Here is a 144,179-nt window from a genome sequence, read left to right as displayed (position 1 = left end):
CTGATCGAAAAATATCATAGAACATAAAAAGTAGGAAACTTAATTCTCTACAAAAAAGGTCTCTTAACATTTTGCGATAGCTCGCTTCGTTTCCGAGATATTTGCAGATTTATCTCAAGGGAAGGGGCCTGACGGACATATTTCGAGATATTTCTTCTTCTTGTTGTTCTTCTTCTGCACAGCTAAGCTGGAAGTGGCATTTGCGGCTCGCACTAGTGCAGAGTTATCTCAAAGAAAGGGGCCACGGTGTTTCTGTATCTCTATTATGTTGGTGCGGCTTCGGAACTTTTAAATATCTTGATATATCTCGAGAACTACGCATCTGATCAAAAAATATCATAGAACATAAAAAGTAGGAAACTTAATTCTCTACAAAAAAGGTCTCTTAACATTTTGACATAGCTCGCTTCGTTTCCGAGATATTTGCAGATTTATCTCAAGGGAAGGGGCCTGACGGACATATTTCAAGATATTTATTCTTCTTGTTGTTCTTCTTCTGCACAGCTAAGCTGGAAGTGGCATTTGCGGCTCGCACTATTGCAGAGTTATCTCAAAGAAAGGGGCCACGGTGTTTCTGTATCTCTATTATGTTGGTGCGGCTTCGGAACTTTTAAATATCTCGATATATCTCGAGAACTACGCGTCTGATCAAAAAATATCATAGAACATAAAAAGTAGGAAACATAATTCTCTACAAAAAAGGTCTCTTAACATTTTGCCATAGCTCGCTTCGTTTCCGAGATATTTGCAGATTTATCTCAAGGGAAGGGGCGTGACGGACATATATCGAGATATTTCTTCTTCTTGTGGTTCTTCTTCTGCACAGCTAAGCTGGAAGTGGCATTTACAGCTCGCAATAGTGCAGAGTTATCTCAAAGAAAGGGGCCACGGTGTTTCTGTATCTCTATTATGTTGGTGCGGCTTCGGAACTTTTAAATATCTTGATACATCTCGAGAACTACGCATCTGATCAAAACATATCATAGAACATGAAAAGTAGGAAACTTAATTCTCTACAAAAAAGGTCTCTTAACATTTTGCCATAGCTCGCTTCGTTTCCGAGATATTTGCAGATTCATCTCAAGGGAAGGGGTCTGACGGACATATTTCGAGATATTTCTTCTTCTTGTTGTTCTTCTTCTGCACATCTAAGCTCGAAGTGGCATTTGCAGCTCGCAATAGTGCAGAGTTATCTCAAAGGAAGGGGCCACGGTGTTTCTGTATCTCTATTATGTTGGTGCGGCTTCGGAACTTTTAAATATCTTGATACATCTCGAGAACTACGCATCTGATCAAAACATATCATAGAACATGAAAAGTAGGAAACTTAATTCTCTACAAAAAAGGTCTCTTAACATTTTGCCATAGCTCGCTTCGTTTCCGAGATATTTGCAGATTTATCTCAAGGGAAGGGGCCTGACGGACATATTTCGAGATATTTCTTCTTCTTGTTGTTCTTCTTCTGCACAGCTAAGCTGGAAGTGGCATTTGCGGCTCGCACTAGTGCAGAGTTATCTCAAAGAAAGGGGCCACGGTGTTTCTGTATCTGTATTATGTTGGTGCGGCTTCGGAACTTTTAAATATCTTGATATATCTCGAGAACTACGCATCTGATCAAAAAATATCATAGAAGATAAAAAGTAGGAAACTTAATTCTCTACAAAAAAGGTCTCTTAACATTTCGCCATAGCTCGCTTCGTTTCCGAGATATTTGCAGATTTATCTCAAGGGAAGGGGCCTGTCGGACATATTTCGAGATATTTCTTCTTCTTGTTGTTCTTCTTCTGCACAGCTAAGCTGGAAGTGGCATTTGCGGCTCGCACTAGTGCAGAGTTATCTCAAAGAAAGGGGCCACGGTGTTTCTGTATCTCTATTATGTTGGTGCGGCTTCGGAACTTTTAAATATCTCGATATATCTCGAAAACTACGCTTCTGATCAAAAAATATCATAGAACATAAATTGTAGGAAACATAATTCTCTACAAAAAATGTCTCTTAACATTTTGCCATAGCTCGCTTCGTTTCCGAGATATTTGCAGATTCAGCTCAAAGGAACGGGCCTGACGGACATATTTCGAGATACTTCTTTTTCTTGTTGTTCTTCCTCTGCACAGCTACGCTGGAAGTGGCATTTGCAGCTCGCAATAATGCAGAGTTATCTCAAAGAAAGGGGCCCCGGTGTTTCTGTATCTCTATTATGTTGGTGCGGCTTCGGAACTTTTAAATATCTTGATATATCTCGAGAACTACGCATCTGATCAAAAAATATCATAGAACATAAAAAGTAGGAAACTTAATTCTCTACAAAAAAGGTCTCTTAACATTTTGCCATAGCTCGCTTCGTTTCCGAGATATTTGCAGATTTATCTCAAGGGAAGGGGCCTGACGGACATATTTCGAGATATTTCTTCTTCTTGTTGTTCTTCTTCTGCACAGCTAAGATGGAAGTGGCATTTGCGGCTCGCACTATTGCAGAGTTATCTCAAAGAAAGGGGCCACGGTGTTTCTGTATCTCTATTATGTTGGTGCGGCTTCGGAACTTTTAAATATCTCGATATATCTCGAAAACTACGCTTCTAATCAAAAAATATCATAGAACGTAAATTGTAGGAAACATTATTCTCTACAAAAAAGGTCTCTTAACATTTTGCCATAGCTCGCTTCGTTTCCGAGATATTTGCAGATTCATCTCAAGGGAAGAGGTCTGACGGACATATTTCGAGATATTTCTTCTTCTTGTTGTTCTTCTTCTGCACAGCTAAGCTGGAAGTGGCATTTGCAGCTCGCAATAGTGCAGAGTTATCTCAAAGAAAGGGGCCACGGTGTTTCTGTATCTCTATTATGTTGGTGCGGCCTCGGAACTTTTAAATATCTTGATATATCTCGAGAACTACGCATCTGATCAAAAAATATCATAGAACATAAAAAGTAGGAAACTTAATTCTCTACAAAAAAGGTCTCTTAACATTTTGCCATAGCTCGCTTCGTTTCCGAGATATTTGCATATTTATCTCAAGGAAAGGGGCCTGACGGACATGTTTCGAGATATTTCTTCTTCTTGTTGTTCTTCTTCTGCACAGCTAAGCTGGAAGTGGCATTTGCGGCTCGCACTAGTGCAGAGTTATCTCAAAGAAAGGGGCCACGGTGTTTCTGTATCTCTATTATGTTGGTACGGCTTCGGAACTTTTAAATATCTTGATATATCTCGAGAACTACGCATCTGATAAAAAAATATCATAGAACATAAAAAGTAGGAAACTTAATTCTCTACAAAAAAGGTCTCTTAACATTTTGCCATAGCTCGCTTCGTTTCCGAGATATTTGCAGATTTATCTCAAGGGAAGGGGCCTAACGGACATATTTCGAGATATTTCTTCTTCTTGTTGTTCTTCTTCTGCACAGCTAAGCTGGAAGTGGCATTTGCGGCTCGCACTATTGCAGAGTTATCTCAAAGAAAGGGGCCACGGTGTTTCTGTATCTCTATTATGTTGGTGCGGCTTCGGAACTTTTAAATATCTCGATATATCTCGAAAACTACGCTTCTGATCAAAAAATATCATAGAACATACAAAGTAGGAAACTTAATTCTCTACAAAAAAGGTCTCTTAACATTTTGCCATAGCTCGCATCGTTTCCGAGATATTTGCAGATTTATCTTAAGGGAAGGGGCCTGACGGACATATTTCGAGATATTTCTTCTTCTTGTTGTTCTTCTTCTGCACAGCTAAGCTGGAAGTGGCATTTGCGGCTCGCACTAGTGCAGAGTTATCTCAAAGAAAGGGGCCACGGTGTTTCTGTATCTGTATTATGTTGGTGCGGCTTCGGAACTTTTAAATATCTTGATATATCTCGAGAACTACGCATCTGATCAAAAAATATCATAGAAGATAAAAAGTAGGAAACTTAATTCTCTACAAAAAAGGTCTCTTAACATTTTGCCATAGCTCGCTTCGTTTCCGAGATATTTGCAGATTTATCTCAAGGGAAGGGGCCTGACGGACATATTTCGAGATATTTCTTCTTCTTGTTGTTCTTCGTCTGCACAGCCAAGCTGGAAGTGGCATTTGCGGCTGGCACTAGTGCAGAGTTATCTCAAAGAAAGGGGCCACGGTGTTTCTGTATCTCTATTATGTTGGTGCGGCTTCGGAACTTTTAAATATCTCGATATATCTCGAAAACTACGCTTCTGATCGAAAAATATCATAGAACATAAATTGTAGGAAATATAATTCTCTACAAAAAACGTCTCTTAACATTTTGCCATAGCTCGCTTCGTTTCCGAGATATTTGCAGATTCAGCTCAAAGGAACGGGCCTGACGGACATATTTCGAGATACTTCTTTTTCTTGTTGTTCTTCCTCTGCACAGCTAAGCTGGAAGTGGCATTTGCAGCTCGCAATAGTGCAGAGTTATCTCAAAGAAAGGGGCCACGGTGTTTCTGTATCTCTATTATGTTGGTGCGGCTTCGGAACTTTTAAATATCTTGATATATCTCGAGAACTACGCATCTGATCAAAAAATATCATAGAACATAAAAAGTAGGAAACTTAATTCTCTACAAAAAAGGTCTCTTAACATTTTGCCATAGCTCGCTTCGTTTCCGAGATATTTGCAGATTTATCTCAAGGGAAGGGGCCTAACGGACATATTTCGAGATATTTCTTCTTCTTGTTGTTCTTCTTCTGCACAGCTAAACTGGAAGTGGCATTTCCAGCTCGCAATAGTGCAGAGTTATCTCAAAGAAAGGAGCCACGGTGTTTCTGTATCTCTATTATGTTGGTGCGGCTTCGGAACTTTTAAATATCTTGATATATCTCGAGAACTACGCATCTGATCGAAAAATATCATAGAACATAAAAAGTAGGAAACTTAATTCTCTACAAAAAAGGTCTCTTAACATTTTGCGATAGCTCGCTTCGTTTCCGAGATATTTGCAGATTTATCTCAAGGGAAGGGGCCTGACGGACATATTTCGAGATATTTCTTCTTCTTGTTGTTCTTCTTCTGCACAGCTAAGCTGGAAGTGGCATTTGCGGCTCGCACTAGTGCAGAGTTATCTCAAAGAAAGGGGCCACGGTGTTTCTGTATCTCTATTATGTTGGTGCGGCTTCGGAACTTTTAAATATCTTGATATATCTCGAGAACTACGCATCTGATCAAAAAATATCATAGAACATAAAAAGTAGGAAACTTAATTCTCTACAAAAAAGGTCTCTTAACATTTTGCCATAGCTCGCTTCGTTTCCGAGATATTTGCAGATTTATCTCAAGGGAAGGGGCCTGACGGACATATTTCAAGATATTTATTCTTCTTGTTGTTCTTCTTCTGCACAGCTAAGCTGGAAGTGGCATTTGCGGCTCGCACTATTGCAGAGTTATCTCAAAGAAAGGGGCCACGGTGTTTCTGTATCTCTATTATGTTGGTGCGGCTTCGGAACTTTTAAATATCTCGATATATCTCGAGAACTACGCGTCTGATCAAAAAATATCATAGAACATAAAAAGTAGGAAACATAATTCTCTACAAAAAAGGTCTCTTAACATTTTGCCATAGCTCGCTTCGTTTCCGAGATATTTGCAGATTTATCTCAAGGGAAGGGGCCTGACGGACATATTTCGAGATATTTCTTCTTCTTGTTGTTCTTCTTCTGCACAGCTAAGCTGGAAGTGGCATTTGCGGCTCGCACTAGTGCAGAGTTATCTCAAAGAAAGGGGCCACGGTGTTTCTGTATCTCTATTATGTTGGTGCGGCTTCGGAACTTTTAAATATCTCGATATATCTCGAAAACTACGCTTCTGATCAAAAAATATCATAGAACATAAATTGTAGGAAACATAATTCTCTACAAAAAATGTCTCTTAACATTTTGCCATAGCTCGCTTCGTTTCCGAGATATTTGCAGATTCAGCTCAAAGGAACGGGCCTGACGGACATATTTCGAGATACTTCTTTTTCTTGTTGTTCTTCCTCTGCACAGCTACGCTGGAAGTGGCATTTGCAGCTCGCAATAATGCAGAGTTATCTCAAAGAAAGGGGCCCCGGTGTTTCTGTATCTCTATTATGTTGGTGCGGCTTCGGAACTTTTAAATATCTTGATATATCTCGAGAACTACGCATCTGATCAAAAAATATCATAGAACATAAAAAGTAGGAAACTTAATTCTCTACAAAAAAGGTCTCTTAACATTTTGCCATAGCTCGCTTCGTTTCCGAGATATTTGCAGATTTATCTCAAGGGAAGGGGCCTGACGGACATATTTCGAGATATTTCTTCTTCTTGTTGTTCTTCTTCTGCACAGCTAAGATGGAAGTGGCATTTGCGGCTCGCACTATTGCAGAGTTATCTCAAAGAAAGGGGCCACGGTGTTTCTGTATCTCTATTATGTTGGTGCGGCTTCGGAACTTTTAAATATCTCGATATATCTCGAAAACTACGCTTCTAATCAAAAAATATCATAGAACATAAAAAGTAGGAAACATAATTCTCTACAAAAAAGGTCTCTTAACATTTTGCCATAGCTCGCTTCGTTTCCGAGATATTTGCAGATTTATCTCAAGGGAAGGGGCCTGACGGACATATTTCGAGATATTTCTTCTTCTTGTTGTTCTTCTTCTGCACAGCTAAGCTGGAAGTGGCATTTCCGGCTCGCACTAGTGCAGAGTTATCTCAAAGAAAGGGGCCACGGTGTTTCTGTATCTCTATTATGTTGGTGCGGCTTCGGAACTTTTAAATATCTCGATATATCTCGAAAACTACGCTTCTGATCAAAAAATATCATAGAACATAAAAAGTAGGAAACTTAATTCTCTACAAAAAAGGTCTCTTAACATTTTGCCATAGCTCGCTTCGTTTCCGAGATATTTGCAGATTTATCTCAAGGGAAGGGGCCTGACGGACATATTTCGAGATATTTCTTCTTCTTGTTGTTCTTCCTCTGCACAGCTAAGCTGGAAGTGGCATTTGCGGCTCGCACTAGTGCAGAGTTATCTCAAAGAAAGGGGCCACGGTGTTTCTGTATCTGTATTATGTTGGTGCGGCTTCGGAACTTTTAAATATCTTGATATATCTCGAGAACTACGCATCTGATCAAAAAATATCATAGAAGATAAAAAGTAGGAAACTTAATTCTCTACAAAAAAGGTCTCTTAACATTTCGCCATAGCTCGCTTCGTTTCCGAGATATTTGCAGATATATCTCAAGGGAAGGGGCCTGTCGGACATATTTCGAGATATTTCTTCTTCTTGTTGTTCTTCTTCTGCACAGCTAAGCTGGAAGTGGCATTTGCGGCTCGCACTAGTGCAGAGTTATCTCAAAGAAAGGGGCCACGGTGTTTCTGTATCTCTATTATGTTGGTGCGGCTTCGGAACTTTTAAATATCTCGATATATCTCGAAAACTACGCTTCTGATCAAAAAATATCATAGAACATAAATTGTAGGAAACATAATTCTCTACAAAAAATGTCTCTTAACATTTTGCCATAGCTCGCTTCGTTTCCGAGATATTTGCAGATTCAGCTCAAAGGAACGGGCCTGACGGACATATTTCGAGATACTTCTTTTTCTTGTTGTTCTTCCTCTGCACAGCTACGCTGGAAGTGGCATTTGCAGCTCGCAATAATGCAGAGTTATCTCAAAGAAAGGGGCCCCGGTGTTTCTGTATCTCTATTATGTTGGTGCGGCTTCGGAACTTTTAAATATCTTGATATATCTCGAGAACTACGCATCTGATCAAAAAATATCATAGAACATAAAAAGTAGGAAACTTAATTCTCTACAAAAAAGGTCTCTTAACATTTTGCCATAGCTCGCTTCGTTTCCGAGATATTTGCAGATTTATCTCAAGGGAAGGGGCCTGACGGACATATTTCGAGATATTTCTTCTTCTTGTTGTTCTTCTTCTGCACAGCTAAGATGGAAGTGGCATTTGCGGCTCGCACTATTGCAGAGTTATCTCAAAGAAAGGGGCCACGGTGTTTCTGTATCTCTATTATGTTGGTGCGGCTTCGGAACTTTTAAATATCTCGATATATCTCGAAAACTACGCTTCTAATCAAAAAATATCATAGAACATAAAAAGTAGGAAACATAATTCTCTACAAAAAAGGTCTCTTAACATTTTGCCATAGCTCGCTTCGTTTCCGAGATATTTGCAGATTTATCTCAAGGGAAGGGGCCTGACGGACATATTTCGAGATATTTCTTCTTCTTGTTGTTCTTCTTCTGCACAGCTAAGCTGGAAGTGGCATTTCCGGCTCGCACTAGTGCAGAGTTATCTCAAAGAAAGGGGCCACGGTGTTTCTGTATCTCTATTATGTTGGTGCGGCTTCGGAACTTTTAAATATCTCGATATATCTCGAAAACTACGCTTCTGATCAAAAAATATCATAGAACATAAAAAGTAGGAAACTTAATTCTCTACAAAAAAGGTCTCTTAACATTTTGCCATAGCTCGCTTCGTTTCCGAGATATTTGCAGATTTATCTCAAGGGAAGGGGCCTGACGGACATATTTCGAGATATTTCTTCTTCTTGTTGTTCTTCCTCTGCACAGCTAAGCTGGAAGTGGCATTTGCGGCTCGCACTAGTGCAGAGTTATCTCAAAGAAAGGGGCCACGGTGTTTCTGTATCTGTATTATGTTGGTGCGGCTTCGGAACTTTTAAATATCTTGATATATCTCGAGAACTACGCATCTGATCAAAAAATATCATAGAAGATAAAAAGTAGGAAACTTAATTCTCTACAAAAAAGGTCTCTTAACATTTCGCCATAGCTCGCTTCGTTTCCGAGATATTTGCAGATATATCTCAAGGGAAGGGGCCTGTCGGACATATTTCGAGATATTTCTTCTTCTTGTTGTTCTTCTTCTGCACAGCTAAGCTGGAAGTGGCATTTGCGGCTCGCACTAGTGCAGAGTTATCTCAAAGAAAGGGGCCACGGTGTTTCTGTATCTCTATTATGTTGGTGCGGCTTCGGAACTTTTAAATATCTCGATATATCTCGAAAACTACGCTTCTGATCAAAAAATATCATAGAACATAAATTGTAGGAAACATAATTCTCTACAAAAAACGTCTCTTAACATTTTGCCATAGCTCGCTTCGTTTCCGAGATATTTGCAGATTCAGCTCAAAGGAACGGGCCTGACGGACATATTTCGAGATACTTCTTTTTCTTGTTGTTCTTCCTCTGCACAGCTACGCTGGAAGTGGCATTTGCAGCTCGCAATAATGCAGAGTTATCTCAAAGAAAGGGGCCCCGGTGTTTCTGTATCTCTATTATGTTGGTGCGGCTTCGGAACTTTTAAATATCTTGATATATCTCGAGAACTACGCATCTGATCAAAAAATATCATAGAACATAAAAAGTAGGAAACTTAATTCTCTACAAAAAAGGTCTCTTAACATTTTGCCATAGCTCGCTTCGTTTCCGAGATATTTGCAGATTTATCTCAAGGGAAGGGGCCTGACGGACATATTTCGAGATATTTCTTCTTCTTGTTGTTCTTCTTCTGCACAGCTAAGCTGGAAGTGGCATTTGCGGCTCGCACTATTGCAGAGTTATCTCAAAGAAAGGGGCCACGGTGTTTCTGTATCTCTATTATGTTGGTGCGGCTTCGGAACTTTTAAATATCTCGATATATCTCGAAAACTACGCTTCTAATCAAAAAATATCATAGAACATAAATTGTAGGAAACATAATTCTCTACAAAAAAGGTCTCTCAACATTTTGCCATAGCTCGCTTCGTTTCCGAGATATTTGCAGATATATCTCAAGGGCAGGGGCCTGACGGACATATTTCGAGATATTTCTTCTTCTTGTTGTTCTTCTTCTGCACAGCTAAGCTGGAAGTGGCATTTACAGCTCGCAATAGTGCAGAGTTATCTCAAAGAAAGGGGCCACGGTGTTTCTGTATCTCTATTATGTTGGTGCGGCTTCGGAACTTTTAAATATCTTGATATATCTCGAGAACTACGCGTCTGATCAAAAAATATCATAGAACATAAAAAGTAGGAAACATAATTCTCTACAAAAAAGGTCTCTTAACATTTTGCCATAGCTCGCTTCGTTTCCGAGATATTTGCAGATTTATCTCAAGGAAAGGGGCCTGACGGACATATTTCGAGATATTTCTTCTTCTTGTTGTTCTTCCTCTGCACAGCTAAGCTGGAAGTGGCATTTGCAGCTCGCAATAGTGCAGAGTTATCTCAAAGAAAGAGGCCACGGTGTTTCTGTACCTCTATTATGTTGGTGCTGCTTCGGAACTTTTAAATATCTTGATATATCTCGAGAACTACGCATCTGATCAAAAAATATCATCGAACATAAAAAGTAGGAAACTTGATTCTCTACAAGAAAGGTCTCTAAACATTTTGCCATAGCTCGCTTCGTTTCCGAGATATTTGCAGATTTATCTCAAGGGAAGAGGCCTGACGGACATATTTCGAGATATTTCTTCTTCTTGTTCTTCTTCTTCTGCACAGCTAAGCTGGAAGTGGCATTTGCAGCTCGCAATAGTGCAGAGTTATCTCAAAGAGAGGGGCCACGGTGTTTCTGTATCTCTATTATGTTGGTGCGGCTTCGGAACTTTTAAATATCTTGATATATCTCGAGAACTACGCATCTGATCAAAAAATATCATAGAACATAAATTGTAGGAAACATAATTCTCTACAAAAAAGGTCTCTTAACATTTTGCCATAGCTCGCTTCGTTTCCGAGATATTTGCAGATTTATCTCAAGGGAAGGGGCCTAACGGACATATTTCGAGATATTTCTTCTTCTTGTTGTTCTTGTTCTGCACAGCTAAGCTGGAAGTGGCATTTGCAGCTCGCAATAGTGCAGAGTTATCTCAAAGAAAGGGGCCACGGTGTTTCTGTATCTCTATTATGTTGGTGCGGCTTCGGAACTTTTAAATATCTCGATATATCTCGAAAACTACGCTTCTGATCAAAAAATATCATAGAGCATAAATTGTAGGAAACATAATTCTCTACAAAAAACGTATCTTAACATTTTGCCATAGCTCGCTTCGTTTCCGAGATATTTGCAGATTCAGCTCAAAGGAACTGGCCTGACGGACATATTTCGAGATACTTCTTCTTCTTGTTGTTCTTCCTCTGCACAGCTAAGCTGGAAGTGGCATTTGCAGCTCGCAATAGTGCAGAGTTATCTCAAAGAAAGGGGCCACGGTGTTTCTGTATCTCTATTATGTTGGTGCGGCTTCGGTACTTTTAAATAACTTGATATATCTCGAGAACTACGCATCTGATCAAAAAATATCATAGAACATAAAAAGTAGAAAACTTAATTCTCTACAAAAAAGGTCTCTTAACATTTTGCCATAGCTCGCTTCGTTTCCGAGATATTTGCAGATTTATCTCAAGGGAAGGGGCCTGACGGACATATTTCGAGATATTTCTTCTTCTTGTTGTTCTTCTTCTGCACAGCTAAGCTGGAAGTGGCATTTGCGGCTCGCACTAGTGCAGAGTTATCTCAAAGAAAGGGGCCACGGTGTTTCTGTATCTCTATTATGTTGGTGCGGCTTCGGAACTTTTAAATATCTTGATATATCTCGAGAACTACGCATCTGATCAAAAAATATCATAGAACATAAAAAGTAGGAAACTTAATTCTCTACAAAAAAGGTCTCTTAACATTTTGCCATAGCTCGCTTCGTTTCCGAGATATTTGCAGATTTATCTCAAGGGAAGGGGCCTGACGGACATATTTCGAGATATTTCTTCTTCTTGTTGTTCTTCTTCTGCACAGCTGAGCTGGAAGTGGCATTTGCAGGTCGCAATAGTGCAGAGTTATCTCAAAGAAAGGGGCCACGGTGTTTCTGTATCTCTATTATGTTGGTGCGGCTTCGGAACTTTTAAATATCTCGATATATCTCGAAAACTACGCTTCTGATCAAAAAATATCATAGAACGTAAATTGTAGGAAACATTATTCTCTACAAAAAAGGTCTCTTAACATTTTGCCATAGCTCGCTTCGTTTCCGAGATATTTGCAGATTCATCTCAAGGGAAGGGGTCTGACGGACATATTTCGAGATATTTCTTCTTCTTGTTGTTCTTCTTCTGCACAGCTAAGCTCGAAGCGGCATTTGCAGCTCGCAATAGTGCAGAGTTATCTCAAAGAAAGAGGCCACGGTGTTTCTGTACCTCTATTATGTTGGTGCAGCTTCGGAACTTTTAAATATCTTGATATATCTCGAGAACTACGCATCTGATCAAAAAATATCATCGAACATAAAAAGTAGGAAACTTAATTCTCTACAAAAAAGGTCTCTTAACATTTTGCCATAGCTCGCTTCGTTTCCGAGATATTTGCAGATTTATCTCAAGGGAAGTGGCCTGACGGACATATTTCGAGATATTTCTTCTTCTTGTTGTTCTTGTTCTGCACAGCTAAGCTGGAAGTGGCATTTGCAGCTCGCAATAGTGCAGAGTTATCCCAAAGAAAGGGGCCACGGTGTTTCTGTATCTCTATTATGTTGGTGCGGCTTCGGAACTTTTAAATATCTTGATATATCTCGAGAACTACGCATCTGATCAAAAAATATCATACTACATAAAAAGTAGGAAACTTAATTCTCTACAAGAAAGGTCTCTAAACATTTTGCCATAGCTCGCTTCGTTTCCGAGATATTTGCAGATTTATCTCAAGGGAAGGGGCCTGACGGACATATTTCGAGATATTTCTTCTTCTTGTTGTTCTTCTTCTGCACAGCTAAGCTGGAAGTGGCATTTGCAGCTCGCACTAGTGCAGAGTTATCTCAAAGAAAGGGGCCACGGTGTTTCTGTATCTCTATTATGTTGGTGCGGCTTCGGAACTTTTAAATATCTCGATATATCTCGAAAACTACGGTTCTGATCAAAAAATATCATAGAACATAAAAAGTAGGAAACTTAATTCTCTACAAAAAAGGTCTCTTAACATTTTGCCATAGCTCGCTTCGTTTCCGAGATATTTGCAGATTTATCTCAAGGGAAGGGCCCTGACGGACATATTTCGAGATATTTCTTCTTCTTGTTGTTCTTCTTCTGCACAGCGAAGCTGGAAGTGGCATTTGCGGCTCGCACTAGTGCAGAGTTATCTCAAAGAAAGGGGCCACGGTGTTTCTGTATCTCTATTATGTTGGTGCGGCTTCGGAACTTTTAAATATCTCGATATATCTCGAAAACTACGCTTCTGATCAAAAAATATCATACAACATAAAAAGTAGAAAACTTAATTCTCTACAAAAAAGGTCTCTTAACATTTTGCCATAGCTCGCTTCGTTTCCGAGATATTTGCAGATTTATCTCAAGGGAAGGGGCCTGACGGACATATTTCGAGATATTTCTTCTTCTTGTTGTTCTTCTTCTGCACAGCTGAGCTGGAAGTGGCATTTGCAGGTCGCAATAGTGCAGAGTTATCTCAAAGAAAGGGGCCACGGTGTTTCTGTATCTCTATTATGTTGGTGCGGCTTCGGAACTTTTAAATATCTCGATATATCTCGAAAACTACGCTTCTGATCAAAAAATATCATAGAACGTAAATTGTAGGAAACATTATTCTCTACAAAAAAGGTCTCTTAACATTTTGCCATAGCTCGCTTCGTTTCCGAGATATTTGCAGATTCATCTCAAGGGAAGGGGTCTGACGGACATATTTCGAGATATTTCTTCTTCTTGTTGTTCTTCTTCTGCACAGCTAAGCTCGAAGCGGCATTTGCAGCTCGCAATAGTGCAGAGTTATCTCAAAGAAAGAGGCCACGGTGTTTCTGTACCTCTATTATGTTGGTGCAGCTTCGGAACTTTTAAATATCTTGATATATCTCGAGAACTACGCATCTGATCAAAAAATATCATCGAACATAAAAAGTAGGAAACTTAATTCTCTACAAAAAAGGTCTCTTAACATTTTGCCATAGCTCGCTTCGTTTCCGAGATATTTGCAGATTTATCTCAAGGGAAGTGGCCTGACGGACATATTTCGAGATATTTCTTCTTCTTGTTGTTCTTGTTCTGCACAGCTAAGCTGGAAGTGGCATTTGCAGCTCGCAATAGTGCAGAGTTATCCCAAAGAAAGGGGCCACGGTGTTTCTGTATCTCTATTATGTTGGTGCGGCTTCGGAACTTTTAAATATCTTGATATATCTCGAGAACTACGCATCTGATCAAAAAATATCATACTACATAAAAAGTAGGAAACTTAATTCTCTACAAGAAAGGTCTCTAAACATTTTGCCATAGCTCGCTTCGTTTCCGAGATATTTGCAGATTTATCTCAAGGGAAGGGGCCTGACGGACATATTTCGAGATATTTCTTCTTCTTGTTGTTCTTGTTCTGCACAGCTAAGCTGGAAGTGGCATTTGCAGCTCGCAATAGTGCAGAGTTATCCCAAAGAAAGGGGCCACGGTGTTTCTGTATCTCTATTATGTTGGTGCGGCTTCGGAACTTTTAAATATCTTGATATATCTCGAGAACTACGCATCTGATCAAAAAATATCATACTACATAAAAAGTAGGAAACTTAATTCTCTACAAGAAAGGTCTCTAAACATTTTGCCATAGCTCGCTTCGTTTCCGAGATATTTGCAGATTTATCTCAAGGGAAGGGGCCTGACGGACATATTTCGAGATATTTCTTCTTCTTGTTGTTCTTCTTCTGCACAGCTAAGCTGGAAGTGGCATTTGCAGCTCGCACTAGTGCAGAGTTATCTCAAAGAAAGGGGCCACGGTGTTTCTGTATCTCTATTATGTTGGTGCGGCTTCGGAACTTTTAAATATCTCGATATATCTCGAAAACTACGGTTCTGATCAAAAAATATCATAGAACATAAAAAGTAGGAAACTTAATTCTCTACAAAAAAGGTCTCTTAACATTTTGCCATAGCTCGCTTCGTTTCCGAGATATTTGCAGATTTATCTCAAGGGAAGGGCCCTGACGGACATATTTCGAGATATTTCTTCTTCTTGTTGTTCGTCTTCTGCACAGCGAAGCTGGAAGTGGCATTTGCGGCTCGCACTAGTGCAGAGTTATCTCAAAGAAAGGGGCCACGGTGTTTCTGTATCTCTATTATGTTGGTGCGGCTTCGGAACTTTTAAATATCTCGATATATCTCGAAAACTACGCTTCTGATCAAAAAATATCATACAACATAAAAAGTAGAAAACTTAATTCTCTACAAAAAAGGTCTCTTAACATTTTGCCATAGCTCGCTTCGTTTCCGAGATATTTGCAGATTTATCTCAAGGGAAGGGGCCTAACGGACATATTTCGAGATATTTCTTCTTCTTGTTGTTCTTCTTCTGCACAGCTAAACTGGAAGTGGCATTTCCAGCTCGCAATAGTGCAGAGTTATCTCAAAGAAAGGGGCCACGGTGTTTCTGTATCTCTATTATGTTGGTGCGGTTTCGGAACTTTTAAATATCTTGATATATCTCGAGAACTACGCATCTGATCAAAAAATATCATAGAACATAAAAAGTAGGAAACTTAATTCTCTACAAAAAAGGTCTCTTAACATTTCGCCATAGCTCGCTTCGTTTCCGAGATATTTGCAGATTTATCTCAAGGGAAGGGGCCTGACGGACATATTTCGAGATATTTCTTCTTCTTGTTGTTCTTCTTCTGCACAGCTGAGCTGGAAGTGGCATTTGCAGGTCGCAATAGTGCAGAGTTATCTCAAAGAAAGGGGCCACGGTGTTTCTGTATCTCTATTATGTTGGTGCGGCTTCGGAACTTTTAAATATCTCGATATATCTCGAAAACTACGCTTCTGATCAAAAAATATCATAGAACGTAAATTGTAGGAAACATTATTCTCTACAAAAAAGGTCTCTTAACATTTTGCCATAGCTCGCTTCGTTTCCGAGATATTTGCAGATTCATCTCAAGGGAAGGGGTCTGACGGACATATTTCGAGATATTTCTTCTTCTTGTTGTTCTTCTTCTGCACAGCTAAGCTCGAAGCGGCATTTGCAGCTCGCAATAGTGCAGAGTTATCTCAAAGAAAGAGGCCACGGTGTTTCTGTACCTCTATTATGTTGGTGCAGCTTCAGAACTTTTAAATATCTTGATATATCTCGAGAACTACGCATCTGATCAAAAAATATCATCGAACATAAAAAGTAGGAAACTTAATTCTCTACAAAAAAGGTCTCTTAACATTTTGCCATAGCTCGCTTCGTTTCCGAGATATTTGCAGATTTATCTCAAGGGAAGTGGCCTGACGGACATATTTCGAGATATTTCTTCTTCTTGTTGTTCTTGTTCTGCACAGCTAAGCTGGAAGTGGCATTTGCAGCTCGCAATAGTGCAGAGTTATCCCAAAGAAAGGGGCCACGGTGTTTCTGTATCTCTATTATGTTGGTGCGGCTTCGGAACTTTTAAATATCTTGATATATCTCGAGAACTACGCATCTGATCAAAAAATATCATACTACATAAAAAGTAGGAAACTTAATTCTCTACAAGAAAGGTCTCTAAACATTTTGCCATAGCTCGCTTCGTTTCCGAGATATTTGCAGATTTATCTCAAGGGAAGGGGCCTGACGGACATATTTCTAGATATTTCTTCTTCTTGTTGTTCTTCTTCTGCACAGCTAAGCTGGAAGTGACATTTGCAGCTCGCACTAGTGCAGAGTTATCTCAAAGAAAGGGGCCACGGTGTTTCTGTATCTCTATTATGTTGGTGCGGCTTCGGAACTTTTAAATATCTCGATATATCTCGAAAACTACGGTTCTGATCAAAAAATATCATAGAACATAAAAAGTAGGAAACTTAATTCTCTACAAAAAAGGTCTCTTAACATTTTGCCATAGCTCGCTTCGTTTCCGAGATATTTGCAGATTTATCTCAAGGGAAGGGCCCTGACGGACATATTTCGAGATATTTCTTCTTCTTGTTGTTCTTCTTCTGCACAGCGAAGCTGGAAGTGGCATTTGCGGCTCGCACTAGTGCAGAGTTATCTCAAAGAAAGGGGCCACGGTGTTTCTGTATCTCTATTATGTTGGTGCGGCTTCGGAACTTTTAAATATCTCGATATATCTCGAAAACTACGCTTCTGATCAAAAAATATCATACAACATAAAAAGTAGAAAACTTAATTCTCTACAAAAAAGGTCTCTTAACATTTTGCCATAGCTCGCTTCGTTTCCGAGATATTTGCAGATTTATCTCAAGGGAAGGGGCCTAACGGACGTATTTCGAGATATTTCTTCTTCTTGTTGTTCTTCTTCTGCACAGCTAAACTGGAAGTGGCATTTCCAGCTCGCAATAGTGCAGAGTTATCTCAAAGAAAGGGGCCACGGTGTTTCTGTATCTCTATTATGTTGGTGCGGTTTCGGAACTTTTAAATATCTTGATATATCTCGAGAACTACGCATCTGATCAAAAAATATCATAGAACATAAAAAGTAGGAAACTTAATTCTCTACAAAAAAGGTCTCTTAACATTTTGCCATAGCTCGCTTCGTTTCCGAGATATTTGCAGATTTATCTCAAGGGAAGGGGCCTGACGGACATATTTCGAGATATTTCTTCTTCTTGTTGTTCTTCTTCTGCACAGCTGAGCTGGAAGTGGCATTTGCAGGTCGCAATAGTGCAGAGTTATCTCAAAGAAAGGGGCCACGGTGTTTCTGTATCTCTATTATGTTGGTGCGGCTTCGGAACTTTTAAATATCTTGATATATCTCGAGAACTACGCATCTGATCAAAAAATATCATAGAACATAAAAAGTAGGAAACTTAATTCTCTACAAAAAAGGTCTCTAAACATTTTGCCATAGCTCGCTTCGTTTCCGAGATATTTGCAGATTTATCTCAAGGGAAGGGGCCTGACGGACATATTTCGAGATATTTCTTCTTCTTGTTCTTCTTCTTCTGCACAGCTAAGCTGGAAGTGGCATTTGCAGCTCGCACTAGTGCAGAGTTATCTCAAAGAAAGGGGCCACGGTGTTTCTGTATCTCTATTATGTTGGTGCGGCTTCGGAACTATTAAATATCTCGATATATCTCGAAAACTACGCTTCTGATCAAAAAATATCATAGAACATAAAAAGTAGGAAACTTAATTCTCTACAAAAAAGGTCTCTTAACATTTTGCCATAGCTCGCTTCGTTTCCGAGATATTTGCAGATTCATCTCAAGGGAAGGGGTCTGACGGACATATTTCGAGATATTTCTTCTTCTTGTTGTTCTTCTTCTGCACAGCTAAGCTCGAAGCGGCATTTGCAGCTCGCAATAGTGCAGAGTTATCTCAAAGAAAGAGGCCACGGTGTTTCTGTACCTCTATTATGTTGGTGCAGCTTCGGAACTTTTAAATATCTTGATATATCTCGAGAACTACGCATCTGATCAAAAAATATCATAGAACATAAAAAGTAGGAAACTTAATTCTCTACAAAAAAGGTCTCTTAACATTTTGCCATAGCTCGCTTCGTTTCCGAGATATTTGCAGATTTATCTCAAGGGAAGGGGCCTGACGGACATATTTCGAGATATTTCTTCTTCTTGTTGTTCTTCTTCTGCACAGCTAAGCTGGAAGTGGCATTTGCGGCTCGCACTAGTGCAGAGTTATCTCAAAGAAAGGGGCCACGGTGTTTCTGTATCTCTATTATGTTGGTGCGGCTTCGGAACTTTTAAATATCTCGATATATCTCGAAAACTACGCTTCTGATCAAAAAATATCATAGAACCTAAATTGTAGGAAACATAATTCTCTACAAAAAACGTCTCTTAACATTTTGCCATAGCTCGCTTCGTTTCCGAGATATTTGCAGATTCAGCTCAAAGGAACTGGCCTGACGGACATATTTCGAGATATTTCTTCTTCTTGTTGTTCTTCCTCTGCACAGCTAAGCTGGAAGTGGCATTTGCAGCTCGCAATAGTGCAGAGTTATCTCAAAGAAAGGGGCCACGGTGTTTCTGTATCTCTATTATGTTGGTGCGGCTTCGGAACTTTTAAATATCTTCATATATCTCGAGAACTACGCATCTGATCAAAAAATATCATAGAACATAAAAAGTAGGAAACTTAATTCTCTACAAAAAAGGTCTCTTAACATTTTGCCATAGCTCGCTTCGTTTCCGAGATATTTGCAGATTTATCTCAAGGGAAGGGGCCTGACGGACATATTTCGAGATATTTCTTCTTCTTGTTGTTCTTCTTCTGCACAGCTAAGCTGGAAGTGGCATTTGCAGCTCGCACTAGTGCAGAGTTATCTCAAAGAAAGGGGCCACGGTGTTTCTGTATCTCTATTATGTTGGTGCGGCTTCGGAACTTTTAAATATCTCGATATATCTCGAAAACTACGCATCTGATCAAAAAATATCATAGAACATAAAAAGTAGGAAACTTAATTCTCTACAAAAAAGGTCTCTTAACATTTTGCCATAGCTCGCTTCGTTTCCGAGATATTTGCAGATTTATCTCAAGGGAAGTGGCCTGACGGACATATTTCGAGATATTTCTTCTTCTTGTTGTTCTTCTTCTGCACAGCTAAACTGGAAGTGGCATTTCCAGCTCGCAATAGTGCAGAGTTATCCCAAAGAAAGGGGCCACGATGTTTCTGTATCTCTATTATGTTGGTGCGGCTTCGGAACTTTTAAATATCTCGATATATCTCGAAAATTACGCTTCTGATCAAAAAATATCATAGAACATAAATTGTAGGAAACATAATTCTCTACAAAAAAGGTCTCTTAACATTTTGCCATAGCTCGCTTCGTTTCCGAGATATTTGCAGATTTATCTCAAGGGAAGGGGCCTGACGGACATATTTCGAGATATTTCTTCTTCTTGTTGTTCTTCTTCTGCACAGCTGAGCTGGAAGTGGCATTTGCAGGTCGCAATAGTGCAGTTATCTCAAAGAAAGGGGCCACGGTGTTTCTGTATCTCTATTATGTTGGTGCGGCTTCGGAACTTTTAAATATCTCGATATATCTCGAAAACGACGCTTCTGATCAAAAAATATCATAGAACGTAAATTGTAGGAAACATTATTCTCTACAAAAAAGGTCTCTTAACATTTTGCCATAGCTCGCTTCGTTTCCGAGATATTTGCAGATTCATCTCAAGGGAAGGGGTCTGACGGACATATTTCGAGATATTTCTTCTTCTTGTTGTTCTTCTTCTGCACAGCTAAGCTCGAAGCGGCATTTGCAGCTCGCAATAGTGCAGAGTTATCTCAAAGAAAGAGGCCACGGTGTTTCTGTACCTCTATTATGTTGGTGCAGCTTCGGAACTTTTAAATATCTTGATATATCTCGAGAACTACGCATCTGATCAAAAAATATCATCGAACATAAAAAGTAAGAAACTTAATTCTCTACAAAAAAGGTCTCTTAACATTTTGCCATAGCTCGCTTCGTTTCCGAGATATTTGCAGATTTATCTCAAGGGAAGTGGCCTGACGGACATATTTCGAGATATTTCTTCTTCTTGTTGTTCTTCTTCTGCACAGCTAAACTGGAAGTGGCATTTCCAGCTCGCAATAGTGCAGAGTTATCCCAAAGAAAGGGGCCACGATGTTTCTGTATCCTATTATGTTGGTGCGGCTTCGGAACTTTTAAATATCTCGATATATCTCGAAAATTACGCTTCTGATCAAAAAATATCATAGAACATAAATTGTAGGAAACATAATTCTCTACAAAAAAGGTCTCTTAACATTTTGCCATAGCTCGCTTCGTTTCCGAGATATTTGCAGATTTATCTCAAGGGAAGGGGCCTGACGGACATATTTCGAGATATTTCTTCTTCTTGTTGTTCTTCTTCTGCACAGCTAAGCTCGAAGTGGCATTTGCAGCTCGCAGTAGTGCAGAGTTATCTCAAAGAAAGAGGCCACGGTGTTTCTGTACCTCTATTATGTTGGTGCAGCTTCGGAACTTTTAAATATCTTGATATATCTCGAGAACTACGCATCTGATCAAAAAATATCATCGAACATAAAAAGTAGGAAACTTAATTCTCTACAAGAAAGGTCTCTAAACATTTTGCCATAGCTCGCTTCGTTTCCGAGATATTTGCAGATTTATCTCAAGGGAAGGGGCCTGACGGACATATTTCGAGATACTTCTTCTTCTTGTTGCTCTTCTTCTGCACAGCTAAGCTCGAAGTGGCATTTGCAGCTCGCAATAGTGCAGAGTTATCTCAAAGAAAGAGGCCACGGTGTTTCTGTACCTCTATTATGTTGGTGCAGCTTCGGAACTTTTAAATATCTTGATATATCTCGAGAACTACGCATCTGATCAAAAAATATCATCGAACATAAAAAGTAGGAAACTTAATTCTCTACAAAAAAGGTCTCTTAACATTTTGCCATAGCTCGCTTCGTTTCCGAGATATTTGCAGATTTATCTCAAGGGAAGTGGCCTGACGGACATATTTCGAGATATTTCTTCTTCTTGTTGTTCTTCTTCTGCACAGCTAAACTGGAAGTGGCATTTCCAGCTCGCAATAGTGCAGAGTTATCCCAAAGAAAGGGGCCACGATGTTTCTGTATCTCTATTATGTTGGTGCGGCTTCGGAACTTTTAAATATCTCGATATATCTCGAAAATTACGCTTCTGATCAAAAAATATCATAGAACATAAATTGTAGGAAACATAATTCTCTACAAAAAAGGTCTCTTAACATTTTGCCATAGCTCGCTTCGTTTCCGAGATATTTGCAGATTTATCTCAAGGGAAGGGGCCTGACGGACATATTTCGAGATATTTCTTCTTCTTGTTGTTCTTCTTCTGCACAGCTAAGCTGGAAGTGGCATTTGCAGCGCGCAATAGTGCAGAGTTATCTCAAAGAAAGGGGCCACGGTGTTTCTGTATCTCTATTATGTTGGTGCGGCTTCGGAATTTTTAAATATCTCGATATATCTCGAAAACTACGCTTCTGATCAAAAAATATCATAGAACATAAATTGTAGCAAACATAATTCTCTACAAAAAAGGTCTCTTAACATTTTGCCATAGCTCGCTTCGTTTCCGAGATATTTGCAGATTTATCTCAAGGGAAGGGGCCTGACGGACTTATTTCGAGATATTTCTTCTTCTTGTTGTTCTTCTTCTGCACAGCTAAGCTGGAAGTGGCATTTGCAGGTCGCAATAGTGCAGAGTTATCTCAAAGAAAGGGGCCACGGTGTTTCTGTATCTCTATTATGTTGGTGCGGCTTCGGATCTTTTAAATATCTCGATATATCTCGAAAACTACGCTTCTGATCAAAAAATATCATAGAACATAAATTATAGGAAACATAATTCTCTACAAAAAAGGTCTCTTAATATTTTGCCATAGCTCGCTTCGTTTCCGAGATATTTGCAGATTTATCTCAAGGGAAGGGGCCTGACGGACATATTTCGAGATATTTCTTCTTCTTGTTGTTCTTCTTCTGCACAGCTAAGCTGGAAGTGGCATTTGCAGCTCGCAATAGTGCAGAGTTATCTCAGAGAAAGAGGCCACGGTGTTTCTGTACCTCTATTATGTTGGTGCAGATTCGGAACTGTTAAATATCTTGATATATCTCGAGAACTACGCACCTGATCAAAAAATATCATAGAACAAAAAGAGTAGGAAACTTAATTCTCTACAAAAAAGGCCTCTTAACATTTTGCCATAGCTCGCTTCGTTTCCGAGATATTTGCAGATTTATCTCAAGGGAACGGGCCTGACGGACATATTTCGAGATATTTCTTCTTCTTGTTGTTCTTCTTCTGCACAGCTAAACTGGAAGTGGCATTTCCCGCTCGCAATAGTGCAGAGTTATCTCAAAGAAAGGGGCCACGGTGTTTCTGTATCTCTATTATGTTGGTGCGGCTTCGGAACTTTTAAATATCTTGATATATCTCGAGAACTACGCATCTGATCAAAAAATATCATACAACATAAAAAGTAGGAAACTTAATTCTCTACAAAAAAGGTCTCATAACATTTTGCAATAGCTCGCTTCGTTTCCGAGATATTAGCAGATTTATCTCAAGGTAAGGTGCCTGACGGACATATTTCGAGATACTTCTTCTTCTTGTTGTTCTTCTTCTGCACAGCTAAGCTGGAAGTGGCATTTGCAGTTCGCAATAGTGCAGAGTTATCTCAAAGAAAGGGGCCACGGTGTTTCTGTATCTCTATTATGTTGGTGCGGCTTCGGAACTTTTAAATATCTCGATATATCTCGAAAACTACGCTTCTGATCAAAAAATATCATAGAACATAAATTATAGGAAACATAATTCTCTACAAAAAAGGTCTCTTAACATTTTGCCATAGCTCGCTTGGTTTCCGAGATATTTGCAGATTTATCTCAAGGGAAGGGGCCTGACGGACATATTTCGAGATATTTCTTCTTCTTGTTGTTCTTCTTCTGCACAGCTAAGCTGGAAGTGGCATTTGCAGCTCGCAATAGTGCAGAGTTATCTCAGAGAAAGAGGCCACGGTGTTTCTGTACCTCTATTATGTTGGTGCAGATTCGGAACTGTTAAATATCTTGATATATCTCGAGAACTACGCACCTGATCAAAAAATATCATAGAACAAAAAGAGTAGGAAACTTAATTCTCTACAAAAAAGGCCTCTTAACATTTTGCCATAGCTCGCTTCGTTTCCGAGATATTTGCAGATTTATCTCAAGGGAACGGGCCTGACGGACATATTTCGAGATATTTCTTCTTCTTGTTGTTCTTCTTCTGCACAGCTAAACTGGAAGTGGCATTTCCCGCTCGCAATAGTGCAGAGTTATCTCAAAGAAAGGGGCCACGGTGTTTCTGTATCTCTATTATGTTGGTGCGGCTTCGGAACTTTTAAATATCTTGATATATCTCGAGAACTACGCATCTGATCAAAAAATATCATACAACATAAAAAGTAGGAAACTTAATTCTCTACAAAAAAGGTCTCATAACATTTTGCAATAGCTCGCTTCGTTTCCGAGATATTTGCAGATTTATCTCAAGGGAAGGTGCCTGACGGACATATTTCGAGATACTTCTTCTTCTTGTTGTTCTTCTTCTGCACAGCTAAGCTGGAAGTGGCATTTGCAGCGCGCAATAGTGCAGAGTTATCTCAAAGAAAGGGGCCACGGTGTTTCTGTATCTCTATTATGTTGGTGCGGCTTCGGAATTTTTAAATATCTCGATATATCTCGAAAACTACGCTTCTGATCAAAAAATATCATAGAACATAAATTGTAGCAAACATAATTCTCTACAAAAAAGGTCTCTTAACATTTTGCCATAGCTCGCTTCGTTTCCGAGATATTTGCAGATTTATCTCAAGGGAAGGGGCCTGACGGACTTATTTCGAGATATTTCTTCTTCTTGTTGTTCTTCTTCTGCACAGCTAAGCTGGAAGTGGCATTTGCAGGTCGCAATAGTGCAGAGTTATCTCAAAGAAAGGGGCCACGGTGTTTCTGTATCTCTATTATGTTGGTGCGGCTTCGGATCTTTTAAATATCTCGATATATCTCGAAAACTACGCTTCTGATCAAAAAATATCATAGAACATAAATTATAGGAAACATAATTCTCTACAAAAAAGGTCTCTTAATATTTTGCCATAGCTCGCTTCGTTTCCGAGATATTTGCAGATTTATCTCAAGGGAAGGGGCCTGACGGACATATTTCGAGATATTTCTTCTTCTTGTTGTTCTTCTTCTGCACAGCTAAGCTGGAAGTGGCATTTGCAGCTCGCAATAGTGCAGAGTTATCTCAGAGAAAGAGGCCACGGTGTTTCTGTACCTCTATTATGTTGGTGCAGATTCGGAACTGTTAAATATCTTGATATATCTCGAGAACTACGCACCTGATCAAAAAATATCATAGAACAAAAAGAGTAGGAAACTTAATTCTCTACAAAAAAGGCCTCTTAACATTTTGCCATAGCTCGCTTCGTTTCCGAGATATTTGCAGATTTATCTCAAGGGAACGGGCCTGACGGACATATTTCGAGATATTTCTTCTTCTTGTTGTTCTTCTTCTGCACAGCTAAACTGGAAGTGGCATTTCCCGCTCGCAATAGTGCAGAGTTATCTCAAAGAAAGGGGCCACGGTGTTTCTGTATCTCTATTATGTTGGTGCGGCTTCGGAACTTTTAAATATCTTGATATATCTCGAGAACTACGCATCTGATCAAAAAATATCATACAACATAAAAAGTAGGAAACTTAATTCTCTACAAAAAAGGTCTCATAACATTTTGCAATAGCTCGCTTCGTTTCCGAGATATTTGCAGATTTATCTCAAGGGAAGGTGCCTGACGGACATATTTCGAGATACTTCTTCTTCTTGTTGTTCTTCTTCTGCACAGCTAAGCTGGAAGTGGCATTTGCAGTTCGCAATAGTGCAGAGTTATCTCAAAGAAAGGGGCCACGGTGTTTCTGTATCTCTATTATGTTGGTGCGGCTTCGGAACTTTTAAATATCTCGATATATCTCGAAAACTACGCTTCTGATCAAAAAATATCATAGAACATAAATTATAGGAAACATAATTCTCTACAAAAAAGGTCTCTTAACATTTTGCCATAGCTCGCTTGGTTTCCGAGATATTTGCAGATTTATCTCAAGGGAAGGGGCCTGACGGACATATTTCGAGATATTTCTTCTTCTTGTTGTTCTTCTTCTGCACAGCTAAGCTGGAAGTGGCATTTGCAGCTCGCAATAGTGCAGAGTTATCTCAAAGAAAGGGGCCACGGTGTTACTGTATCTCTATTATGTTGGTGCGGATTCGGAACTTTTAAATATCTTGATATATCTCGAGAACTACGCATCTGATCAAAAAATATCATAGAACATAAAAAGTAGGAAACTTAATTCTCTACAAATAAGGTCTCTTAACATTTTGCCATAGCTCGCTTCGTTTCCGAGATATTTGCAGATTTATCCCAAGGGAAGGGGCCTGACGGACATATTTCGAGATATTTCTTCTTCTTGTTGTTCTTCTTCTGCACAGCTAAGCTGGAAGTGGCATTTGCAGCTCGCAATAGTGCAGAGTTATCTCAAAGAGAGGGGCCACGGTGTTTCTGTATCTCTATTATGTTGGTGCGGCTTCGGAATTTTTAAATATCTCGATATATCTCGAGAACTACGCATCTGATCAAAAAATATCATAGAACATAAAAAGTAGGAAACTTAATTCTCTACAAAAAAGGTCTCTTAACATTTTGCCATAGCTCGCTTCGTTTCCGAGATATTTGCAGATTTATCTCAAGGGAAGGGGCCTGACGGACATATTTCGAGATATTTCTTCTTCTTGTTGTTCTTCTTCTGCACAGCTAAGCTGGAAGTGGCATTTGCGGCTCGCACTAGTGCAGAGTTATCTCAAAGAAAGGGGCCACGGTGTTTCTGTATCTCTATTATGTTGGTGCGGCTTCGGAATTTTTAAATATCTCGATATATCTCGAAAACTACGCTTCTGATCAAAAAATATCATAGAACATAAATTGTAGCAAACATAATTCTCTACAAAAAAGGTCTCTTAACATTTTGCCATAGCTCGCTTCGTTTCCGAGATATTTGCAGATTTATCTCAAGGGAAGGGGCCTGACGGACATATTTCGAGATATTTCTTCTTCTTGTTGTTCTTCTTCTGCACAGCTAAGCTGGAAGTGGCATTTCCAGCTCGCAATAGTGCAGAGTTATCTCAAAGAAAGGGGCCACGGTGTTTCTGTATCTCTATTATGTTGGTGCGGCTTCGGATCTTTTAAATATCTCGATATATCTCGAAAACTACGCTTCTGATCAAAAAATATCATAGAACATAAATTATAGGAAACATAATTCTCTACAAAAAAGGTCTCTTAATATTTTGCCATAGCTCGCTTCGTTTCCGAGATATTTGCAGATTTATCTCAAGGGAAGGGGCCTGACGGACATATTTCGAGATATTTCTTCTTCTTGTTGTTCTTCTTCTGCACAGCTAAGCTGGAAGTGGCATTTGCAGCTCGCAATAGTGCAGAGTTATCTCAGAGAAAGAGGCCACGGTGTTTCTGTACCTCTATTATGTTGGTGCAGACTCGGAACTGTTAAATATCTTGATATATCTCGAGAACTACGCACCTGATCAAAAAATATCATAGAACAAAAAGAGTAGGAAACTTAATTCTCTACAAAAAAGGCCTCTTAACATTTTGCCATAGCTCGCTTCGTTTCCGAGATATTTGCAGATTTATCTCAAGGGAACGGGCCTGACGGACATATTTCGAGATATTTCTTCTTCTTGTTGTTCTTCTTCTGCACAGCTAAACTGGAAGTGGCATTTCCCGCTCGCAATAGTGCAGAGTTATCTCAAAGAAAGGGGCCACGGTGTTTCTGTATCTCTATTATGTTGGTGCGGCTTCGGAACTTTTAAATATCTTGATATATCTCGAGAACTACGCATCTGATCAAAAAATATCATACAACATAAAAAGTAGGAAACTTAATTCTCTACAAAAAAGGTCTCATAACATTTTGCAATAGCTCGCTTCGTTTCCGAGATATTTGCAGATTTATCTCAAGGGAAGGTGCCTGACGGACATATTTCGAGATACTTCTTCTTCTTGTTGTTCTTCTTCTGCACAGCTAAGCTGGAAGTGGCATTTGCAGTTCGCAATAGTGCAGAGTTATCTCAAAGAAAGGGGCCACGGTGTTTCTGTATCTCTATTATGTTGGTGCGGCTTCGGACCTTTTAAATATCTCGATATATCTCGAAAACTACGCTTCTGATCAAAAAATATCATAGAACATAAATTATAGGAAACATAATTCTCTACAAAAAAGGTCTCTTAACATTTTGCCATAGCTCGCTTGGTTTCCGAGATATTTGCAGATTTATCTCAAGGGAAGGGGCCTGACGGACATATTTCGAGATATTTCTTCTTCTTGTTGTTCTTCTTCTGCACAGCTAAGCTGGAAGTGGCATTTGCAGCTCGCAATAGTGCAGAGTTATCTCAAAGAAAGGGGCCACGGTGTTACTGTATCTCTATTATGTTGGTGCGGATTCGGAACTTTTAAATATCTTGATATATCTCGAGAACTACGCATCTGATCAAAAAATATCATAGAACATAAAAAGTAGGAAACTTAATTCTCTACAAATAAGGTCTCTTAACATTTTGCCATAGCTCGCTTCGTTTCCGAGATATTTGCAGATTTATCCCAAGGGAAGGGGCCTGACGGACATATTTCGAGATATTTCTTCTTCTTGTTGTTCTTCTTCTGCACAGCTAAGCTGGAAGTGGCATTTGCAGCTCGCAATAGTGCAGAGTTATCTCAAAGAGAGGGGCCACGGTGTTTCTGTATCTCTATTATGTTGGTGCGGCTTCGGAATTTTTAAATATCTCGATATATCTCGAGAACTACGAATCTGATCAAAAAATATCATAGAACATAAAAAGTAGGAAACTTAATTCTCTACAAAAAAGGTCTCTTAACATTTTGCCATAGCTCGCTTCGTTTCCGAGATATTTGCAGATTTATCTCAAGGGAAGGGGCCTGACGGACATATTTCGAGATATTTCTTCTTCTTGTTGTTCTTCTTCTGCACAGCTAAGCTGGAAGTGGCATTTGCGGCTCGCACTAGTGCAGAGTTATCTCAAAGAAAGGGGCCACGGTGTTTCTGTATCTCTATTATGTTGGTGCGGCTTCGGAATTTTTAAATATCTCGATATATCTCGAAAACTACGCTTCTGATCAAAAAATATCATAGAACATAAATTGTAGCAAACATAATTCTCTACAAAAAAGGTCTCTTAACATTTTGCCATAGCTCGCTTCGTTTCCGAGATATTTGCAGATTTATCTCAAGGGAAGGGGCCTGACGGACATATTTCGAGATATTTCTTCTTCTTGTTGTTCTTCTTCTGCACAGCTAAGCTGGAAGTGGCATTTCCAGCTCGCAATAGTGCAGAGTTATCTCAAAGAAAGGGGCCACGGTGTTTCTGTATCTCTATTATGTTGGTGCGGCTTCGGATCTTTTAAATATCTCGATATATCTCGAAAACTACGCTTCTGATCAAAAAATATCATAGAACATAAATTATAGGAAACATAATTCTCTACAAAAAAGGTCTCTTAATATTTTGCCATAGCTCGCTTCGTTTCCGAGATATTTGCAGATTTATCTCAAGGGAAGGGGCCTGACGGACATATTTCGAGATATTTCTTCTTCTTGTTGTTCTTCTTCTGCACAGCTAAGCTGGAAGTGGCATTTGCAGCTCGCAATAGTGCAGAGTTATCTCAGAGAAAGAGGCCACGGTGTTTCTGTACCTCTATTATGTTGGTGCAGACTCGGAACTGTTAAATATCTTGATATATCTCGAGAACTACGCACCTGATCAAAAAATATCATAGAACAAAAAGAGTAGGAAACTTAATTCTCTACAAAAAAGGCCTCTTAACATTTTGCCATAGCTCGCTTCGTTTCCGAGATATTTGCAGATTTATCTCAAGGGAACGGGCCTGACGGACATATTTCGAGATATTTCTTCTTCTTGTTGTTCTTCTTCTGCACAGCTAAACTGGAAGTGGCATTTCCCGCTCGCAATAGTGCAGAGTTATCTCAAAGAAAGGGGCCACGGTGTTTCTGTATCTCTATTATGTTGGTGCGGCTTCGGAACTTTTAAATATCTTGATATATCTCGAGAACTACGCATCTGATCAAAAAATATCATACAACATAAAAAGTAGGAAACTTAATTCTCTACAAAAAAGGTCTCATAACATTTTGCAATAGCTCGCTTCGTTTCCGAGATATTTGCAGATTTATCTCAAGGGAAGGTGCCTGACGGACATATTTCGAGATACTTCTTCTTCTTGTTGTTCTTCTTCTGCACAGCTAAGCTGGAAGTGGCATTTGCAGTTCGCAATAGTGCAGAGTTATCTCAAAGAAAGGGGCCACGGTGTTTCTGTATCTCTATTATGTTGGTGCGGCTTCGGACCTTTTAAATATCTCGATATATCTCGAAAACTACGCTTCTGATCAAAAAATATCATAGAACATAAATTATAGGAAACATAATTCTCTACAAAAAAGGTCTCTTAACATTTTGCCATAGCTCGCTTGGTTTCCGAGATATTTGCAGATTTATCTCAAGGGAAGGGGCCTGACGGACATATTTCGAGATATTTCTTCTTCTTGTTGTTCTTCTTCTGCACAGCTAAGCTGGAAGTGGCATTTGCAGCTCGCAATAGTGCAGAGTTATCTCAAAGAAAGGGGCCACGGTGTTACTGTATCTCTATTATGTTGGTGCGGATTCGGAACTTTTAAATATCTTGATATATCTCGAGAACTACGCATCTGATCAAAAAATATCATAGAACATAAAAAGTAGGAAACTTAATTCTCTACAAATAAGGTCTCTTAACATTTTGCCATAGCTCGCTTCGTTTCCGAGATATTTGCAGATTTATCTCAAGGGAAGGGGGCTGACGGACATATTTCGAGATATTTCTTCTTCTTGTTGTTCTTCTTCTGCACAGCTAAGCTGGAAGTGGCATTTGCGGCTCGCACTAGTGCAGAGTTATCTCAAAGAAAGGGGCCACGGTGTTTCTGTATCTCTATTATGTTGGTGCGGCTTCGGAACTTTTAAATATCTCGATATATCTCGAAAACTACGCTTCTGATCAAAAAATATCATAGAACATAAATTGTAGGAAACATACTTCTCTACAAAAAATGTCTCTTAACATTTTGCCATAGCTCGCTTGCTTTCCGAGATATTTGCAGATATATCTCAAGGGAAGGGGCCTGACGGACATATTTCGAGATATTTCTTCTTCTTGTTGTTCTTCTTCTGCACAGCTAAGCTGGAAGTGGCATTTACAGCTCGCAATAGTGCAGAGTTATCTCAAAGAAAGGGGCCACGGTGTTTCTGTATCTCTATTATGTTGGTGCGGCTTCGGAACTTTTAAATATCTCGATATATCTCTAAAACTACGCTTCTGATCAAAAAATATCATAGAACATAAATTGTAGGAAACGTAATTCTCTACAAAAAAGGTCTCTTAACATTTTGCCATAGCTAGCTTCGTTTCCGAGATATTTGCAGATATATCTCAAGGGAAGGGGCCTGACGGACATATTTCGAGATATTTCTTCTTCTTGTTGTTCTTCTTCTGCACAGCTAAGCTGGAAGTGGCATTTACAGCTCGCAATAGTGCAGAGTTATCTCAAAGAAAGGGGCCACGGTGTTTCTGTATCTCTATTATGTTGGTGCGGCTTCGGAACTTTTAAATATCTTGATATATCTCGAGAACTACGCATCAGATAAAAAAATATCATAGAACATAAAAAGTAGGAAACTTAATTCTCTACAAAAAAGGTCTCTTAACATTTTGCCATAGCCCTCTTCGTTTCCGAGATATTTGCAGATTTATCTCAAGGGAAGGGGCCTGACGGACATTAATCGAGATATTTCTTCTTCTTGATGTTCTTCTTCTGCACAGCTAAGCTGGAAGTGGCATTTGCAGCTTGCAATAGTGCAGAGTTATCTCAAAGAAAGGGGCCACGGTGTTTCTGTATCTCTATTATGTTGGTGCGGCTTCGGAACTTTTAAATATCTTGATATATCTCGAGAACTACGCATCTGATCAAAGAATATCATAGAACATAAATTGTAGGAAACATAATTCTCTACAAAAAAGGTCTCTTAACATTTTGCCATAGCTCGCTTCGTTTCCGAGATATTTGCAGATATATCTCAAGGGAAGGGGCCTGACGGACATATTTCGAGATATTTCTTCTTCTTGTTGTTCTTCTTCTGCACAGCTAAGCTGGAAGTGGCATTTGCGGCTCGCACTAGTGCAGAGTTATCTCAAAGAAAGGGGCCACGGTATTTCTGTATCCCTATTATGTTGGTGCGGCTTCGGAACTTTTAAATATCTCGATATATCTCGAAAACTACGCTTCTGATCAAAAAATATCATACAACATAAATTGTAGGAAACATAATTCTCTACAAAAAAGGTCTCTTATCATTTTGCCATACCTCGCTTCGTTTCCGAGATATTTGCAGATATATCTCAAGGGAAGGAGCCTGACGGACATATTTCGAGATATTTCTTCTTCTTGTTGTTCTTCTTCTGCACAGCTAAGCTGGAAGTGGCATTTGCGGCTCGCACTAGTGCAGAGTTATCTCAAAGAAAGGGGCCACGGTGTTTCTGTATCTCTATTATGTTGGTGCGGCTTTGGAACTTTTAAATATCTCGATATATCTCGAAAACTACGCTTCTGATCAAAAAATATTATAGAACATAAATTGTAGGAAACATAATTCTCTACAAAAAAGGTCGCTTAACATTTTGCCATAGCTCGCTTCGTTTCCGAGATATTTGCAGATATATCTCAAGGGAAGGGGCCTGACGGACATATTTCGAGATATTTCTTCTTCTTGTTGTTCTTCTTCTGCACAGCTAAGCTGGAAGTGGCATTTACAGCTCGCAATAGTGCAGAGTTATCTCAAAGAAAGGGGCCACGGTGTTTCTGTATCTCTATTATGTTGGTGCGGTTTCGGAACTTTTAAATATCTTGATATATCTCGAGAACTACGCATCTGATCAAAAAATATCATAGAACATAAAAAGTAGGAAACTTAATTCTCTACAAATAAGGTCTCTTAACATTTTGCCATAGCTCGCTTCGTTTCCGAGATATTTGCAGATTTATCTCAAGGGAAGGGGCCTGACGGACATATTTCGAGATATTTCTTCTTCTTGTTGTTCTTCTTCTGCGCAGCTAAGCTGGAAGTGGCATTTGCAGCTCGCAATAGTGCAGAGATATCTCAAAGAAAGGGGCCACGCTGTTTCTGTATCTCTATTATGTTGGTGCGGCTTCGGAACTTTTAAATATCTTGATATATATCGAGAGCTACGCGTCTGATCAAAAAATATCATAGAACATAAATTGTAGGAACCATAATTCTCTACAAAAAAGGTCTCTTAACATTTTGCCATAGCTCGCTTCGTTTCCGAGATATTTGCAGATATATCTCAAGGGAAGGGGCCTGACGGACATATTTCGAGATATTTCTTCTTCTTGTTGTTCTTCTTCTGCACAGCTAAGCTGGAAGTGGCATTTGCAGCTCGCAATAGTGCAGAGTTATCTCAAAGAAAGGGGCCACGGTGTTTCTGTATCTCTATTATGTTGGTGCGGCTTCGGAACTTTTAAATATCTTGATATATCTCGAGAACTACGCATCCGATCAAAAAATATCATAGAACATAAAAAGTAGGAAACTTAATTCTCTACAAAAAAGGTCTCTTAACATTTGGCCATAGCTCGCTTCGTTTCCGAGATATTTGCAGATTTATCTCAAGGGAAGGGGCCTGTCGGACATATTTCGAGATATTTCTTCTTCTTGTTGTTCTTCTTCTGCACAGCTAAGCTGGAAGTGGCATTTGCGGCTCGCACTAGTGCAGAGTTATCTCAAAGAAAGGGGCCACGGTGTTTCTGTATCTCTATTATGTTGGTGCGGCTTCGGAACTTTTAAATATCTCGATATATCTCGAAAACTACGCTTCTGATCAAAAAATATCATAGAACATAAATTGTAGAAAACATAATTCTCTACAAAAAAGGTCTGTTAACATTTTGCCATAGCTCGCTTCGTTTCCGAGATATTTGCAGATATATCTCAAGGGAAGGGGCCTGACGGACATATTTCGAGATATTTCTTCTTCTTGTTGTTCTTCTTCTGCACAGCTAAGCTGGAAGTGTCATTTACAGCTCGCAATAGTGCAGAGTTATCTCAAAGAAAGGGGCCACGGTGTTTCTGTATGTCTATTATGTTGGTGCGGCTTCGGAACTTTTAAATATCTTGATATATCTCGAGAACTACGCATCTGATCAAAAAATATCATAGAACATAAAAAGTAGGAAACTTAATTCTCTACAAAAAAGGTCTCTTAACATTTTGCCATAGGTCGCTTCGTTTCCGAGATATTTGCAGAGTTATCTCAAGGGAAGGGGCCTAACGGACATATTTCGAGATATTTCTTCTTCTTGTTGTCCTTCTTCTGCACAGCTAAACTGGAAGTGGCATTTCCAGCTCGCAATAGTGCAGAGTTACCTCAAAGAGAGGGGCCACGGTGTTTCTGTATCTCTATTATGTTGGTGCGGCTTCGGAACTTTTAAATATCTTGATATATCTCGAGAACTACGCATCTGATCAAAAAATATCATAGAAGATAAAAAGTAGGAAACTTAATTCTCTACAAAAAAGGTCTGTTAACATTTTGCCATAGCTCGCTTCGTTTCCGAGATATTTGCAGATATATCTCAAGGGAAGGGGCCTGACGGACATATTTCGAGATATTTCTTCTTCTTGTTGTTCTTCTTCTGCACAGCTAAGCTGGAAGTGGCATTTACAGCTCGCAATAGTGCAGAGTTATCTCAAAGAAAGGGGCCACGGTGTTTCTGTATCTCTATTATGTTGGTGCGGCTTCGAAACTTTTAAATATCTTGATATATCTCGAGAACTACGCATCTGATCAAAAAATATCATAGAACATAAAAAGTAGGAAACTTAATTCTCTACAAAAAAGGTCTCTTAACATTTTGCCATAGCCCGCTTCGTTTCCGAGATATTTGCAGATTTATCTCAAGGGAAGGGGCCTGACGGACATATTTCGAGATATTTCTTCTTCTTGTTGTTCTTCTTCTGCACAGCTAAGCTGGAAGTGGCATTTGCGGCTCGCACTAGTGCAGAGTTATCTCAAAGAAAGGGGCCACGGTGTTTCTGTATCTCTATTATGTTGGTGCGGCTTCGGAACTTTTAAATATCTCGATATATCTCGAAAACTACGCATCTGATCAAAAAATATCATAGAACATAAATTGTAGGAAACATACTTCTCTACAAAAAATGTCTCTTAACATTTTGCCATAGCTCGCTTGGTTTCCGAGATATTTGCAGATATATCTCAAGGGAAGGGGCCTGACGGACATATTTCGAGATATTTCTTCTTCTTGTTGTTCTTCTTCTGCACAGCTAAGCTGGAAGTGGCATTTACAGCTCGCAATAGTGCAGAGTTATCTCAAAGAAAGGGGCCACGGTGTTTCTGTATCTCTATTATGTTGGTGCGGCTTCGGAACTTTTAAATATCTCGATATATCTCGAAAACTACGCTTCTGATCAAAAAATATCATAGAACATAAATTGTAGGAAACGTAATTCTCTACAAAAAAGGTCTCTCAACATTTTGCCATAGCTAGCTTCGTTTCCGAGATATTTGCAGATTTATCTCAAGGGAAGGGGCCTAACGGACATATTTCGAGTTATTTCTTCTTCTTGTTGTTCTTCCTCTGCACAGCTAAGCTGGAAGTGGCATTTACAGCTCGCAATAGTGCAGAGTTATCTCAAAGAAAGGGGCCACGGTGTTTCTGTATCTCTATTATGTTGGTGCGGCTTCGGAACTTTTAAATATCTTGATATATCTCGAGAACTACGCATCAGATAAAAAAATATCATAGAACATAAAAAGTAGGAAACTTAATTCTCTACAAAAAAGGTCTCTTAACATTTTGCCATAGCCCTCTTCCTTTCCGAGATATTTGCAGATTTATCTCAAGGGAAGGGGCCTAACGGACATATTTCGAGATATTTCTTCTTCTTGTTGTTCTTCTTCTGCACAGCTAAACTGGAAGTGGCATTTCCAGCTCGCAATAGTGCAGAGTTATCTCAAAGAAAGGAGCCACGGTGTTTCTGTATCTCTATTATGTTGGTGCGGCTTCGGAACTTTTAAATATCTTGATATATCTCGAGAACTACGCATCTGATCAAAAAATATCATAGAACATTATAAGTAGGAAACTTAATTCTCTACAAAAAAGGTCTCTTAACATTTTGCCATAGCTCGCGTCGTTTCCGAGATATTTGCAGATTTATCTCAAGGGAAGGGGCCTGACGGACATATTTCGAGATATTTCTTCTTCTTGTTGTTCTTCTTCTGCACAGCTAAGCTGGAAGTGGAATTTGCGGCTCGCACTAGTGCAGAGTTATCTCAAAGAAAGGGGCCACGGTGTTTCTGTATCTCTATTATGTTGGTGCGGCTTCGGAACTTTTAAATATCTCGATATATCTCGAAAACTACGCTTCTGATCGAAAAATATCATAGAACATAAATTGTAGGAAACATAATTCTCTACAAAAAACGTCTCTTAACATTTTGCCATAGCTCGCTTCGTTTCCGAGATATTTGCAGATTCAGCTCAAAGGAACGGGCCTGACGGACATATTTCGAAATACTTCTTTTTCTTGTTGTTCTTCCTCTGCACAGCTAAGCTGGAAGTGGCATTTGCAGCTCGCAATAGTGCAGAGTTATCTCAAAGAAAGGGGCCACGGTGTTTCTGTATCTCTATTATGTTGGTGCGGCTTCGGAACTTTTAAATATCTTGATATATCTCGAGAACTACGCATCTGATCAAAAAATATCGTAGAACATAAAAAGTAGGAAACTTAATTCTCTACAAAAAAGGTGTCTTAACATTTTGCCATAGCTCGCTTCGTTTCCGAGATATTTGCAGATTTATCTGAAGGGAAGGGGCCTAACGGACATATTTCGAGATATTTCTTCTTCTTGTTGTTCTTCTTCTGCACAGCTAAACTGGAAGTGGCATTTCCAGCTCTTAATAGTGCAGAGTTATCGCAAAGAAAGGAGCCACGGTGTTTCTGTATCTCTATTATGTTGGTGCGGCTTCGGAACTTTTAAATATCTTGATATATCTCGAGAACTACGCATCTGATCAAAAAATATCGTAGAACATAAAAAGTAGGAAACTTAATTCTCTACAAATAAAGTCTCTTAACATTTTGCCATAGCTCGCTTCGTTTCCGAGATATTTGCAGATTTATCTCAAGGGAAGGGGCCTGACGGACATATTTCGAGATATTTCTTCTTCTTGTTGTTCTTCTTCTGCACAGTAAGCTGGAAGTGGCATTTGCAGCTCGCAATAGTGCAGAGTTATCTCAAAGAAAGGGGCCACGGTGTTTCTGTATCTCTATTATGTTGGTGCGGCTTCGGAACTTTTAAATATCTTGATATATCTCGAGAACTGCGCATCTGATCAAAAAATATCATAGAACATAAAAAGTAGGAAACTTAATTCTCTACAAAAAAGGTCTCTTAACATTTTGCCATAGCTCGCTTCGTTTCCGAGATATTTGCAGATTTATCTCAAGGGAAGGGGCCTGACGGACATATTTCGAGATATTTCTTCTTCTTGTTGTTCTTCTTCTGCACAGTAAGCTGGAAGTGGCATTTGCAGCTCGCAATAGTGCAGAGTTATCTCAAAGAAAGGGGCCACGGTGTTTCTGTATCTCTATTATGTTGGTGCGGCTTCGGAACTTTTAAATATCTTGATATATCTCGAGAACTGCGCATCTGATCAAAAAATATCATAGAACATAAAAAGTAGGAAACTTAATTCTCTACAAAAAAGGTCTCTTAACATTTTGCCATAGCTCTCTTCGTTTCCGAGATATTTGCAGATTTATCTCAAGGGAAGGGGCCTGACGGACATATTTCGAGATATTTCTTCTTCTTGTTGTTCTTCTTCTGCACAGCTAACCTGGAAGTGGCATTTGCGGCTCGCACTAGTGCAGAGTTATCTCAAAGAAAGGGGCCACGGTGTTTCTGTATCTCTATTATGTTGGTGCGGCTTCGGAACTTTTAAATATCTCGATATATCTCGAGAACTACGCTTCTGATCAAAAAATATCATAGAACATAAATTGTAGGAAACATAATTCTCTACAAAAAACGTCTCTTAACATTTTGCCATAGCTCGCTTCGTTTCCGAGATATTTGCAGATTTATCTCAAGGGAAGTGGCCTGACGGACATATTTCGAGATATTTCTTCTTCTTGTTGTTCATCTTCTGCACAGCTAAGCTGGAAGTGGCATTTGCGGCTCGCACTAGTGCAGAGTTATCTCAGAGAAAGGGGCCACGGTGTTTCTGTATCCCTATTATGTTGGTGCGGCTTCGGAACTTTTAAATATCTCGATATATCTCGAAAACTACGCTTCTGATCAAAAAATATCATAGAACATAAATTGTAGGAAACATAATTCTTTACCAAAAACGTCTCTTAACATTTTGCCATAGCTCGCTTCGTTTCCGAGATATTTGCAGATTCAGCTCAAAGGAACTGGCCTGACGGACATATTTCGAGATATTTCTTCTTCTTGTTGTTCTTCTTCTGCACAGCTAAGCTGGAAGTGGCATTTGCGGCTCGCACTAGTGCAGAGTTATCTCAAAGAAAGGGGCCACGGTGTTTCTGTATCTCTATTATGTTGGTGCGGCTTCGGAACTTTTAAATATCTTGATATATCTCGAGAACTGCGCATCTGATCAAAAAATATCATAGAACATAAAAAGTAGGAAACTTAATTCTCTACAAAAAAGGTCTCTTAACATTTTGCCATAGCTCGCTTCGTTTCCGAGATATTTGCAGATATATCTGAAGGGAAGGGGCCTAACGGACATATTTCGAGATATTTCTTCTTCTTGTTGTTCTTCTTCTGCACAGCTAAACTGGAAGTGGCATTTCCAGCTCGCAATAGTGCAGAGTTATCGCAAACAAAGGAGCCACGGTGTTTCTGTATCTCTATTATGTTGGTGCGGCTTCGGAACTTTTAAATATCTTGATATATCTCGAGAACTACGCATCTGATCAAAAAATATCGTAGAACATAAAAAGTAGGAAACTTAATTCTCTACAAATAAAGTCTCTTAACATTTTGCCATAGCTCGCTTCGTTTCCGAGATATTTGCAGATATATCTCAAGGGAAGGGGCCTGACGGACATATTTCGAGATATTTCTTCTTCTTGTTGTTCTTCTTCTGCACAGCTAAGCTGAAAGTGGCATTTACAGCTCGCAATAGTGCAAAGTTATCTCAAAGAAAGGGGCCACGGTGTTTCTGTATCTCTATTATGTTGGTGCGGCTTCGGAACTTTTAAATATCTCGATATATCTCGAGAACTACGCTTCTGATCAAAAAATATCATAGAACATAAATTGTAGGAAACATAATTCTCTACAAAAAACGTCTCTTAACATTTTGCCATAGCTCGCTTCGTTTCCGAGATATTTGCAGATTTATCTCAAGGGAAGTGGCCTGACGGACATATTTCGAGATATTTCTTCTTCTTGTTGTTCATCTTCTGCACAGCTAAGCTGGAAGTGGCATTTGCGGCTCGCACTAGTGCAGAGTTATCTCAGAGAAAGGGGCCACGGTGTTTCTGTATCCCTATTATGTTGGTGCGGCTTCGGAACTTTTAAATATCTCGATATATCTCGAAAACTACGCTTCTGATCAAAAAATATCATAGAACATAAATTGTAGGAAACATAATTCTTTACCAAAAACGTCTCTTAACATTTTGCCATAGCTCGCTTCGTTTCCGAGATATTTGCAGATTCAGCTCAAAGGAACTGGCCTGACGGACATATTTCGAGATATTTCTTCTTCTTGTTGTTCTTCTTCTGCACAGCTAAGCTGGAAGTGGCATTTGCGGCTCGCACTAGTGCAGAGTTATCTCAAAGAAAGGGGCCACGGTGTTTCTGTATCTCTATTATGTTGGTGCGGCTTCGGAACTTTTAAATATCTTGATATATCTCGAGAACTGCGCATCTGATCAAAAAATATCATAGAACATAAAAAGTAGGAAACTTAATTCTCTACAAAAAAGGTCTCTTAACATTTTGCCATAGCTCGCTTCGTTTCCGAGATATTTGCAGATTTATCTGAAGGGAAGGGGCCTAACGGACATATTTCGAGATATTTCTTCTTCTTGTTGTTCTTCTTCTGCACAGCTAAACTGGAAGTGGCATTTCCAGCTCTTAATAGTGCAGAGTTATCGCAAAGAAAGGAGCCACGGTGTTTCTGTATCTCTATTATGTTGGTGCGGCTTCGGAACTTTTAAATATCTTGATATATCTCGAGAACTACGCATCTGATCAAAAAATATCGTAGAACATAAAAAGTAGGAAACTTAATTCTCTACAAATAAAGTCTCTTAACATTTTGCCATAGCTCGCTTCGTTTCCGAGATATTTGCAGATTTATCTCAAGGGAAGGGGCCTGACGGACATATTTCGAGATATTTCTTCTTCTTGTTGTTCTTCTTCTGCACAGTAAGCTGGAAGTGGCATTTGCAGCTCGCAATAGTGCAGAGTTATCTCAAAGAAAGGGGCCACGGTGTTTCTGTATCTCTATTATGTTGGTGCGGCTTCGGAACTTTTAAATATCTTGATATATCTCGAGAACTGCGCATCTGATCAAAAAATATCATAGAACATAAAAAGTAGGAAACTTAATTCTCTACAAAAAAGGTCTCTTAACATTTTGCCATAGCTCGCTTCGTTTCCGAGATATTTGCAGATTTATCTCAAGGGAAGGGGCCTGACGGACATATTTCGAGATATTTCTTCTTCTTGTTGTTCTTCTTCTGCACAGTAAGCTGGAAGTGGCATTTGCAGCTCGCAATAGTGCAGAGTTATCTCAAAGAAAGGGGCCACGGTGTTTCTGTATCTCTATTATGTTGGTGCGGCTTCGGAACTTTTAAATATCTTGATATATCTCGAGAACTGCGCATCTGATCAAAAAATATCATAGAACATAAAAAGTAGGAAACTTAATTCTCTACAAAAAAGGTCTCTTAACATTTTGCCATAGCTCTCTTCGTTTCCGAGATATTTGCAGATTTATCTCAAGGGAAGGGGCCTGACGGACATATTTCGAGATATTTCTTCTTCTTGTTGTTCTTCTTCTGCACAGCTAACCTGGAAGTGGCATTTGCGGCTCGCACTAGTGCAGAGTTATCTCAAAGAAAGGGGCCACGGTGTTTCTGTATCTCTATTATGTTGGTGCGGCTTCGGAACTTTTAAATATCTCGATATATCTCGAGAACTACGCTTCTGATCAAAAAATATCATAGAACATAAATTGTAGGAAACATAATTCTCTACAAAAAACGTCTCTTAACATTTTGCCATAGCTCGCTTCGTTTCCGAGATATTTGCAGATTTATCTCAAGGGAAGTGGCCTGACGGACATATTTCGAGATATTTCTTCTTCTTGTTGTTCATCTTCTGCACAGCTAAGCTGGAAGTGGCATTTGCGGCTCGCACTAGTGCAGAGTTATCTCAGAGAAAGGGGCCACGGTGTTTCTGTATCCCTATTATGTTGGTGCGGCTTCGGAACTTTTAAATATCTCGATATATCTCGAAAACTACGCTTCTGATCAAAAAATATCATAGAACATAAATTGTAGGAAACATAATTCTTTACCAAAAACGTCTCTTAACATTTTGCCATAGCTCGCTTCGTTTCCGAGATATTTGCAGATTCAGCTCAAAGGAACTGGCCTGACGGACATATTTCGAGATATTTCTTCTTCTTGTTGTTCTTCTTCTGCACAGCTAAGCTGGAAGTGGCATTTGCGGCTCGCACTAGTGCAGAGTTATCTCAAAGAAAGGGGCCACGGTGTTTCTGTATCTCTATTATGTTGGTGCGGCTTCGGAACTTTTAAATATCTTGATATATCTCGAGAACTGCGCATCTGATCAAAAAATATCATAGAACATAAAAAGTAGGAAACTTAATTCTCTACAAAAAAGGTCTCTTAACATTTTGCCATAGCTCGCTTCGTTTCCGAGATATTTGCAGATATATCTGAAGGGAAGGGGCCTAACGGACATATTTCGAGATATTTCTTCTTCTTGTTGTTCTTCTTCTGCACAGCTAAACTGGAAGTGGCATTTCCAGCTCGCAATAGTGCAGAGTTATCGCAAACAAAGGAGCCACGGTGTTTCTGTATCTCTATTATGTTGGTGCGGCTTCGGAACTTTTAAATATCTTGATATATCTCGAGAACTACGCATCTGATCAAAAAATATCGTAGAACATAAAAAGTAGGAAACTTAATTCTCTACAAATAAAGTCTCTTAACATTTTGCCATAGCTCGCTTCGTTTCCGAGATATTTGCAGATATATCTCAAGGGAAGGGGCCTGACGGACATATTTCGAGATATTTCTTCTTCTTGTTGTTCTTCTTCTGCACAGCTAAGCTGAAAGTGGCATTTACAGCTCGCAATAGTGCAAAGTTATCTCAAAGAAAGGGGCCACGGTGTTTCTGTATCTCTATTATGTTGGTGCGGCTTCGGAACTTTTAAATATCTCGATATATCTCGAGAACTACGCTTCTGATCAAAAAATATCATAGAACATAAATTGTAGGAAACATAATTCTCTACAAAAAACGTCTCTTAACATTTTGCCATAGCTCGCTTCGTTTCCGAGATATTTGCAGATTTATCTCAAGGGAAGTGGCCTGACGGACATATTTCGAGATATTTCTTCTTCTTGTTGTTCATCTTCTGCACAGCTAAGCTGGAAGTGGCATTTGCGGCTCGCACTAGTGCAGAGTTATCTCAGAGAAAGGGGCCACGGTGTTTCTGTATCCCTATTATGTTGGTGCGGCTTCGGAACTTTTAAATATCTCGATATATCTCGAAAACCACGCTTCTGATCAAAAAATATCATAGAACATAAATTGTAGGAAACATAATTCTTTACCAAAAACGTCTCTTAACATTTTGCCATAGCTCGCTTCGTTTCCGAGATATTTGCAGATTCAGCTCAAAGGAACTGGCCTGACGGACATATTTCGAGATATTTCTTCTTCTTGTTGTTCTTCTTCTGCACAGCTAAGCTGGAAGTGGCATTTGCGGCTCGCACTAGTGCAGAGTTATCTCAAAGAAAGGGGCCACGGTGTTTCTGTATCTCTATTATGTTGGTGCGGCTTCGGAACTTTTAAATATCTTGATATATCTCGAGAACTGCGCATCTGATCAAAAAATATCATAGAACATAAAAAGTAGGAAACTTAATTCTCTACAAAAAAGGTCTCTTAACATTTTGCCATAGCTCGCTTCGTTTCCGAGATATTTGCAGATTTATCTGAAGGGAAGGGGCCTAACGGACATATTTCGAGATATTTCTTCTTCTTGTTGTTCTTCTTCTGCACAGCTAAACTGGAAGTGGCATTTCCAGCTCTTAATAGTGCAGAGTTATCGCAAAGAAAGGAGCCACGGTGTTTCTGTATCTCTATTATGTTGGTGCGGCTTCGGAACTTTTAAATATCTTGATATATCTCGAGAACTACGCATCTGATCAAAAAATATCGTAGAACATAAAAAGTAGGAAACTTAATTCTCTACAAATAAAGTCTCTTAACATTTTGCCATAGCTCGCTTCGTTTCCGAGATATTTGCAGATTTATCTCAAGGGAAGGGGCCTGACGGACATATTTCGAGATATTTCTTCTTCTTGTTGTTCTTCTTCTGCACAGTAAGCTGGAAGTGGCATTTGCAGCTCGCAATAGTGCAGAGTTATCTCAAAGAAAGGGGCCACGGTGTTTCTGTATCTCTATTATGTTGGTGCGGCTTCGGAACTTTTAAATATCTTGATATATCTCGAGAACTGCGCATCTGATCAAAAAATATCATAGAACATAAAAAGTAGGAAACTTAATTCTCTACAAAAAAGGTCTCTTAACATTTTGCCATAGCTCGCTTCGTTTCCGAGATATTTGCAGATTTATCTCAAGGGAAGGGGCCTGACGGACATATTTCGAGATATTTCTTCTTCTTGTTGTTCTTCTTCTGCACAGTAAGCTGGAAGTGGCATTTGCAGCTCGCAATAGTGCAGAGTTATCTCAAAGAAAGGGGCCACGGTGTTTCTGTATCTCTATTATGTTGGTGCGGCTTCGGAACTTTTAAATATCTTGATATATCTCGAGAACTGCGCATCTGATCAAAAAATATCATAGAACATAAAAAGTAGGAAACTTAATTCTCTACAAAAAAGGTCTCTTAACATTTTGCCATAGCTCTCTTCGTTTCCGAGATATTTGCAGATTTATCTCAAGGGAAGGGGCCTGACGGACATATTTCGAGATATTTCTTCTTCTTGTTGTTCTTCTTCTGCACAGCTAACCTGGAAGTGGCATTTGCGGCTCGCACTAGTGCAGAGTTATCTCAAAGAAAGGGGCCACGGTGTTTCTGTATCTCTATTATGTTGGTGCGGCTTCGGAACTTTTAAATATCTCGATATATCTCGAAAACTACGCTTCTGATCAAAAAATATCAGAGAACATAAATTGTAGGAAACATAATTCTTTACCAAAAACGTCTCTTAACATTTTGCCATAGCTCGCTTCGTTTCCGAGATATTTGCAGATTCAGCTCAAAGGAACTGGCCTGACGGACATATTTCGAGATATTTCTTCTTCTTGTTGTTCTTCTTCTGCACAGCTAAGCTGGAAGTGGCATTTGCGGCTCGCACTAGTGCAGAGTTATCTCAAAGAAAGGGGCCACGGTGTTTCTGTATCTCTATTATGTTGGTGCGGCTTCGGAACTTTTAAATATCTTGATATATCTCGAGAACTGCGCATCTGATCAAAAAATATCATAGAACATAAAAAGTAGGAAACTTAATTCTCTACAAAAAAGGTCTCTTAACATTTTGCCATAGCTCGCTTCGTTTCCGAGATATTTGCAGATATATCTGAAGGGAAGGGGCCTAACGGACATATTTCGAGATATTTCTTCTTCTTGTTGTTCTTCTTCTGCACAGCTAAACTGGAAGTGGCATTTCCAGCTCGCAATAGTGCAGAGTTATCGCAAACAAAGGAGCCACGGTGTTTCTGTATCTCTATTATGTTGGTGCGGCTTCGGAACTTTTAAATATCTTGATATATCTCGAGAACTACGCATCTGATCAAAAAATATCGTAGAACATAAAAAGTAGGAAACTTAATTCTCTACAAATAAAGTCTCTTAACATTTTGCCATAGCTCGCTTCGTTTCCGAGATATTTGCAGATATATCTCAAGGGAAGGGGCCTGACGGACATATTTCGAGATATTTCTTCTTCTTGTTGTTCTTCTTCTGCACAGCTAAGCTGAAAGTGGCATTTACAGCTCGCAATAGTGCAAAGTTATCTCAAAGAAAGGGGCCACGGTGTTTCTGTATCTCTATTATGTTGGTGCGGCTTCGGAACTTTTAAATATCTCGATATATCTCGAGAACTACGCTTCTGATCAAAAAATATCATAGAACATAAATTGTAGGAAACATAATTCTCTACAAAAAACGTCTCTTAACATTTTGCCATAGCTCGCTTCGTTTCCGAGATATTTGCAGATTTATCTCAAGGGAAGTGGCCTGACGGACATATTTCGAGATATTTCTTCTTCTTGTTGTTCATCTTCTGCACAGCTAAGCTGGAAGTGGCATTTGCGGCTCGCACTAGTGCAGAGTTATCTCAGAGAAAGGGGCCACGGTGTTTCTGTATCCCTATTATGTTGGTGCGGCTTCGGAACTTTTAAATATCTCGATATATCTCGAAAACTACGCTTCTGATCAAAAAATATCATAGAACATAAATTGTAGGAAACATAATTCTTTACCAAAAACGTCTCTTAACATTTTGCCATAGCTCGCTTCGTTTCCGAGATATTTGCAGATTCAGCTCAAAGGAACTGGCCTGACGGACATATTTCGAGATATTTCTTCTTCTTGTTGTTCTTCTTCTGCACAGCTAAGCTGGAAGTGGCATTTGCGGCTCGCACTAGTGCAGAGTTATCTCAAAGAAAGGGGCCACGGTGTTTCTGTATCTCTATTATGTTGGTGCGGCTTCGGAACTTTTAAATATCTTGATATATCTCGAGAACTGCGCATCTGATCAAAAAATATCATAGAACATAAAAAGTAGGAAACTTAATTCTCTACAAAAAAGGTCTCTTAACATTTTGCCATAGCTCGCTTCGTTTCCGAGATATTTGCAGATTTATCTGAAGGGAAGGGGCCTAACGGACATATTTCGAGATATTTCTTCTTCTTGTTGTTCTTCTTCTGCACAGCTAAACTGGAAGTGGCATTTCCAGCTCTTAATAGTGCAGAGTTATCGCAAAGAAAGGAGCCACGGTGTTTCTGTATCTCTATTATGTTGGTGCGGCTTCGGAACTTTTAAATATCTTGATATATCTCGAGAACTACGCATCTGATCAAAAAATATCGTAGAACATAAAAAGTAGGAAACTTAATTCTCTACAAATAAAGTCTCTTAACATTTTGCCATAGCTCGCTTCGTTTCCGAGATATTTGCAGATTTATCTCAAGGGAAGGGGCCTGACGGACATATTTCGAGATATTTCTTCTTCTTGTTGTTCTTCTTCTGCACAGTAAGCTGGAAGTGGCATTTGCAGCTCGCAATAGTGCAGAGTTATCTCAAAGAAAGGGGCCACGGTGTTTCTGTATCTCTATTATGTTGGTGCGGCTTCGGAACTTTTAAATATCTTGATATATCTCGAGAACTGCGCATCTGATCAAAAAATATCATAGAACATAAAAAGTAGGAAACTTAATTCTCTACAAAAAAGGTCTCTTAACATTTTGCCATAGCTCGCTTCGTTTCCGAGATATTTGCAGATTTATCTCAAGGGAAGGGGCCTGACGGACATATTTCGAGATATTTCTTCTTCTTGTTGTTCTTCTTCTGCACAGTAAGCTGGAAGTGGCATTTGCAGCTCGCAATAGTGCAGAGTTATCTCAAAGAAAGGGGCCACGGTGTTTCTGTATCTCTATTATGTTGGTGCGGCTTCGGAACTTTTAAATATCTTGATATATCTCGAGAACTGCGCATCTGATCAAAAAATATCATAGAACATAAAAAGTAGGAAACTTAATTCTCTACAAAAAAGGTCTCTTAACATTTTGCCATAGCTCTCTTCGTTTCCGAGATATTTGCAGATTTATCTCAAGGGAAGGGGCCTGACGGACATATTTCGAGATATTTCTTCTTCTTGTTGTTCTTCTTCTGCACAGCTAACCTGGAAGTGGCATTTGCGGCTCGCACTAGTGCAGAGTTATCTCAAAGAAAGGGGCCACGGTGTTTCTGTATCTCTATTATGTTGGTGCGGCTTCGGAACTTTTAAATATCTCGATATATCTCGAAAACTACGCTTCTGATCAAAAAATATCAGAGAACATAAATTGTAGGAAACATAATTCTCTACAAAAAAGGTCTCTTAACATTTTGCCATAGCTCGCTTCGTTTCCGAGATATTTGCAGATATATCTCAAGGGAACGGGCCTGACGGACATATTTCGAGATATTTCTTCTTCTTGTTGTTCTTCTTCTGCACAGCTAAGCTGGAAGTAGCATTTCCAGCTCGCAATAGTGCAGAGTTATCTCAAAGAAAGGGGCCACGGTGTTTCTGTATCTCTATTATGTTGGTGCGGCTTCGGAACTTTTAAATATCTTGATATATCTCGAGAACTACGCATCTGATCAAAAAATATCATAGAACATAAAAAGTAGGAAACTTAATTCTCTACAAAAACGGTCTCTTAACATTTTGCCATAGCTCGCTTCGTTTCCGAGATATTTGCAGATTTATCTCAAGGGAAGGGGCCTGACGGACATATTTCGAGATATTTCTTCTTCTTGTTGTTCGTCTTCTGCACAGCTAAGCTGGAAGTGGCATTTGCGGCTCGCACTAGTGCACAGTTATCTCAAAGAAAGGGGCCACGGTGTTTCTGTATCTCTATTATGTTTGTGCGGCTTCGGAACTTTTAAATATCTCGATATATCTCGAAAACTACGCTTCTGATCAAAAAATATCATAGAACGTAAATTGTAGGAAACATAATTCTCTACAAATAAGGTCTCTTAACATTTTGCCATAGCTCGCTTCGTTTCCGAGATATTTGCAGATTTATCTCAAGGGAAGGGGCCTGACGGACATATTTCGAGATATTTCTTCTTCTTGTTGTTCTTCTTCTGCACCGCTAAGCTGGAAGTGGCATTTGCGGCTCGCACTAGTGCAGAGTTATCTCAAAGAAAGGGGCCACGGTGTTTCTGTATCTCTATTATGTTGGTGCGGCTTCGGAACTTTTAAATATCTCGATATATCTCGAAAACTACGCTTCTGATCAAAAAATATCATAGAACATAAATTGTAGGAAACATAATTCTCTACAAAAAAGGTCTCTTAGCATTTTGCCATAGCTCGCTTCGTTTCCGAGATATTTGCAGATTTATTTCAAGGGAAGGGGCCTGACGGACATATTTCGAGATATTTCTTCTTCTTGTTGTTCTTCTTCTGCACAGCTAAGCTGGAAGTGGCATTTGCGGCTCGCACTAGTGCAGCGTTATCTCAAAGAAGGGGGCCACGGTGTTTCTGTATCTCTATTATGTTGGTGCGGCTTCGGAACTTTTAAATATCTTGATATATCTCGAGAACTACGCATCTGATCAAAAAATATCATAGAACATAAAAAGTAGGAAACTTAATTCTCTACAAAAAAGGTCTCTTAACATTTTGCCATAGCTCGCTTCGTTTCCGAGATATTTGCAGATTTATCTCAAGGGAAGGGGCCTGACGGACATATTTCGAGATATTTCTTCTTCTTGTTGTTCTTCTTCTGCACAGCTAAGCTGGAAGTGGCATTTGCGGCTCGCATTAGTGCAGAGTTATCTCAAAGAAAGGGGCCACGGTGTTTCTGTATCTCTATTATGTTGGTGCGGCTTCGGAACTTTTAAATATCTCGATATATCTCGAGAACTACGCTTGTGATCAAAAAATATCATAGAACATAAATTGTAGGAAACATAATTCTCTACAAAAAAGGTCTCTTAACATTTTGCCATAGCTCGCTTCGTTTCCGAGATATTTGCAGATATATCTCAAGGGAAGGGGCCTGACGGACATATTTCGAGATATTTCTTCTTCTTGTTGTACTTCTTCTGCACAGCTAAGCTGGAAGTGGCATTTACAGCTCGCAATAGTGCAAAGTTATCTCAAAGAAAGGGGCGACGGTGTTTCTGTATCTCTATTATGTTGGTGCGGCTTCGGAACTTTTAAATATCTTGATATATCTCGAGAACTACGCATCTGATCAAAAAATATCAGAGAACATAAAAAGTAGGAAACTTAATTCTCTACAAAAAAGGTCTCTCAACATTTTGCCATAGCTCTCTTCGTTTCCGAGATATTTGCAGATTTATCTCAAGGGAAGGGGCCTGACGGACATATTTCGAGATATTTCTTCTTCTTGTTGTTCTTCTTCTGCACAGCTAAGCTGGAAGTGGCATTTGCGGCTCGCACTAGTGCAGAGTTATCTCAAAGAAAGGGGCCACGGTGTTTCTGTATCTCTATTATGTTGGTGCGGCTTCGGAACTTTTAAATATCTTGATATATCTCGAGAACTACGCATCTGATCAAAAAATATCATAGAACATAATAAGTAGGAAACTTAGTTCTCTACAAAAAAGGTGTCTTAACATTTTGCCATAGCTCGCTTCGTTTCCGAGATATTTGCAGATTTATCTCAAGGGAAGGGGCCTGACGGACATATTTCGAGATATTTCTTCTTCTTGTTGTTCTTCTTCTGCACAGCTAAGCTGGAAGTGGCATTTGCGGCTCGCACTAGTGCAGAGTTATCTCAAAGAAAGGGGCCACGGTGTTTCTGTATCTCTATTATGTTGGTGCGGCTTCGGAACTTTTAAATATCTCGATATATCTCGAAAACTACGCTTCTGATCAAAAAATATCATAAAACATAAATTGTAGGAAACATAATTCTCTACAAAAAAGGTCTCTTAACATTTTGCCGTAGCTCGCTTCGTTTCCGAGATATTTGCAGATATATCTCAAGGGAAGGGGCCTGACGGACATATTTCGAGATATTTCTTCTTCTTGTTGTTCTTCTTCTGCACAGCTAAGCTGAAAGTGGCATTTACAGCTCGCAATAGTGCAAAGTTATCTCAAAGAAAGGGGCCACGGTGTTTCTGTATCTCTATTATGTTGGTGCGGCTTCGGAACTTTTAAATATCTCGATATATCTCGAGAACTACGCGTCTGATCAGAAAATATCATAGAACATAAAAAGTAGGAAACATAATTCTCTACAAAAAAGGTCTCTTAACATTTTGCCATAGCTCGCTTCGTTTCCGAGATATTTGCAGATTTATCTCAAGGGAAGGGGCCTGACGGACATATTTCGAGATATTTCTTCTTCTTGTTGTTCTTCTTCTGCACCGCTAAGCTGGAAGTGGCATTTGCGGCTCGCACTAGTGCAGAGTTATCTCAAAGAAAGGGGCCACGGTGTTTCTGTATCTCTATTATGTTGGTGCGGCTTCGGAACTTTTAAATATCTTGATATATCTCGAGAACTACGCGTCTGATCAAAAAATATCATAGAACATAAAAAGTAGGAAACATAATTCTCTACAAAAAAGGTCTCTTAACATTTTGCCATAGCTCGCTTCGTTTCCGAGATATTTGCAGATTTATCTCAAGGCAAGGGGCCTGACGGACATATTTCGAGATATTTCTTCTTCTTGTTGTTCTTCTTCTGCACCGCTAAGCTGGAAGTGGCATTTGCGGCTCGCACTAGTGCAGAGTTATCTCAAAGAAAGAGGCCACGGTGTTTCTGTATCTCTATTATGTTGGTGCGGCTTCGGAACTTTTAAATATCTCGATATATCTCGAAAACTACGCTTCTGATCAAAAAATATCATAGAACATAAATTGTAGGAAACATAATTCTCTACAAAAAAGGTCTCTTAACATTTTGCCATAGCTCGCTTCGTTTCCGAGATATTTGCAGATATATCTCAAGGGAAGGGGCCTGACGGACATATTTCGAGATATTTCTTCTTCTTGTTGTTCTTCTTCTGCACAGCTAAGCTGAAAGTGGCATTTACAGCTCGCAATAGTGCAAAGTTATCTCAAAGAAAGGGGCCACGGTGTTTCTGTATCTCTATTATGTTGGTGCGGCTTCGGAACTTTTAAATATCTTGATATATCTCGAGAACTACGCGTCTGATCAAAAAATATCATAGAACATAAAAAGTAGGAAACATAATTCTCTACAAAAAAGGTCTCTTAACATTTTGCCATAGCTCGCTTCGTTTCCGAGATATTTGCAGGTTTATCTCAAGGGAAGGGGCCCAGCGGACATATTTCGAGATATTTCTTCTTCTTGTTGTTCTTCTTCTGCACAGCTAAGCTGGAAGTGGCATTTGCAGCGCGCAATAGTGCAGAGTTATCTCAAAGAAAGGGGCCACGGTGTTTCTGTATCTCTATTATGTTGGTGCGGCTTCGGAACTTTTAAATATCTTGATATATCTCGAGAACTACGCATCTGATCAAAAAATATCATACTACATAAAAAGTAGGAAACTTAATTCTCTACAAAAAAGGTCTCTTAACATTTTGCCATAGCTCGCTTCGTTTCCGAGATATTTGCAGATATATCTCAAGGGAAGGGGCCTGACGGACATATTTCGAGATATTTCTTATTCTTGTTGTTCTTCTTCTGCACAGCTAAGCTGGAAGTGGCATTTGCGGGTCGCACTAGTGCAGAGTTATCTCAAAGAAAGGGGCCACGGTGTTTCTGTATCCCTACTATGTTGGTGCGGCTTCGGAACTTTTAAATATCTCGATATATCTCGAAAACTACGCTTCTGATCAAAAAATATCATAGAACATAAATTGTAGGAAACATAATTCTCTACAAAAAACGTCTCTTAACATTTTGCCATAGCTCGCTTCGTTTCCGAGATATTTGCAGATTTATCTCAAGGGAAGTGGCCTGACGGACATATTTCGAGATATTTCTTCTTCTTGTTGTTCATCTTCTGCACAGCTAAGCTGGAAGTGGCATTTGCGGCTCGCACTAGTGCAGAGTTATCTCAGAGAAAGGGGCCACGGTGTTTCTGTATCCCTATTATGTTGGTGCGGCTTCGGAACTTTTAAATATCTCGATATATCTCGAAAACTACGCTTCTGATCAAAAAATATCATAGAACATAAATTGTAGGAAACATAATTCTTTACAAAAAACGTCTCTTAACATTTTGCCATAGCTCGCTTCGTTTCCGAGATATTTGCAGATTCAGCTCAAAGGAACTGGCCTGACGGACATATTTCGAGATATTTCTTCTTCTTGTTGTTCTTCTTCTGCACAGCTAAGCTGGAAGTGGCATTTGCGGCTCGCACTAGTGCAGAGTTATCTCAAAGAAAGGGGCCACGGTGTTTCTGTATCTCTATTATGTTGGTGCGGCTTCGGAACTTTTAAATATCTTGATATATCTCGAGAACTGCGCATCTGATCAAAAAATATCATAGAACATAAAAAGTAGGAAACTTAATTCTCTACAAAAAAGGTCTCTTAACATTTTGCCATAGCTCGCTTCGTTTCCGAGATATTTGCAGATTTATCTGAAGGGAAGGGGCCTAACGGACATATTTCGAGATATTTCTTCTTCTTGTTGTTCTTCTTCTGCACAGCTAAACTGGAAGTGGCATTTCCAGCTCGCAATAGTGCAGAGTTATCGCAAAGAAAGGAGCCACGGTGTTTCTGTATCTCTATTATGTTGGTGCGGCTTCGGAACTTTTAAATATCTTGATATATCTCGAGAACTACGCATCTGATCAAAAAATATCGTAGAACATAAAAAGTAGGAAACTTAATTCTCTACAAATAAAGTCTCTTAACATTTTGCCATAGCTCGCTTCGTTTCCGAGATATTTGCAGATTTATCTCAAGGGAAGGGGCCTGACGGACATATTTCGAGATATTTCTTCTTCTTGTTGTTCTTCTTCTGCACAGTAAGCTGGAAGTGGCATTTGCAGCTCGCAATAGTGCAGAGTTATCTCAAAGAAAGGGGCCACGGTGTTTCTGTATCTCTATTATGTTGGTGCGGCTTCGGAACTTTTAAATATCTTGATATATCTCGAGAACTGCGCATCTGATCAAAAAATATCATAGAACTTAAAAAGTAGGAAACTTAATTCTCTACAAAAAAGGTCTCTTAACATTTTGCCATAGCTCGCTTCGTTTCCGAGATATTTGCAGATTTATCTCAAGGGAAGGGGCCTGACGGACATATTTCGAGATATTTCTTCTTCTTGTTGTTCTTCTTCTGCACAGTAAGCTGGAAGTGGCATTTGCAGCTCGCAATAGTGCAGAGTTATCTCAAAGAAAGGGGCCACGGTGTTTCTGTATCTCTATTATGTTGGTGCGGCTTCGGAACTTTTAAATATCTTGATATATCTCGAGAACTGCGCATCTGATCAAAAAATATCATAGAACATAAAAAGTAGGAAACTTAATTCTCTACAAAAAAGGTCTCTTAACATTTTGCCATAGCTCTCTTCGTTTCCGAGATATTTGCAGATTTATCTCAAGGGAAGGGGCCTGACGGACATATTTCGAGATATTTCTTCTTCTTGTTGTTCTTCTTCTGCACAGCTAAGCTGGAAGTGGCATTTGCGGCTCGCACTAGTGCAGAGTTATCTCAAAGAAAGGGGCCACGGTGTTTCTGTATCTCTATTATGTTGGTGCGGCTTCGGAACTTTTAAATATCTCGATATATCTCGAAAACTACGCTTCTGATCAAAAAATATCATAGAACATAAATTGTAGGCAACATAATTCTCTACAAAAAACGTCTCTTAACATTTTGCCATAGCTCGCTTCGTTTCCGAGATATTTGCAGATATATCCCAAGGGAAGGGGCCTGACGGACATATTTCGAGATATTTCTTCTTCTTGTTGTTCTTCTTCTGCACAGCTAAGCTGGAAGTGGCATTTGCAGGTCGCAATAGTGCAGAGTTATCTCAAAGAAAGGGGCCACGGTGTTTCTGTATCTCTATTATGTTGGTGCGGCGTCGGAACTTTTAAATATCTTGATATATCTCGAGAACTACGCATCTGATCAAAAAATATCATAGAACATAAAAAGTAGGAAACTTAATTCTCTACAAAAACGTTCTCTTAACATTTTGCCATAGCTCGCTTCGTTTCCGAGATATTTGCAGATTTATCTCAAGGGACGGGGCCTGACGGACATATTTCGAGATATTTCTTCTTCTTGTTGTTCTTCTTCTGCACAGCTAAGCTGGAAGTGGCATTTGCGGCTCGCACTAGTGCAGAGTTATCTCAAAGAAAGGGGCCACGGTGTTTCTGTATCTCTATTATATTGGTGCGGCTTCGGAACTTTTAAATATCTTGATATATCTCGAGAACTACGCCTCTGATCGAAAAATATCATAGAACATAAAAAGTAGGAAACTTGATTCTCTACAAAAAAGGTCTCTTAACATTTTGCCATAGCTCGCTTCGTTTCCGAGATATTTGCAGATATATCTCAAGGGAAGGGGCCTGACGGACATATTTCGAGATATTTCTTCTTCATGTTGTTCTTCTTCTGCACAGCTAAGCTGGAAGTGGCATTTGCAGCGCGCAATAGTGCAGAGTTATCTCAAAGAAAGGGGCCACGGTGTTTCTGTATCTCTGTTATGTTGGTGCGGCTTCGGAACTTTTAAATATCTTGATATATCTCGAGAACTACGCATCTGATCAAAAAATATCATACTACATAAAAAGTAGGAAACTTAATTCTCTACAAGAAAGGTCTCCTAACATTTTGCCATAGCTCGCTTCGTTTCCGAGATATTTGCAGATTTATCTCAAGGGAAGGGGCCTGACGGACATATTTCGAGATATTTCTTCTTCTTGTTGTTCTTCTTCTGCACAGCTAAGCTGGAAGTGGCATTTGCGGCTCGCACTAGTACACAGTTATCTCAAAGAAAGGGGCCACGGTGTTTCTGTATCTCTATTATGTTGGTGCGGCTTCGGAACTTTTAAATATCTCGATATATCTCGAAAACTACGCTTCTGATCAAAAAATATCATAGAACATAAATTGTAGGAAATATAATTCTCTACAAAAACCGTCTCTTAACATTTTGCCATAGCTCGCTTCGTTTCCGAGATATTTGCAGATATATCCCAAGGGAAGGGGCCTGACGGACATATTTCGAGATATTTCTTCTTCTTGTTGTTCTTCTTCTGCACAGCTAAGCTGGAAGTGGCATTTGCAGGTCGCAATAGTGCAGAGTTATCTCAAAGAAAGGGACCACGGTGTTTCTGTATCTCTGTTATGTTGGTGCGGCTTCGGAACTTTTAAATATCTTGATATATCTCGAGAACTACGCATCTGATCAAAAAATATCATACTACATAAAAAGTAGGAAACTTAATTCTCTACAAGAAAGGTCTCCTAACATTTTGCCATAGCTCGCTTCGTTTCCGAGATATTTGCAGATTTATCTCAAGGGAAGGGGCCTGACGGACATATTTCGAGATATTTCTTCTTCTTGTTGTTCTTCTTCTGCACAGCTAAGCTGGAAGTGGCATTTGCGGCTCGCACTAGTACACAGTTATCTCAAAGAAAGTGGCCACGGTGTTTCTGTATCTCTATTATGTTGGTGCGGCTTCGGAACTTTTAAATATCTCGATATATCTCGAAAACTACGCTTCTGATCAAAAAATATCATAGAACATAAATTGTAGGAAACATAATTCTCTACAAAAAACGTCGCTTAACATTTTGCCATAGCTCGCTTCGTTTCCGAGATATTTGCAGATATATCCCAAGGGAAGGGGCCTGACGGACATATTTCGAGATATTTCTTCTTCTTGTTGTTCTTCTTCTGCACAGCTAAGCTGGAAGTGGCATTTGCAGGTCGCAATAGTGCAGAGTTATCTCAAAGAAAGGGGCCACGGTGTTTCTGTATCTCTATTATGTTGGTGCGGCTTCGGAACTTTTAAATATCTTGATATATCTCGAGAACTACGCATCTGATCAAAAAATATCATAGAACATAAAAAGTAGGAAACTTAATTATCTACAAAAACGTTCTCTTAACATTTTGCCATAGCTCGCTTCGTTTCCGAGATATTTGCAGATTTATCTCAAGGGACGGGGCCTGACGGACATATTTCGAGATATTTCTTCTTCTTGTTGTTCTTCTTCTGCACAGCTAAGCTGGAAGTGGCATTTGCGGCTCGCACTAGTGCAGAGTTATCTCAAAGAAAGGGGCCACGGTGTTTCTGTATCTCTATTATATTGGTGCGGCTTCGGAACTTTTAAATATCTTGATATATCTCGAAAACTACGCTTCTGATCAAAAAATATCATAGAACGTAAATTGTAGGAAACATTATTCTCTACAAAAAAGGTCTCTTAACATTTTGCCATAGCTCGCTTCGTTTCCGAGATATTTGCAGATTTATCTCAAGGGAAGGGGCCTGACGGACATATTTCGAGATATTTCTTCTTCATGTTGTTCTTCTTCTGCACAGCTAAGCTGGAAGTGGCATTTGCGGCTCGCACTAGTACACAGTTATCTCAAAGAAAGGGGCCACGGTGTTTCTGTATCTCTATTATGTTGGTGCGGCTTCGGAACTTTTAAATATCTCGATATATCTCGAAAACTACGCTTCTGATCAAAAAATATCATAGAACATAAATTGTAGGAAACATAATTCTCTACAAAAAACGTCTCTTAACATTTTGCCATAGCTCGCTTCGTTTCCGAGATATTTGCAGATATATCCCAAGGGAAGGGGCCTGACGGACATATTTCGAGATATTTCTTCTTCTTGTTGTTCTTCTTCTGCACAGCTAAGCTGGAAGTGGCATTTGCAGGTCGCAATAGTGCAGAGTTATCTCAAAGAAAGGGGCCACGGTGTTTCTGTATCTCTATTATGTTGGTGCGGCGTCGGAACTTTTAAATATCTTGATATATCTCGAGAACTACGCATCTGATCAAAAAATATCATAGAACATAAAAAGTAGGAAACTTAATTCTCTACAAAAACGTTCTCTTAACATTTTGCCATAGCTCGCTTCGTTTCCGAGATATTTGCAGATTTATCTCAAGGGACGGGGCCTGACGGACATATTTCGAGATATTTCTTCTTCTTGTTGTTCTTCTTCTGCACAGCTAAGCTGGAAGTGGCATTTGCGGCTCGCACTAGTGCAGAGTTATCTCAAAGAAAGGGGCCACGGTGTTTCTGTATCTCTATTATATTGGTGCGGCTTCGGAACTTTTAAATATCTTGATATATCTCGAGAACTACGCATCTGATCAAAAAATATCATAGAACATAAATAGTAGGAAACTTAATTCTCTACAAAAAAGGTCTCTCAACATTTTGCCATAGCTCTCTTGGTTTCCGAGATATTTGCAGATTTATCTCAAGGGAAGGGTCCTGATGGACATATTTCGAGATATTTCTTCTTCTTGTTGTTCTTCTTGTGCACAGCTAAACTGGAATTGGCATTTCCAGCTCGCAATCGTGCAGAGTTATCTCAAAGAAAGGGGCCACGGTGTTTCTGTATCTCTATTATGTTGGTGCGGCTTCGGAACTTTTAAATATCTTGATATATCTCGAGAACTACGCCTCTGATCGAAAAATATCATAGAATATAAAAAGTAGGAAACTTGATTCTCTACAAAAAAGGTCTCTTAACATTTTGCCATAGCTCGCTTCGTTTCCGAGATATTTGCAGATATATCTCAAGGGAAGGGGCCTGACGGACATATTTCGAGATATTTCTTCTTCATGTTGTTCTTCTTCTGCACAGCTAAGCTGGAAGTGGCATTTGCAGCGCGCAATAGTGCAGAGTTATCTCAAAGAAAGGGGCCACGGTGTTTCTGTATCTCTGTTATGTTGGTGCGGCTTCGGAACTTTTAAATATCTTGATATATCTCGAGAACTACGCATCTGATCAAAAAATATCATACTACATAAAAAGTAGGAAACTTAATTCTCTACAAGAAAGGTCTCCTAACATTTTGCCATAGCTCGCTTCGTTTCCGAGATATTTGCAGATTTATCTCAAGGGAAGGGGCCTGACGGACATATTTCGAGATATTTCTTCTTCTTGTTGTTCTTCTTCTGCACAGCTAAGCTGGAAGTGGCATTTGCGGCTCGCACTAGTACACAGTTATCTCAAAGAAAGGGGCCACGGTGTTTCTGTATCTCTATTATGTTGGTGCGGCTTCGGAACTTTTAAATATCTCGATATATCTCGAAAACTACGCTTCTGATCAAAAAATATCATAGAACATAAATTGTAGGAAACATAATTCTCTACAAAAAACGTCTCTTAACATTTTGCCATAGCTCGCTTCGTTTCCGAGATATTTGCAGATATATCCCAAGGGAAGGGGCCTGACGGACATATTTCGAGATATTTCTTCTTCTTGTTGTTCTTCTTCTGCACAGCTAAGCTGGAAGTGGCATTTGCGGCTCGCACTAGTGCAGAGTTATCTCAAAGAAAGGGGCCACGGTGTTTCTGTATCTCTATTATGTTGGTGCGGCTTCGGAACTTTTAAATATCTTGATATATCTCGAGAACTACGCCTCTGATCGAAAAATATCATAGAACATAAAAAGTAGGAAACTTAATTCTCTACAAAAAAGGTCTCTTAACATTTTGCCATAGCTCGCTTCGTTTCCGAGATATTTGCAGATTTATCTCAAGGGAAGGGGCCTGACGGACATATTTCGAGATATTTCTTCTTCATGTTGTTCTTCTTCTGCACAGCTAAGCTGGAAGTGGCATTTGCAGCGCGCAATAGTGCAGAGTTATCTCAAAGAAAGGGGCCACGGTGTTTCTGTATCTCTGTTATGTTGGTGCGGCTTCGGAACTTTTAAATATCTTGATATATCTCGAGAACTACGCATCTGATCAAAAAATATCATACTACATAAAAAGTAGGAAACTTAATTCTCTACAAGAAAGGTCTCCTAACATTTTGCCATAGCTCGCTTCGTTTCCGAGATATTTGCAGATTTATCTCAAGGGAAGGGGCCTGACGGACATATTTCGAGATATTTCTTCTTCATGTTGTTCTTCTTCTGCACAGCTAAGCTGGAAGTGGCATTTGCGGCTCGCACTAGTACACAGTTATCTCAAAGAAAGGGGCCACGGTGTTTCTGTATCTCTATTATGTTGGTGCGGCTTCGGAACTTTTAAATATCTCGATATATCTCGAAAACTACCCTTCTGATCAAAAAATATCATAGAACATAAATTGTAGGAAACATAATTCTCTACAAAAAACATCTCTTAACATTTTGCCATAGCTCGCTTCGTTTCCGAGATATTTGCAGATATATCCCAAGGGAAGGGGCCTGACGGACATATTTCGAGATATTTCTTCTTCTTGTTGTTCTTGTTCTGCACAGCTAAGCTGGAAGTGGCATTTGTAGGTCGCAATAGTGCAGAGTTATCTCAAAGAAAGGGGCCACGGTGTTTCTGTATCTCTATTATGTTGGTGCGCCTTCGGAACTTTTAAATATCTCGATATATCTCGAAAACTACGCTTCTGATCAAAAAATATCATAGAACGTAAATTGTAGGAAACATTATTCTCTACAAAAAAGGTCTCTTAACATTTTGCCATAGCTCGCTTCGTTTCCGAGATATTTGCAGATATATCTCAAGGGAAGGGTCCTGATGGACATATTTCGAGATATTTCTTCTTCTTGTTGTTCTTCTTCTGCACAGCTAAACTGGAAGTGGCATTTCCAGCTCGCAATCGTGCAGAGTTATCTCAAAGAAAGGGGCCACGGTGTTTCTGTATCTCTATTATGTTGGTGCGGCTTCGGAACTTTTAAATATCTTGATATATCTCGAGAACTACGCATCTGATCAAAAAATATCATACTACATAAAAAGTAGGAAACTTAATTCTCTACAAGAAAGGTCTCCTAACATTTTGCCATAGCTCGCTTCGTTTCCGAGATATTTGCAGATTTATCTCAAGGGAAGGGGCCTGACGGACATATTTCGAGATATTTCTTCTTCTTGTTGTTCTTCTTCTGCACAGCTAAGCTGGAAGTGGCATTTGCAGGTCGCAATAGTGCAGAGTTATCTCAAAGAAAGGGGCCACGGTGTTTCTGTATCTCTATTATGTTGGTGCGGCTTCGGAACTTTTAAATATCTTGATATATCTCGAGAACTACGCATCTGATCAAAAAATATCATAGAACATAAAAAGTAGGAAACTTAATTCTCTACAAAAACGTTCTCTCAACATTTTGCCATAGCTCGCTTCGTTTCCGAGATATTTGCAGATTTATCTCAAGGGACGGGGCCTGACGGACATATTTCGAGATATTTCTTCTTCTTGTTGTTCTTCTTCTGCACAGCTAAGCTGGAAGTGGCATTTGCGGCTCGCACTAGTGCAGAGTTATCTCAAAGAAAGGGGCCACGGTGTTTCTGTATCTCTATTATATTGGTGCGGCTTCGGAACTTTTAAATATCTTGATATATCTCGAGAACTACGCATCTGATCAAAAAATATCATAGAACATAAATAGTAGGAAACTTAATCCTCTACAAAAAAGGTCTCTCAACATTTTGCCATAGCTCTCTTCGTTTCCGAGATATTTGCAGATTTATCTCAAGGGAAGGGGCCTGACGGACATATTTCGAGATATTTCTTATTCTTGTTGTTCTTCTTCTGCACAGCTAAGCTGGAAGTGGCATTTGCAGCTCGCAATAGTGCAGAATTATCTCAAAGAAAGGGGCCACGGTGTTTCTGTATCTCTATTATGTTGGTGCGGCTTCGGAACTTTTACATATCTTGATATATCTCGAGAACTACGCATCTGATCAAAAAATATCATAGAACATAAAAAGTAGGAAACTTAATTCTCTACAAAAACGGTCTCTTAACATTTTGCCATAGCTCGCTTCGTTTCCGAGATATTTGCAGATTTATCTCAAGGGAAGGGGCCTGACGGACATATTTCGAGATATTTCTTCTTCTTGTTGTTCTTCTTCTGCACAGCTAAGCTGGAAGTGGCATTTGCGGCACGCACTAGTACACAGTTATCTCAAAGAAAGGGGCCACGGTGTTTCTGTATCTCTATTATGTTGGTGCGGCTTCGGAACTTTTAAATATCTCGATATATCTCGAAAACTACCCTTCTGATCAAAAAATATCATAGAACATAAATTGTAGGAAACATAATTCTCTACAAAAAACGTCTCTTAACATTTTGCCATAGCTCGCTTCGTTTCCGAGATATTTGCAGATATATCCCAAGGGAAGGGGCCTGACGGACATATTTCGAGATATTTCTTCTTCTTGTTGTTCTTCTTCTGCACAGCTAAGCTGGAAGTGGCATTTGTAGGTCGCAATAGTGCAGAGTTATCTCAAAGAAAGGGGCCACGGTGTTTCTGTATCTCTATTATGTTGGTGCGCCTTCGGAACTTTTAAATATCTCGATATATCTCGAAAACTACGCTTCTGATCAAAAAATATCATAGAACGTAAATTGTAGGAAACATTATTCTCTACAAAAAAGGTCTCTTAACATTTTGCCATAGCTCGCTTCGTTTCCGAGATATTTGCAGATTTATCTCAAGGGAAGGGTCCTGATGGACATATTTCGAGATATTTCTTCTTCTTGTTGCTCTTCTTCTGCACAGCTAAACTGGAAGTGGCATTCCCAGCTCGCAATCGTGCAGAGTTATCTCAAAGAAAGGGGCCACGGTGTTTCTGTATCTCTATTATGTTGGTGCGGCTTCGGAACTTTTAAATATCTTGATATATCTCGAGAACTACGCCTCTGATCGAAAAATATCATAGAACATAAAAAGTAGGAAACTTAATTCTCTACAAAAACGTTCTCTTAACATTTTGCCATAGCTCGCTTCGTTTCCGAGATATTTGCAGATTTATCTCAAGGGACGGGGCCTGACGGACATATTTCGAGATATTTCTTCTTCTTGTTGTTCTTCTTCTGCACAGCTAAGCTGGAAGTGGCATTTGCAGCGCGCAATAGTGCAGAGTTATCTCAAAGAAAGGGGCCACGGTGTTTCTGTATCTCTGTTATGTTGGTGCGGCTTCGGAACTTTTAAATATCTTGATATATCTCGAGAACTACGCATCTGATCAAAAAATATCATACCACATAAAAAGTAGGAAACTTAATTCTCTACAAGAAAGGTCTCCTAACATTTTGCCATAGCTCGCTTCGTTTCCGAGATATTTGCAGATTTATCTCAAGGGAAGGGGCCTGACGGACATATTTCGAGATATTTCTTATTCTTGTTGTTCTTCTTCTGCACAGCTAAGCTGGAAGTGGCATTTGCAGCTCGCAATAGTGCAGAATTATCTCAAAGAAAGGGGCCACGGTGTTTCTGTATCTCTATTATGTTGGTGCGGCTTCGGAACTTTTACATATCTTGATATATCTCGAGAACTACGCATCTGATCAAAAAATATCATAGAACATAAAAAGTAGGAAACTTAATTCTCTACAAAAACGGTCTCTTAACATTTTGCCATAGCTCGCTTCGTTTCCGAGATATTTGCAGATTTATCTCAAGGGAAGGGGCCTGACGGACATATTTCGAGATATTTCTTCTTCTTGTTGTTCTTCTTCTGCACAGCTAAGCTGGAAGTGGCATTTGCGGCTCGCACTAGTACACAGTTATCTCAAAGAAAGGGGCCCCGGTGTTTCTGTATCTCTATTATGTTGGTGCGGCTTCGGAACTTTTAAATATCTCGATATATCTCGAAAACTACCCTTCTGATCAAAAAATATCATAGAACATAAATTGTAGGAAACATAATTCTCTACAAAAAACGTCTCTTAACATTTTGCCATAGCTCGCTTCGTTTCCGAGATATTTGCAGATATATCCCAAGGGAAGGGGCCTGACGGACATATTTCGAGATATTTCTTCTTCTTGTTGTTCTTCTTCTGCACAGCTAAGCTGGAAGTGGCATTTGTAGGTCGCAATAGTGCAGAGTTATCTCAAAGAAAGGGGCCACGGTGTTTCTGTATCTCTATTATGTTGGTGCGCCTTCGGAACTTTTAAATATCTCGATATATCTCGAAAACTACGCTTCTGATCAAAAAATATCATAGAAGGTAAATTGTAGGAAACATTATTCTCTACAAAAAAGGTCTCTTAACATTTTGCCATAGCTCGCTTCGTTTCCGAGATATTTGCAGATTCAGCTCAAAGGAACTGGCCTGACGGACATCTTTCGAGATATTTCTTCTTCTTGTTGTTCTTCTTCTGCACAGCTAAGCTGGAAGTGGCATTTACAGCTCGCAATAGTGCAGAGTTATCTCAAAGAGAGGGGCCACGGTGTTTCTGTATCTCTATTATGTTGGTGCGGCTTCGGAACTTTTAAATATCTTGATATATCTCGAGAACTACGCATCTGATCAAAAAATATCGTAGAAGATAAAAAGTAGGAAACTTAATTTTCTACAAAAAAGATCTCTTAACATTTTGCCATAGCTCGCTTCGTTTCCGAGATATTTGCAGATTTATCTCAAGGGAAGTGGCCTGACGGACATATTTCGAGATACTTCATCTTCTTGTTGTTCTTCTTCTGCACAGCTAAGCTGGAAGTGGCATTTGCGGCTCGCACTAGTGCAGAGTTATCTCAAAGAAAGGGGCCACGGTGTTTCTGTATCTCTATTATGTTGGTGCGGCTTCGGAACTTTTAAATATCTCGATATATCTCGAAAACTACGCTTCTGATCAAAAAATATCATAGAACATAAATTGTAGGAAACATAATTCTCTACAAAAAACGTCTCTTAACATTTTGCCATAGCTCGCTTCGTTTCCGAGATATTTGCAGATATATCCCAAGGGAAGGGGCCTGACGGACATATTTCGAGATATTTCTTCTTCTTGTTGTTCTTCTTCTGCACCGCTAAGCTGGAAGTGGCATTTGTAGGTCGCAATAGTGCAGAGTTATCTCAAAGAAAGGGGCCACGGTGTTTCTGTATCTCTATTATGTTGGTGCGCCTTCGGAACTTTTAAATATCTCGATATATCTCGAAAACTACGCTTCTGATCAAAAAATATCATAGAACGTAAATTGTAGGAAACATTATTCTCTACAAAAAAGGTCTCTTAACATTTTGCCATAGCTCGCTTCGTTTCCGAGATATTTGCAGATTTATCTCAAGGGAAGGGGCCTAACGGACATATTTCGAGATATTTCTGCTTCTTGTTGTTCTTCTTCTGCACAGCTAAGCTGGAAGTGGCATTTGCAGCTCGCAATAGTGCAGAGTTATCTCAAAGAAAGGGGCCACGGTGTTTCTGTATCTCTATTATGTTGGTGCGGCTTCGGAACTTTTAAATATCTCGATATATCTCGAAAACTACGCTTCTGATCAAAAAATATCATAGAACATAAATTGTAGGAAACTTAATTCTCTACAAAAAAGGTCTCTTAACATTTTGCCATAGCTCGCTTCGTTTCCGAGATATTTGCAGATTTATCTCAAGGGAAGGGGCCTGACGGACATATTTCGAGATATTTCTTCTTCTTGTTGTTCTTCTTCTGCACAGCTAAGCTGGAAGTGGCATTTACAGCTCGCAATAGTGCAGAGTTATCTCAAAGAAAGGGGCCACGGTGTTTCTGTATCTCTATTATGTTGGTGCGGCTTCGGAACTTTTAAATATCTTGATATATCTCGAGAACTACGCATCTGATCAAAAAATATCATAGAACATAAAAAGTAGGAAACTTAATTCTCTACAAAAAAGATCTCTTAACATTTTGCCATAGCTCGCTTCGTTTCCGAGATATTTGCAGATATATCTCAAGGGAAGGGGCCTGACGGACATATTTCGAGATATTTCTTCTTGTTGTTGTTCTTCTTCTGCACAGCTAAGCTGGAAGTGGCATTTGCGGCTCGCACTATTGCAGAGTTATCTCAAAGAAAGGGGCCACGGTGTTTCTGTATCTCCATTATGTTGGTGCGGCTTCGGAACTTTTAAATATCTCGATATATCTCGAAAACTACGCTTCTGATCAAAAAATATCATAGAACATAAATTGTAGGAAACATAATTCTCTATAAAAAACGTCTCTTAACATTTTGCCATAGCTCGCTTCGTTTCCGAGATATTTGCAGATTCAGCTCAAAGGAATTGGCCTGACGGACATATTTCGAGATATTTCTTCTTCTTGTTGTTCTTGCTCTGCACAGCTAAGCTGGAAGTGGCATTTGCAGCTCGCAATAGTGCAGAGTTATCTCAAAGAAAGGGGCCACGGTGTTTCTGTATCTCTATTATGTTGGTGCGGCTTCGGAACATTTAAATATCTGGATATATCTCGAAAAGTACGCTTCTGATCAAAAAATATCATAGAACGTAAATGGTAGGAAATATTATTCTCTACAAAAAAGGTCTCTCAACATTTTGCCATAGCTCGCTTCGTTTCCGAGATATTTGCAGATTCATCTCAAGGGAAGGGGTCTGACGGACATATTTCGAGATATTTCTTTTTCTTGTTGTTCTTCTTCTGCACAGCTAAGCTGGAAGTGGCATTTGCGGCTCGCACTGGTGCACAGTTATCTCAAAGAAAGGGGCCACGGTGTTTCTGTATCTCTATTATGTTGGTGCGGCTTCGGAACTTTTAAATATCTCGATATATCTCGAAAACTACGCTTCTGATCAAAAAATATCATAGAACCTAAATTGTAGGAAACATAATTCTCTACAAAAAAGGTCTCTTAACATTTTGCCATAGCTCGCTTCGTTTCCGAGATATTTGCAGATATATCTCAAGGGAAGGGGCCTGACGGACATATTTCGAGATATTTCTTCTTCTTGTTGTTCTTCTTCTGCACAGCTATGCTGGAAGTGGCATTTTCAGCTCGCAATAGTGCAGAGTTATCTCAAAGAAAGGGGCCACGGTGTTTCTGTATCTCTATTATGTTGGTGCGGCTTCGGAACTTTTAAATATCTTGATATATCTCGAGAACTAAGCATCTGATCAAAAAATATCATAGAACATAAAAAGTAGGAAACTTAATTCTCTACAAAAAAGGTCTCTTAACATTTTGCCATAGCTCGCTTCCTTTCCGAGATATTTGCAGATTTATCTCAAGGGAAGGGGCCTGACGGACATATTTCGAGATATTTCTTCTTCTTGTTGTTCTTCTTCTCCACAGCTAAGCTGGAAGTGGCACTTGCGGCTCGCACTAGTGCACAGTTATCTCAAAGAAAGGGGCCACGGTGTTTCTGTATCTCTATTATGTTGGTGCGGCTTCGGAACGTTTAAGAATCCCGATATATCTCGAAAACTACGCTTCTGATCAAAAAATATCATAGAACCTAAATTGTAGGAAACATAATTCTCTACAAAAAACGTCTCTTAACATTTTGCCATAGCTCGCTTCGTTTCCGAGATATTTGCAGATTCAGCTCAAAGGAACTGGCCTGACGGACATATTTCGAGATATTTCTTCTTCTTGTTGTTCTTCCTCTGCACAGCTAAGCTGGAAGTGGCATTTGCAGCTCGCAATAGTGCAGAGTTATCTCAAAGAAAGGGGCCACGATGTTTCTGTATCTCTATTATGATGGTGCGGCTTCGGAACTTTTAAATATCTTGATATATCTCGAGAACTGCGCATCTGATCAAAAAATATCATAGAACATAAAAAGTAGGAAACTTAATTCTCTACAAAAAAGGTTTCTTAACATTTTGCCATAGCTCGCTTCGTTTCCGAGATATTTGCATATTTATCTCAAGGGAAGGGGCCTGACGGACATATTTCGAGATATTTCTTCTTCTTGTTGTTCTTCTTCTGCACAGCTAAGCTGGAACTGGCATTTACAGCTCGCAATAGTGCAGAGTTATCTCAAAGAAAGGGGCCACGGTGTTTCTGTATCTCTATTATGTTGGTGCGGCTTCGGAACTTTTAAATATCTTGATATATCTCGAGAACTACGCATCTGATCAAAAAATATCATAGAACATGAAAAGTAGGAACCTTAATTCTCTACAAAAAAGGTCTCTTAACATTTTGCCATAGCTCTCTTCGTTTCCGAGATATTTGCAGATTTATCTCAAGGGAAGGGGCCTGACGGACATATTTCGAGATATTTCTTCTTCTTGTTGTTCTTCTTCTGCACAGCTAAGCTGGAAGTGGCATTTGCAGCTCGCAATAGTGCAGAGTTATCTCAAAGAAAGGGGCCACGGTGTTTCTGTATCTCTATTATGTTGGTGCGGCTTCGGAACTTTTAAATATCTTGATATATCTCGAGAACTACGCGTCTGATCAAAAAATATCATAGAACATAAAAAGTAGGAAACATAATTCTCTACAAAAACGGTCTCTTAACATTTTGCCATAGCTCGCTTCGTTTCCGAGATATTTGCAGATATATCTCAAGGGAAGGGGCCTGACGGACATATTTCGAGATATTTCTTCTTCTTGTTGTTCTTCTTTTGCACAGCTAAGCTGGAAGTGGCATTTGCGGCTCGCACTGGTGCACAGTTATCTCAAAGAAAGGGGCCACGGTGTTTCTGTATCTCTATTATGTTGGTGCGTCTTCGGAACTTTTAAATATCTCGATATATCTCGAAAACTACGCTTCTGATCAAAAAATATCATAGAACATAAATTGTAGGAAACATAATTCTCTACAAAAAACGTCTCTTAACATTTTGCCATAGCTCGCTTCGTTTCCGAGATATTTGCAGATTCAGCTCAAAGGAACTGGCCTGACGGACATATTTCGAGATATTTCTTCTTCTTGTTGTTCTTCCTCTGCACAGCTAAGCTGGAAGTGGCATTTGCAGCTCGCAATAGTGCAGAGTTATCTCAAAGAAAGGGGCCACGGTGTTTCTGTATCTCTATTATGTTGGTGCGGCTTCGGAACTTTTAAATATCTTGATATATCTCGAGAACTACGCATCTGATCAAAAAATATCATAGAACATAAAAAGTAGGAAACTAAATTCTCTACAAAAAAGGTCTCTTAACATTTTGCCATAGCTCGCTTCGTTTCCGAGATATTTGCAGATTTATCTCAAGGGAAGGGGCCTGACGGACATATTTCGAGATATTTCTTCTTCTTGTTGTTCTTCTTCTGCACAGCTGAGCTGGAAGTGGCATTTGCAGGTCGCAATAGTGCGGAGTTATCTCAAAGAAAGGGGCCACGGTGTATCTGTATCTCTATTATGTTGGTGCGGCTTCGGAACTTTTAAATATCTTGATATATCTCGAGAACTACGCCTCTGATCAAAAAATATCATAGAACGTAAATTGTAGGAAATATTATTCTCTACAAAAAAGGTCTCTCAACATTTTGCCATAGCTCGCTTCGTTTCCGAGATATTTGCAGATTCATCTCAAGGGAAGGGGTCTGACGGACATATTTCGAGATATTTCTTCTTCTTGTTGTTCTTCTTCTGCACAGCTAAGCTGGAAGTGGCATTTGCAGCGCGCAATAGTGCAGAGTTATCTCAAAGAAAGGGGCCACGGTGTTTCTGTATCTCTATTATGTTGGTGCGGCTTCGGAACTTTTAAATATCTCGATATATCTCGAAAACTACGCTTCTGATCAAAAAATATCATAGAACGTAAATTGTAGGAAATATTATTCTCTACAAAAAAGGTCTCTTAACATTTTGCCATAGCTCTCTTCGTTTCCGAGATATTTGCAAATTTATCTCAAGGGAAGGGGCCTGACGGACATATTTCGAGATATTTCTTCTTCTTGTTGTTCTTCTTCTGCACAGCTAAGCTGGAAGTGGCATTTGCAGCTCGCAATAGTGCAGAGTTATCTCAAAGAAAGGGGCCACGGTGTTTCTGTATCTCTATTATGTTGGTGCGTCTTCGGAAATTTTAAATATCTCGATATATCTCGAAAACTACGCTTCTGATCAAAAAATATCATAGAACATAAATTGTAGGAAACATAATTCTCTACAAAAAATGTCTCTTAACATTTTGCCATAGCTCGCTTTGTTTCCGAGATATTCGCAGATACAGCTCAAAGGAACTGGCCTGACGGACATATTTCGAGATATTTCTTCTTCTTGTTGTTCTTCCGCTGCGCAGCTAAGCTGGAAGTGGCATTTGCAGCTCGCAATAGTGCAGAGTTATCTCAAAGAATGGGGCCACGGTGTTTCTGTATCTCTATTATGTTGGTGCGGCTTCGGAACTTTTAAATACCTTGATATATCTCGAGAACTACGCATCTGATCAAAAAATATCATAGAACATAAAAAGTAGGAAACGTAATTCTTTACAAAAAAGGTCTCTTAACATTTTGGCATAGCTCGCTTCGTTTCCGAGATATTTGCATATTTATCTCAAGGGAAGGGGCCTGACGGACATATTTCGAGATATTTCTTCTTCTTGTTGTTCTTCTTCTGCACAGCTAAGCTGGAAGTGGCATTTGCGGCTCGCACTAGTGCAGAGTTATCTCAAAGAAAGGGGCCACGGTGTTTCTGTATCTTTATTATGTTGGTGCGGCTTCGGAACTTTTAAATATCTCGATATATCTCGAAAACTACGCTTCTGATCAAAAAATATCATAGAACATAAAAAGTAGGAAACTTAATTCTCTACAAAAAAGGTCTCTTAACATTTTGCCATAGCTCGCTTCGTTTCCGAGATATTTGCAGATTTATCTCAAGGGAAGGGGCCTAACGGACATATTTCGAGATATTTCTTCTTCTTGTTGTTCTTCTTCTGCACAGCTAAACTGGAAGTGGCATTTCCAGCTCGCAATAGTGCAGAGTTATCTCAAAGAAAGGGGCCACGGTGTTTCTGTATCTCTATTATGTTGGTGCGGCTTCGGAACTTTTAAATATCTTGATATATCTCGAGAACTACGCATCTGATCAAAAAATATCATAGAACATAAAAAGTAGGAAACTTAATTCTCTACAAAAAAGGTCTCTAAACATTTTGCCATAGCTCGCTTCTTTTCCGAGATATTTGCAGATTTATCTCAAGGGAAGGGGCCTGACGGACATATTTCGAGATATTTCTTCTTCTTGTTGTTCTTCTTCTGCACAGCTGAGCTGGAAGTGGCATTTGCAGGTCGCAATAGTGCAGAGTTATCTCAAAGAAAGGGGCCACGGTGTTTCTGTATCTCTAGTATGTTGGTGCGGCTTCGGAACTTTTAAATATCTCGATATATCTCGAAAACTACGCTTCTGATCAAAAAATATCATAGAACGTAAATTGTAGGAAATATTATTCTCTACAAAAAAGGTCTCTCAACATTTTGCCATAGCTCGCTTCGTTTCCGAGATATTTGCAGATTCATCTCAAGGGAAGGGGTCTGACGGACATATTTCGAGATATTTCTTCTTCTTCTTGTTCTTCTTCTGCACAGCTAAGCTCGAAGTGGCATTTGCAGCTCGCAATAGTGCAGAGTTATCTCAAAGAAAGAGGCCACGGTGTTTCTGTACCTCTATTATGTTGGTGCAGCTTCGGAACTTTTAAATATCTTGATATATCTCGAGAACTACGCATCTGATCAAAAAATATCATCGAACATAAAAAGTAGGAAACTTAATTCTCTACAAAAAAGGTCTCTTAACATTTTGCCATAGCTCGCTTCGTTTCCGAGATATTTGCAGATATATCTCAAGGGAAGGGGCCTGACGGACATATTTCGAGATATTTCTTCTTCTTGTTGCTCTTCTTCTGCACAGCTAAGCTGAAGTGGCATTTGCGGCTCGCACTAGTGCACAGTTATCTCAAAGAAAGGGGCCACGGTGTTTCTGTATCTCTATTATGTTGGTGCGTCTTCGGAACTTTTAAATATCTCGATATATCTCGAAAACTACGCTTCTGATCAAAAAATATCATAGAACATAAATTGTAGGAAACATAATTCTCTACAAAAAACGTCTCTTAACATTTTGCCATAGCTCGCTTCGTTTCCGAGATATTTGCAGATTCAGCTCAAAGGAACTGGCCTGACGGACATATTTCGAGATATTTCTTCTTCTTGTTGTTCTTCCTCTGCACAGCTAAGCTGGAAGTGGCATTTGCAGCTCGCAATAGTGCAGAGTTATCTCAAAGAAAGGGGCCACGGTGTTTCTGTATCTCTATTATGTTGGTGCGGCTTCGGAACTTTTAAATATCTTGATATATCTCGAGAACTACGCATCTGATCAAAAAATATCATAGAACATAAAAAGTAGGAAACTAAATTCTCTACAAAAAAGGTCTCTTAACATTTTGCCATAGCTCGCTTCGTTTCCGAGATATTTGCAGATTTATCTCAAGGGAAGGGGCCTGACGGACATATTTCGAGATATTTCTTCTTCTTGTTGTTCTTCTTCTGCACAGCTGAGCTGGAAGTGGCATTTGCAGGTCGCAATAGTGCGGAGTTATCTCAAAGAAAGGGGCCACGGTGTATCTGTATCTCTATTATGTTGGTGCGGCTTCGGAACTTTTAAATATCTCGATATATCTCGAAAAGTACGCTTCTGATCAAAAAATATCATAGAACGTAAATTGTAGGAAATATTATTCTCTACAAAAAAGGTCTCTCAACATTTTGCCATAGCTCGCTTCGTTTCCGAGATATTTGCAGATTCATCTCAAGGGAAGGGGTCTGACGGACATATTTCGAGATATTTCTTCTTCTTGTTGTTCTTCTTCTGCACAGCTAAGCTCGAAGTGGCATTTGCAGCTCGCAATAGTGCAGAGTTATCTCAAAGAAAGAGGCCACGGTGTTTCTGTACCTCTATTATGTTGGTGCAGCTTCGGAACTTTTAAATATCTTGATATATCTCGAGAACTACGCATCTGATCAAAAAATATCATCGAACATAAAAAATAGGAAACTTAATTCTCTACAAAAAACGTCTCTTAACATTTTGCCATAGCTCGCTTCGTTTCCGAGATATTTGCAGATTTATCTCAAGGGAAGTGGCCTGACGGACATATTTCGAGATATTTCTTCTTCTTGTTGTTCTTCTTCTGCACAGCTAACCTGGAAGTGGCATTTGCAGCTCGCAATAGTGCAGAGTTATCCCAAAGAAAGGGGCCACGGTGTTTCTGTATCTCTATTATGTTGGTGCGGCTTCGGAACTTTTAAATATCTCGATATATCTCGAAAACTACGCTTCTGATCAAAAAATATCATAGAACATAAATTGTAGGAAACATAATTCTCTACAAAAAAGGTCTCTTAACATTTTGCCATAGCTCGCTTCGTTTCCGAGATATTTGCAGATTTATCTCAAGGGAAGGGTCCTGATGGACATATTTCGAGATATTTCTTCTTCTTGTTGTTCTTCTTCTGCACAGCTAAACTGGAAGTGGCATTTCCAGCTCGCAATCGTGCAGAGTTATCTCAAAGAAAGGGGCCACGGTGTTTCTGTATCTCTATTATGTTGGTGCGGCTTCGGAACTTTTAAATATCTTGATATATCTCGAGAACTACGCCTCTGATCGAAAAATATCATAGAACATAAAAAGTAGGAAACTTAATTATCTACAAAAAAGGTCTCTCAACATTTTGCCATAGCTCGCTTCGTTTCCGAGATATTTGCAGATTTATCTCAAGGGAAGGGGCCTGACGGACATATTTCGAGATATTTCTTCTTCTTGTTGTTCTTCTTCTGCACAGCTAAGCTGGAAGTGGCATTTGCAGCGCGCAATAGTGCAGAGTTATCTCAAAGAAAGGGGCCACGGTGTTTCTGTATCTCTATTATGTTGGTGCGGCTTCGGAACTTTTAAATATCTCGATATATCTCGAAAACTACGCTTCTGATCAAAAAATATCATAGAACGTAAATTGTAGGAAATATTATTCTCTACAAAAAAGGTCTCTTAACATTTTGCCATAGCTCTCTTCGTTTCCGAGATATTTGCAGATTTATCTCAAGGGAAGGGGCCTGACGGACATATTTCGAGATATTTCTTCTTCTTGTTGTTCTTCTTCTGCACAGCTAAGCTGGAAGTGGCATTTGCAGCTCGCAATAGTGCAGAGTTATCTCAAAGAAAGGGGCCACGGTGTTTCTGTATCTCTATTATGTTGGTGCGTCTTCGGAAATTTTAAATATCTCGATATATCTCGAAAACTACGCTTCTGATCAAAAAATATCATAGAACATAAATTGTAGGAAACATAATTCTCTACAAAAAATGTCTCTTAACATTTTGCCATAGCTCGCTTCGTTTCCGAGATATTTGCAGATACAGCTCAAAGGAACTGGCCTGACGGACATATTTCGAGATATTTCTTCTTCTTGTTGTTCTTCCTCTGCGCAGCTAAGCTGGAAGTGGCATTTGCAGCTCGCAATAGTGCAGAGTTATCTCAAAGAAAGGGGCCACGGTGTTTCTGTATCTCTATTATGTTGGTGCGGCTTCGGAACTTTTAAATACCTTGATATATCTCGAGAACTACGCATCTGATCAAAAAATATCATAGAACATAAAAAGTAGGAAACTTAATTCTTTACAAAAAAGGTCTCTTAACATTTTGGCATAGCTCGCTTCGTTTCCGAGATATTTGCATATTTATCTCAAGGGAAGGGGCCTGACGGACATATTTCGAGATATTTCTTCTTCTTGTTGTTCTTCTTCTGCACAGCTAAGCTGGAAGTGGCATTTGCGGCTCGCACTAGTGCAGAGTTATCTCAAAGAAAGGGGCCACGGTGTTTCTGTATCTTTATTATGTTGGTGCGGCTTCGGAACTTTTAAATATCTCGATATGTCTCGAAAACTACGCTTCTGATCAAAAAATATCATAGAACATAAAAAGTAGGAAACTTAATTCTCTACAAAAAAGGTCTCTAAACATTTTGCCATAGCTCGCTTCGTTTCCGAGATATTTGCAGATTTATCTCAAGGGAAGGGGCCTGACGGACATATTTCGAGATATTTCTTCTTCTTGTTGTTCTTCTTCTGCACAGCTGAGCTGGAAGTGGCATTTGCAGGTCGCAATAGTGCAGAGTTATCTCAAAGAAAGGGGCCACGGTGTTTCTGTATCTCTATTATGTTGGTGCGGCTTCGGAACTTTTAAATATCTCGATATATCTCGAAAACTACGCTTCTGATCAAAAAATATCATAGAACGTAAATTGTAGGAAATATTATTCTCTACAAAAAAGGTCTCTCAACATTTTGCCATAGCTCGCTTCGTTTCCGAGATATTTGCAGATTCATCTCAAGGGAAGGGGTCTGACGGACATATTTCGAGATATTTCTTCTTCTTGTTGTTCTTCTTCTGCACAGCTAAGCTCGAAGTGGCATTTGCAGCTCGCAATAGTGCAGAGTTATCTCAAAGAAAGAGGCCACGGTGTTTCTGTACCTCTATTATGTTGGTGCAGCTTCGGAACTTTTAAATATCTTGATATATCTCGAGAACTACGCATCTGATCAAAAAATATCATCGAACATAAAAAGTAGGAAACTTAATTCTCTACAAAAAAGGTCTCTTAACATTTTGCCATAGCTCGCTTCGTTTCCGAGATATTTGCAGATATATCTCAAGGGAAGGGGCCTGACGGACATATTTCGAGATATTTCTTCTTCTTGTTGTTCTTCTTCTGCACAGCTAAGCTGGAAGTGGCATTTGCGGCTCGCACTAGTGCACAGTTATCTCAAAGAAAGGGGCCACGGTGTTTCTGTATCTCTATTATGTTGGTGCGTCTTCGGAACTTTTAAATATCTCGATATATCTCGAAAACTACGCTTCTGATCAAAAAATATCATAGAACATAAATTGTAGCAAACATAATTCTCTACAAAAAATGTCTCTTAACATTTTGCCATAGCTCGCTTCGTTTCCGAGATATTTGCAGATACAGCTCAAAGGAACTGGCCTGACGGACATATTTCGAGATATTTCTTCTTCTTGTTGTTCTTCCTCTGCGCAGCTAAGCTGGAAGTGGCATTTGCAGCTCGCAATAGTGCAGAGTTATCTCAAAGAAAGGGGCCACGGTGTTTCTGTATCTCTATTATGTTGGTGCGGCTTCGGAACTTTTAAATACCTTGATATATCTCGAGAACTACGCAGCTGATCAAAAAATATCATAGAACATAAAAAGTAGGAAACTTAATTCTTTACAAAAAAGGTCTCTTAACATTTTGGCATAGCTCGCTTCGTTTCCGAGATATTTGCATATTTATCTCAAGGGAAGGGGCCTGACGGACATATTTCGAGATATTTCTTCTTCTTGTTGTTCTTCTTCTGCACAGCTAAGCTGGAAGTGGCATTTGCGGCTCGCACTAGTGCAGAGTTATCTCAAAGAAAGGGGCCACGGTGTTTCTGTATCTTTATTATGTTGGTGCGGCTTCGGAACTTTTAAATATCTCGATATATCTCGAAAACTACGCTTCTGATCAAAAAATATCATAGAACATAAAAAGTAGGAAACTTAATTCTCTACAAAAAAGGTCTCTTAACATTTTGCCATAGCTCGCTTCGTTTCCGAGATATTTGCAGATTCATCTCAAGGGAAGGGGTCTGACGGACATATTTCGAGATATTTCTTCTTCTTGTTGTTCTTCTTCTGCACAGCTAAGCTCGAAGTGGCATTTGCAGCTCGCAATAGTGCAGAGTTATCTCAAAGAAAGAGGCCACGGTGTTTCTGTACCTCTATTATGTTGGTGCAGCTTCGGAACTTTCAAATATCTTGATATATCTCGAGAACTACGCATCTGATCAAAAAATATCATCGAACATAAAAAGTAGGAAACTTAATTCTCTACAAAAAAGGTCTCTTAACATTTTGCCATAGCTCGCTTCGTTTCCGAGATATTTGCAGATTTATCTCAAGGGAAGGGGCCTGACGGACATATTTCGAGATATTTCTTCTTCTTGTTGTTCTTCTTCTGCACAGCTGAGCTGGAAGTGGCATTTGCAGGTCGCAATAGTGCAGAGTTATCTCAAAGAAAGGGGCCACGGTGTTTCTGTATCTCTATTATGTTGGTGCGGCTTCGGAACTTTTAAATATCTCGATATATCTCGAAAGCTACGCTTCTGATCAAAAAATATCATAGAACGTAAATTGTAGGAAATATTATTCTCTACAAAAAAGGTCTCTCAACATTTTGCCATAGCTCGCTTCGTTTCCGAGATATTTGCAGATTCATCTCAAGGGAAGGGGTCTGACGGACATATTTCGAGATATTTCTTCTTCTTGTTGTTCTTCTTCTGCACAGCTAAGCTCGAAGTGGCATTTGCAGCTCGCAATAGTGCAGAGTTATCTCAAAGAAAGAGGCCACGGTGTTTCTGTACCTCTATTATGTTGGTGCAGCTTCGGAACTTTTAAATATCTTGATATATCTCGAGAACTACGCATCTGATCAAAAAATATCATCGAACATAAAAAGTAGGAAACTTAATTCTCTACAAAAAAGGTCTCTTAACATTTTGCCATAGCTCGCTTCGTTTCCGAGATATTTGCAGATTTATCTCAAGGGAAGGGGCCTGACGGACATATTTCGAGATATTTCTTCTTCTTGTTGTTCTTCTTCTGCACAGCTGAGCTGGAAGTGGCATTTGCAGGTCGCAATAGTGCAGAGTTATCTCAAAGAAAGGGGCCACGGTGTTTCTGTATCTCTATTATGTTGGTGCGGCTACGGAACTTTTAAATATCTCGATATATCTCGAAAACTACGCTTCTGATCAAAAAATATCATAGAACGTAAATTGTAGGAAATATTATTCTCTACAAAAAAGGTCTCTCAACATTTTGCCATAGCTCGCTTCGTTTCCGAGATATTTGCAGATTCATCTCAAGGGAAGGGGTCTGACGGACATATTTCGAGATATTTCTTCTTCTTGTTGTTCTTCTTCTGCACAGCTAAGCTCGAAGTGGCATTTGCAGCTCGCAATAGTGCAGAGTTATCTCAAAGAAAGAGGCCACGGTGTTTCTGTACCTCTATTATGTTGGTGCAGCTTCGGAACTTTTAAATATCTTGCTATATCTCGAGAACTACGCATCTGATCAAAAAATATCATCGAACATAAAAAGTAGGAAACTTAATTCTCTACAAAAAAGGTCTCTTAACATTTTGCCATAGCTCGCTTCGTTTCCGAGATATTTGCAGATTTATCTCAAGGGAAGGGGCCTGACGGACATATTTCGAGATATTTCTTCTTCTTGTTGTTCTTCTTCTGCACAGCTGAGCTGGAAGTGGCATTTGCAGGTCGCAATAGTGCAGAGTTATCTCAAAGAAAGGGGCCTCGGTGTTTCTGTATCTCTATTATGTTGGTGCGGCTACGGAACTTTTAAATATCTCGATATATCTCGAAAACTACGCTTCTGATCAAAAAATATCATAGAACGTAAATTGTAGGAAATATTATTCTCTACAAAAAAGGTCTCTCAACATTTTGCCATAGCTCGCTTCGTTTCCGAGATACTTGCAGATTCATCTCAAGGGAAGGGGTCTGACGGACATATTTCGAGATATTTCTTCTTCTTGTTGTTCTTCTTCTGCACAGCTAAGCTCGAAGTGGCATTTGCAGCTCGCAATAGTGCAGAGTTATCTCAAAGAAAGAGGCCACGGTGTTTCTGTACCTCTATTATGTTGGTGCAGCTTCGGAACTTTTAAATATCTTGATATATCTCGAGAACTACGCATCTGATCAAAAAATATCATCGAACATAAAAAGTAGGAAACTTAATTCTCTACAAAAAAGGTCTCTTAACATTTTGCCATAGCTCGCTTCGTTTCCGAGATATTTGCAGATATATCTCAAGGGAAGGGGCCTGACGGACATATTTCGAGATATTTCTTCTTCTTGTTGCTCTTCTTCTGCACAGCTAAGCTGAAGTGGCATTTGCGGCTCGCACTAGTGCACAGTTATCTCAAAGAAAGGGGCCACGGTGTTTCTGTATCTCTATTATGTTGGTGCGTCTTCGGAACTTTTAAATATCTCGATATATCTCGAAAACTACGCTTCTGATCAAAAAATATCATAGAACATAAATTGTAGGAAACATAATTCTCTACAAAAAACGTCTCTTAACATTTTGCCATAGCTCGCTTCGTTTCCGAGATATTTGCAGATTCAGCTCAAAGGAACTGGCCTGACGGACATATTTCGAGATATTTCTTCTTCTTGTTGTTCTTCCTCTGCACAGCTAAGCTGGAAGTGGCATTTGCAGCTCGCAATAGTGCAGAGTTATCTCAAAGAAAGGGGCCACGGTGTTTCTGTATCTCTATTATGTTGGTGCGGCTTCGGAACTTTTAAATATCTTGATATATCTCGAGAACTACGCATCTGATCAAAAAATATCATAGAACATAAAAAGTAGGAAACTAAATTCTCTACAAAAAAGGTCTCTTAACATTTTGCCATAGCTCGCTTCGTTTCCGAGATATTTGCAGATTTATCTCAAGGGAAGGGGCCTGACGGACATATTTCGAGATATTTCTTCTTCTTGTTGTTCTTCTTCTGCACAGCTGAGCTGGAAGTGGCATTTGCAGGTCGCAATAGTGCGGAGTTATCTCAAAGAAAGGGGCCACGGTGTATCTGTATCTCTATTATGTTGGTGCGGCTTCGGAACTTTTAAATATCTCGATATATCTCGAAAAGTACGCTTCTGATCAAAAAATATCATAGAACGTAAATTGTAGGAAATATTATTCTCTACAAAAAAGGTCTCTCAACATTTTGCCATAGCTCGCTTCGTTTCCGAGATATTTGCAGATTCATCTCAAGGGAAGGGGTCTGACGGACATATTTCGAGATATTTCTTCTTCTTGTTGTTCTTCTTCTGCACAGCTAAGCTCGAAGTGGCATTTGCAGCTCGCAATAGTGCAGAGTTATCTCAAAGAAAGAGGCCACGGTGTTTCTGTACCTCTATTATGTTGGTGCAGCTTCGGAACTTTTAAATATCTTGATATATCTCGAGAACTACGCATCTGATCAAAAAATATCATCGAACATAAAAAATAGGAAACTTAATTCTCTACAAAAAACGTCTCTTAACATTTTGCCATAGCTCGCTTCGTTTCCGAGATATTTGCAGATTTATCTCAAGGGAAGTGGCCTGACGGACATATTTCGAGATATTTCTTCTTCTTGTTGTTCTTCTTCTGCACAGCTAACCTGGAAGTGGCATTTGCAGCTCGCAATAGTGCAGAGTTATCCCAAAGAAAGGGGCCACGGTGTTTCTGTATCTCTATTATGTTGGTGCGGCTTCGGAACTTTTAAATATCTCGATATATCTCGAAAACTACGCTTCTGATCAAAAAATATCATAGAACATAAATTGTAGGAAACATAATTCTCTACAAAAAAGGTCTCTTAACATTTTGCCATAGCTCGCTTCGTTTCCGAGATATTTGCAGATTTATCTCAAGGGAAGGGTCCTGATGGACATATTTCGAGATATTTCTTCTTCTTGTTGTTCTTCTTCTGCACAGCTAAACTGGAAGTGGCATTTCCAGCTCGCAATCGTGCAGAGTTATCTCAAAGAAAGGGGCCACGGTGTTTCTGTATCTCTATTATGTTGGTGCGGCTTCGGAACTTTTAAATATCTTGATATATCTCGAGAACTACGCCTCTGATCGAAAAATATCATAGAACATAAAAAGTAGGAAACTTAATTATCTACAAAAAAGGTCTCTCAACATTTTGCCATAGCTCGCTTCGTTTCCGAGATATTTGCAGATTTATCTCAAGGGAAGGGGCCTGACGGACATATTTCGAGATATTTCTTCTTCTTGTTGTTCTTCTTCTGCACAGCTAAGCTGGAAGTGGCATTTGCAGCGCGCAATAGTGCAGAGTTATCTCAAAGAAAGGGGCCACGGTGTTTCTGTATCTCTATTATGTTGGTGCGGCTTCGGAACTTTTAAATATCTCGATATATCTCGAAAACTACGCTTCTGATCAAAAAATATCATAGAACGTAAATTGTAGGAAATATTATTCTCTACAAAAAAGGTCTCTTAACATTTTGCCATAGCTCTCTTCGTTTCCGAGATATTTGCAGATTTATCTCAAGGGAAGGGGCCTGACGGACATATTTCGAGATATTTCTTCTTCTTGTTGTTCTTCTTCTGCACAGCTAAGCTGGAAGTGGCATTTGCAGCTCGCAATAGTGCAGAGTTATCTCAAAGAAAGGGGCCACGGTGTTTCTGTATCTCTATTATGTTGGTGCGTCTTCGGAAATTTTAAATATCTCGATATATCTCGAAAACTACGCTTCTGATCAAAAAATATCATAGAACATAAATTGTAGGAAACATAATTCTCTACAAAAAATGTCTCTTAACATTTTGCCATAGCTCGCTTCGTTTCCGAGATATTTGCAGATACAGCTCAAAGGAACTGGCCTGACGGACATATTTCGAGATATTTCTTCTTCTTGTTGTTCTTCCTCTGCGCAGCTAAGCTGGAAGTGGCATTTGCAGCTCGCAATAGTGCAGAGTTATCTCAAAGAAAGGGGCCACGGTGTTTCTGTATCTCTATTATGTTGGTGCGGCTTCGGAACTTTTAAATACCTTGATATATCTCGAGAACTACGCATCTGATCAAAAAATATCATAGAACATAAAAAGTAGGAAACTTAATTCTTTACAAAAAAGGTCTCTTAACATTTTGGCATAGCTCGCTTCGTTTCCGAGATATTTGCATATTTATCTCAAGGGAAGGGGCCTGACGGACATATTTCGAGATATTTCTTCTTCTTGTTGTTCTTCTTCTGCACAGCTAAGCTGGAAGTGGCATTTGCGGCTCGCACTAGTGCAGAGTTATCTCAAAGAAAGGGGCCACGGTGTTTCTGTATCTTTATTATGTTGGTGCGGCTTCGGAACTTTTAAATATCTCGATATGTCTCGAAAACTACGCTTCTGATCAAAAAATATCATAGAACATAAAAAGTAGGAAACTTAATTCTCTACAAAAAAGGTCTCTAAACATTTTGCCATAGCTCGCTTCGTTTCCGAGATATTTGCAGATTTATCTCAAGGGAAGGGGCCTGACGGACATATTTCGAGATATTTCTTCTTCTTGTTGTTCTTCTTCTGCACAGCTGAGCTGGAAGTGGCATTTGCAGGTCGCAATAGTGCAGAGTTATCTCAAAGAAAGGGGCCACGGTGTTTCTGTATCTCTATTATGTTGGTGCGGCTTCGGAACTTTTAAATATCTCGATATATCTCGAAAACTACGCTTCTGATCAAAAAATATCATAGAACGTAAATTGTAGGAAATATTATTCTCTACAAAAAAGGTCTCTCAACATTTTGCCATAGCTCGCTTCGTTTCCGAGATATTTGCAGATTCATCTCAAGGGAAGGGGTCTGACGGACATATTTCGAGATATTTCTTCTTCTTGTTGTTCTTCTTCTGCACAGCTAAGCTCGAAGTGGCATTTGCAGCTCGCAATAGTGCAGAGTTATCTCAAAGAAAGAGGCCACGGTGTTTCTGTACCTCTATTATGTTGGTGCAGCTTCGGAACTTTTAAATATCTTGATATATCTCGAGAACTACGCATCTGATCAAAAAATATCATCGAACATAAAAAGTAGGAAACTTAATTCTCTACAAAAAAGGTCTCTTAACATTTTGCCATAGCTCGCTTCGTTTCCGAGATATTTGCAGATATATCTCAAGGGAAGGGGCCTGACGGACATATTTCGAGATATTTCTTCTTCTTGTTGTTCTTCTTCTGCACAGCTAAGCTGGAAGTGGCATTTGCGGCTCGCACTAGTGCACAGTTATCTCAAAGAAAGGGGCCACGGTGTTTCTGTATCTCTATTATGTTGGTGCGTCTTCGGAACTTTTAAATATCTCGATATATCTCGAAAACTACGCTTCTGATCAAAAAATATCATAGAACATAAATTGTAGCAAACATAATTCTCTACAAAAAATGTCTCTTAACATTTTGCCATAGCTCGCTTCGTTTCCGAGATATTTGCAGATACAGCTCAAAGGAACTGGCCTGACGGACATATTTCGAGATATTTCTTCTTCTTGTTGTTCTTCCTCTGCGCAGCTAAGCTGGAAGTGGCATTTGCAGCTCGCAATAGTGCAGAGTTATCTCAAAGAAAGGGGCCACGGTGTTTCTGTATCTCTATTATGTTGGTGCGGCTTCGGAACTTTTAAATACCTTGATATATCTCGAGAACTACGCAGCTGATCAAAAAATATCATAGAACATAAAAAGTAGGAAACTTAATTCTTTACAAAAAAGGTCTCTTAACATTTTGGCATAGCTCGCTTCGTTTCCGAGATATTTGCATATTTATCTCAAGGGAAGGGGCCTGACGGACATATTTCGAGATATTTCTTCTTCTTGTTGTTCTTCTTCTGCACAGCTAAGCTGGAAGTGGCATTTGCGGCTCGCACTAGTGCAGAGTTATCTCAAAGAAAGGGGCCACGGTGTTTCTGTATCTTTATTATGTTGGTGCGGCTTCGGAACTTTTGAATATCTCGATATATCTCGAAAACTACGCTTCTGATCAAAAAATATCATAGAACATAAAAAGTAGGAAACTTAATTCTCTACAAAAAAGGTCTCTTAACATTTTGCCATAGCTCGCTTCGTTTCCGAGATATTTGCAGATTCATCTCAAGGGAAGGGGTCTGACGGACATATTTCGAGATATTTCTTCTTCTTGTTGTTCTTCTTCTGCACAGCTAAGCTCGAAGTGGCATTTGCAGCTCGCAATAGTGCAGAGTTATCTCAAAGAAAGAGGCCACGGTGTTTCTGTACCTCTATTATGTTGGTGCAGCTTCGGAACTTTCAAATATCTTGATATATCTCGAGAACTACGCATCTGATCAAAAAATATCATCGAACATAAAAAGTAGGAAACTTAATTCTCTACAAAAAAGGTCTCTTAACATTTTGCCATAGCTCGCTTCGTTTCCGAGATATTTGCAGATTTATCTCAAGGGAAGGGGCCTGACGGACATATTTCGAGATATTTCTTCTTCTTGTTGTTCTTCTTCTGCACAGCTGAGCTGGAAGTGGCATTTGCAGGTCGCAATAGTGCAGAGTTATCTCAAAGAAAGGGGCCACGGTGTTTCTGTATCTCTATTATGTTGGTGCGGCTTCGGAACTTTTAAATATCTCGATATATCTCGAAAGCTACGCTTCTGATCAAAAAATATCATAGAACGTAAATTGTAGGAAATATTATTCTCTACAAAAAAGGTCTCTCAACATTTTGCCATAGCTCGCTTCGTTTCCGAGATATTTGCAGATTCATCTCAAGGGAAGGGGTCTGACGGACATATTTCGAGATATTTCTTCTTCTTGTTGTTCTTCTTCTGCACAGCTAAGCTCGAAGTGGCATTTGCAGCTCGCAATAGTGCAGAGTTATCTCAAAGAAAGAGGCCACGGTGTTTCTGTACCTCTATTATGTTGGTGCAGCTTCGGAACTTTTAAATATCTTGATATATCTCGAGAACTACGCATCTGATCAAAAAATATCATCGAACATAAAAAGTAGGAAACTTAATTCTCTACAAAAAAGGTCTCTTAACATTTTGCCATAGCTCGCTTCGTTTCCGAGATATTTGCAGATTTATCTCAAGGGAAGGGGCCTGACGGACATATTTCGAGATATTTCTTCTTCTTGTTGTTCTTCTTCTGCACAGCTGAGCTGGAAGTGGCATTTGCAGGTCGCAATAGTGCAGAGTTATCTCAAAGAAAGGGGCCACGGTGTTTCTGTATCTCTATTATGTTGGTGCGGCTACGGAACTTTTAAATATCTCGATATATCTCGAAAACTACGCTTCTGATCAAAAAATATCATAGAACGTAAATTGTAGGAAATATTATTCTCTACAAAAAAGGTCTCTCAACATTTTGCCATAGCTCGCTTCGTTTCCGAGATATTTGCAGATTCATCTCAAGGGAAGGGGTCTGACGGACATATTTCGAGATATTTCTTCTTCTTGTTGTTCTTCTTCTGCACAGCTAAGCTCGAAGTGGCATTTGCAGCTCGCAATAGTGCAGAGTTATCTCAAAGAAAGAGGCCACGGTGTTTCTGTACCTCTATTATGTTGGTGCAGCTTCGGAACTTTTAAATATCTTGCTATATCTCGAGAACTACGCATCTGATCAAAAAATATCATCGAACATAAAAAGTAGGAAACTTAATTCTCTACAAAAAAGGTCTCTTAACATTTTGCCATAGCTCGCTTCGTTTCCGAGATATTTGCAGATTTATCTCAAGGGAAGGGGCCTGACGGACATATTTCGAGATATTTCTTCTTCTTGTTGTTCTTCTTCTGCACAGCTGAGCTGGAAGTGGCATTTGCAGGTCGCAATAGTGCAGAGTTATCTCAAAGAAAGGGGCCTCGGTGTTTCTGTATCTCTATTATGTTGGTGCGGCTACGGAACTTTTAAATATCTCGATATATCTCGAAAACTACGCTTCTGATCAAAAAATATCATAGAACGTAAATTGTAGGAAATATTATTCTCTACAAAAAAGGTCTCTCAACATTTTGCCATAGCTCGCTTCGTTTCCGAGATACTTGCAGATTCATCTCAAGGGAAGGGGTCTGACGGACATATTTCGAGATATTTCTTCTTCTTGTTGTTCTTCTTCTGCACAGCTAAGCTCGAAGTGGCATTTGCAGCTCGCAATAGTGCAGAGTTATCTCAAAGAAAGAGGCCACGGTGTTTCTGTACCTCTATTATGTTGGTGCAGCTTCGGAACTTTTAAATATCTTGATATATCTCGAGAACTACGCATCTGATCAAAAAATATCATCGAACATAAAAAGTAGGAAACTTAATTCTCTACAAAAAAGGTCTCTTAACATTTTGCCATAGCTCGCTTCGTTTCCGAGATATTTGCAGATTTATCTCAAGGGAAGTGGCCTGACGGACATATTTCGAGATATTTCTTCTTCTTGTTGTTCTTCTTCTGCACAGCTAAGCTGGAAGTGGCATTTGCAGCTCGCAATAGTGCAGAGTTATCCCAAAGAAAGGGGCCACGGTGTTTCTGTATCTCTATTATGTTGGTGCGGCTTCGGAACTTTTAAATATCTCGATATATCTCGAAAACTACGCTTCTGATCAAAAAATATCATAGAACATAAATTGTAGGAAACTTAATTATCTACAAAAAAGGTCTGTTAACATTTTGCCATAGCTCGCTTCGTTTCCGAGATATTTGCAGATTTATCTCAAGGGAAGGGGCCTGACGGACATATTTCGAGATATTTCTTCTTCTTGTTGTTCTTCTTCTGCACAGCTAAGCTGGAAGTGGCATTTGCAGCTCGCAATAGTGCAGAGTTATCTCAAAGAAAGGGGCCACGGTGTTTCTGTATCTCTATTATGTTTGGTGCGGCTTCGGAACTTTTAAGTATCTTGATCTATCTCGAGAACTACGCTTCTGATCAAAAAATATCATAGAACATAAAAAGTAGGAAACTTAATTCTCTACAAAAAAGGTCTCTTAACATTTTGCCATAGCTCGCTTCGTTTCCGAGATATTTGCAGATTTATCTCAAGGGAAGGGGCCTGACGGACATATTTCGAGATATTTCTTCTTCTTGTTGTTCTTCTTCTGCACAGCTAAGCTGGAAGTGGCATTTGCGGCTCGCACTAATGCAGAGTTATCTCAAAGAAAGGGGCCACGGTGTTTCTGTATCCCTATTATGTTGGTGCGGCTTCGGAACTTTTAAATATCTCGATATATCTCGAAAACTACGCTTCTGATCAGAAAATATCATAGAACATAAATTGTAGGAAACATAATTCTCTACAAAAAACGTCTCTTAACATTTTGCCATAGCTCGCTTCGTTTCCGAGATATTTGCAGATTTATCTCAAGGGAAGGGGCCTGACGGACATATTTCGAGATATTTCTTCTTCTTGTTGTTCTTCTTCTGCACAGCTAAGCTCGAAGTGGCATTTGCAGCTCGCAATAGTGCAGAGTTATCTCAAAGAAAGAGGCCACGGTGTTTCTGTACCTCTATTATGTTGGTGCAGCTTCGGAACTTTTAAATATCTTGCTATATCTCGAGAACTACGCATCTGATCAAAAAATATCATCGAACATAAAAAGTAGGAAACTTAATTCTCTACAAAAAAGGTCTCTTAACATTTTGCCATAGCTCGCTTCGTTTCCGAGATATTTGCAGATTTATCTCAAGGGAAGGGGCCTGACGGACATATTTCGAGATATTTCTTCTTCTTGTTGTTCTTCTTCTGCACAGCTGAGCTGGAAGTGGCATTTGCAGGTCGCAATAGTGCAGAGTTATCTCAAAGAAAGGGGCCTCGGTGTTTCTGTATCTCTATTATGTTGGTGCGGCTACGGAACTTTTAAATATCTCGATATATCTCGAAAACTACGCTTCTGATCAAAAAATATCATAGAACGTAAATTGTAGGAAATATTATTCTCTACAAAAAAGGTCTCTCAACATTTTGCCATAGCTCGCTTCGTTTCCGAGATACTTGCAGATTCATCTCAAGGGAAGGGGTCTGACGGACATATTTCGAGATATTTCTTCTTCTTGTTGTTCTTCTTCTGCACAGCTAAGCTCGAAGTGGCATTTGCAGCTCGCAATAGTGCAGAGTTATCTCAAAGAAAGAGGCCACGGTGTTTCTGTACCTCTATTATGTTGGTGCAGCTTCGGAACTTTTAAATATCTTGATATATCTCGAGAACTACGCATCTGATCAAAAAATATCATCGAACATAAAAAGTAGGAAACTTAATTCTCTACAAAAAAGGTCTCTTAACATTTTGCCATAGCTCGCTTCGTTTCCGAGATATTTGCAGATTTATCTCAAGGGAAGTGGCCTGACGGACATATTTCGAGATATTTCTTCTTCTTGTTGTTCTTCTTCTGCACAGCTAAGCTGGAAGTGGCATTTGCAGCTCGCAATAGTGCAGAGTTATCCCAAAGAAAGGGGCCACGGTGTTTCTGTATCTCTATTATGTTGGTGCGGCTTCGGAACTTTTAAATATCTCGATATATCTCGAAAACTACGCTTCTGATCAAAAAATATCATAGAACATAAATTGTAGGAAACTTAATTATCTACAAAAAAGGTCTGTTAACATTTTGCCATAGCTCGCTTCGTTTCCGAGATATTTGCAGATTTATCTCAAGGGAAGGGGCCTGACGGACATATTTCGAGATATTTCTTCTTCTTGTTGTTCTTCTTCTGCACAGCTAAGCTGGAAGTGGCATTTGCAGCTCGCAATAGTGCAGAGTTATCTCAAAGAAAGGGGCCACGGTGTTTCTGTATCTCTATTATGTTTGGTGCGGCTTCGGAACTTTTAAGTATCTTGATCTATCTCGAGAACTACGCTTCTGATCAAAAAATATCATAGAACATAAAAAGTAGGAAACTTAATTCTCTACAAAAAAGGTCTCTTAACATTTTGCCATAGCTCGCTTCGTTTCCGAGATATTTGCAGATTTATCTCAAGGGAAGGGGCCTGACGGACATATTTCGAGATATTTCTTCTTCTTGTTGTTCTTCTTCTGCACAGCTAAGCTGGAAGTGGCATTTGCGGCTCGCACTAATGCAGAGTTATCTCAAAGAAAGGGGCCACGGTGTTTCTGTATCCCTATTATGTTGGTGCGGCTTCGGAACTTTTAAATATCTCGATATATCTCGAAAACTACGCTTCTGATCAGAAAATATCATAGAACATAAATTGTAGGAAACATAATTCTCTACAAAAAACGTCTCTTAACATTTTGCCATAGCTCGCTTCGTTTCCGAGATATTTGCAGATTTATCTCAAGGGAAGGGGCCTGACGGACATATTTCGAGATATTTCTTCTTCTTGTTGTTCTTCTTCTGCACAGCTAAGCTGGAAGTGGCATTTGCGGCTCGCACTAGTGCAGAGTTATCTCAACGAAAGGGGCCACGGTGTTTCTGTATCTCTATTATGTTGGTGCGGCTTCGGAACTTTTAAATATCTCGATATATCTCGAAAACTACGCTTCTGATCAAAAAATATCATAGAACATAAAAAGTAGGAAACTTAATTCTCTACAAAACAGGTCTCTTAACGTTTTGCCATAGCTCGCTTCGTTTTCGAGATATTTGCAGATTTATCTCAAGGGAAGGGGCCTAACGGACATATTTCGAGATATTTCTTCTTCTTGTTGTTCTTCTTCTGCACAGCTAAACTGGAAGTGGCATTTCCAGCTCGCAATAGTGCAGAGTTATCTCAAAGAAAGGGGCCACGGTGTTTCTGTATCTCTATTATGTTGGTGCGGCTTCGAAACTTTTAAATATCTTGATATATCTCGAGAACTACGCATCTGATCAAAAAATATCATAGAACATAAAAAGTAGGAACCTTAATTCTATACAAAAAAGGTCTCTTAACATTTTGCCATAGCTCGCTTCGTTTCCGAGATATTTGCATATTTATCTCAAGGGAAGGGGCCCGACGGACATATTTCGAGATATTTCTTCTTCTTGTTGTTCTTCTTCTGCACAGCTAAGCTGGAAGTGGCATTTGCGGCTCGCACTAGTGCAGAGTTATCTCAAAGAAAGGGGCCACGGTGTTTCTGTATCTTCATTATGTTGGTGCGGCTTCGGAACTTTTAAATATCTCGATATATCTCGAAAACTACGCTTCTGATCAAAAAATATCATAGAACATAAAAAGTAGGAAACTTAATTCTCTACAAAAAAGGTCTCTTAACATTTTGCCATACCTCGCTTCGTTTCCGAGATATTTGCAGATTTATCTCAAGGGAAGGGGCCTAACGGACATATTTCGAGATATTTCTTCTTCTTGTTGTTCTTCTTCTGCACAGCTAAACTGGAAGTGGCATTTCCAGCTCGCAATAGTGCAGAGTTATCTCAAAGAAAGGGGCCACGGTGTTTCTGTATCTCTATTATGTTGGTGCGGCTTCGGAACTTTTAAATATCTTGATATATCTCGAGAACTACGCATCTGATCAAAAAATATCATAGAACATAAAAAGTAGGAAACTTAATTCTCTACAAAAAAGGTCTCTTAACATTTTGCCATAGCTCGCTTCGTTTCCGAGATATTTGCAGATTTATCTCAAGGGAAGGGGCCTGACGGACATATTTCGAGATATTTCTTCTTCTTGTTGTTCTTCTTCTGCACAGCTAAGCTGGAAGTGGCATTTGCGGCTCGCACTAGTGCAGAGTTATCTCAACGAAAGGGGCCACGGTGTTTCTGTATCTCTATTATGTTGGTGCGGCTTCGGAACTTTTAAATATCTCGATATATCTCGAAAACTACGCTTCTGATCAAAAAATATCATAGAACATAAAAAGTAGGAAACTTAATTCTCTACAAAAAAGGTCTCTCAACATTTTGCCATAGCTCGCTTCGTTTCCGAGATATTTGCAGATTTATCTCAAGGAAAGGGGCCTAACGGACATATTTCGAGATATTTCTTCTTCTTGTTGTTCTTCTTCTGCACAGCTAAACTGGAAGTGGCATTTCCAGCTCGCAATAGTGCAGAGTTATCTCAAAGAAAGGGGCCACGGTGTTTCTGTATCTCTATTATGTTGGTGCGGCTTCGGAACTTTTAAATATCTCGATATATCTCGAAAACTACGCTTCTGATCAAAGAATATCATAGAACATAAAAAGTAGGAAACTTAATTCTCTACAAAAACGGTCTCTTAACATTTTGCCATAGCTCGCTTCGTTTCCGAGATATTTGCAGATATATCTCAAGGGAAGGGGCCTGACGGACATATTTCGAGATATTTCTTCTTCCTGTTGTTCTTCTTCTGCACAGCTAAGCTGGAAGTGGCATTTGCGGCTCGCACTAGTGCACAGTTATCTCAAAGAAAGGGGCCACGGTGTTTCTGTATCTCTATTATGTTGGTGCGTCTTCGGAACTTTTAAATATCTCGATATATCTCGAAAACTACGCTTCTGATCAAAAAATATCATAGAACATGAATTGTAGGAAACATAATTCTCTACAAAAAACGTCTCTTAACATTTTGCCATAGCTCGCTTCGTTTCCGACATATTTGCAGATACAGCTCAAAGGAACTGGCCTGACGGACATATTTCGAGATATTTCTTCTTCTTGTTGTTCTTCCTCTGCGCAGCTAAGCTGGAAGTCGCATTTGCAGCTCGCAATAGTGCAGAGTTATCTCAAAGAAAGGGGCCACGGTGTTTCTGTATCTCTATTATGTTGGTGCGGCTTCGGAACTTTTAAATATCTTGATATATCTCGAGAACTACGCGTCTGATCAAAAAATATCATAGAACATAAAAAGTAGGAAACTTAATTCTCTACAAAAACGGTCTCTTAACATTTTGCCATAGCTCGCTTCGTTTCCGAGATATTTGCAGATATATCTCAAGGGAAGGGGCCTGACGGACATATTTCGAGATATTTCTTCTTCTTGTTGTTCTTCTTCTGCACAGCTAAGCTGGAAGTGGCATTTGCGGCTCGCACTAGTGCACAGTTATCTCAAAGAAAGGGGCCACGGTGTTTCTGTATCTCTATTATGTTGGTGCGTCTTCGGAACTTTTAAATATCTCGATATATCTCGAAAACTACGCTTCTGATCAAAAAATATCATAGAACATAAATTGTAGGAAACATAATTCTCTACAAAAAACGTCTCTTAACATTTTGCCATAGCTCGCTTCGTTTCCGACATATTTGCAGATACAGCTCAAAGGAACTGGCCTGACGGACATATTTCGAGATATTTCTTCTTCTTGTTGTTCTTCCTCTGCGCAGCTAAGCTGGAAGTGGCATTTGCAGCTCGCAATAGTGCAGAGTTATCTCAAAGAAAGGGGCCACGGTGTTTCTGTATCTCTATTATGTTGGTGCGGCTTCGGAACTTTTAAATATCTTGATATATCTCGAGAACTACGCATCTGATCAAAAAATATCATAGAACATAAAAAGTAGGAAACTTAATTCTATACAAAAAAGGTCTCTTAACATTTTGCCATAGCCCGCTTCGTTTCCGAGATATTTGCATATTTATCTCAAGGGAAGGGGCCTGACGGACATATTTCGAGATATTTCTTCGTCTTGTTGTTCTTCTTCTGCACAGCTAAGCTGGAAGTGGCATTTGCGGCTCGCACTAGTGCAGAGTTATCTCAAAGAAAGGGGCCACGGTGTTTCTGTATCTTCATTATGTTGGTGCGGCTTCGGAACTTTTAAATATCTCGATATATCTCGAAAACTACGCTTCTGATCAAAAAATATCATAGAACATAAAAAGTAGGAAACTTAATTCTCTACAAAAAAGGTCTCTTAACATTTTGCCATAGCTCGCTTCGTTTCCGAGATATTTGCAGATTTATCTCAAGGGAAGGGGCCTGACGGACATATTTCGAGATATTTCTTCTTCTTGTTGTTCTTCTTCTGCACAGCTAAACTGGAAGTGGCATTTCCAGCTCGCAATAGTGCAGAGTTATCTCAAAGAAAGGGGCCACGGTGTTTCTGTATCTCTATTATGTTGGTGCGGCTTCGGAACTTTTAAATATCTTGATATATCTCGAGAACTACGCATCTGATCAAAAAATATCATAGAACATAAAAAGTAGGAAACTTAATTCTCTACAAAAAAGGTCTCTTAACATTTTGCCATAGCTCGCTTCGTTTCCGAGATATTTGCAGATTTATCTCAAGGGAAGGGGCCTGACGGACATATTTCGAGATATTTCTTCTTCTTGTTGTTCTTCTTCTGCACAGCTAAGCTGGAAGTGGCATTTGCGGCTCGCACTAATGCAGAGTTATCTCAAAGAAAGGGGCCACGGTGTTTCTGTATCCCTATTATGTTGGTGCGGCTTCGGAACTTTTAAATATCTCGATATATCTCGAAAACTACGCTTCTGATCAGAAAATATCATAGAACATAAATTGTAGGAAACATAATTCTCTACAAAAAACGTCTCTTAATATTTTGCCATAGCTCGCTTCGTTTCCGAGATATTTGCAGATTTATCTCAAGGGAAGGGGCCTGACGGACATATTTCGAGATATTTCTTCTTCTTGTTGTTCTTCTTCTGCACAGCTAAGCTGGAAGTGGCATTTGCGGCTCGCACTAGTGCAGAGTTATCTCAACGAAAGGGGCCACGGTGTTTCTGTATCTCTATTATGTTGGTGCGGCTTCGGAACTTTTAAATATCTCGATATATCTCGAAAACTACGCTTCTGATCAAAAAATATCATAGAACATAAAAAGTAGGAAACATAATTCTCTACAAAAAAGGTCTCTCAACATTTTGCCATAGCTCGCTTCGTTTCCGAGATATTTGCAGATTTATCTCAAGGGAAGGGGCCTAACGGACATATTTCGAGATATTTCTTCTTCTTGTTGTTCTTCTTCTGCACAGCTAAACTGGAAGTGGCGTTTCCAGCTCGCAATAGTGCAGAGTTATCTCAAAGAAAGGGGCCACGGTGTTTCTGTATCTCTATTATGTTGGTGCGGCTTCGGAACTTTTAAATATCTCGATATATCTCGAAAACTACGCTTCTGATCAAAAAATATCATAGAACATAAAAAGTAGGAAACTTAATTCTCTACAAAAACGGTCTCTTAACATTTTGCCATAGCTCGCTTCGTTTCCGAGATATTTGCAGATATATCTCAAGGGAAGGGGCCTGACGGACATATTTCGAGATATTTCTTCTTCTTGTTGTTCTTCTTCTGCACAGCTAAACTGGAAGTGGCATTTCCAGCTCGCAATAGTGCAGAGTTATCTCAAAGAAAGGGGCCACGGTGTTTCTGTATCTCTATTATGTTGGTGCGGCTTCGGAACTTTTAAATATCTTCATATATATCGAGAACTACGCATCTGATCAAAAAATATCATACAACATAAAAAGTAGGAAACTTAATTCTCTACAAAAAAGGTCTCTTAACATTTTGCCATAGCTCGCTTCGTTTCCGAGATATTTGCAGATTTATCTCAAGGGAAGGGGCCTGACGGACATATTTCGAGATATTTCTTCTTCTTGTTGTTCTTCTTCTGCACAGCTCAGCTGGAAGTGGCATTTGCAGGTCGCAATAGTGCAGAGTTATCTCAAAGAAAGGGGCCACGGTGTTTCTGTATCTCTATTATGTTGGTGCGGCTTCGGAACTTTTAAATATCTCGATATATCTGGAAAACTACGCTTCTCATCAAAAAATATCATAGAACGTAAATTGTAGGAAATATTATTCTCTACAAAAAAGGTCTCTCAACATTTTGCCATAGCTCGCTTCGTTTCCGAGATATTTGCAGATTCATCTCAAGGGAAGGGGTCTGACGGACATATTTCGAGATATTTCTTCTTCTTGTTGTTCTTCTTCTGCACAGCTAAGCTGGAAGTGGCATTTGCGGCTCGCACTAGTGCACAGTTATCTCAACGAAAGGGGCCACGGTGTTTCTGTATCTCTATTATGTTGGTGCGGCTTCGGAACTTTTAAATATCTCGATATATCTCGAAAACTACGCTTCTGATCAAAAAATATCATAGAACATAAAAAGTAGGAAACTTAATTCTCTACAAAAAAGGTCTCTTGACATTTTGCCATAGCTCGCTTCGTTTCCGAGATATTTGCAGATTTATCTCAAGGGAAGGGGCCTGACGGACATATTTCGAGATATTTCTTCTTCTTGTTGTTCTTCTTCTGCACAGCTCAGCTGGAAGTGGCATTTGCAGGTCGCAATAGTGCAGAGTTATCTCAAAGAAAGGGGCCACGGTGTTTCTGTATCTCTATTATGTTGGTGCGGCTTCGGAACTTTTAAATATCTCGATATATCTGGAAAACTACGCTTCTCATCAAAAAATATCATAGAACGTAAATTGTAGGAAATATTATTCTCTACAAAAAAGGTCTCTCAACATTTTGCCATAGCTCGCTTCGTTTCCGAGATATTTGCAGATATATCTCAAGGGAAGGGGCCTGACGGACATATTTCGAGATATTTCTTCTTCTTGTTGTTCTTCTTCTGCACAGCTAAGCTGGAAGTGGCATTTACAGCTCGCAATAGTGCAGAGTTATCTCAAAGAAAGGGGCCACGGTGTTTCTGTATCTCTATTATGTTGGTGCGGCTTCGGAACTTTTAAATATTTTGATATATCTCGAGAACTACGCATCTGATCAAAAAATATCATAGAACATAAAAAGTAGGAAACTTAATTCTCTACAAAAAAGGTCTCTTAACATTTTGCCATAGCTCGCTTCGTTTCCGAGATATTTGCAGATTTATCTCAAGGGAAGGGGCCTGACGGACATATTTCGAGATATTTCTTCTTCTTGTTGTTCTTCTTCTGCACAGCTAAGCTGGAAGTGGCATTTGCGGCTCGCACTAGTGCAGAGTTATCTCAAAGAAAGGGGCCACGGTGTTTCTGTATCCCTATTATGTTGGTGCGGCTTCGGAACTTTTAAATATCTCGATATATCTCGAAAACTACGCTTCTGATCAAAAAATATCATAGAACATAAATTGTAGGAAACATAATTCTCTACAAAAAACGTCTGTTAACATTTTGCCATAGCTCGCTTCGTTTCCGAGATATTTGCAGATTCAGCTCAAAGGAACTGGCCTGACGGACATATTTCGAGATATTTCATCTTGTTGTTCTTCCTCTGCACAGCTAAGCTGGAAGTGGCATTTGCAGCTCGCAATAGTGCAGAGTTATCTCAAAGAAAGGGGCCACGGTGTATCTGTATCTCTATTATGTTGGTGCGGCTTCGGAACTTTTAAATATCTTGGTATATCTCGAGAACTACGCATCTGATCAAAAAATATCATAGAACATAAAAAGTAGGAAAGTTAATTCTCTACAAAAAAGGTCTCTTAACATTTTGCCATAGTTCGCTTCGTTTCCGAGATATTTGCAGATTTATCTCAAGGGAAGGGGCCTAACGGACATATTTCGTGATATTTCTTCTTCTTGTTGTTCTTCTTCTGCACAGCTAAGCTGGAAGTGGCATTTGCAGCTCGCAATAGTGCAGAGTTATCTCAAAGAAAGGGGCCACGGTGTTTCTGTATCTCTATTATGTTGGTGCGGCTTCGGAACTTTTAAATATCTCGATATATCTCGAAAACTACGCTTCTGATCAGAAAATATCATAGAAGATAAAAAGTAGGAAACTTAATTCTCTACAAAAAAGGTCTCTTAACATTTTGCCATAGCTCGCTTCGTTTCCGAGATATTTGCAGATTTATCTCAAGGTAAGGGGCCTGACGGACATATTTCGAGATATTTCTTCTTCTTGTTGTTCTTCTTCTGCACAGCTAAGCTGGAAGTGGCATTTACAGCTCGCAATAGTGCAGAGTTATCTCAAAGAAAGGGGCCACGGTGTTTCTGTATCTCTATTATGTTGGTGCGGCTTCGGAACTTTTAAATATCTTGATATATCTCGAGAACTACGCATCTGATCAAAAAATATCATAGAAGATAAAAAGTAGGAAACTTAATTCTCTACAAAAAAGGTCTCTTAACATTTTCCCATAGCTGGCATCGTTTCCGAGATATTTGCAGATTTATCTCAAGGGAAGGGTCCTGATGGACATATTTCGAGATATTTCTTCTTCTTGTTGTTCTTCTTCTGCACAGCTAAACTGGAAGTGGCATTTCCAGCTCGCAATCGTGCAGAGTTATCTCAAAGAAAGGGGCCACGGTGTTTCTGTATCTCTATTATGTTGGTGCGGCTTCGGAACTTTTAAATATCTTGATATATCTCGAGAACTACGCCTCTGATCGAAAAATATCATAGAACATAAAAAGTAGGAAACTTAATTCTCTACAAAAAAGGTCTCTTAACATTTTGCCATCGCTCGCTTCGTTTCCGAGATATTTGCAGATTTATCTCAATGGAAGGGTCCTGACGGACATATTTCGAGATATTTCTTCTTCTTGTTGTTCTTCTTCTGCACAGCTAAACTGGAAGTGGCATTTTCAGCTCGCAATAGTGCAGAGTTATCCCAAAGAAAGGGGCCACGGTGTTTCTGTATCTCTATTATGTTGGTGCGGCTTCGGCACTTTTAAATATCTCGATATATCTCGAAAACTACGCTTCTGATCAAAAAATATCATACAACATAAATTGTAGGAAACATAATTCTCTACAAAAAAGGTCTCTTAACATTTTGCCATAGCTCGCTTCGTTTCCGAGATATTTGCAGATTTATCTCAAGGGAAGGGTCCTGATGGACATATTTCGAGATATTTCTTCTTCTTGTTGTCCTTCTTCTGCACAGCTAAACTGGAAGTGGCATTTCCAGCTCGCAATCGTGCAGAGTAATCTCAAAGAAAGGGGCCACGGTGTTTCTGTATCTCTATTATGTTGGTGCGGCTTCGGAACTTTTAAATATCTTGATATATCTCGAGAACTACGCATCTGATCAAAAAATATCATAGAAGATAAAAAGTAGGAAACTTAATTCTCTACAAAAAAGGTCTCTTAACATTTTCCCATAGCTGGCATCGTTTCCGAGATATTTGCAGATTTATCTCAAGGGAAGTGGCCTGACGGACATATTTCGAGATATTTCTTCTTCTTGTTGTTCTTCTTCTGCACAGCTAAGCTGGAAGTGGCATTTGCAGCTCGCAATAGTGCAGAGTTATCGCAAAGAAAGGGGCCACGGTGTTTCTGTATCTCTATTATGTTGGTGCGGCTTCGGAACTTTTAAATATCTTGATATATCTCGAGAACTACGCATCTGATCAAAAAATATCATAGAACATAAAAAGTAGGAAACCTAATTTTCTACAAAAAAGGTCTCTTAACATTTTGCCGTAGCTAGCTTCGTTTCCGAGATATTTGCAGATTTATCTCAAGGGAAGGGGCCTGACGGACATATTTCGAGATATTTCTTCTTCTTGTTGTTCTTCTTCTGCACAGCTAAGCTGGAAGTGGCATTTGCAGCTCGCAATAGTGCAGAGTTATCGCAAAGAAAGGGGCCACGGTGTTTCTGTATCTCTATTATGTTGGTGCGGCTTCGGAACTTTTAAATATCTTGATATATCTCGAGAACTACGCATCTGATCAAAAAATGTCATAGAACGTAAAAAGTAGGAAACTTAATTCTCTACAAAAAAGGTCTCTTAACGTTTTGCAATAGCTCGCTTCGTTTCCGAGATATTTGCAGATTTATCTCAAGGGAAGGGTCCTGACGGACATATTTCGAGATATTTCTTCTTTTTGTTGTTCTTCTTCTGCACAGCTAAACTGGAAGTGGCATTTCCAGCTCGCAATCATGCAGAGTTATCTCAAAGAAAGGGGCCACGGTGTTTCTGTATCTCTATTATGTTGGTGCGGCTTCGGAACTTTTAAATATCTTGATATATCTCGAGAACTACGCATCTGATCAAAAAATATCATAGAACATAAAAAGTAGGAAACCTAATTTTCTACAAAAAAGGTCTCTTAACATTTTGCCGTAGCTCGCTTCGTTTCCGAGATATTTGCAGATTTATCTCAAGGGAAGGGGCCTGACGGACATATCTCGAAATATTTCTTATTCTTGTTGTTCTTCTTCTGCACAGCTAAGCTGGAAGTGGCATTTGCAGCTCGCAATAGTGCAGAGTTATCTCAAAGAAAGGGGCCACTGTGTTTCTGTACCTCTATTATGTTGGTGCAGCTTCGGAGCTTTTAAATATCTTGATATATCTCGAGAACTACGCATCTGATCAAAAAATATCATAGAACATAAAAAGTAGGAAACTTAATTCTCTACAAAAAAGGTCTCTTAACGTTTTGCAATAGCTCGCTTCGTTTCCGAGATATTTGCAGATTTATCTCAAGGGAAGGGTCCTGACGGACATATTTCGAGATATTTCTTCTTCTTGTTGTTCTTCTTCTGCACAGCTAAACTGGAAGTGGCATTTTCAGCTCGCAATAGTGCAGAGTTATCCCAAAGAAAGGGGCCACGGTGTTTCTGTATCTCTATTATGTTGGTGCGGCTTCGGCACTTTTAAATATCTCGATATATCTCGAAAACTACGCTTCTGATCAAAAAATATCATACAACATAAATTGTAGGAAACATAATTCTCTACAAAAAAGGTCTCTTAACATTTTGCCATAGCTCGCTTCGTTTCCGAGATATTTGCAGATTTATCTCAAGGGAAGGGTCCTGATGGACATATTTCGAGATATTTCTTCTTCTTGTTGTCCTTCTTCTGCACAGCTAAACTGGAAGTGGCATTTCCAGCTCGCAATCGTGCAGAGTAATCTCAAAGAAAGGGGCCACGGTGTTTCTGTATCTCTATTATGTTGGTGCGGCTTCGGAACTTTTAAATATCTTGATATATCTCGAGAACTACGCATCTGATCAAAAAATATCATAGAAGATAAAAAGTAGGAAACTTAATTCTCTACAAAAAAGGTCTCTTAACATTTTCCCATAGCTGGCATCGTTTCCGAGATATTTGCAGATTTATCTCAAGGGAAGTGGCCTGACGGACATATTTCGAGATATTTCTTCTTCTTGTTGTTCTTCTTCTGCACAGCTAAGCTGGAAGTGGCATTTGCAGCTCGCAATAGTGCAGAGTTATCGCAAAGAAAGGGGCCACGGTGTTTCTGTATCTCTATTATGTTGGTGCGGCTTCGGAACTTTTAAATATTTTGATATATCTCGAGAACTACGCATCTGATCAAAAAATATCATAGAACATAAAAAGTAGGAAACCTAATTTTCTACAAAAAAGGTCTCTTAACATTTTGCCGTAGCTAGCTTCGTTTCCGAGATATTTGCAGATTTATCTCAAGGGAAGGGGCCTGACGGACATATTTCGAGATATTTCTTCTTCTTGTTGTTCTTCTTCTGCACAGCTAAGCTGGAAGTGGCATTTGCAGCTCGCAATAGTGCAGAGTTATCGCAAAGAAAGGGGCCACGGTGTTTCTGTATCTCTATTATGTTGGTGCGGCTTCGGAACTTTTAAATATCTTGATATATCTCGAGAACTACGCATCTGATCAAAAAATATCATAGAACATAAAAAGTAGGAAACTTAATTCTCTACAAAAAAGGTCTCTTAACGTTTTGCAATAGCTCGCTTCGTTTCCGAGATATTTGCAGATTTATCTCAAGGGAAGGGTCCTGACGGACATATTTCGAGATATTTCTTCTTCTTGTTGTTCTTCTTCTGCACAGCTAAACTGGAAGTGGCATTTCCAGCTCGCAATCATGCAGAGTTATCTCAAAGAAAGGGGCCACGGTGTTTCTGTATCTCTATTATGTTGGTGCGGCTTCGGAACTTTTAAATATCTTGATATATCTCGAGAACTACGCATCTGATCAAAAAATTTCATAGAACATAAAAAGTAGGAAACCTAATTTTCTACAAAAAAGGTCTCTTAACATTTTGCCGTAGCTCGCTTCGTTTCCGAGATATTTGCAGATTTATCTCAAGGGAAGGGGCCTGACGGACATATTTCGAAATATTTCTTATTCTTGTTGTTCTTCTTCTGCACAGCTAAGCTGGAAGTGGCATTTGCAGCTCGCAATAGTGCAGAGTTATCTCAAAGAAAGGGGCCACTGTGTTTCTGTACCTCTATTATGTTGGTGCGGCTTCGGAACTTTTAAATATCTCGATATATCTCGAAAACTACGCTTCTGATCAAAAAATATCATAGAACATAAATTGTAGGAAACATAATTCTCTACAAAAAACGTCTCTTAACATTTTGCCATAGCTCGCTTCGTTTCCGAGATATTTGCAGATTCAGCTCAAAGGAACTGGCCTGACGGACATATTTCGAGATATTTCATCTTGTTGTTCTTCCTCTGCACAGCTAAGCTGGAAGTGGCATTTGCAGCTCGCAATAGTGCAGAGTTATCTCAAAGAAAGGGGCCACGGTGTATCTGTATCTCTATTATGTTGGTGCGGCTTCGGAACTTTTAAATATCTTGGTATATCTCGAGAACTACGCATCTGATCAAAAAATATCATAGAACATAAAAAGTAGGAAAGTTAATTCTCTACAAAAAAGGTCTCTTAACATTTTGCCATAGTTCGCTTCGTTTCCGAGATATTTGCAGATTTATCTCAAGGGAAGGGGCCTAACGGACATATTTCGTGATATTTCTTCTTCTTGTTGTTCTTCTTCTGCACAGCTAAGCTGGAAGTGGCATTTGCAGCTCGCAATAGTGCAGAGTTATCTCAAAGAAAGGGGCCACGGTGTTTCTGTATCTCTATTATGTTGGTGCGGCTTCGGAACTTTTAAATATCTCGATATATCTCGAAAACTACGCTTCTGATCAGAAAATATCATAGAAGATAAAAAGTAGGAAACTTAATTCTCTACAAAAAAGGTCTCTTAACATTTTGCCATAGCTCGCTTCGTTTCCGAGATATTTGCAGATTTATCTCAAGGTAAGGGGCCTGACGGACATATTTCGAGATATTTCTTCTTCTTGTTGTTCTTCTTCTGCACAGCTAAGCTGGAAGTGGCATTTGCAGCTCGCAATAGTGCATAGTTATCTGAAAGAAAGGGGCCACGGTGTTTCTGTATCTCTATTATGTTGGTGCGGCTTCGGAACTTTTAAATATCTCGATATATCTCGAAAACTACGCTTCTGATCAAAAAATATCATAGACAATAAATTGTCGGAAACATAATTCGCTACAAAAAAGGTCTCTTAACATTTTGCCATAGCTCGCTTCGTTTCCGAGATATTTGCAGATATATCTCAAGGGAAGGGGCCTGACGGACATATTTCGAGATATTTCTTCTTCTTGTTGTTCTTCTTCTGCACAGCTAAACTGGAAGTGGCATTTCCAGCTCGCAATAGTGCAGAGTTATCTCAAAGAGAGGGGCCACGGTGTTTCTGTATCTCTATTATGTTGGTGCGGCTTCGGAAATTTTAAATATCTTGATATATCTCGAGAACTACGAATCTGATCAGAAAATATCATAGAAGATAAAAAGTAGGAAACCTAATTCTCTACAAAAAAGGTCTCTTAACATTTTGCCATAGCTCGCTTCGTTTCCGAGATATATGCAGATTTATCTCAAGGTAAGGGGCCTGACGGACATATTTCGAGATATTTCTTCTTCTTGTTGTTCTTCTTCTGCACAGCTAAGCTGGAAGTGGCATTTGCAGCTCGCAATAGTGCATAGTTATCTGAAAGAAAGGGGCCACGGTGTTTCTGTATCTCTATTATGTTGGTGCGGCTTCGGAACTTTTAAATATCTCGATATATCTCGAAAACTACGCTTCTAATCAAAAAATATCATAGAACGTAAATTATAGCAAACATAATTCTCTACAAAAAAGGTCTCTTAACATTTTGCCATAGCTCGCTTCGTTTCCGAGATATTTGCAGATATATCTCAAGGGAAGGGGCCTGACGGACATATTTCGAGATATTTCTTCTTCTTGTTGTTCTTCTTCTGCACAGCTAAGCTGGAAGTGGCATTTACAGCTCGCAATAGTGCAGAGTTATCTCAAAGAAAGGGGCCACGGTGTTTCTGTATCTCTATTATGTTGGTGCGGCTTCGGAACTTTTAAATATCTTGATATATCTCGAGAACTACGCATCTGATCAAAAAATATCATAGAACATAAAAAGTAGGAAACTTAATTCTCTACAAAAAAGGTCTCTTAACATTTTGCCATAGCTCGCTTCGTTTCCGAGATATTTGCAGATTTATCTCAAGGGAAGGGGCCTGACGGACATATTTCGAGATATTTCTTCTTCTTGTTGTTCTTCTTCTGCACAGCTAAGCTGGAAGTGGCATTTGCGGCTCGCACTAGTGCAGAGTTATCTCAAAGAAAGGGGCCACGGTGTTTCTGTATCCCTATTATGTTGGTGCGGCTTCGGAACTTTTAAATATCTCGATATATCTCGAAAACTACGCTTCTGATCAAAAAATATCATAGAACATAAATTGTAGGAAACATAATTCTCTACAAAAAACGTCTCTTAACATTTTGCCATAGCTCGCTTCGTTTCCGAGATATTTGCAGATTCAGCTCAAAGGAACTGGCCTCACGGACATATTTCGAGATATTTCATCTTGTTGTTCTTCCTCTGCACAGCTAAGCTGGAAGTGGCATTTGCAGCTCGCAATAGTGCAGAGTTATCTCAAAGAAAGGGGCCACGGTGTATCTGTATCTCTATTATGTTGGTGCGGCTTCGGAACTTTTAAATATCTTGGTATATCTCGAGAACTACGCATCTGATCAAAAAATATCATAGAACATAAAAAGTAGGAAAGTTAATTCTCTACAAAAAAGGTCTCTTAACATTTTGCCATAGTTCGCTTCGTTTCCGAGATATTTGCAGATTTATCTCAAGGGAAGGGGCCTAACGGACATATTTCGTGATATTTCTTCTTCTTGTTGTTCTTCTTCTGCACAGCTAAGCTGGAAGTGGCATTTGCAGCTCGCAATAGTGCAGAGTTATCTCAAAGAAAGGGGCCACGGTGTTTCTGTATCTCTATTATGTTGGTGCGGCTTCGGAACTCTTAAATATCTCGATATATCTCGAAAACTACGCTTCTGATCAGAAAATATCATAGAAGATAAAAAGTAGGAAACTTAATTCTCTACAAAAAAGGTCTCTTAACGTTTTGCAATAGCTCGCTTCGTTTCCGAGATATTTGCAGATTTATCTCAAGGGAAGGGTCCTGACGGACATATTTCGAGATATTTCTTCTTCTTGTTGTTCTTCTTCTGCACAGCTAAACTGGAAGTGGCATTTTCAGCTCGCAATAGTGCAGAGTTATCCCAAAGAAAGGGGCCACGGTGTTTCTGTATCTCTATTATGTTGGTGCGGCTTCGGCACTTTTAAATATCTCGATATATCTCGAAAACTACGCTTCTGATCAAAAAATATCATACAACATAAATTGTAGGAAACATAATTCTCTACAAAAAAGGTCTCTTAACATTTTGCCATAGCTCGCTTCGTTTCCGAGATATTTGCAGATTTATCTCAAGGGAAGGGTCCTGATGGACATATTTCGAGATATTTCTTCTTCTTGTTGTCCTTCTTCTGCACAGCTAAACTGGAAGTGGCATTTCCAGCTCGCAATCGTGCAGAGTAATCTGAAAGAAAGGGGCCACGGTGTTTCTGTATCTCTATTATGTTGGTGCGGCTTCGGAACTTTTAAATATCTTGATATATCTCGAGAACTACGCATCTGATCAAAAAATATCATAGAAGATAAAAAGTAGGAAACTTAATTCTCTACAAAAAAGGTCTCTTAACATTTTGCCGTAGCTAGCTTCGTTTCCGAGATATTTGCAGATTTATCTCAAGGGAAGGGGCCTGACGGACATATTTCGAGATATTTCTTCTTCTTGTTGTTCTTCTTCTGCACAGCTAAGCTGGAAGTGGCATTTGCAGCTCGCAATAGTGCAGAGTTATCGCAAAGAAAGGGGCCACGGTGTTTCTGTATCTCTATTATGTTGGTGCGGCTTCGGAACTTTTAAATATCTTGATATATCTCGAGAACTACGCATCTGATCAAAAAATATCATAGAACATAAAAAGTAGGAAACTTAATTCTCTACAAAAAAGGTCTCTTAACGTTTTGCAATAGCTCGCTTCGTTTCCGAGATATTTGCAGATTTATCTCAAGGGAAGGGTCCTGACGGACATATTTCGAGATATTTCTTCTTCTTGTTGTTCTTCTTCTGCACAGCTAAACTGGAAGTGGCATTTCCAGCTCGCAATCATGCAGAGTTATCTCAAAGAAAGGGGCCACGGTGTTTCTGTATCTCTATTATGTTGGTGCGGCTTCGGAACTTTTAAATATCTTGATATATCTCGAGAACTACGCATCTGATCAAAAAATATCATAGAACATAAAAAGTAGGAAACCTAATTTTCTACAAAAAAGGTCTCTTAACATTTTGCCGTCGCTCGCTTCGTTTCCGAGATATTTGCAGATTTATCTCAAGGGAAGGGGCCTGACGGACATATTTCGAAATATTTCTTATCCTTGTTGTTCTTCTTCTGCACAGCTAAGCTGGAAGTGGCATTTGCAGCTCGCAATAGTGCAGAGTTATCTCAAAGAAAGGGGCCACTGTGTTTCTGTACCTCTATTATGTTGGTGCAGCTTCGGAGCTTTTAAATATCTTGATATATCTCGAGAACTACGCATCTGATCAAAAAATATCATAGAACATAAAAAGTAGGAAACTTAATTCTCTACAAAAAAGGTCTCTTAACATTCTGCCATAGCTCGCTTCGTTTCCGAGATATTTGCAGATTTATCTCAAGGGAAGGGGCCTGACGGACATATTTCGAGACATTTCTTCTTCTTGTTGTTCTTCTTCTGCACAGCTAAGCTGGAAGTGGCATTTGCAGCTCGCAATAGTGCAGAGTTATCGCAAAGAAAGGGGCCACGGTGTTTCTGTATCTCTATTATGTTGGTGCGGCTTCGGAACTTTTAAATATCTTGATATATCTCGAGAACTACGCATCTGATCAAAAAATATCATAGAACATAAAAAGTGGGAAACTTAATTCTCTACAAAAAAGGTCTCTTAACGTTTTGCAATAGCTCGCTTCGTTTCCGAGATATTTGCAGATTTATCTCAAGGGAAGGGTCCTGACGGACATATTTCGAGATATTTCTTCTTCTTGTTGTTCTTCTTCTGCACAGCTAAACTGGAAGTGGCATTTCCAGCTCGCAATCATGCAGAGTTATCTCAAAGAGAGGGGCCACGGTGTTTCTGTATCTCTATTATGTTGGTGCGGCTTCGAAACTTTTAAATATCTTGATATATCTCGAGAACTACGCCTCTGATCGAAAAATATCATAGAACATAAAAAGTAGGAAACTTAATTCTCTACAAAAAAGGTCTCTTAACATTTTGCCATAGCTCGCTTCGTTTCCGAGATATTTGCAGATTTATCTCAAGGGAAGGGGCCTGACGGACATATTTCGAGATATTTCTTCTTCTTGTTGTTCTTCTTCTGCACAGCTAAGCTGGACGTGGCATTTGCAGCTCGCAATAGTGCAGAGTTATCGCAAAGAAAGGGGCCACGGTGTTTCTGTATCTCTATTATGTTGGTGCGGCTTCGGAACTTTTAAATATCTTGATATATCTCGAGAACTACGCATCTGATCAAAAAATATCATAGAACATAAAAAGTAGGAAACTTAATTCTCTACAAAAAAGGTCTCTTAACATTTTGCCATAGCTCGCTTGGTTTCCGACATATTTGCAGATTTATCTCAAGGGAAGGGGCCTAACGGACATATTTCGAGATATTTCTTCTTCTTGTTGTTCTTCTTCTGCACAGCTAAGCTGGAAGCGGCATTTGCGGCTCGCACTAGTGCAGAGTTATCTCAAAGAAAGGGGCCACGGTGTTTCTGTATCTCCATTATGTTGGTGCGGCTTCGGAACTTTTAAATATATCGATATATCTCGAAAACTACGCTTCTGATCAAAAAATATCATAGAACATAAATTGTAGGAAACATAATTCTCTACAAAAAAGGTCTCTTAACATTTTGCCATAGCTCGCTTCGTTTCCGAGATATTTGCAGATATATCTCAAGGGCAGGGGCCTAACGGACATATTTCGAGATATTTCTTCTTCTTGTTGTTCTTCTTCTGCACAGCTAAGCTGGAAGTGGCATTTACAGCTCGCAATAGTGCAGAGTTATCGTAAAGAAAGGGGCCACGGTGTTTCTGTATCTCTATTATGTTGGTGCGGCTTCGGAACTTTTAAATATCTTGATATATCTCGAGAACTACGCATCTGATCAAAAAATATCATAGAACATAAAAAGTAGGAAACTTAATTCTCTACAAAAAAGGTCGCTTAACATTTTGCCATAGCTCGCTTCGTTTCCGAGATATTTGCAGATATATCTCAAGGGCAGGGGCCTGACGGACATATCTCGAGATATTTCTTCTTCTTGTTGTTCTTCTTCTGCACAGCTAAGCTGGAAGTGGCATTTACAGCTCGCAATAGTGCAGAGTTATCTCAAAGAAAGGGGCCACGGTGTTTCTGTATCTCTATTATGTTGGTGCGGCTACGGAACTTTTAAATATCTCGATATATCTCGAAAACTACGCTTCTGATCAAAAAATATCATAGAACATAAATTGTAGGAAACATAATTCTCTACAAAAAAGGTCTCTCAACATTTTGCCATAGCTCGCTTCGTTTCCGAGATATTTGCAGATATATCTCAAGGGCAAGGGCCTGACGGACATATTTCGAGATATTTCTTCTTCTTGTTGTTCCTCTTCTGCACAGCTAAACTGGAAGTGGCATTTCCAGCTCGCAATAGTGCAGAGTTATCTCAAAGAAAGGGGCCACGGTGTTTCTGTATCTATATTATGTTGGTGCGGCTTCGGAACTTTTAAATATCTTGATATATCTCGAGAACTACGCATCTGATCAAAAAATGTCATAGAACATAAAAAGTAGGAAACTTAATTCTCTACAAATAAGGTCTCTTAACATTTTGCCATAGCTCGCTTCGTTTCCGAGATATTTGCAGATTTATCTCAAGGGAAGGGGGCCTCACGGACATATTTCGAGATATTTCTTCTTCTTGTTGTTCTTCTTCTGCACAGCTAAGCTGGAAGTGGCATTTGCAGCTCGCAATAGTGCAGAGATATCTCAAAGAAAGGGGCCACGGTGTTTCTGTATCTCTATTATGTTGGTGCGGCTTCGGAACTTTTAAATATCTCGGTATATCTCGAAAACTACGCTTCTGATCAAAAAATATCAGAGAACGTAAATTGTAGGAAACATAATTCTCTACAAAAAAGGTCTCTTAACATTTTGCCGTAGCTCGCTTCGTTTCCGAGATATTTGCAGATTTATCTCAAGGGAAGGGGCCTGACGGACATATTTCGAAATATTTCTTATTCTTGTTGTTCTTCTTCTGCACAGCTAAGCTGGAAGTGGCATTTGCAGCTCGCAATAGTGCAGAGATATCTCAAAGAAAGGGGCCACGGTGTTTCTGTATCTCTATTATGTTGGTGCGGCTTCGGAACTTTTAAATATCTTGATATATCTCGAGAACTACGCGTCTGATCAAAAAATATCATAGAACATAAAAAGTAGGAAACATAATTCTGTACAAAAAAGGTCTCTTAACATTTTGCCATAGCTCGCTTCGTTTCCGAGATATTTGCAGATTCAGCTCAAAGGAACTGGCCTGACGGACATATTTCGAGATATTTCTTCTTCTTGTTGTACTTCCTCTGCACAGCTAAGCTGGAAGTGGCATTTGCAGCTCGCAATAGTGCAGAGTTATCTCAAAGAAAGGGGCCACGGTGTTTCTGTATCCCTATTATGTTGGTGCGGCTACGGAACTTTTAAATATCTCGATATATCTCGAAAACTACGCTTCTGATCAAAAAATATCATAGAACATAAATTGTAGGAAACATAATTCTCTACAAAAAAGGTCTCTCAACATTTTGCCATAGCTCGCTTCGTTTCCGAGATATTTGCAGATATATCTCAAGGGCAGGGGCCTGACGGACATATTTCGAGATATCTCTTCTTCTTGTTGTTCTTCTTCTGCACAACTAAGCTGGAAGTGGCATTTGCAGCTCGCAATAGTGCAGAGATATCTCAAAGAAAGGGGCCACGGTGTTTCTGTATCTCTATTATGTTGGTGCGGCTTCGGAACTTTTAAATATCTTGATATATCTCGAGAACTACGCGACTGATCAAAAAATATCATAGAACGTAAAAAGTAGGAAACATAATTCTGTACAAAAAAGGTCTCTTAACATTTTGCCATAGCTCGCTTCGTTTCCGAGATATTTGCATATTTATCTCAAGGGAAGGGGCCTGACGGACATATTTCGAGATATTTCTTCTTCTTGTTGTTCTTCTTCTGCACAGCTAAGCTGGAAGTGGCATTTGCCGCTCGCACTAGTGCAGAGTTATCTCAAAGAAAGGGGCCACGGTGTTTCTGTATCTCTATTATGTTGGTGCGGCTTCGGAACTTTTAAATATCTCGATATATCTCGAAAACTACGCTTCTGATCAAAAAATATCATAGAACATAAATTGTAGCAAACATAATTCTCTACAAAAAAGGTCTCTTAACATTTTGCCATACCTCGCTTCGTTTCCGAGATATTTGCAGATATATCTCAAGGGAAGGGGCCTGACGGGCATATTTCGAGATATTTCTTCTTCTTGTTGTTCTTCTTCTGCACCGCTAAGCTGGAAGTGGCATTTACAGCTCGCAATAGTGCAGAGTTATCTCAAAGAAAGGGGCCACGGTGTTTCTGTATCTCTATTATGTTGGTGCGGCTTCGGAACTTTTAAATATCTTGATATATCTCGAGAATTACGCATCCGATCAAAAAATATCATAAAACATGAAAAGTAGGAAACTTAATTCTCTACAAAAAAGGTCTCTTAACATTTTGCCATAGCTCTCTTCGTTTCCGAGATATTTGCAGATATATCTCAAGGGAAGGGGCCTGACGGACATATTTCGAGATATTTCTTCTTCTTGTTGTTCTTCTTCTGCACAGCTAAGCTGGAAGTGGCATTTGCGGCTCGCACTAGTGCAGAGTTATCTCAAAGAAAGGGGCCACGGTGTTTCTGTATCTCTATTATGTTGGTGCGTCTTCGGAACTTTTAAATATCTCGATATATCTCGAAAACTACGCTTCTGATCAAAAAATATCATAGAACCTAAATTGTAGGAAACATAATTCTCTACAAAAAACGTCTCTTAACATTTTGCCATAGCTCGTTTCGTTTCCGAGATATTTGCAGATTCAGCTCAAAGGAACTGGCCTGACGGACATATTTCGAGATATTTCTTCTTCTTGTTGTTCTTCCTCTGCACAGCTAAGCTGGAAGTGGCATTTGCAGCTCGCAATAGTGCAGAGTTATCTCAAAGAAAGGGGCCACGGTGTTTCTGTATCTCTATTATGTTGGTGCGGCTTCGGAACTTTTAAATATCTTGATATATCTCGAGAACTACGCGTCTGATCAAAAAATATCATAGAACGTAAAAAGTAGGAAACATAATTCTGTACAAAAAAGGTCTCTTAACATTTTGCCATAGCTCGCTTCGTTTCCGAGATATTTGCAGATTTATCTCAAGGGAAGGGGCCTGACGGACATATTTCGAGATATTTCTTCTTCTTGTTGTTCTTCTTCTGCACAGCTAAGCTGGAAGTGGCATTTACAGCTCGCAATAGTGCAGAGTTATCTCAAAGAAAGGGGCCACGGTGTTTCTGTATCTCTATTATGTTGGTGGTGCTTCGGAACTTTTAAATATCTTGATATATCTCGAGAACTACGCATCTGATCAGAAAATATCATAGAACATAAATTGTAGGAAACATAATTCTGTACAAAAAACATCTCTTAACATTTTGCCATAGCTCGTTTCGTTTCCGAGATATTTGCAGATTCAGCTCAAAGGAACTGGCCTGACGGACATATTTCGAGATATTTCTTCTTCTTGTTGTTCTTCCTCTGCACAGCTAAGCTGGAAGTGGCATTTACAGCTCGCAATAGTGCAGAGTTATCTCAAAGAAAGGGGCCACGGTGTTTCTGTATCTCTATTATGTTGGTGCGGCTACGGAACTTTTAAATATCTCGATATATCTCGAAAACTACGCTTCTGATCAAAAAATATCATAGAACATAAATTGTAGGAAACATAATTCTCTACAAAAAAGGTCTCTCAACATTTTGCCATAGCTCGCTTCGTTTCCGAGATATTTGCAGATTCAGCTCAAAGGAACTGGCCTGACGGACATATTTCGAGATATTTCTTCTTCTTGTTGTTCTTCCTCTGCACAGCTAAGCTGGAAGTGGCATTTGCAGCTCGCAATAGTGCAGAGTTATCTCAAAGAAAGGGGCCACGGTGTTTCTGTATCTCTATTATGTTGGTGGGGCTTCGGAACTTTTAAATATCTTGATATATCTCGAGAACTACGCATCTGATCAAAAAATATCATAGAACATAAAAAGTAGGAAACTTAATTCTCTACAAAAAAGGTCGCTTAACATTTTGCCATAGCTCGGTTCGTTTCCGAGATATTTGCATATTTATCTCAAGGGAAGGGGCCTGACGGACATATTTCGAGATATTTCTTCTTCTTGTTGTTCTTCTTCTGCACAGCTAAGCTGGAAGTGGCATTTGCGGCTCGCACTAGTGCAGAGTTATCTCAAAGAAAGGGGCCACGGTGTTTCTGTATCTCTATTATGTTGGTGCGGCTACGGAACTTTTAAATATCTCGATATATCTCGAAAACTACGCTTCTGATCAAAAAATATCATAGAACATAAATTGTAGGAAACATGATTCTCTACAAAAAAGGTCTCTCAACATTTTGCCATAGCTCGTTTCGTTTCCGAGATATTTGCAGATTCAGCTCAAAGGAACTGGCCTGACGGACATATTTCGAGATATTTCTTCTTCTTGTTGTTCTTCCTCTGCACAGCTAAGCTGGAAGTGGCATTTACAGCTCGCAACAGTGCAGAGTTATCTCAAAGAAAGGGGCCACGGTGTTTCTGTATCTCTATTATGTTGGTGCGGCTTCGGAACTTTTAAATATCTTGATATATCTCGAGAACTACGCGACTGATCAAAAAATATCATAGAACGTAAAAAGTAGGAAACATAATTCTGTACAAAAAAGGTCTCTTAACATTTTGCCAGAGCTCGCTTCGTTTCCGAGATATTTGCATATTTATCTCAAGGGAAGGGGCCTGACGGACATATTTCGAGATATTTCTTCTTCTTGTTGTTCTTCTTCTGCACAGCTAAGCTGGAAGTGGCATTTGCCGCTCGCACTAGTGCAGAGTTATCTCAAAGAAAGGGGCCACGGTGTTTCTGTATCTCTATTATGTTGGTGCGGCTTCGGAACTTTTAAATATCTCGATATATCTCGAAAACTACGCTTCTGATCAAAAAATATCAGAGAACATAAATTGTAGCAAACATAATTCTCTACAAAAAAGGTCTCTTAACATTTTGCCATACCTCGCTTCGTTTCCGAGATATTTGCAGATATATCTCAAGGGAAGGGGCCTGACGGGCATATTTCGAGATATTTCTTCTTCTTGTTGTTCTTCTTCTGCACCGCTAAGCTGGAAGTGGCATTTACAGCTCGCAATAGTGCAGAGTTATCTCAAAGAAAGGGGCCACGGTGTTTCTGTATCTCTATTATGTTGGTGCGGCTTCGGAACTTTTAAATATCTTGATATATCTCGAGAACTACGCATCCGATCAAAAAATATCATAAAACATGAAAAGTAGGAAACTTAATTCTCTACAAAAAAGGTCTCTTAACATTTTGCCATAGCTCTCTTCGTTTCCGAGATATTTGCAGATATATCTCAAGGGAAGGGGCCTGACGGACATATTTCGAGATATTTCTTCTTCTTGTTGTTCTTCTTCTGCACAGCTAAGCTGGAAGTGGCATTTGCGGCTCGCACTAGTGCAGAGTTATCTCAAAGAAAGGGGCCACGGTGTTTCTGTATCTCTATTATGTTGGTGCGTCTTCGGAACTTTTAAATATCTCGATATATCTCGAAAACTACGCTTCTGATCAAAAAATATCATAGAACATAAATTGTAGGAAACATAATTCTCTACAAAAAACGTCTCTTAACATTTTGCCATAGCTCGTTTCGTTTCCGAGATATTTGCAGATTTATCTCAAGGGAAGGGGCCTGACGGACATATTTCGAGATATTTCTTCTTCTTGTTGTTCTTCTTCTGCACAGCTAAGCTGGAAGTGGCATTTACAGCTCGCAATAGTGCAGAGTTATCTCAAAGAAAGGGGCCACGGTGTTTCTGTATCTCTATTATGTTGGTGCGTCTTCGGAACTTTTAAATATCTCGATATATCTCGAAAACTACGCTTCTGATCAAAAAATATCATAGAACATAAATTGTAGGAAACATAATTCTCTACAAAAAACATCTCTTAACATTTTGCCATAGCTCGTTTCGTTTCCGAGATATTTGCAGATTCAGCTCAAAGGAACTGGCCTGACGGACATATTTCGAGATATTTCTTCTTCTTGTTGTTCTTCCTCTGCACAGCTAAGCTGGAAGTGGCATTTGCAGCTCGCAATAGTGCAGAGTTATCTCAAAGAAAGGGGCCACGGTGTTTCTGTATCTCTATTATGTTGGTGCGGCTTCGGAACTTTTAAATATCTTGATATATCTCGAGAACTACGCATCTGATCAAAAAATATCATAGAACGTAAAAAGTAGGAAACATAATTCTGTACAAAAAAGGTCTCTTAACATTTTGCCATAGCTCGCTTCGTTTCCGAGATATTTGCAGATTTATCTCAAGGGAAGGGGCCTGACGGACATATTTCGAGATATTTCTTCTTCTTGTTGTTCTTCTTCTGCACAGCTAAGCTGGAAGTGGCATTTACAGCTCGCAATAGTGCAGAGTTATCTCAAAGAAAGGGGCCACGGTGTTTCTGTATCTCTATTATGTTGGTGCGTCTTCGGAACTTTTAAATATCTCGATATATCTCGAAAACTACGCTTCTGATCAAAAAATATCATAGAACATAAATTGTAGGAAACATAATTCTCTACAAAAAACATCTCTTAACATTTTGCCATAGCTCGTTTCGTTTCCGAGATATTTGCAGATTCAGCTCAAAGGAACTGGCCTGACGGACATATTTCGAGATATTTCTTCTTCTTGTTGTTCTTCCTCTGCACAGCTAAGCTGGAAGTGGCATTTGCAGCTCGCAATAGTGCAGAGTTATCTCAAAGAAAGGGGCCACGGTGTTTCTGTATCTCTATTATGTTGGTGCGGCTTCGGAACTTTTAAATATCTTGATATATCTCGAGAACTACGCATCTGATCAAAAAATATCATAGAACATAAAAAGTAGGACACTTAATTCTCTACAAAAAAGGTCTCTTAACATTTTGCCATAGCTCGCTTCGTTTCCGAGATAATTGCATATTTATCTCAAGGGAAGGGGTCTGACGGACATATTTCGAGATATTTCTTCTTCTTGTTGTTCTTCTTCTGCACAGCTAAGCTGGAAGTGGCATTTACAGCTCGCAATAGTGCAGAGTTATCTCAAAGAAAGGGGCCACGGTGTTTCTGTATCTCTATTATGTTGGTGCTGCTTCGGAACTTTTAAATATCTTGATATATCTCGAGAACTACGCATCTGATCAGAAAATATCATAGAACATGAAAAGTAGGAAACTTAATTCTCTACAAAAAAGGTCTCTTAACATTTTGCCATAGCTCTCTTCGTTTCCGAGATATTTGCAGATTTATCTCAAGGGAAGGGGCCTGACGGACATATTTCGAGATATTTCTTCTTCTTGTTGTTCTTCTTCTGCACAGCTAAGCTCGAAGTGGCATTTGCAGCTCGCAATAGTGCAGAGTTATCTCAAAGAAAGAGGCCACGGTGTTTCTGTACCTCTATTATGTTGGTGCAGCTTCGGAACTTTTAAATATCTTGATATATCTCGAGAACTACGCGTCTGATCAAAAAATATCATAGAACGTAAAAAGTAGGAAACATAATTCTGTACAAAAAAGGTCTCTTAACATTTTGCCATAGCTCGCTTCGTTTCCGAGATATTTGCAGATTTATCTCAAGGGAAGGGGCCTGACGGACATATTTCGAGATATTTCTTCTTCTTGTTGTTCTTCTTCTGCACAGCTAAGCTGGAAGTGGCATTTACAGCTCGCAATAGTGCAGAGTTATCTCAAAGAAAGGGGCCACGGTGTTTCTGTATCTCTATTATGTTGGTGCGTCTTCGGAACTTTTAAATATCTCGATATATCTCGAAAACTACGCTTCTGATCAAAAAATATCATAGAACATAAATTGTAGGAAACATAATTCTCTACAAAAAACATCTCTTAACATTTTGCCATAGCTCGTTTCGTTTCCGAGATATTTGCAGATTCAGCTCAAAGGAACTGGCCTGACGGACATATTTCGAGATATTTCTTCTTCTTGTTGTTCTTCCTCTGCACAGCTAAGCTGGAAGTGGCATTTGCAGCTCGCAATAGTGCAGAGTTATCTCAAAGAAAGGGGCCACGGTGTTTCTGTATCTCTATTATGTTGGTGCGGCTTCGGAACTTTTAAATATCTTGATATATCTCGAGAACTACGCATCTGATCAAAAAATATCATAGAACGTAAAAAGTAGGAAACATAATTCTGTACAAAAAAGGTCTCTTAACATTTTGCCATAGCTCGCTTCGTTTCCGAGATATTTGCAGATTTATCTCAAGGGAAGGGGCCTGACGGACATATTTCGAGATATTTCTTCTTCTTGTTGTTCTTCTTCTGCACAGCTAAGCTGGAAGTGGCATTTACAGCTCGCAATAGTGCAGAGTTATCTCAAAGAAAGGGGCCACGGTGTTTCTGTATCTCTATTATGTTGGTGCGTCTTCGGAACTTTTAAATATCTCGATATATCTCGAAAACTACGCTTCTGATCAAAAAATATCATAGAACATAAATTGTAGGAAACATAATTCTCTACAAAAAATATCTCTTAACATTTTGCCATAGCTCGTTTCGTTTCCGAGATATTTGCAGATTCAGCTCAAAGGAACTGGCCTGACGGACATATTTCGAGATATTTCTTCTTCTTGTTGTTCTTCCTCTGCACAGCTAAGCTGGAAGTGGCATTTGCAGCTCGCAATAGTGCAGAGTTATCTCAAAGAAAGGGGCCACGGTGTTTCTGTATCTCTATTATGTTGGTGCGGCTTCGGAACTTTTAAATATCTTGATATATCTCGAGAACTACGCATCTGATCAAAAAATATCATAGAACATAAAAAGTAGGAAACTTAATTCTCTACAAAAAAGGTCTCTTAACATTTTGCCATAGCTCGCTTCGTTTCCGAGATAATTGCATATTTATCTCAAGGGAAGGGGCCTGACGGACATATTTCGAGATATTTCTTCTTCTTGTTGTTCTTCTTCTGCACAGCTAAGCTGGAAGTGGCATTTACAGCTCGCAATAGTGCAGAGTTATCTCAAAGAAAGGGGCCACGGTGTTTCTGTATCTCTATTATGTTGGTGCTGCTTCGGAACTTTTAAATATCTTGATATATCTCGAGAACTACGCATCTGATCAGAAAATATCATAGAACATGAAAAGTAGGAAACTTAATTCTCTACAAGAAAGGTCTCTTAACATTTTGCCATAGCTCTCTTCGTTTCCGAGATATTTGCAGATTTATCTCAAGGGAAGGGGCCTGGCGGACATATTTCGAGATATTTCTTCTTCTTGTTGTTCTTCTTCTGCACAGCTAAGCTCGAAGTGGCATTTGCAGCTCGCAATAGTGCAGAGTTATCTCAAAGAAAGAGGCCACGGTGTTTCTGTACCTCTATTATGTTGGTGCAGCTTCGGAACTTTTAAATATCTTGATATATCTCGAGAACTACGCATCTGATCAAAAAATATCATCGAACATAAAAACTAGGAAACTTAATTCTCTACAAAAAAGGTCTCTTAACATTTTGCCATAGCTCGCTTCGTTTCCGAGATATTTGCAGATTTATCTCAAGGGAAGTGGCCTGACGGACATATTTCGAGATATTTCTTCTTCTTGTTGTTCTTCTTCTGCACAGCTAAGCTGGAAGTGGCATTTGCAGCTCGCAAGAGTGCAGAGTTATCCCAAAGAAAGGGGCCACGGTGTTTCTGTATCTCTATTATGTTGGTGCGGCTTCGGAACTTTTAAATATCTTGATATATCTCGATAACCCCGCCTCTGATCGAAAAATATCATAGAACATAAAAAGTAGGAAACTTAATTCTCTACAAAAAAAGTCTCTTAACATTTTGCCATAGCACGCTTCGTTTCCGAGATATTTGCAGATTTATCTCAAGGGAAGGGGCCTGACGGACATATTTCGAGATATTTCTTCTTCTTGTTGTTCTTCTTCTGCACAGCTAAGCTGGAAGTGGCATTTGCGGCTCGCACTAGTGCAGAGTTATCTCAAAGAAAGGAGCCACGGTGTTTCTGTATCTCTATTATGTTGGTGCGGCTTCGGAACTTTTAAATATCTCGATATATCTCGAAAACTACGCTTCTGATCAAAAAATATCATAGAACATAAATTGTAGGAAACATAATTCTCTACAAGAAACGTCTCTTAGCATTTTGCCATAGCTCGCTTCGTTTCCGAGATATTTGCAGATTCAGCTCAAAGGAACGGGCCTGACGGACATATTTCGAGATACTTCTTCTTCTTGTTGTTCTTCCTCTGCACAGCTATGCTGGAAGTGGCATTTGCAGTTCGCAATAGTGCAGAGTTATCTCAAAGAAAGGGGCCACGGTGTTTCTGTATCTCTATTATGTTGGTGCGGCTTCGGAACTTTTAAATATCTTGATGTATCTCGAAAACTACGCGTCTGATCAAAAAATATCATAGAACATAAATTGTAGGAAACATAATTCTCTACAAAAAACGTCTCTTAAGATTTTGCCATAGCTCTCTTCGTTTCCGAGATATTTGCAGATTTATCTCAAGGGAAGGGGCCTGACGGACATATTTCGAGATATTTCTTCTTCTTGTTGTTCTTCTTCTGCACAGCTAAGCTCGAAGTGGCATTTGTGGCTCGCACTAGTGCAGAGTTGTCTCAAAGAAAGGGGCCACGGTGTTTCTGTATTTCTATTATGTTGGTGCGGCTTCGGAACTTTTAAATATCTCGATGTATCTCGAAAACTACGCTTCTGATCAAAAAATATCATAGAACATAAATTGTAGCAAACATAATTCTCTACAAAAAACGTCTCTTAAGATTTTGCCATAGCTCGCTTCGTTTCCGAGATATTTGCAGATTCAGCTCAAAGGAACGGGCCTGACGGACATATTTCGAGATACTTCTTCTTCTTCTTGTTCTTCTTCTGCACAGCTAAGCTGGAAGTGGCATTTGCAGCTCGCACTAGTGCAGAGTTATCTCAAAGAAAGGGGCCACGGTGTTTCTGTATCTCTATTATGTTGGTGCGGCTTCGGAACTTTTAAATATCTCGATATATCTCGAAAACTACGCTTCTGATCAAAAAATATCATAGAACATAAATTGTAGGAAACATAATTCTCTACAAAAAAGGTCTCTTAACATTTTGCCATAGCTCGCTTCGTTTCCGAGATATTTGCAGATTCAGCTCAAAGGAACGGGCCTGACGGACATATCTCGAGATACTTCTTCTTCTTGTTGTTCTTCTTCTGCACAGCTAAGCTGGAAGTGGCATTTGCAGCTCGCACTAGTGCAGAGTTATCTCAAAGAAAGGGGCCACGGTGTTTCTGTATCTCTATTATGTTGGTGCGGCTTCGGAACTTTTAAATATCTCGATATATCTCGAAAACTACGCTTCTGATCAAAAAATATCATAGAACATAAATTGTAGGAAACATAATTCTCTACAAAAAAGGTCTCTTAACATTTTGCCATAGCTCGCTTCGTTTCCGAGATATTTGCAGATATATCTCAAGGGAAGGGGCCTGACGGACATATTTCGAGATATTTCTTCTTCTTGTTGTTCTTCTTCTGCACAGCTAAGCTGGAAGTGGCATTTACAGCTCGCAATAGTGCAGAGTTATCTCAAAGAAAGGGGCCACGGTGTTTCTGTATCTCTATTATGTTGGTGCGGCTTCGGAACTTTTAAATATCTTGATATATCTCGAGAACTACGCATCTGATCAAAAAATATCATAGAACATAAAAAGTAGGAAACTTAATTCTCTACAAAAAAGGTCTCTTAACATTTTGCCATAGCTCTCTTCGTTTCCGAGATATTTGCAGATTTATCTCAAGGGAAGGGGCCTGACGGACATATTTCGAGATATTTCTTCTTCTTGTTGTTCTTCTTCTGCACAGCTAAGCTGGAAGTGGCATTTGCGGCTCGCACTAGTGCAGAGTTATCTCAACGAAAGGGGCCACGGTGCTTCTGTATCTCTATTATGTTGGTGCGGCTTCGGAACTTTTAAATATCTCGATATATCTCGAAAACTACGCTTCTGATCAAAGAATATCATAGAACATAAATTGTAGGAAGCATAATTCTCTACAAAAAAGGTCTCTTAACATTTTGCCATAGCTCGCTTCGTTTCCGAGATATTTGCAGATATATCTCAAGGGAAGAGGCCTGACGGACATATTTCGAGATATTTCTTCTTCTTGTTGTTCTTCTTCTGCACAGCTAAGCTGGAAGTGGCATTTACAGCTCGCAATAGTGCAGAGTTATCTCAAAGAAAGGGGCCACGGTGTTTCTGTATCTCTATTATGTTGGTGCGGCTTCGGAACTTTTAAATATCTCGATATACCTCGAAAACTACGCTTCTGATCAAAAAATATCATAGAACATAAATTGTAGGAAACATAATTCTCTACAAAAAACGTCTCTTAACATTTTGCCATAGCTCGCTTCGTTTCCGCGATATTTGCAGATTCATCTCAAGGGAAGGGGCCTGACGGACATATTTCGAGATATTTCTTCTTCTTGTTGTTCTTCTTCTGCACAGCTAAGCTGGAAGTGGCATTTGCAGCTCGCAATAGTGCAGAGTTATCTCAAAGAAAGGGGCCACGGTGTTTCTGTATCTCTATTATGTTGGTGCGGCTTCGGAACTTTTAAATATCTCGATATATCTCGAAAACTACGCTTCTGATCAAAAAATATCATAGAACATAAATTGTAGGAAACATAATTCTCTACAAAAAACGTCTCTTAAGATTTTGCCATAGCTCGCTTCGTTTCCGAGATATTTGCAGATTCAGCTCAAAGGAACGGGCCTGACGGACATATTTCGAGATACTTCTTCTTCTTGTTGTTCTTCGTCTGCACAGCTAAGCTGGAAGTGGCATTTGCAGCTCGCACTAGTGCAGAGTTATCTCAAAGAAAGGGGCCACGGTGTTTCTGTATCTCTATTATGTTGGTGCGGCTTCGGAACTTTTAAATATCTCGATATATCTCGAAAACTACGCTTCTGATCAAAAAATATCATAGAACATAAATTGTAGGAAACATAATTCTCTACAAAAAAGGTCTCTTAACATTTTGCCATAGCTCGCTTCGTTTCCGAGATATTTGCAGATATATCTCAAGGGAAGGGGCCTGACGGACATATTTCGAGATATTTCTTCTTCTTGTTGTTCTTCTTCTGCACAGTTAAGCTGGAAGTGGCATTTACAGCTCGCAATAGTGCAGAGTTATCTCAAAGAAAGGGGCCACGGTGTTTCTGTATCTCTATTATGTTGGTGCGGCTTCGGAACTTTTAAATATCTTGATATATCTCGAGAACTACGCATCTGATCAAAAAATATCATAGAACATAAATTGTAGGAAGCATAATTCTCTACAAAAAAGGTCTCTTAACATTTTGCCATAGCTCGCTTCGTTTCCGAGATATTTGCAGATATATCTCAAGGGAAGAGGCCTGACGGACATATTTCGAGATATTTCTTCTTCTTGTTGTTCTTCTTCTGCACAGCTAAGCTGGAAGTGGCATTTACAGCTCGCAATAGTGCAGAGTTATCTCAAAGAAAGGGGCCACGGTGTTTCTGTATCTCTATTATGTTGGTGCGGCTTCGGAACTTTTAAATATCTCGATATACCTCGAAAACTACGCTTCTGATCAAAAAATATCATAGAACATAAATTGTAGGAAACATAATTCTCTACAAAAAACGTCTCTTAACATTTTGCCATAGCTCGCTTCGTTTCCGCGATATTTGCAGATTCATCTCAAGGGAAGGGGCCTGACGGACATATTTCGAGATATTTCTTCTTCTTGTTGTTCTTCTTCTGCACAGCTAAGCTGGAAGTGGCATTTGCAGCTCGCAATAGTGCAGAGTTATCTCAAAGAAAGGGGCCACGGTGTTTCTGTATCTCTATTATGTTGGTGCGGCTTCGGAACTTTTAAATATCTCGATATATCTCGAAAACTACGCTTCTGATCAAAAAATATCATAGAACATAAATTGTAGGAAACATAATTCTCTACAAAAAACGTCTCTTAAGATTTTGCCATAGCTCGCTTCGTTTCCGAGATATTTGCAGATTCAGCTCAAAGGAACGGGCCTGACGGACATATTTCGAGATACTTCTTCTTCTTGTTGTTCTTCGTCTGCACAGCTAAGCTGGAAGTGGCATTTGCAGCTCGCACTAGTGCAGAGTTATCTCAAAGAAAGGGGCCACGGTGTTTCTGTATCTCTATTATGTTGGTGCGGCTTCGGAACTTTTAAATATCTCGATATATCTCGAAAACTACGCTTCTGATCAAAAAATATCATAGAACATAAATTGTAGGAAACATAATTCTCTACAAAAAAGGTCTCTTAACATTTTGCCATAGCTCGCTTCGTTTCCGAGATATTTGCAGATATATCTCAAGGGAAGGGGCCTGACGGACATATTTCGAGATATTTCTTCTTCTTGTTGTTCTTCTTCTGCACAGTTAAGCTGGAAGTGGCATTTACAGCTCGCAATAGTGCAGAGTTATCTCAAAGAAAGGGGCCACGGTGTTTCTGTATCTCTATTATGTTGGTGCGGCTTCGGAACTTTTAAATATCTTGATATATCTCGAGAACTACGCATCTGATCAAAAAATATCATAGAACATAAATTGTAGGAAGCATAATTCTCTACAAAAAAGGTCTCTTAACATTTTGCCATAGCTCGCTTCGTTTCCGAGATATTTGCAGATATATCTCAAGGGAAGAGGCCTGACGGACATATTTCGAGATATTTCTTCTTCTTGTTGTTCTTCTTCTGCACAGCTAAGCTGGAAGTGGCATTTACAGCTCGCAATAGTGCAGAGTTATCTCAAAGAAAGGGGCCACGGTGTTTCTGTATCTCTATTATGTTGGTGCGGCTTCGGAACTTTTAAATATCTCGATATACCTCGAAAACTACGCTTCTGATCAAAAAATATCATAGAACATAAATTGTAGGAAACATAATTCTCTACAAAAAACGTCTCTTAACATTTTGCCATAGCTCGCTTCGTTTCCGCGATATTTGCAGATTCATCTCAAGGGAAGGGGCCTGACGGACATATTTCGAGATATTTCTTCTTCTTGTTGTTCTTCTTCTGCACAGCTAAGCTGGAAGTGGCATTTGCAGCTCGCAATAGTGCAGAGTTATCTCAAAGAAAGGGGCCACGGTGTTTCTGTATCTCTATTATGTTGGTGCGGCTTCGGAACTTTTAAATATCTCGATATATCTCGAAAACTACGCTTCTGATCAAAAAATATCATAGAGCATAAATTGTAGGAAACATAATTCTCTACAAAAAACGTCTCTTAAGATTTTGCCATAGCTCGCTTCGTTTCCGAGATATTTGCAGATTCAGCTCAAAGGAACGGGCCTGACGGACATATTTCGAGATACTTCTTCTTCTTGTTGTTCTTCTTCTGCACAGCTAAGCTGGAAGTGGCATTTGCAGCTCGCACTAGTGCAGAGTTATCTCAAAGAAAGGGGCCACGGTGTTTCTGTATCTCTATTATGTTGGTGCGGCTTCGGAACTTTTAAATATCTCGATATATCTCGAAAACTACGCTTCTGATCAAAAAATATCATAGAACATAAATTGTAGGAAACATAATTCTCTACAAAAAAGGTCTCTTAACATTTTGCCATAGCTCGCTTCGTTTCCGAGATATTTGCAGATATATCTCAAGGGAAGGGGCCTGACGGACATATTTCGAGATATTTCTTCTTCTTGTTGTTCTTCTTCTGCACAGCTAAGCTGGAAGTGGCATTTACAGCTCGCAATAGTGCAGAGTTATCTCAAAGAAAGGGGCCACGGTGTTTCTGTATCTCTATTATGTTGGTGCGGCTTCGGAACTTTTAAATATCTTGATATATCTCGAGAACTACGCATCTGATCAAAAAATATCATAGAACATAAAAAGTAGGAAACTTAATTCTCTACAAAAAAGGTCTCTTAACATTTTGCCATAGCTCTCTTCGTTTCCGAGATATTTGCAGATTTATCTCAAGGGAAGGGGCCTGACGGACATATTTCGAGATATTTCTTCTTCTTGTTGTTCTTCTTCTGCACAGCTAAGCTGGAAGTGGCATTTGTGGCTCGCACTAGTGCAGAGTTATCTCAAAGAAAGGGGCCACGGTGTTTCTGTATCTCTATTATGTTGGTGCGGCTTCGGAACTTTTAAATATCTCGATGTATCTCGAAAACTACGCTTCTGACCAAAAAATATCATAGAACATAAATTGTAGCAAACATAATTCTCTACAAAAAACGTCTCTTAAGATTTTGCCATAGCTCGCTTCGTTTCCGAGATATTTGCAGATTCAGCTCAAAGGAACGGGCCTGACGGACATATTTCGAGATACTTCTTCTTCTTGTTGTTCTTCTTCTGCACAGCTAAGCTGGAAGTGGCATTTGCAGCTCGCACTAGTGCAGAGTTATCTCAAAGAAAGGGGCCACGGTGTTTCTGTATCTCTATTATGTTGGTGCGGCTTCGGAACTTTTAAATATCTCGATATATCTCGAAAACTACGCTTCTGATCAAAAAATATCATAGAACATAAATTGTAGGAAACATAATTCTCTACAAAAAAGGTCTCTTAAGATTTTGCCATAGCTCGCTTCGTTTCCGAGATATTTGCAGATATATCTCAAGGGAAGGGGCCTGACGGACATATTTCGAGATATTTCTTCTTCTTGTTGTTCTTCTTCTGCACAGCTAAGCTGGAAGTGGCATTTACAGCTCGCAATAGTGCAGAGTTATCTCAAAGAAAGGGGCCACGGTGTTTCTGTATCTCTATTATGTTGGTGCGGCTTCGGAACTTTTAAATATCTTGATATATCTCGAGAACTACGCATCTGATCAAAAAATATCATAGAACATAAAAAGTAGGAAACTTAATTCTCTACAAAAAAGGTCTCTGAACATTTTGCCATAGGTCGCTTCGTTTCCGAGATATTTGCAGATTTATCTCAAGGGAAGGGGCCTGACGGACATATTTCGAGATATTTCTTCTTCTTGTTGTTCTTCTTCTGCACACCTAAGCTGGAAGTGGCATTTACAGCTCGCAATAGTGCAGAGTTATCTCAAAGAAAGGGGCCACGGTGTTTCTGTATCTCTATTATGTTGGTGCGGCTTCGGAACTTTTAAATATCTTGATATATCTCGAGAACTACGCATCTGATCAAAAAATATCATAGAACATAAAAAGTAGGAAACTTAATTCTCTACAAAAAAGGTCTCTTAACATTTTGCCATAGGTCGCTTCGTTTCCGAGATATTTGCAGATTTATCTCAAGGGAAGGGGCCTGACGGACATATTTCGAGATATTTCTTCTTCTTGTTGTTCTTCTTCTGCACACCTAAGCTGGAAGTGGCATTTACAGCTCGCACTAGTGCAGAGTTATCTCAAAGAAAGGGGCCACGGTGTTTCTGTATCTCTATTATGTTGGTGCGGCTTCGGAACTTTTAAATATCTTGATATATCTCGAGAACTACGCATCTGATCAAAAAATATCATAGAACTTAAAAAGTAGGAAACTTAATTGTCTACAAAAAAGGTCTCTTAACATTTTGCCATAGGTCGCTTCGTTTCCGAGATATTTGCAGATTTATCTCAAGGGAAGGGGCCTAACGGACATATTTCGAGATATTTCTTCTTCTTGTTGTCCTTCTTCTGCACAGCTAAACTGGAAGTGGCATTTCCAGCTCGCAATAGTGCAGAGTTATCGCAAAGAGAGGGGCCACGGTGTTTCTGTATCTCTATTATGTTGGTGCGGCTTCGGAACTTTTATATATCTTGATATATCTCGAGAACTACGCATCTGATCAAAAAATATCATAGAAGATAAAAAGTAGGAAACTTAATTCTCTACAAAAAAGGTCTCTTAACATTTTGCCATAGCTCGCTTCGTTTCCGAGATATTTGCAGATTTATCTCAAGGGAAGGGGCCTGACGGACATATTTCGAGATATTTCTTCTTCTTGTTGTTCTTCTTCTGCACAGCTAAACTGGAAGTGGCATTTGCGGCTCGCACTAGTGCAGAGTTATCTCAAAGAAAGGGGCCACGGTGTTTCTGTATCCCTATTATGTTGGTGCGGCTTCGGAACTTTTAAATATCTCGATATATCTCGAAAACTACGCTTCGGATCAAAAAATATCATAGAACATAAATAGTAGGAAACATAATTCTCTACAAAAAACGTCTCTTAACATTTTGCCATAGCTCGCTTCGTTTCCGAGATATGTGCAGATTTATCTCAAGGGAAGGGGCCTGACGGACATATTTCGAGATATTTCTTCTTCTTGTTGTTCTTCTTCTCCACAGCTAAGCTGGAAGTGGCATTTGCGGCTCGCACTAGTGCAGAGTTATCTCAACGAAAGGGGCCACGGTGCTTCTGTATCTCTATTATGTTGGTGCGGCTTCGGAACTTTTAAATATCTCGATATATCTCGAAAACTACGCTTCTGATCAAAGAATATCATAGAACATAAATTGTAGGAAGCATAATTCTCTACAAAAAAGGTCTCTTAACATTTTGCCATAGCTCGCTTCGTTTCCGAGATATTTGCAGATATATCTCAAGGGAAGAGGCCTGACGGACATATTTCGAGATATTTCTTCTTCTTGTTGTTCTTCTTCTGCACAGCTAAGCTGGAAGTGGCATTTACAGCTCGCAATAGTGCAGAGTTATCTCAAAGAAAGGGGCCACGGTGTTTCTGTATCTCTATTATGTTGGTGCGGCTTCGGAACTTTTAAATATCTCGATATATCTCGAAAACTACGCTTCTGATCAAAAAATATCATAGAACATAAATTGTAGGAAACATAATTCTCTACAAAAAACGTCTCTTAAGATTTTGCCATAGCTCGCTTCGTTTCCGAGATATTTGCAGATTCAGCTCAAAGGAACGGGCCTGACGGACATATTTCGAGATACTTCTTCTTCTTGTTGTTCTTCTTCTGCACAGCTAAGCTGGAAGTGGCATTTGCAGCTCGCACTAGTGCAGAGTTATCTCAAAGAAAGGGGCCACGGTGTTTCTGTATCTCTATTATGTTGGTGCGGCTTCGGAACTTTTAAATATCTCGATATATCTCGAAAACTACGCTTCTGATCAAAAAATATCATAGAACATAAATTGTAGGAAACATAATTCTCTACAAAAAAGGTCTCTTAACATTTTGCCGTAGCTCGCTTCGTTTCCGAGATATTTGCAGATATATCTCAAGGGAAGGGGCCTGACGGACATATTTCGAGATATTTCTTCTTCTTGTTGTTCTTCTTCTGCACAGCTAAGCTGGAAGTGGCATTTACAGCTCGCAATAGTGCAGAGTTATCTCAAAGAAAGGGGCCACGGTGTTTCTGTATCTCTATTATGTTGGTGCGGCTTCGGAACTTTTAAATATCTTGATATATCTCGAGAACTACGCATCTGATCAAAAAATATCATAGAACATAAAAAGTAGGAAACTTAATTCTCTACAAAAAAGGTCTCTTAACATTTTGCCATAGCTCTCTTCGTTTCCGAGATATTTGCAGATTTATCTCAAGGGAAGGGGCCTGACGGACATATTTCGAGATATTTCTTCTTCTTGTTGTTCTTCTTCTGCACAGCTAAGCTGGAAGTGGCATTTGTGGCTCGCACTAGTGCAGAGTTATCTCAAAGAAAGGGGCCACGGTGTTTCTGTATCTCTATTATGTTGGTGCGGCTTCGGAACTTTTAAATATCTCGATGTATCTCGAAAACTACGCTTCTGATCAAAAAATATCATAGAACATAAATTGTAGGAAACATAATTCTCTACAAAAAAGGTCTCTTAATATTTTGCCATAGCTCGCTTCGTTTCCGAGATATTTGCAGATATATCTCAAGGGAAGGGGCCTGACGGACATATTTCGAGATATTTCTTCTTCTTGTTGTTCTTCTTCTGCACAGCTAAGCTGGAAGTGGCATTTACAGCTCGCAATAGTGCAGAGTTATCTCAAAGAAAGGGGCCACGGTGTTTCTGTATCTCTATTATGTTGGTGCGGCTTCGGAACTTTTAAATATCTTGATATATCTCGAGAACTACGCATCTGATCAAAAAATATCATAGAAGATAAAAAGTAGGAAACTTAATTCTCTACAAAAAAGGTCTCTTAACATTTTGCCATAGCTCGCTTCGTTTCCGAGATATTTGCAGATTTATCTCAAGGGAAGGGGCCTGACGGACATATTTCGAGATATTTCTTCTTCTTGTTGTTCTTCTTCTGCACAGCTAAGCTGGAAGTGGCATTTGCGGCTCGCACTAGTGCAGAGTTATCTCAAAGAAAGGGGCCACGGTGTTTCTGTATCCCTATTATGTTGGTGCGGCTTCGGAACTTTTAAATATCTCGATATATCTCGAAAACTACGCTTCTGATCAAAAAATATCATAGAACATAAAAAGTAGGAAACTTAATTCTCTACAAAAAAGGTCTCTTAACAATTGGCCATAGCTCGCTTCGTTTCCGAGATATTTGCGGATTTATCTCAAGGGAAGGGGCCTGACGGACATATTTCGAGATATTTCTTCTTCTTGTTGTTCTTCTTCTGCACAGCTAAGCTGGAAGTGGCATTTACAGCTCGCACTAGTGCAGAGTTATCTCAAAGAAAGGGGCCACGGTGTTTCTGTATCTCTATTATGTTGGTGCGGCTTCGGAACTTTTAAATATCTCGATATATCTCGAAAACTACGCTTCTGATCAAAAAATATCATAGAACATAAATTGTAGGAAACATAATTCTCTACAAAAAAGGTCTCTTAACATTTTGCCATAGCTCGCTTCGTTTCCGAGATATTTGCAGATATATCTCAAGGGAAGGGGCCTGACGGACATATTTCGAGATATTTCTTCTTCTTGTTGTTCTTCTTCTGCACAGCTAAGCTGGAAGTGGCATTTGCAGCTCGCAATAGTGCAGAGTTATCTCAAAGAAAGGGGCCACGGTGTTTCTGTATCTCTATTATGTTGGTGCGGCTTCGGAACTTTTAAATATCTTGATATATCTCGAGAACTACGCATCTGATCAAAAAATATCATAGAACATAAAAAGTAGGAAACTTAATTCTCTACAAAAAAGGTCTCTTAACATTTTGCCATAACTCGCTTCGTTTCCGAGATATTTGCAGATATATCTCAAGGGAAGGGGCCTGACGGACATATTTCGAGATATTTCTTCTTCTTGTTGTTCTTCTTCTGCACAGCTAAGCTGGAAGTGGCATTTACAGCTCGCAATAGTGCAGAGTTATCTCAAAGAAAGGGGCCACGGTGTTTCTGTATCTCTATTATGTTGGTGCGGCTTCGGAACTTTTAAATATCTTGATATATCTCGAGAACTACGCATCTGATCAAAAAATATCATAGAACATAAAAAGTAGGAAACTTAATTCTCTACAAAAGAGGTCTCTTAACATTTTGCCATAGCTCGCTTCGTTTCCGAGATATTTGCAGATTTATCTCAAGGGAAGGGGCCTAACGGACATATTTCGAGATATTTCTTCTTCTTGTTGTTCTTCTTCTGCACAGCTAAACTGGAAGTGGCATTTCCAGCTCGCAATAGTGCAGAGTTATCTCAAAGAAAGGGGCCACGGTGTTTCTGTATCTCTATTATGTTGGTGCGGCTTCGGAACTTTTAAATATCTCGATGTATCTCGAAAACTACGCTTCTGATCAAAAAATATCATAGAACATAAATTGTAGGAAACATAATTCTCTACAAAAAAGGTCTCTTAACATTTCGCCATAGCTCGCTTCGTTTCCGAGATATTTGCAGATATATCTCAAGGGAAGGGGCCTGACGGACATATTTCGAGATATTTCTTCTTCTTGTTGTTCTTCTTCTGCACAGCTAAGCTGGAAGTGGCATTTACAGCTCGCAATAGTGCAGAGTTATCTCAAAGAAAGGGGCCACGGTGTTTCTGTATCTCTATTATGTTGGTGCGGCTTCGGAACTTTTAAATATCTCGATATATCTCGAAAACTACGCTTCTGATCAAAAAATATCATACAACATAAATTGTAGGAAACATAATTCTCTACAAAAAAGGTCTCTTAACATTTTGTCATAGCTCGCTTCGTTTCCGAGATATTTGCAGATATATCTCAAGGGAAGGGGCCTGACGGACATATTTCGAGATATTTCTTCTTCTTGTTGTTCTTCTTCTGCACAGCTAAGCTGGAAGTGGCATTTACAGCTCGCACTAGTGCAGAGTTATCTCAAAGAAAGGGGCCACGGTGTTTCTGTATCTCTATTATGTTGGTGCGGCTTCGGAACTTTTAAATATCTCGATATATCTCGAAAACTACGCTTCTGATCAAAAAATATTATAGGACATAAATTGTAGGAAACATAATTCTCTACAAAAAAGGTCTCTTAACATTTTGCCATAGCTCGCTTCGTTTCCGAGATATTTGCAGATATATCTCAAGGGAAGGGGCCTGACGGACATATTTCGAGATATTTCTTCTTCTTGTTGTTGTTCTTCTGCACAGCTGAGCTGGAAGTGGCATTTGCAGCTCGCAATAGTGCAGAGTTATCTCAAAGAAAGGGGCCACGGTGTTTCTGTATCTCTATTATGTTGGTGCGGCTTCGGAACTTTTAAATATCTCGATATATCTCGAAAACTACGCTTCTGATCAAAAAATATCATACAACATAAATTGTAGGAAACATAATTCTCTACAAAAAAGGTCTCTTAACATTTTGTCATAGCTCGCTTCGTTTCCGAGATATTTGCAGATATATCTCAAGGGAAGGGGCCTGACGGACATATTTCGAGATATTTCTTCTTCTTGTTGTTCTTCTTCTGCACAGCTAAGCTGGAAGTGGCATTTACAGCTCGCAATAGTGCAGAGTTATCTCAAAGAAAGGGGCCACGGTGTTTCTGTATCTCTATTATGTTGGTGCGGCTTCGGAACTTTTAAATATCTTGATATATCTCGAGAACTACGCATCTGATCAAAAAATATCATAGAACATAAAAAGTAGGAAACTTAATTCTCTACAAAAAAGGTCTCTTAACATTTTGCCATAGCTCGCTTCGTTTCCGAGATATTTGCAGATATATCTCAAGGGAAGGGGCCTGACGGACATATTTCGAGATATTTCTTCTTCTTGTTGTTCTTCTTCTGCACAGCTAAGCTGGAAGTGGCATTTACAGCTCGCAATAGTGCAGAGTTATCTCAAAGAAAGGGGCCACGGTGTTTCTGTATCTCTATTATGTTGGTGCGGCTTCGGAACTTTTAAATATCTTGATATATCTCGAGAACTACGCATCTGATCAAAAAATATCGTAGAACATAAAAAGTAGGAAACTTAATTCTCTACAAAAGAGGTCTCTTAACATTTTGCCATAGCCCGCTTCGTTTCCGAGATATTTGCAGATTTATCTCAAGGGAAGGGGCCTAACGGACATATTTCGAGATATTTCTTCTTCTTGTTGTTCTTCTTCTGCACAGCTAAACTGGAAGTGGCATTTCCAGCTCGCAATAGTGCAGAGTTATCTCAAAGAAAGGGGCCACGGTGTTTCTGTATCTCTATTATGTTGGTGCGGCTTCGGAACTTTTAAATATCTCGATGTATCTCGAAAACTAGGCTTCTGATCAAAAAATATCATAGAACATAAATTGTAGGAAACATAATTCTCTACAAAAAAGGTCTCTTAATATTTTGCCATAGCTCGCTTCGTTTCCGAGATATTTGCAGATATATCTCAAGGGAAGGGGCCTGACGGACATATTTCGAGATATTTCTTCTTCTTGTTGTTCTTCTTCTGCACAGCTAAGCTGGAAGTGGCATTTACAGCTCGCAATAGTGCAGAGTTATCTCAAAGAAAGGGGCCACGGTGTTTCTGTATCTCTATTATGTTGGTGCGGCTTCGGAACTTTTAAATATCTCGATATATCTCGAAAACTACGCTTCTGATCAAAAAATATCATACAACATAAATTGTAGGAAACATAATTCTCTACAAAAAAGGTCTCTTAACATTTTGTCATAGCTCGCTTCGTTTCCGAGATATTTGCAGATATATCTCAAGGGAAGGGGCCTGACGGACATATTTCGAGATATTTCTTCTTCTTGTTGTTCTTCTCTTGCACAGCTAAGCTGGAAGTGGCATTTACAGCTCGCAATAGTGCAGAGTTATCTCAAAGAAAGGGGCCACGGTGTTTCTGTATCTCTATTATGTTGGTGCGGCTTCGGAACTTTTAAATATCTTGATATATCTCGAGAACTACGCATCTGATCAAAAAATATCATAGAACATAAAAAGTAGGAAACTTAATTCTCTACAAAAGAGGTCTCTTAACATTTTGCCATAGCTCGCTTCGTTTCCGAGATATTTGCAGATTTATCTCAAGGGAAGGGGCCTAACGGACATATTTCGAGATATTTCTTCTTCTTGTTGTTCTTCTTCTGCACAGCTAAGCTGGAAGTGGCATTTACAGCTCGCAATAGTGCAGAGTTATCTCAAAGAAAGGGGCCACGGTGTTTCTGTATCTCTATTATGTTGGTGCGGCTTCGGAACTTTTAAATATCTTGATATATCTCGAGAACTACGCATCTGATCAAAAAATATCATAGAACATAAAAAGTAGGAAACTTAATTCTCTACAAAAGAGGTCTCTTAACGTTTTGCCATAGCTCGCTTAGTTTCCGAGATATTTGCAGATTTATCTCAAGGGAAGGGGCCTAACGGACATATTTCGAGATATTTCTTCTTCTTGTTGTTCTTCTTCTGCACAGCGAAACTGGAAGTGGCATTTCCAGCTCGCAATAGTGCAGAGTTATCTCAAAGAGAGGGGCCACGGTGTTTCTGTATCTCTATTATGTTGGTGCGGCTTCGGAACTTTTAAATATCTTGATATATCTCGAGAACTACGCATCTGATCAAAAAATATCATAGAACATAAAAAGTAGGAAACTTAATTCTCTACAAAAGAGGTCTCTTAACATTTTGCCATAGCTCGCTTCGTTTCCGAGATATTTGCAGATTTATCTCAAGGGAAGGGGCCTAACGGACATATTTCGAGATATTTCTTCTTCTTGTTGTTCTTCTTCTGCACAGCTAAACTGGAAGTGGCATTTCCAGCTCGCAATAGTGCAGAGTTATCTCAAAGAAAGGGGCCACGGTGTTTCTGTATCTCTATTATGTTGGTGCGGCTTCGGAACTTTTAAATATCTCGATGTATCTCGAAAACTACGCTTCTGATCAAAAAATATCATAGAACATAAATTGTAGGAAACATAATTCTCTACAAAAAAGGTCTCTTAATATTTTGCCACAGCTCGCTTCGTTTCCGAGATATTTGCAGATATATCTCAAGGGAAGGGGCCTGACGGACATATTTCGAGATATTTCTTCTTCTTGTTGTTCTTCTTCTGCACAGCTAAGCTGGAAGTGGCATTTACAGCTCGCAATAGTGCAGAGTTATCTCAAAGAAAGGGGCCACGGTGTTTCTGTATCTCTATTATGTTGGTGCGGCTTCGGAACTTTTAAATATCTTGATATATCTCGAGAACTACGCATCTGATCAAAAAATATCATAGAACATAAAAAGTAGGAAACTTAATTCTCTACAAAAGAGGTCTCTTAACATTTTGCCATAGCTCGCTTCGTTTCCGAGATATTTGCAGATTTATCTCAAGGGAAGGGGCCTAACGGACATATTTCGAGATATTTCTTCTTCTTGTTGTTCTTCTTCTGCACAGCTAAACTGGAAGTGGCATTTCCAGCTCGCAATAGTGCAGAGTTATCTCAAAGAAAGGGGCCACGGTGTTTCTGTATCTCTATTATGTTGGTGCGGCTTCGGAACTTTTAAATATCTCGATGTATCTCGAAAACTACGCTTCTGATCAAAAAATATCATAGAACATAAATTGTAGGAAACATAATTCTCTACAAAAAAGGTCTCTTAATATTTTGCCACAGCTCGCTTCGTTTCCGAGATATTTGCAGATATATCTCAAGGGAAGGGGCCTGACGGACATATTTCGAGATATTTCTTCTTCTTGTTGTTCTTCTTCTGCACAGCTAAGCTGGAAGTGGCATTTACAGCTCGCAATAGTGCAGAGTTATCTCAAAGAAAGGGGCCACGGTGTTTCTGTATCTCTATTATGTTGGTGCGGCTTCGGAACTTTTAAATATCTCGATATATCTCGAAAACTACGCTTCTGATCAAAAAATATCATACAACATAAATTGTAGGAAACATAATTCTCTACAAAAAAGGTCTCTTAACATTTTGTCATAGCTCGCTTCGTTTCCGAGATATTTGCAGATATATCTCAAGGGAAGGGGCCTGACGGACATATTTCGAGATATTTCTTCTTCTTGTTGTTCTTCTTCTGCACAGCTAAGCTGGAAGTGGCATTTACAGCTCGCAATAGTGCAGAGTTATCTCAAAGAAAGGGGCCACGGTGTTTCTGTATCTCTATTATGTTGGTGCGGCTTCGGAACTTTTAAATATCTTGATATATCTCGAGAACTACGCATCTGATCAAAAAATATCATAGAACATAAAAAGTAGGAAACTTAATTCTCTACAAAAGAGGTCTCTTAACATTTTGCCATAGCTCGCTTCGTTTCCGAGATATTTGCAGATTTATCTCAAGGGAAGGGGCCTGACGGACATATTTCGAGATATTTCTTCTTCTTGTTGTTCTTCTTCTGCACAGCTAAGCTGGAAGTGGCATTTACAGCTCGCAATAGTGCAGAGTTATCTCAAAGAAAGGGGCCACGGTGTTTCTGTATCTCTATTATGTTGGTGCGGCTTCGGAACTTTTAAATATCTTGATATATCTCGAGAACTACGCATCTGATCAAAAAATATCATAGAAGATAAAAAGTAGGAAACTTAATTCTCTACAAAAAAGGTCTCTTAACATTTTGCCATAGCTCGCTTCGTTTCCGAGATATTTGCAGATTTATCTCAAGGGAAGGGGCCTGACGGACATATTTCGAGATATTTCTTCTTCTTGTTGTTCTTCTTCTGCACAGCTAAGCTGGAAGTGGCATTTGCGGCTCGCACTAGTGCAGAGTTATCTCAAAGAAAGGGGCCACGGTGTTTCTGTATCCCTATTATGTTGGTGCGGCTTCGGAACTTTTAAATATCTCGATATATCTCGAAAACTACGCTTCTGATCAAAAAATATCATAGAACATAAAAAGTAGGAAACTTAATTCTCTACAAAAAAGGTCTCTTAACAATTGGCCATAGCTCGCTTCGTTTCCGAGATATTTGCGGATTTATCTCAAGGGAAGGGGCCTGACGGACATATTTCGAGATATTTCTTCTTCTTGTTGTTCTTCTTCTGCACAGCTAAGCTGGAAGTGGCATTTACAGCTCGCACTAGTGCAGAGTTATCTCAAAGAAAGGGGCCACGGTGTTTCTGTATCTCTATTATGTTGGTGCGGCTTCGGAACTTTTAAATATCTCGATATATCTCGAAAACTACGCTTCTGATCAAAAAATATCATAGAACATAAATTGTAGGAAACATAATTCTCTACAAAAAAGGTCTCTTAACATTTTGCCATAGCTCGCTTCGTTTCCGAGATATTTGCAGATATATCTCAAGGGAAGGGGCCTGACGGACATATTTCGAGATATTTCTTCTTCTTGTTGTTGTTCTTCTGCACAGCTGAGCTGGAAGTGGCATTTGCAGCTCGCAATAGTGCAGAGTTATCTCAAAGAAAGGGGCCACGGTGTTTCTGTATCTCTATTATGTTGGTGCGGCTTCGGAACTTTTAAATATCTCGATATATCTCGAAAACTACGCTTCTGATCAAAAAATATCATACAACATAAATTGTAGGAAACATAATTCTCTACAAAAAAGGTCTCTTAACATTTTGTCATAGCTCGCTTCGTTTCCGAGATATTTGCAGATATATCTCAAGGGAAGGGGCCTGACGGACATATTTCGAGATATTTCTTCTTCTTGTTGTTCTTCTTCTGCACAGCTAAGCTGGAAGTGGCATTTACAGCTCGCAATAGTGCAGAGTTATCTCAAAGAAAGGGGCCACGGTGTTTCTGTATCTCTATTATGTTGGTGCGGCTTCGGAACTTTTAAATATCTTGATATATCTCGAGAACTACGCATCTGATCAAAAAATATCATAGAACATAAAAAGTAGGAAACTTAATTCTCTACAAAAAAGGTCTCTTAACATTTTGCCATAGCTCGCTTCGTTTCCGAGATATTTGCAGATATATCTCAAGGGAAGGGGCCTGACGGACATATTTCGAGATATTTCTTCTTCTTGTTGTTCTTCTTCTGCACAGCTAAGCTGGAAGTGGCATTTACAGCTCGCAATAGTGCAGAGTTATCTCAAAGAAAGGGGCCACGGTGTTTCTGTATCTCTATTATGTTGGTGCGGCTTCGGAACTTTTAAATATCTTGATATATCTCGAGAACTACGCATCTGATCAAAAAATATCGTAGAACATAAAAAGTAGGAAACTTAATTCTCTACAAAAGAGGTCTCTTAACATTTTGCCATAGCTCGCTTCGTTTCCGAGATATTTGCAGATTTATCTCAAGGGAAGGGGCCTAACGGACATATTTCGAGATATTTCTTCTTCTTGTTGTTCTTCTTCTGCACAGCTAAACTGGAAGTGGCATTTCCAGCTCGCAATAGTGCAGAGTTATCTCAAAGAAAGGGGCCACGGTGTTTCTGTATCTCTATTATGTTGGTGCGGCTTCGGAACTTTTAAATATCTCGATGTATCTCGAAAACTAGGCTTCTGATCAAAAAATATCATAGAACATAAATTGTAGGAAACATAATTCTCTACAAAAAAGGTCTCTTAATATTTTGCCATAGCTCGCTTCGTTTCCGAGATATTTGCAGATATATCTCAAGGGAAGGGGCCTGACGGACATATTTCGAGATATTTCTTCTTCTTGTTGTTCTTCTTCTGCACAGCTAAGCTGGAAGTGGCATTTACAGCTCGCAATAGTGCAGAGTTATCTCAAAGAAAGGGGCCACGGTGTTTCTGTATCTCTATTATGTTGGTGCGGCTTCGGAACTTTTAAATATCTCGATATATCTCGAAAACTACGCTTCTGATCAAAAAATATCATACAACATAAATTGTAGGAAACATAATTCTCTACAAAAAAGGTCTCTTAACATTTTGTCATAGCTCGCTTCGTTTCCGAGATATTTGCAGATATATCTCAAGGGAAGGGGCCTGACGGACATATTTCGAGATATTTCTTCTTCTTGTTGTTCTTCTCTTGCACAGCTAAGCTGGAAGTGGCATTTACAGCTCGCAATAGTGCAGAGTTATCTCAAAGAAAGGGGCCACGGTGTTTCTGTATCTCTATTATGTTGGTGCGGCTTCGGAACTTTTAAATATCTTGATATATCTCGAGAACTACGCATCTGATCAAAAAATATCATAGAACATAAAAAGTAGGAAACTTAATTCTCTACAAAAGAGGTCTCTTAACATTTTGCCATAGCTCGCTTCGTTTCCGAGATATTTGCAGATTTATCTCAAGGGAAGGGGCCTAACGGACATATTTCGAGATATTTCTTCTTCTTGTTGTTCTTCTTCTGCACAGCTAAGCTGGAAGTGGCATTTACAGCTCGCAATAGTGCAGAGTTATCTCAAAGAAAGGGGCCACGGTGTTTCTGTATCTCTATTATGTTGGTGCGGCTTCGGAACTTTTAAATATCTTGATATATCTCGAGAACTACGCATCTGATCAAAAAATATCATAGAACATAAAAAGTAGGAAACTTAATTCTCTACAAAAGAGGTCTCTTAACGTTTTGCCATAGCTCGCTTAGTTTCCGAGATATTTGCAGATTTATCTCAAGGGAAGGGGCCTAACGGACATATTTCGAGATATTTCTTCTTCTTGTTGTTCTTCTTCTGCACAGCGAAACTGGAAGTGGCATTTCCAGCTCGCAATAGTGCAGAGTTATCTCAAAGAGAGGGGCCACGGTGTTTCTGTATCTCTATTATGTTGGTGCGGCTTCGGAACTTTTAAATATCTCGATATATCTCGAAAACTACGCTTCTGATCAAAAAATATCATAGAACATAAATTGTAGGAAACATAATTCTCTACAAAAAAGGTCTCTTAACATTTTGCCATAGCTCGCTTCGTTTCCGAGATATTTGCAGATATATCTCAAGGGAAGGGGCCTGACGGACATATTTCGAGATATTTCTTCTTCTTGTTGTTCTTCTTCTGCACAGCCAAGCTGGAAGTGGCATTTGCAGCTCGCAATAGTGCAGAGTTATCTCAAAGAAAGGGGCCACGGTGTTTCTGTATCTCTATTATGTTGGTGCGGCTTCGGAACTTTTAAATATCTTGATATATCTCGAGAACTACGCATCTGATCAAAAAATATCATAGAACATAAAAAGTAGCAAACTTAATTCTCTACAAAAAAGGTCTCTTAACAATTGGCCATAGCTCGCTTCGTTTCCGAGATATTTGCAGATTTATCTCAAGGGAAGGGGCCTGACGGACATATTTCGAGATATTTCTTCTTCTTGTTGCTCTTCTTCTGCACAGCTAAGCTGGAAGTGGCATTTGCGGCTCGCACTAGTGCAGAGTTATCTCAACGAAAGGGGCCACGGTGTTTCTGTATCTCTATTATGTTGGTGCGGCTTCGGAACTTTTAAATATCTCGATATATCTCGAAAACTACGCTTCTGATCAAAAAATACCATAGAACATAAATTGTAGGAAACATAATTCTCTACTAAAAAGGTCTCTTAACATTTTGCCATAGCTCGCTTCGTTTCCGAGATATTTGCAGATATAGCTCAAGGGAAGGGGCCTGACGGACATATTTCGAGATATTTCTTCTTCTTGTTGTTCTTCTTCTGCACAGCTAAGCTGGAAGTGGCATTTACAGCTCGCAATAGTGCAGAGTTATCTCAAAGAAAGGGGCCACGGTGTTTCTGTATCTCTATTATGTTGGTGCGGCTTCGGAACTTTTAAATATCTTGATATATCTCGAGAACTACGCATCAGATAAAAAAATATCATAGAACATAAAAAGTAGGAAACTTAATTCTCTACAAAAAAGGTCTCTTAACATTTTGCCATAGCCCTCTTCGTTTCCGAGATATTTGCAGATTTATCTCAAGGGAAGGGGCCTGACGGACATTAATCGAGATATTTCTTCTTCTTGATGTTCTTCTTCTGCACAGCTAAGCTGGAAGTGGCATTTGCAGCTCGCAATAGTGCAGAGTTATCTCAAAGAAAGGGGCCACGGTGTTTCTGTATCTCTATTATGTTGGTGCGGCTTCGGAACTTTTAAATATCTTGATATATCTCGAGAACTACGCATCTGATCAAAAAATATCATAGAACATAAATTGTAGGAAACATAATTCTCTACAAAAAAGGTCTCTCAACATTTTGCCATAGCTCGCTTCGTTTCCGAGATATTTGCAGATATATCTCAAGGGAAGGGGCCTGACGGACATATTTCGAGATATTTCTTCTTCTTGTTGTTCTTCTTCTGCACAGCTAAGCTGGAAGTGGCATTTGCAGCTCGCAATAGTGCAGAGTTACCTCAAAGAAAGGGGCCACGGTGTTTCTGTATCTCTATTATGTTGGTGCGGCTTCGGAGCTTTTAAATATCTCGATATATCTCGAAAACTACGCTTCTGATCAAAAAATATCATAGAACATAAATTGTAGGAAACATAATTCTCTACAAAAAAGGTCTCTTAACATTTTGCCATAGCTCGCTTCGTTTCCGAGATATATGCAGATTTATCTCAAGGGAAGGCGCCTGACGAACATATTTCGAGATATTTCTTCTTCTTGTTGTTCTTCTTCTGCACAGCTAAACTGGAAGTGGCATTTCCAGCTCGCAATAGTGCAGAGTTATCTCAAAGAAAGGGGCCACGGTGTTTCTGTATCTCTATTATGTTGGTGCGGCTTCGGAACTTTTAAATATCTTGATATATCTCGAGAACTACGCATCTGATCAAAAAATATCATAGAACATAAAAAGTAGGAAACTTAATTCTCTACAAAAGAGGTCTCTTAACATTTTGCCATAGCTCGCTTCGTTTCCGAGATATTTGCAGATTTATCTCAAGGGAAGGGGCCTAACGGACATATTTCGAGATATTTCTTCTTCTTGTTGTTCTTCTTCTGCACAGCTAAGCTGGAAGTGGCATTTACAGCTCGCAATAGTGCAGAGTTATCTCAAAGAAAGGGGCCACGGTGTTTCTGTATCTCTATTATGTTGGTGCGGCTTCGGAACTTTTAAATATCTTGATATATCTCGAGAACTACGCATCTGATCAAAAAATATCATAGAACATAAAAAGTAGGAAACTTAATTCTCTACAAAAGAGGTCTCTTAACGTTTTGCCATAGCTCGCTTAGTTTCCGAGATATTTGCAGATTTATCTCAAGGGAAGGGGCCTAACGGACATATTTCGAGATATTTCTTCTTCTTGTTGTTCTTCTTCTGCACAGCGAAACTGGAAGTGGCATTTCCAGCTCGCAATAGTGCAGAGTTATCTCAAAGAGAGGGGCCACGGTGTTTCTGTATCTCTATTATGTTGGTGCGGCTTCGGAACTTTTAAATATCTTGATATATCTCGAGAACTACGCATCTGATCAAAAAATATCATAGAACATAAAAAGTAGGAAACTTAATTCTCTACAAAAAAGGTCTCTTAACAATTGGCCATAGCTCGCTTCGTTTCCGAGATATTTGCAGATTTATCTCAAGGGAAGGGGCCTGACGGACATATTTCGAGATATTTCTTCTTCTTGTTGCTCTTCTTCTGCACAGCTAAGCTGGAAGTGGCATTTGCGGCTCGCACTAGTGCAGAGTTATCTCAACGAAAGGGGCCACGGTGTTTCTGTATCTCTATTATGTTGGTGCGGCTTCGGAACTGTTAAATATCTCGATATATCTCGAAAACTACGCTTCTGATCAAAAAATACCATAGAACATAAATTGTAGGAAACATAATTCTCTACTAAAAAGGTCTCTTAACATTTTGCCATAGCTCGCTTCGTTTCCGAGATATTTGCAGATATATCTCAAGGGAAGGGGCCTGACGGACATATTTCGAGATATTTCTTCTTCTTGTTGTTCTTCTTCTGCACAGCTAAGCTGGAAGTGGCATTTACAGCTCGCAATAGTGCAGAGTTATCTCAAAGAAAGGGGCCACGGTGTTTCTGTATCTCTATTATGTTGGTGCGGCTTCGGAACTTTTAAATATCTTGATATATCTCGAGAACTACGCATCAGATAAAAAAATATCATAGAACATAAAAAGTAGGAAACTTAATTCTCTACAAAAAAGGTCTCTTAACATTTTGCCATAGCCCTCTTCGTTTCCGAGATATTTGCAGATTTATCTCAAGGGAAGGGGCCTGACGGACATTAATCGAGATATTTCTTCTTCTTGATGTTCTTCTTCTGCACAGCTAAGCTGGAAGTGGCATTTGCAGCTCGCAATAGTGCAGAGTTATCTCAAAGAAAGGGGCCACGGTGTTTCTGTATCTCTATTATGTTGGTGCGGCTTCGGAACTTTTAAATATCTTGATATATCTCGAGAACTACGCATCTGATCAAAAAATATCATAGAACATAAATTGTAGGAAACATAATTCTCTACAAAAAAGGTCTCTCAACATTTTGCCATAGCTCGCTTCGTTTCCGAGATATTTGCAGATATATCTCAAGGGAAGGGGCCTGACGGACATATTTCGAGATATTTCTTCTTCTTGTTGTTCTTCTTCTGCACAGCTAAGCTGGAAGTGGCATTTGCAGCTCGCAATAGTGCAGAGTTACCTCAAAGAAAGGGGCCACGGTGTTTCTGTATCTCTATTATGTTGGTGCGGCTTCGGAGCTTTTAAATATCTCGATATATCTCGAAAACTACGCTTCTGATCAAAAAATATCATAGAACATAAATTGTAGGAAACATAATTCTCTACAAAAAAGGTCTCTTAACATTTTGCCATAGCTCGCTTCGTTTCCGAGATATATGCAGATTTATCTCAAGGGAAGGGGCCTGACGAACATATTTCGAGATATTTCTTCTTCTTGTTGTTCTTCTTCTGCACAGCTAAACTGGAAGTGGCATTTCCAGCTCGCAATAGTGCAGAGTTATCTCAAAGAAAGGGGCCACGGTGTTTCTGTATCTCTATTATGTTGGTGCGGCTTCGGAACTTTTAAATATCTTGATATATCTCGAGAACCACGCATCTGATCAAAAAATATCATACAACATAAATTGTAGGAAACGTAATTCTCTACAAAAAAGGTCTCTTAACATTTTGCCATAGCTCGCTTCGTTTCCGAGATATATGCAGATTTATCTCAAGGGAAGGGGCCTGACGGACATATTTCGAGATATTTCTTCTTCTTGTTGTTCTTCTTCTGCACAGCTAAGCTGGAAGTGGCATTTGCAGCTCGCAATAGTGCAGAGTTATCTCAAAGAAAGGGGCCACGGTGTTTCTGTATCTCTATTATGTTGGTGCGGCTTCGGAACTTTTAAATATCTTGATATATCTCGAGAACTACGCATCTGATCAAAAAATATCATAGGACATAAAAAATAGGTAACTTAATTCTCTACAAAAAAGGTCTCTTAACATTTTGCCATAGCTCGCTTCGTTTCCGAGATATGTGCAGATTTATCTCAAGGGAAGGGGCCTGACGGACATATTTCGAGATATTTCTTCTTCTTGTTGTTCTTCTTCTGCACAGCTAAGCTCGAAGTGGCATTTGCAGCTCGCAATGGTGCAGAGTTACTTTAAAGAAAGGGGCCACGGTGTTTCTGTATCTCTATTATGTTGGTGCGGCTTCGGAGCTTTTAAATATCTCGATATATCTCGAGAACTACGCATCTGATCAAATAATATCATAGAACATAAATTGTAGGAAACATAATTCTCTACAAAAAAGGTCTCTTAACATTTTGCCATAGCTCGCTTCGTTTCCGAGATATGTGCAGATTTATCTCAAGGGAAGGGGCCTGACGGACATATTTCGAGATATTTCTTCTTCTTGTTGTTCTTCTTCTGCACAGCTAAGCTGGAAGTGGCATTTGCAGCTCGCAATAGTGCAGAGTTATCTCAAAGAAAGGGGCCACGGTGTTTCTGTATCTCTATTATGTTGGTGCGGCTTCGGAACTTTTAAATATCTTGATATATCTCGAGAACTACGCATCTGATCAAAAAATATCATAGAACATAAAAAATAGGTAACTTAATTCTCTACAAAAAAGGTCTCTTAACATTTTGCCATAGCTCGCTTCGTTTCCGAGATATGTGCAGATTTATCTCAAGGGAAGGGGCCTGACGGACATATTTCGAGATATTTCTTCTTCTTGTTGTTCTTCTTCTTCACAGCTAAGCTGGAAGTGGCATTTGCAGCTCGCAATAGTGCAGAGTTACCTCAAAGAAAGGGGCCACGGTGTTTCTGTATCTCTATTATGTTGGTGCGGCTTCGGAGCTTTTAAATATCTCGATATATCTCGAAAACTACGCTTCTGATCAAAAAATATCATAGAACATAAATTGTAGGAAACATAATTCTCTACAAAAAAGGTCTCTTAACATTTTGCCATAGCTCGCTTCGTTTCCGAGATATATGCAGATTTATCTCAAGGGAAGGGGCCTGACGAACATATTTCGAGATATTTCTTCTTCTTGTTGTTCTTCTTCTGCACAGCTAAGCTGGAAGTGGCATTTGCAGCTCGCAATAGTGCAGAGTTATCTCAAAGAAAGGGGCCACGGTGTTTCTGTATCTCTATTATGTTGGTGCGGCTTCGGAACTTTTAAATATCTTGATATACCTCGAGAACTACGCATCTGATCAAATAATATCATAGAACATAAATTGTAGGAAACATAATTCTCTACAAAAAAGGTCTCTTAACATTTTGCCATAGCTCGCTTCGTTTCCGAGATATATGCAGATATATCTCAAGGGAAGGGGCCTGACGGACATATTTCGAGATATTTCTTCTTCTTGTTGTTCTTCTTCTGCACAGCTAAACTGGAAGTGGCATTTCCAGCTCGCAATAGTGCAGAGTTATCTGAAAGAAAGGGGCCACGGTGTTTCTGTATCTCTATTATGTTGGTGCGGCTTCGGAACTTTTAAATATCTTGATATATCTCGAGAACTACGCTTCTCATCAAAAAATATCATAGAACACAAATTGTAGGACACATAATTCTCTACAAAAAAGGTCTCTTAAGATTTTGCCATAGCTCGTTTCGTTTCCGAGATATTTGCAGATATATCTCAAGGGAAGGGGCCTGACGGACATATTTCGAGATATTTCTTCTTCTTGTTGTTCTTCTTCTGCACAGCTAAACTGGAAGTGGCATTTCCAGCTCGCAATAGTGCAGAGTTATCTCAAAGAAAGGGGCCACGGTGTTTCTGTATCTGTATTATGTTGGTGCGGCTTCGGAACTTTTAAATATCTTGATATATCTCGAGAACTACGCATCTGATCAAAAAATATGATACAACATAAATTGTAGGAAACGTAATTCTCTACAAAAAAGGTCTCTTAACGTTTTGCCATAGCTCGCTTCGTTTCCGAGATATGTGCAGATTTATCTCAAGGGAAGGGGCCTGACGGACATATTTCGAGATATTTCTTCTTCTTGTTGTTCTTCTTCTGCACAGCTAAGCTGGAAGTGGCATTTGCAGCTCGCAATAGTGCAGAGTTACCTCAAAGAAAGGGGCCACGGTGTTTCTGTATCTCTATTATGTTGGTGCGGCTTCGGAGCTTTTAAATATCTCGATATATCTCGAAAACTACGCTTCTGATCAAAAAATATCATAGAACATAAATTGTAGGAAACATAATTCTCTACAAAAAAGGTCTCTTAACGTTTTGCCATAGCTCGCTTCGTTTCAGAGATATATGCAGATTTATCTCAAGGGAAGGGGCCTGACGGACATATTTCGAGATATTTCTTCTTCTTGTTGTTCTTCTTCTGCACAGCTAAGCTGGAAGTGGCATTTGCAGCTCGCAATAGTGCAGAGTTATCTCAAAGAAAGGGGCCACGGTGTTTCTGTATCTCTATTATGTTGGTGCGGCTTCGGAACTTTTAAATATCTTGATATATCTCGAGAACTACGCATCTGATTAAAAAATATCATAGAACATAAAAAGTAGGTAACTTAATTCTCTACAAAAAAGGTCTCTTAACATTTTGCCATAGCTCGCTTCGTTTCCGAGATATGTGCAGATTTATCTCAAGGGAAGGGGCCTGACGGACATATTTCGAGATATTTCTTCTTCTTGTTGTTCTTCTTCTGCACAGCTAAGCTGGAAGTGGCATTTGCAGCGCGCAATAGTGCAGAGTTATCTCAAAGAATGGGGCCACGGTGTTTCTGTATCTCTATTATGTTGGTGCGGCTTCGGAACTTTTAAATATCTTGATATATCTCGAGAACTACGCTTCTGATCAAAAAATATCATAGAACATGAATTGTAGGAAACATAATTCTCTACAAAAAACGTCTCTTAACATTTTGCCATAGCTCGCTTCGTTTCCGAGATATTTGCAGATTCAGCTCAAAGGAACTTGCCTGACGGACATATTTCGAGATATTTCTTCTTCTTGTTGTTCTTCCTCTGCACAGCTAAGCTGGAAGTGGCATTTGCAGCTCGCAATAGTGCAGAGTTATCTCAAAGAAAGGGGCCACGGTGTTTCTGTATCTCTATTATGTTGGTGCGGCTTCGGAGCTTTTAAATATTTCGATATATCTCGAAAACTACGCTTCTGATCAAAAAATATCATAGAACATAAATTGTAGGAAACATAATTCTCTACAAAAAAGGTCCCTTAACATTTTGCCATAGCTCGCTTCGTTTCCGAGATATATGCAGATTTATCTCAAGGGAAGGGGCCTGACGGACATATTTCGAGATATTTCTTCTTCTTGTTGTTCTTCTTCTGCACAGCTAAACTGGAAGTGGCATTTCCAGCTCGCAATAGTGCAGAGTTATCTGAAAGAAAGGGGCCACGGTGTTTCTGTATCTCTATTATGTTGGTGCGGCTTCGGAACTTTTAAATATCTTGATATATCTCGAGAACTACGCTTCTGATCAAAAAATATCATAGAACATAAATTGTAGGAAACATAATTCTCCACAAAAAAGGTCTCTTAAGATTTTGCCATAGCTCGTTTCGTTTCCGAGATATTTGCAGATATATCTCAAGGGAAGGGGCCTAACGGACATATTTCGAGATATTTCTTCTTCTTGTTGTTCTTCTTCTGCACAGCTAAACTGGAAGTGGCATTTCCAGCTCGCAATAGTGCAGAGTTATCTCAAAGAAAGGGGCCACGGTGTTTCTGTATCTCTATTATGTTGCTGCGGCTTCGGAACTTTTAAATATCTTGATATATCTCGAGAACTACGCATCTGATCAAAAAATATCATAGAACATAAAAAGTAGGTAACTTAATTCTCTACAAAAAAGGTCTCTTAACATTTTGCCATAGCTCGCTTCGTTTCCGAGATATGTGCAGATTTATCTCAAGGGAAGGGGCCTGACGGACATATTCCGAGATATTTCTTCTTCTTGTTGTTCTTCTTCTGCACAGCTAAGCTGGAAGTGGCATTTGCAGCTCGCAATAGTGCAGAGTTATCTCAAAGAAAGGGGCCACGGTGTTTCTGTATCTCTATTA

This window comes from Osmia lignaria, unplaced genomic scaffold (genome assembly GCF_051020975.1).
Source record: "Osmia lignaria lignaria isolate PbOS001 unplaced genomic scaffold, iyOsmLign1 scaffold0006, whole genome shotgun sequence".
Lineage (NCBI taxonomy): Eukaryota > Metazoa > Arthropoda > Insecta > Hymenoptera > Megachilidae > Osmia > Osmia lignaria.
The sequence above is the reverse complement of the archived record's forward strand: the minus strand, read 5'-3'. Positions refer to the sequence as shown.